This window comes from Ruditapes philippinarum, unplaced genomic scaffold, assembly GCF_026571515.1.
Source record: "Ruditapes philippinarum isolate M1 unplaced genomic scaffold, ASM2657151v2 ctg4704_1_1_1_1, whole genome shotgun sequence".
NCBI lineage: Eukaryota > Metazoa > Mollusca > Bivalvia > Venerida > Veneridae > Ruditapes > Ruditapes philippinarum.
The window spans coordinates 946-128,935 of NW_026855486.1; the positions used below are offsets into that span (position 1 = coordinate 946).

General features: G+C 32.5%; 4 protein-coding genes and 2 long non-coding RNA genes across 6 annotated transcripts; 4 read left to right on the forward strand and 2 right to left on the reverse strand.

Moving 5' to 3' along the window:
• Positions 1-21,538: 21,538 nt before the first annotated feature.
• LOC132743515 (phospholipid-transporting ATPase ABCA1-like) lies at positions 21,539-23,585 on the reverse strand. Its single transcript, XM_060732045.1, has 4 exons — positions 23,519-23,585; positions 22,696-22,810; positions 22,282-22,385; positions 21,539-21,661 (listed from the first exon to the last, which is right to left on the reverse strand). The coding sequence occupies exons 2-4, from the start codon at positions 22,802-22,804 to the stop codon at positions 21,539-21,541; spliced, it is 336 nt and encodes a 111-aa protein (XP_060588028.1). The 5' UTR covers positions 22,805-22,810; positions 23,519-23,585.
• An 8,181-nt stretch (positions 23,586-31,766) lies between these two features.
• LOC132743516 (chorion class high-cysteine HCB protein 13-like) lies at positions 31,767-35,164 on the forward strand. The gene is made up of 3 exons (XM_060732046.1): positions 31,767-31,881; positions 33,444-33,904; positions 35,108-35,164. Exons 1-3 carry the CDS (start codon positions 31,767-31,769, stop codon positions 35,162-35,164), a joined length of 633 nt encoding a protein of 210 aa, XP_060588029.1.
• A 6,722-nt stretch (positions 35,165-41,886) lies between these two features.
• Positions 41,887-48,362, forward strand: LOC132743517 (uncharacterized). Its single transcript, XM_060732047.1, has 7 exons — positions 41,887-42,110; positions 42,794-42,974; positions 43,200-43,301; positions 45,070-45,095; positions 47,125-47,239; positions 47,584-47,771; positions 48,031-48,362. The coding sequence occupies exons 1-7, from the start codon at positions 42,074-42,076 to the stop codon at positions 48,360-48,362; spliced, it is 981 nt and encodes a 326-aa protein (XP_060588030.1). The 5' UTR covers positions 41,887-42,073.
• Positions 48,363-59,150: 10,788 nt separating this feature from the next.
• On the forward strand, positions 59,151-61,581 carry LOC132743518 (putative nuclease HARBI1). The gene is made up of 4 exons (XM_060732049.1): positions 59,151-59,367; positions 59,742-59,875; positions 60,212-60,350; positions 61,139-61,581. Exons 1-4 carry the CDS (start codon positions 59,250-59,252, stop codon positions 61,579-61,581), a joined length of 834 nt encoding a protein of 277 aa, XP_060588032.1. The 5' UTR covers positions 59,151-59,249.
• Positions 61,582-72,709: 11,128 nt separating this feature from the next.
• On the forward strand, positions 72,710-89,365 carry LOC132743519 (uncharacterized). Its single transcript, XR_009627581.1, has 4 exons — positions 72,710-72,781; positions 81,874-81,944; positions 83,198-83,298; positions 89,326-89,365. It is a non-coding gene; the product is annotated as an uncharacterized LOC132743519 (long non-coding RNA).
• Positions 89,366-112,229: 22,864 nt separating this feature from the next.
• On the reverse strand, positions 112,230-118,542 carry LOC132743520 (uncharacterized). Its single transcript, XR_009627582.1, has 2 exons — positions 118,358-118,542; positions 112,230-116,701 (listed from the first exon to the last, which is right to left on the reverse strand). It is a non-coding gene; the product is annotated as an uncharacterized LOC132743520 (long non-coding RNA).
• Between the last annotated feature and the right edge of the window lie 9,448 nt (positions 118,543-127,990).

Consider the following 127,990-nt stretch of genomic DNA (forward strand, 5'->3'; position numbering starts at 1 on the left):
GCACGACATACTGTCTAATAATTGATTTTTTGATATTTGACCTTCAATTGTGACCTTGACCTTGAGCTGACACATGGGCAACATGGGTTCTGCACATTCCCTTGTTTAGGTGAATATTTGAGCCAAGTTTGAAGAAAATCTTTTAATTTATGTAGGCTTTTCAGAGCGGACACGACATACTGTCTAATATTTGATTGTTTGATATTTGGCCTTCAATTGTGACCTTGACCTTGAGCTGACACATGGGCAACATGTGTTCTGCAGATCCCCTTGTTGAGGTGAACAAAGAGCCAAGTTTGAAGAAAATCCTTCAGTTGGTATAGGATTTATAGAGCGGACACGAAAATGGAGACAGACGGACGGACCGACGGACGCAACAAAGCGAATTCATTATAGCCCCCCCCCCCCACACACACATTTTGTGGTGGGGGTATAATAATAAATATATAGATAATTATACAATCGACAATAATTATTATAAACTAGCAGATTTGGAAACATATTTCTTGCATATCAGACTGGTGTTTCCGTTAGATTTACCCATGCCGGAAATTTCATCTGGCATGGGGGGTGCCAGATGAGTCTCGTGCTTTAAAATGACATCATCAGAACTACTTTCGGAACTACTTTCTCCAAATATGGAAATGCTAAAGCAATGGTGAACATTCGTGACAGGGTGAAATAGACACAGAATAAATCAATAAATCTGCTTTTTTGTTGTTTTTATTTATAACCCAGTACTCTTTTTTTCCATAATAAATCATAACAAGTGATTGTTAAAGTTCTAAACATCTTAATAATTAAAAAGGCATATTAAATCGTCTGATTACACTCACTTCCGGCTGCATTAATTAAACAATAAAAAGATAAACAAATAACTTTAAAGGTGCATACACCATACTATTTATATAAATTGATCTCATGATTACAGAAAATGGCATCCAAATCTGAATTTAAAGTAGGAGACACTGTACAGATAGGTAATAATGGTGAGAAAGGCAAGATAATTGACATTGTCAAACCTCTTGGTACATACTGTATGTACAAAGTCCATACATTCTACTCTGGTGAAATTAAGGTTGCTGCCAAGCATGAATTAGTGAAAGGTGTTCCAGATGAACATTTTCAAAATCTATTCAACTGTTTTTCACCAGAAGATTTTGATGCAGATTTTGATGAAATATTTTTGCAAGAATGTCTTTCTTCAAATCACACAACTACCAGTAATGATCCACAAGAAGTGCCCAACATGTCAGTAAATTTAAACAAAGATAAAAACAGTGAGAGTACAATGAAGTCCTCCGAGTCTAAACGCTTTGCAGCAGTAAATTATACCCCAAATGAGTACCGGCAAATGCAAAAGAACAAAAACACTGAAAATAAAACTAAATCCCACTTAAAATTGATGAATGAGTTTCTTGAAACAAAATTTGAAGGTCGCCTTATTCATTTGATTCCTCCTGAAGAGCTGAACTGTCTTTTACAAGAGTTTGTTGTCTGTGTTCGACAGAAGGATGGACCCGAGTATGAGCCCTCTACTTTGGGAGGAATGATCAGTAGTTTAGACAGGTATACCAGTTGTTCCATTTTTCATTTTGTCTACTTTCTGAAAATCCCCTTTAACCTGAAAACAAAGTAATACAATTTTCACTTTTATAAAAAACAAATAAATAGAGGATAATGAATTGGTCGAGTTTAAATTTAAATACCAAATTATCGAACAAGTTGAATAAAATCATATTATGCAGCCTCTGGTGGAAATAATATTATTGTATTCCACGTGTTCAATAAATCTATTAGTGAATCTACAAGAATTTAATATCTTCAAAATATACTTATCACATATTCAAATTAAAAATGAAATATCTTTTTATTACATAGAGGATATTGAATGAGTGTAGTTTAATACTAAATTTATTAAACGAGTTGAATAAAATCATATTATGCGAGCCTCTGGCGAGCATATTGTTTTATTCAACAAGTTTAATAATCTACACGAATATATATGTATGTTCTATCTATCACATATATAAAATGAGAACAGTAAACTGTTAAAATGAGTAATTTTTCAATGATGCGCCTATAGTGTAAGGCTAACATTAGCGCGCTTTAACGCTATATTTATATATAGCACAAATGACGTCACATCAAAGTGTTATTACACTAGTGTAATATTGTTTTTATTAAAGGCTTTATTAAACTACTGCGCCATGTATTATGTGATAAATCACTTTATTACACTTCTGCTCCATAGTTTATGTGATAAGTATTCTTTATGACCTTGTACTGCTTTATTATTAAATCAGCATGCCTCCAGATTCATGTTTTTTTCATGAAAATTTCATTCTATAAAATAGACCAGACTATATTTTCATCAGTCATTTCTCATTTTAGAATGGATATTATAATAGATATTCATTTATTTTTACACAGTTTATCATACAAATATTTGAATTGAATCACTTTCAGCGTTAATGATTATATTCCTGCGCAATTGTATTCAAACATTGCATTATATAACAACAGTGCACTCAAAAATAATAAAGATTAATAATATCTGTCATGTTTTGCGGTTCGGATGGGCAGGTACCCGAGGGACGGATATTCCGATCCGAACCGCAAACACATGGCAGATATTTTTTCTTGCATATCCAAAGGTATTTTTAAATTGTTTACCTTTATTAAAAAATGGTTCATATCATTTAATGTCATTTTCACCAGTAACTATTTTTTTATAGTAGCGTATGAATTTACGCTACATTCCATTCATTCATTCATTCCGCGCAAGAATACATGAAAATTACGCATGTCTACGGTAGTTACTCAAGAAAAAAAACAACAATGTTCGGTTAACATACGTATATATTTTGAATTCATCATAGTAAATCAACATGTCTACCAGTTTATTCGATATAAATTGCAAATTTGATAACTTTATTTCAATGTTTAATGTAAAATTCATCATTAACAAAAACGTAACAGATGACCTAATTTCCAACGAAACATGGGGAAAGTCGGCCATATTGAAAGTGTCAACACATGGAGAACACAGGTTTCAGATGATTTTCGTTTATATTCGCCTGTATGGAATTATTTTGTTCAATTTTTGTCTGTGTTTTGGATAGTTATGTTAAAAGTACCACCTGTAATAGTGGCATTTGCAAATAAGCTCAATGACGGAACATTTTGAGCGACAAATGAGGTTTGGTTGTTCGAAACATTTTGAGAAATTTGATTTCTACATTCAACAACAGAAGATGGACCGGACGACAACATATCTGAAACTTGTTTTTGCTGCTGATTGGATAAAACCCTGTAATTATTAAGGGACGATGGGTTTTTATGGCCTGTAATGAGTACAGCCTGTGTGTCCGGGACATTATTTTGAAGAAGTTTCTGACAAAGACGTTTTCGAACACTTGTGTTGGTCAGACGTTTGCCGTTCACAATTTCAGGAAGTTTAGCATTGTTGGCCATGACTTTCATGAGATCTTTCAATTTGTTGACACCAATTGGTGCCGACAAAAACCACTGCTCGTCTTCTTGCGGGAACTTCTTGTGGGTCACAACTGCCAAATAGAATGGGTGGTCATCGCCTGAAAGTTGAAATGAAAGACACAAAAGTTGAGTATTTTAGATCTATCTATTTTGTATACAAAATTAAATAGAAAGGCAGCAAATTGTACTTTAAGAGATATTTTATAGATGATGAATAATAAGTCTTACAGAAAATGACATAAAATACTTTTCATTTTTTTTCTAATTTGGCTGTGAAAATTTTACAAACCTATTTTTAATAAAATTACTTGATTATTTATTCAATGGACTATAAAATTGCTTATATTTGTATAATGTATAAATGAGCCGTGTCACGACAAAACCAACATAATGGGTTTGCGACCAGCATGGATCCATACCAGCCTGCGCATCCGTGCAGTCTGATCAGGATCCAAGCTGTTGGCTTACAAACCCTATAACAAGTACAGAAACTGATAGCGAACAGCATGGATCCTGATCAGACTGCGCGGATGCGCAGGCTGGTCTGGATCCATGCTGGTCGCAAACGCATTATGTTGGTTTTGTCATGAGTGACACGGCTCAAATATTGTTGATATTGCCATGCCGTTTAAATGAATTATGCGTGTACCTGAGAATTTTGAGGGCCTGTGTTTGGCATATATCTTATACGTGTTAACTGGACACCTGTCATTTCCAGTTGCATATAACCTAGGATTTTGTTTTCGGTTGTTATTGTTGTCTTCCCCTGTTCTAGTTTTTGTTTGCCTTTCTGCAAATTCTATGAACTCACACTTTACAGAATGATCATACCCAAGAGAAAGATCTCCCCACTTCAGCTGCCTGGTTTAAAATAATAGAAAATTAACTGTGATTTATTAAATGTACAATGTAAATTGTTATATCTGACAACAATTCATGGTGTAATAATTCCTGAACCTACTAAATTAAGCCAGAGGCTAACATAATATCATATGTTTACTACAGCAGGGTCTTCCAAATACAATAGATTTGAAAATATCCTGATTAGAGCCGCAACACACCAATTTATTAAATAGTGTTAATTTTGAATAAAAAAATTTATCAAATCAAATATCTTTCATTTAGTATTATCTCATAAAACATACATGTAAGACCATGTTAAAGATTCTTAAAATGCAGCATACCAATTTGAATAAAAATTTGATAGATTCTTTTTCATAATTAAATTTACCATTGTGACTAAAAGCTTATCTACAGACTAATTTAATATTTTACTTAAAAGTCTAATTTTCATAATTCAGTTTATCAGACACCTGTGCCAATTTTGCAACTCAGCAAAATGGTATTGAATGGTCTTGCATATATTTTGATGGGACATCATTAGCGTTAAACTTATACAAACAAAATGTAAAGTTTTTTTACAGTAAAGGCACGCTAAATGTAAGCGTTATATTATAGGTGCATGACTTTTTTCATTTTAAACGGTTTTTATTTTGGGTACCGGTATTACTGAATTTATTGAACTCGTTGAATAAAATAATATTATCCTTGCCAGGGACTCGTATATTTTTATTCAACTTGTGCAATAAATTCAGTATTGAACTTAAACAATATCCTCTGTATCAAGAATGATGCATATCTATTTAAAAATATCCTGATGCAAGCAAACATTTTCATTGTTTACAAGTTTTAATTGTAATCTTTTCAAGCAAAAAAGTTTGGATGCAGCTTTAATAAAAATTTATTTTAGCTTGAGGTAACTTAGACCAGAATACTTTAATTTCATAAAACAAAGAATTTTCATTGATTGTTGAAAAACAGCCAGAATTGTATATTGATGTAAATGTAATTTATTTTAACAACCTGTGCTCCATTGCACCTCCTCTAATGCCAAAATGCAGGGTATTATTATACCACAGTGTGTTTATCAAACTTGATGGGCTGTGGTTACGCAACTCTCCAGCTGTATATAATGTATCCACCTCTTCATCAGTTATGTCATTGGCCGCCTTCCTCTTATTCCCTTTCCCCTGCTTTTTCAAATCTTTCCCCTTGCTTTGTAATGTTGCCATTGTTAAAGCAAATTCCTTTCCCCGTGCTACAGAGGTGCCATAATCATTTTCTGCCAAGTGTCTAGTAATGAAAAAAAAATTTTTTTGATCTTGTACCCTTTTGTATATATATTTTTTAACAACATCAATATTATCTTTATTATTTTTGAGTGCACTGTTGTTATATAATGCAATGTTTGAATACAATTGCGCAGGAATATAATCATTAACGCTGAAAGTGATTCAATTCAAATATTTGTATGATAAACTGTGTAAAAATAAATTAATATCTATTATAATTTCCATTCTAAAATGAGAAATGACTGATGAAAATATAGTCTGGTCTATTTTATAGAATGAAATTTTCATGAAAAAAAAACATGAATCTGGAGGCATGCTGATTTAATAATAAAGCAGTACAAGGTCATAAAGAATACTTATCACATAAACTATGGAGCAGAAGTGTAATAAAGTGATTTATCACATAATAATGGCACAGTAGTTTAAAAAAGCCATTTAATAAAAACATAATTACACTAGTGTAATAACACTTTGATGTGACGTCATTTGTGCTATATATAAATATAGCGTTAAAGCGCGCTAATGTTAGCCTTACACTATAGGCGCATCATTGAAAAATTACTCATTTTAACAGTTTACTGTTCTCATTTTATATATGTGATAAATAGAACATACATATATATTCGTGTAGATTCAATACTAAATTTATTAAACTCGTTGAATAAAACAATATGCTAGCCAGAGGCTCGCATAATATGATTTTATTCAACTCGTTTAATAAATTTAGTATTAAACTACACTCATTCAATATCCTCTATGTAATAAAAAGATATTTCATTTTTAATTTGAATATGTGATAAGTTATATTTTGAAGATATTAAATTCATGTAGATTCAATAATAGATTTATTGAACACGTGGAATAAAATAATATTATTTCCACCAGAGGCTGCATAATATGATTTTATTCAACTTGTTCGATAATTTGGTATTTAAATTTAAACTCGACCAATTCATTATCCTCTATTTATTTGTTTTTTATAAAAGTGAAAATTGTATTACTTTGTTTTCAGGTTAAAGGGGATTTTCAGAAAGTAGACAAAATGAAAAATGGAACAACTGGTATACCTGTCTAAACTACTGATCATTCCTCTCAAAGTAGAGGGCTCATACTCGGATCCATCCTTCTGTCGAACACAGACAACAAACTCTTGTAACAGACAGTTCAGCTCTTCAGGAGGAATCAAATGAATAAGGCGACCTTCATGTTTTGTTTCAAGAAACTCATTCATCAATTTTAAGTGGGATTTAGTTTTATTTTCAGTGTTTTTGTTCTTTTGCATTTGCCGGTACTCATTTGGGGTATAATTTACTGCGGCAAAGCGTTTAGACTCGGAGGATTTCATTGTGCTCTTGCCGTTTTTATCTTTGTTTAAATTTACAGACATGTTGGGCACTTCTTGTGGATCATTACTGGTAGTTGTGTGATTTGAAGAAAGACATTCTTGCAAAAATATTTCATCAAAATCTGCATCAAAATCTTCTGGTGAAAAACAGTTGAATAGATTTTGAAAATGTTCATCTGGAACACCTTTCACTAATTCATGCTTAGCAGCAACCTTAATTTCAGCAGAGTAGAATGTATGGACTTTGTACATACAGTATGTACCAAGAGGTTTGACAATGTCAATTATCTTGCCTTTCTCACCATTATTACCTATCTGTACAGTGTCTCCTACTTTAAATTCAGATTTGGATGACATTTTCTGTAATCATGAGATCAATTTATTTAAATAGTATGGTGTATGTACCTTTAAAGTTATTTGTTTATCTTTTTATTGTTTAATTAACGCAACCGGAAGTGAGTGTAATCAGATGATTTAATATGCCTTTTTAATTATTAAGATGTTTAGAACTTTAACAATCACTTGTTATGATTTATTATGGAAAAAAGGAGTACTGGGTTATAAATAAAAACAACAAAAAAGCAGATTTATTTATTTATTCTGTGTCTATTTCACCCTGTCACGAATGTTCACCATTGCTTTAGCATTTCCATATTTGGAGAAAGTAGTTCCGAAAGTAGTTCTGATGATGTCATTTTAAAGCACGAGACCCATCTGGCACCCCCCATGCCAGATGAAATTTCCGGCATGGGTAAATCTAACGGAAACACCAGTCTGATATGCAAGAAAATATTGATGTTGTTAAAAAATATATATACAAAAGGGTACAAGATCAAAAAAAAAAATTTTTCATTACTAGACACTTGGCAGAAAATGATTATGGCACCTCTGTAGCACGGGGAAAGGAATTTGCTTTAACAATGGCAACATTACAAAGCAAGGGGAAAGATTTGAAAAAGCAGGGGAAAGGGAATAAGAGGAAGGCGGCCAATGACATAACTGATGAAGAGGTGGATACATTATATTCAGCTGGAGAGTTGGGTAGCCACAGCCCATCAAGTTTGATAAACACACTGTGGTATAATAATACCCTGCATTTTGGCATTAGAGGAGGTGCAATGGAGCACAGGTTGTTAAAATAAATTACATTTACATCAATATACAATTCTGGCTGTTTTTCAACAATCAATGAAAATTCTTTGTTTTATGAAATTAAAGTATTCTGGTCTAAGTTACCTCAACCTAAAAAAAATTTTCATTAAAGCTGTATCCAAACTTTTTCCTTGAAAAGATTACAATTAAAACTTGTAAACAATGAAAATGTTTGCTTGCATCAGAATATTTTTAAATAGATATGCATCATTCTTGATACAGAGGATATTGTATAAGTTCAATACTGAATTTATTGCACAAGTTGAATAAAAATATACGAGTCCCTGGCAAGGATAATATTATTTTATTCAACGAGTTCAATAAATTCAGTAATACCGGTACCCAAAATAAAAAAACGTTTAAAATGAAAAAAAGTCATGCACCTATAATATAACGCTTACATTTAGCGTGCCTTTACTGTAAAAAAACTTTACATTTCGTTTGTATAAGTTTAACGCTAATGATGTCCCATCAAAATATATGCAAGACCATTCAATACCATTTTGCTGAGTTGCAAAATTGGCACAGGTGTCTGATAAACTGAATTATGAAAATTAGACTTTAAGTAAAATATTGAATTAGTCTGTAGATAAGCTTTTAGTCACAATGGTAAATTTAATTATGAAAAAGAATCTATCAAATTTTTATTCAAATTGGTATGCTGCATTTTAAGAATCTTTAACATGGTCTTACATGTATGTTTTATGAGATAATACTAAATGAAAGATATTTGATTTGATAATTTTTTTTATTCAAAATTAACACTTTTTAATAAATTGGTGTGTTGCGGCTCTAATCAGGATATTTTCAAATCTATTGTATTTGGAAGACCCTGCTGTAGTAAACATATGATATTATGTTAGCCTCTGGCTTAATTTATTAGGTTCAGGAATTATTACACCATGAATTGTTGTCAGATAAAATTTTACATTTAATAAATCACAGATAATTTTCTATTATTTTTAAACCAAGCAGCTGAAGTGGGGAGATCTTTCTCTTGGGTATGATCATTCTGTAAAGTGTGAGTTCATAGAATTTGCAGAAAGGCAAACAAAAACTAGAACAGGGGAAGACAACAATAACAACCGAAAACAAAATCCTAGGTTATATGCAACTGGAAATGACAGGTGTCCAGTTAACACGTATAAGATATATGCCAAACACAGGCCCTCAAAATTCTCAGGTACACGCATTATTCATTTAAACGGCATGGCAATATCAACAATATTTGAGCCGCGTCATGACAAAGCCAACATAATGCGTTTGCGACCAGCATGGATCCAGACCAGCCTGCGCATCCGCGCAGTCTGATCAGGATCCATGCTGTTCGCTATCAGTTTCTCTACTTGTTATAGGGTTTGTAAGCCAACAGCTTGGATCCTGATCAATCTGCACGGATGTGCAGGCTGGTCTGGATCCATGCTGGTCGCAAACCCATTATGTTGGTTTTGTCGTGACACGGCTCATTTATACATTATACAAATATAAGCAATTTTATAGTCCATTGAATAAATAATCAAGTAATTTTATTAAAAATAGGTTTGTAAAATTTTCACAGCCAAATTAGAAAAAAAAAAGTATTTTATGTCATTTTCTGTAAGACTTATTATTCATCATCTATAAAATATCTCAATTTGCTGCCTTTCTATTTAATTTTGTATACAAAATAGATAGATCTAAAATACTCAACTTTTGTGTCTTTCATTTCAACTTTCAGGCGATGACCACCCATTCTATTTGGCAGTTGTGACCCACAAGAAGTTCCCGCAAGAAGACGAGCAGTGGTTTTGTCGCACCAATTTGGTGTCAACAATTGAAAGATCTCATGAAAAGTCTATGGCCACAATGCTAAACTTCCTGAAAATTGTGAACGGCAAACGTCTGACCAACACAAAGTGTTCGAAAACGTCTTTGTCAGAAACTTCTTCAAAATAATGTCCCGGACACACAGGCTGTACTCATTACAGGCCATAAAAACCCATCGTCCCTTAATAATTACAGGGTTTTATCCAATCAGCAGCAAAAACAAGTTTCAGATATGTTGTCGTCCGGTCCATCTTCTGTTGTTGAATGTAGAAATCAAATTTCTCAAAATGTTTCAAACAACCAAACCTCATTTGTCGCTCAAAATGTTCCGTCATTGAGCTTATTTGCAAATGCCACCATTACAGGTGGTACTTTTAACATAACTATCCAAAACACAGACAAAAATTGAACAAAATAATTCCATACAGGCGAATATAAACGAAAATCATCTGAAACCTGTGTTTTCCATGTGTTGACACTTTCAATATGGCCGACTTTCCCCATGTTTCGTTGAAATTAGGTCATCTGTTACGTTTTTGTTAATGATAATTTTACATTAAACATTGAAATAAAGTTATCAAATTTGCAATTTATATCGAATAAACTGGTAGACATGTTGATTTACTATGATGAATTCAAAATATATACGTATGTTAACCGAACATTGTTGTTTTTTTTCTTGAGTAACTACCGTAGACATGCGTAATTTTCATGTATTCTTGCGCGGAATGAATGAATGAATGGAATGTAGCGTAAATTCATACGCTACTATAAAAAAATAGTTACTGGTGAAAATGACATTAAATGATATGAACCATTTTTTAATAAAGGTAAACAATTCAAAAATACCTTTGGATATGCAAGAAAAAATATCTGCCATGTGTTTGCGGTTCGGCAAGCCTCGTTACCGCCCAATGGGCAGGTACCCTTGGGACGGATATTCCGATCCAATCCGCAAAACATGACAGATATTATTAATAATTATTATAATGCAAATAACAAATAATAATAATTATTTTAATTAATAATATAGTATTTTTTTAGAAATCCTTCTGGCAAATAGGTGATCAATAAATAAATAACCCTCTGGCAGTGAAAGGGTTAACAATTAAGAAAAATCATTTCCCAAAATGCAGTAATGATAAACGTTCATTCTTAACAGATCAATTTATTGCACAGTTTTATGTTGACAATCTTTGTGATTAAGCTTACGTATGGCATACAAAAAAGCACCATGTAATAAATTACAGTCCAAGTGGATGCTTGTGACATAAGCAATATATGAATACAAGACATGCCAACAGACAGAATGTCAGACCCCCTCATCTTTTATCAAACTATAAGCTTCATATCAAGGAGAAAGATGTACATATAGGTGAGAAGTGTAGACAATCCCAGCTATCCTCCTCGCCACTTTTTGTGACCTTCACAAACACCTGTTCAAGGCCACTGTCTGATATACCATAACTCGCTATCCCCAACTCACTTTCCTTGTCCTCTAGAAGTCTAAATAATGGAACAAAATGGTGACGGTCGTCCGTCTGCACTGGGATTGTCATATGGACCTCATTGTCTACATGCTTGGATATAAAGGCAGCTGGGATTATCTGTTTTACCATTGTGAGAATCTGAGCATCTTTATTCCCATTCAGCTCTGAAGGTCCATTAGTATGCATACCTAAAAGAAAAATATATTTATAGAATCAAATCAAACATGAATCAAATTTCAAATCAAATATATAAAAATTAACAAGAGGGCCATGATGGCCCTGAGGTCGCTCACCTGTATATAGGCCCCCCTAACACCCCCCCCCCCCAACTTTGCAGGGCCAATTTAAACCAAGGGCTTTTATTTGCACAAACTTGGTAGACACCCATAAGAAGATGTTTCATGCTAAACATCTAAGCTCTAGCTCATTGGGCTTTTTAAAAGAAGATTTTTTAAGTTTTTACTATACACATATAGTTAAAAACAATGACACCCCTGGGGCCGAGCCAGTTTGACCCCAGGGCTTTTATTTGAACAAACTTTGTAGACACTTACTAGAAGATGTTTCATGCTTAATATCTAAACTCTAGCTATTTGGGTTTTTTCAAAGAAGATTTTAAGTTTTTGCTATACACATATAAAGAAAATCAATGACCCCCGGGCCGGGGCCAATTTTGACCCCAGGTCTTTTATTTGAACAAACTTTGTAGACACTCACTAAAAGATGTTTCATGCTTAACATCTTAACTCTAGCTATTTGGATTTTTTCAAAGAAGATTTTTTAAGTTTTTTCTATACACATATAAGGAAAATCAATGACCCCCGGGGCGGTGCCAATTTTGACCCCAGGGCTTTTATTTGAACAAACTTGGTAGACATCCATTAGAACATGTTTGATGCTAAATATCTTAGCCATAGCTCTTTGAGTTCTTTAAAAGAAGATTTTTTAAGATTTTACTATATGCATATAGGGAAAATCAATGACCCCCGGGGCGGGGCCAATTTTGACCCCAGGGCTTTTATTTGAACAAACTTGGTAGACACTTATTAGAACATGTTTCATGCTAAATATCTTAGCTCTAACTCTTCTGGTTCTTTAAAAGAAGAGTTTTTAAGTTTTTACTATATGCATATAGGGAAAATCAATGACCCCCTGGGGCGGGGCCAATTTTGACCCCAGGGCTTTTATTTGATCAAACTTGGTAAACACCTTTTAGAACATGTTTCATGCTCAATATCGTAGCCATAGCTTTTTGAGTTCTTTAAAAGAAGAGTTTTTAAGTTTTTACTATATGCATATAGGGAAAATCAATGACCTCCCGGGGCGGGGCCAATTTTGACCCCAGGGCTTTTATTTGAACAAACTTGGTAGACACCCATTAGAACATGTTTCATGCTAAATATCTTAGCTCTAGCTATTTGGGTTCTTTAAAAGAAGATTTTTTAAGTTTTTACTATATGCATATAGGGAAAATCAATGACCCCCTGGGGCGGGGCCAATTTTGACCCCAGGGATTTATTTGAACAAACTTGGTAGACACTCACTAGAAAATGTTTCATGCCAAATATCTAAGCTCTAGCTATTATGGTTTTTTAAAAGAAGATATTTAAAGTTTTTTCTTTCGGTTGCCATGTCAACCAGAGTTCTACATGGAATTAAATTCTTTGAACAATTTTTAAAGGTGACCACCAAAGGAACATTCCTGTGAAGTTTGGATGAAATTGGCTTAGTGGTTTATGAGGAGATGTCATTTAAAGTAAAGTTTACGGACGGACGGCCGGACGCCGGACGAAAAGCGATCACAAAAGCTCACCCTGTCACTTTGTGACAGGTGAGCTAAAAATTGATTACCAATCTTTTCTTAATTTATTTCCTTTCCAATGAGTAAATGCATGTGAGTTATACTGTAAAATTTGATATTTTCTCGAACTCTTTATATCAAGCAAATTGAAAAGGTTCAGGAATTATTAAAGTCAGTTCTGTAACTTTGTACGATACTTACATACTTATCCAACAATTGAAAATCTTTAATTAACTTAATAAGCAACAATTAATCCGTCAAAAAATTTTTCTCATTATACAGTATCTCATACATGTTATTTCATAACAAGAGGGCCATGATGGCCCTGAAGTCGTTCACCTGTATATAGGCCCCACGGAGCGGGGCCAGTTTAAACTCCAGGGCTTTTATTTGAACAAACTTGGTAGACACCCATTAGAAGATGTTTTATGCTAAACATCTAAGGTCTAGCTCGTTGGGTTTTTTAAACATGTTAAAAGAAGATTTTTTAAGTTTTTTCTTTACACATATATTTAAAAACAATAACACCCCTGGGGCAGGGCCAGTTTTGACCCCAGGGCTTTAATTTGAACAATCTTTGTAGACACGTACTCGAAGATGTTTCATGCTTAATATCTAAACACTAGCTATTCGGGTTTTTTCGAAGAAGATTTTTAAGTTTTTGCTATACACATATAAGGAAAATCAATGTCCCCTGCGGGGGCAACTTTGACCCAAGGGCTCTTATTTGAACAAATTTGGTAGACATCCATTAGAACATGTTTCATCCTAAATATCTTAGCTCTAGCTCTTTGTGTTCTTTAAAAGAAGATTTTTAAGTTTTTTGCTATATTCATATAGGGAAAATCAATAACCTCCATGGGGCGGGGCCAATTTTGACCCAAGGGCTCTTATTTGAACAAACTTGGTAGACATCCATTAGAACATGTTTCATGCTAAATATCTTAGCTCTAGCTCTTTGGGTTCTTTAAAAGAATATTTTTAAGTTTTTACCATATGCATATAGGAAAAATCAATGACCCCCTGGGGCGGGGCCAATTTTGACCCCAGGGCTTTTATTTGAACAAATTTGGTAGACACCCATTAGAAGATGTTTCATGCTAAATATCTTAGCTCTAGCTCTTTGGGTTCTTTAAAAGAAGATTTTTTAAGTTTTTACTATATACATATAGGGAAAATCAATGACTTTTGAATTTTTATTTGTTTTTACACTGTAAACATAATATTGTCATTTAAGATTGAATGTTTGAAGATTTGTTTAATATCTTGACACTTAATGACTTTTAATTTCAACAAACGTCAAAACATTCATCCAGTTAAAAATTATGAAAACTATAAAGCACTATCATCCAAGCATTATCTCATATATCAGCTTTATGTTGAACATACCTTCATCTTTCAAAATACAGAGCCGGTAACCATCCCCTAGTTTAGACTTAAGTCAAGATGGGGTACCAGCACATTTCAGTTTGTCGTCTGCTATAATTAGAATCCTATCCCCTAAAGTCTCTGCCTCGTCCATATGGACACCATGATTGTCCTTCCTTAAAGATGAAAGTTAAATATCAGCTTGTTTTATGCTAGCAACACTAGTAATTTGCCTAAATAAAAACCAGCCTGCACTTTTATGTGCATAGTTTATTTTAAGTAAAACACAAAGGTCTACTTCATCTACATAGACAATGACCAACAACTTCTATAACACAAAGAAAGACCTCAGGTGACCTTAACTTTAGGAGGGAAACATTATGAGCAGATAGCAGATTTGGACAAAGGGACCTAATGACATAAAGTTAAGAGTAAAAATCAAACAAGGTTGACAGAGTTGTCTTTCTTGGAAAATAACAAATTAACCTTAACAATAGCACTTGGTCACAATCATTTATTACATGTTTTTCGCTGGTTTATAGAAAATAAGTCAGTGAAATATTAAAACTGATATTTTCACTGTTTGAAACAGTGAAATTACCACTTTGATAATTTCACTGTTTTGAATTTAAGCCCCTTTCGTTGTTTCAGTGAAATACCAGCATGCATAGTACTAGAAACCAACTAAATGATGTGACATCGTAAATGATGTCACATCCTATTATTATTTGGTTCGCTTTTCAATTTAGCAATAGGTTTAAAACGTTTTTTTTTAAGCGTTTTTTTGCATATAATAAAAAGTTTATTGCAAGATCGAAACATATTTCACCTCGTGGACCCCAAAATTCATATTTTCACTTGTGCTGCACCACTCGTGAAATATACCTTTTGGGGCTCACTCTGTGAAATATATTCCAGAATCTTCACTACCTAAACTAAATATTCCCCAAAATTACAAAAATTGAAAAAAAGCAATAAAAAAATTAGGTACAAATTAGTAAAAAATTTTAAATTGTCAAATTTTTGTTTTTAAATTTTTAAAAGGGGAAAATAATTTAAACCCTAAAATTACATTTTCAAAATTTAAAACTATACCTGTCTTGTTTTAAATAGTAATTCCAAGGGCTTTACGATTTGGGTCAAACCCCGGGCAGTGGGCTCGTCCAAAACACTTGGGCTTTGATTTTTCAAAAAAATTTCCCCAAAGTATAGATAGTTTCCTTGCCCCTTTCCAGATTTAAATCGGGGTGTAAATTTCCCCTTTTTTTCAAAACGGGGTCTAAAATATTCTGTCAAAAAAATAGAATTTTATTTCAAAAATTTGTAATATTATGTAAATAATTAAAAACCCTTTTAGGAAAACCAAAATTTAAAAATATATTATTTTTGGGGTGTTCAAGTTTTTCATTTCGGTTTATTCAACACCAATACAAAAATTTGGGTCATTTTTGGTCATTTTTCCTTTTTTTATTTTTCTGGGAGACCCCGGGTTTCCTTTTTTGGCAAAAAGGTTTCAGGCATGAGCGGGCACCGGGTTAAGAACCATGGCAAAATTTGCAAGAAAACTCGGGATATTTCCCCTTGTTTAAAAAATAAAAATTTCCCCACTGCAGTTTTTAACCCCCCGTATTTTAAAAAAATATTTTTGAGGTAATCCTCGTTACTTTACCCATAGGTTGGGGGCGGGGTGATACCCAAATACTAAATAATCAAAAATCAAAGAAAATCGAGTTTTAATTTTGGGTTTAAGCCCAGAATCGAAATTCCCCGATTTTTTTTTATTATATACATTCATTTTATTTTCAAATCTTAAAATCGAGAAAATACGAGTTGAGTATAAATTATATGAAGTTTACCTAAAACACAATTTGCCGGTTAAAGACCATGTACCATGATACTGAGCTAGGAAGTAATTGGTTTCAAAAAGCAAAACAAAAATACTCATCCAAAGAATAAAAACATAAATCTATTTTATAATTTATATGTTTAATGTTTAGTATTGTTTTTTTTTAATTAAAACATATTTTTTTTAACTAATGTACATGTTTTTATGGGTGTTGATAACAAAAGATTTGTGGTTCAATTTGTGAATCGTAAGTGCTGAATCGTGGTTCGGATCGGATCCTCACTTATCCGACGATCCACACCCCTAGCATAGGTAAATATCATTGATTGCATGATTTCTGTAGTTACAGAAATAACAAATACATTTTGCTTTTGGTTTGCGCAATTATAAATTAAGTAAAAAGAATGCATTTTGTTACTATTTGACAAAGACATAATTAGAATGTGATTCATATTTGAAATATTTAAATGATAATTTTTTGTATGATGATGTATTTTGTACAATTCTGAAATAAAGTTTATGTTTTGTTCTGTTTTAAAAGAGAATGTACATGCATGAGTACATATTTACCTAAATTACTATCAATATGTCCAAAGACAAGGGCGTTGCGGAATCAGTTTTTTGTCTCAGAGGTCTACAGCATTTACGTTGATTTAAAAATGAAATCTAGATCTCATTTTTTCTATGGCAAATATACGGGATACAGACAAAAGCACCCCCCCTCCCCGACGAAAGACCCCCGTCTAAAAATGACAAGGTGGACAAAAGCCCCCCCCCATGAAATTTACACATAGGACAAAAGCCCCCCATAAAAAAGTAAAGGTAGGACAAAAGCCCCCCTCATAGTAAATCAAATTTACATAAAGTGTACTAAAGTTGTGTTTTTTTATGTGTTTAAAAAGATATGTATGGACATCACATGTAGGTGACATAGTGCTAAGGATATTAATTTGATCCCTTTACAAAAAGTGAATAATCATTACTACTCTTCTGACCCTTGTTAAAGGAATAGGAATGGATGGAATGATGTCTTTCTAATATAAATATTCATCATTTAAAAAAGGTACCATGACAGATTTTCTGTTGACATCAAACCCTATTAGTGAAAATTCGTGTTTTTAAGACACTATCTTTTACTTGAGAAATAAGTTCATGGGCGCCGCCATTTTTGCGTTCTGTCATTCTCGCGAGACAGACGAGACTGAGAAATGTTGTGACGTGTTACACCCACTTCCGGTATAGGTGTACACGCTGGTACAACTGAAATATATCTTGATGAAGAACTTATTAATCTTATTGTGTACATTATATATTACTTATGAAAACATCATATGGAACTGAATTGCTTTAATTAATTAATTGAAGACGCCGCGACATTAATTATCATTTGTCCGATTTTCAAGCTTGCTGATGATCCCACCACCATGATTTAAGCAATGACTGCTTAATTTTCAAAGATAAGATAAACCATCAATTTAATTTGGTACTATGAGAAACTTCTTCAAATTGACGATATATCTTTTTATTTTTGTACTTAATTTTCGCTAGACAAGCTGTTCCGAATAGGGTACATCGCCGGTCATGAATCTTTTTTTTCAGCGTAAAATATCAATTAAATCAAATATGCAGAGATCTGCCGAAGGATTGCGATTTTCCGCCATTGACGCTAAAAATGAGAATGGCGCAGGAAAATCGGCAGCCAGACTAATATCGTAATGAAAACAAAAACTGTTTGTTAGGTTTGTAGCACTCTACAAACTGGCTACCAACAGCAACAGTTGCCCATTTCCCCTGTAATGACGCATATTCTCGGGTTTATCCATTCGCCATAAGCTTTTTTCCATGTTATCTACCTACCCAATCCCTTTTCCCACACAGATATGCATTTTCTACTACAGTAAATTTAATCCAATTAAAACAAAAAATCATAAAATCTACTTAATTTTAGAATGATTATTGGTAACTGGATAAAAATGTGTTGCTATTTTATGACGTGCGTTGTAATTTACAGTATAACTTGACAGGTGCGGAACTTAATTTCCCCTAAGGTCAATCAGTTCACTGATGAAGCGTAAAAAATAGATGTCTATTTCGTCATTTTAAAAATTTGACAAGGGCGATTAACCAATCAGGGCAACTTTGTGCATGATCAAAAGGTCTGTCGGTACAGAGCATACAAGGAGCAATAAAAATCGTCAGTACACAGTGTGACAGAAAGATTTGGTGCAAATTAGGAAACAATTAAAATGTACAATGCACAGTATTAGACATAAGTAGTAAGAGAACCAGCAATTGTGTGAATAAATTATGCAAATTAGATTTTTGAGCAGCCAATAAAAATGTTTTGCCTGCAGTTAATATTAGGCTACTATAACGATGCGCAGCATCATACGTTGACAGACATGTTAACAATTTACTTTTCAAAAGAGTTGCTTATATTTTTGAAATGTGTACATCAATTATAACATAATGTTCACACCTTTTAATTTGAAAGTCAGAATCAAACTGCAAAAATTTAATTACATGTACTATTAAGAACACGTTTTAGTAGGATTTTTATAATAATGATAATTATCGCCGTTCAATAATTAACAGCCAATTATTCGTTGGTGCGTTTGTTTATTTATTTGCATTATTTGATTGTGAAACTTTGTTAAATAATAACATGTGTATTTATTAAATCTGTGAAATATTGTTTAATTACATTAAGATGAGACTTTAATGAACATAGCATTGTTTGGAGTAAAGGGCATCACTGGCCTGAAGTGGTGCAATCGGTAGACGTTGATTTTTTTTATTTGTTTTTTTATTTTTTTTTTCCCCCCCGATTTTGGCCGGGGATTTTAGATTTTTCCCCTTTTCCGTCCGTCCCTCCCTCCTTCCGTCCGGGCCCTTTCACTTTTTTTTTCGCACGTAACCAAAAAATATTGACCTAGATCAAAAACTTTCAGGAATGTTGGGTCAGCAGTAGAAAATTTGTGCACGGGGGATTTTCGTTTTGGAAAATTTTGAGTATTTTCCAAGTTAAATTGGCCCCCCGAATTAGTAAAATTTTGCAATTTTCAATTGTTCGCCGAATTAACCCAAAAATTTTGACTTTTGATCATGGGAAAAATTTTCCATGAATGTTGATCAGCCCTTTTAATGGCACCCGGTTTTTTTTCTTTTTTTTTTTTGATTTTTTGACTTTGTAAATTTTTCAATTTTTAACTTTGTCGAGAAATCAAAAATATTTTACCCCAAGTCATGAAACTTTTTCAGGAATGTTGATCAGCATGTGTAGTTGTGCACCTGGGTATTTTCGTCTGGATATTTTTAGTATTTTCAGAGTTATTGCCCTTGACTTAGTAAAATTTTGCAATTTTCAACTTGTGTCGCACGTAACTCAAAAAGTATTTGACCTAGAGTCATGAAACTTTACAGGAATGTTGATCATTATGTGTAGTTGTGCACCTGGGTATTTTCTTCTGGATATTTTTAGTATTTTGCCCTTGACTTAGTAAAAATTTTGCAATTTTCAAATTGTGTCGCATGTAACTCAAAAAGTATTTGACCTAGAGATCATGTAACTTTATAGGAATATTGATCAGCATGTGCAGTTGTGCACCAGGTATTTTTGTCTGGATTTATTTAGTATTTTTAGAGTTATTGCCCTTCACTTAGAAATTTTTGCAATTTTCAACTTGTGTCGCATGCTACTCAAAAGGAATTTGACATAGTCCATTAAACCTAATGGGCAGGTTGTTCAGCATATTTTAGATTTGCAACCTGGGGTTTCGCTTGTGGATTTATCCAGTATTTGTAGAGTTATTTCCCTTGACTTAGTAAAAAGATTGACTGAACAGTGGCGCGGTGGGGGCACCCGTGTCCTATGGACACATTTCTAGTTTTTTGTTTGGATATTGTTACGTATTTTGAACCATAAAAATATCCTCTACACCTCCTGTGAAAATTTAATTGTCTTGTCAATACTTTATTATATTAATATTTCGCTACGATTCAACTAGATTTATCATAAATCTAAAGATGTGGGGAAATGACATCATGGCACCTGTTTTTATACGGCCAATACACAAACATGGCCGCGCCTACTGATTTGTAGCAATCGGTGATTTAGCGATTTAAATTTTGTTCTCATTCGTTTAATATTATTATTTGGCGGCAGAAAATTTGCAGATTTATTAGTTAAGTATTCTTTTTCTGAAATCAAGTTTTTATTCTAACCTTGTCTTTCCCTTTAACATTAAAACAAATTCTTTTCATTTTTATTTAATAGTTTGTGTGAAATTTGATGAATTTGAGCACCTGTGCATGTGAAAAAAGATGGGGGGCTTTTGATATTTTTGATGGGGGGGGGGCTTTTGTCCTATGTGAAAATTTCATGGGGGGACTTTGTCCACCTTGTCATTTTTACACGGGGGGAGCTTTTGTCCTACACTCCAAATAGACTTAAAACTACCAGTTACAGTGTTACAAATATTTTTAAAGCACTTAAATCTTAATCAGCAGATTATACAAAATTTCATTATGGTAAACTATTCTTACCTTGGAATATTTTCTTATACATATACATTTTTTCTAAACTTAATAAAAACATTGGGTACAGAAAAGTGTATATCTTATACATATACATTTTTTCTAAACTTAATAAAAACATTGGGTACAGAAAAGTGTATATCAGAATGGTATTCAAAATAAAGAATGCCCACTTTATATAGATATTGTCAGTTATTTTATAATTTTGTAAACATGTATATGAAATTCCTATTTTAACTTTCAAACAGAACTTTATATTGCGGACACATCCCTAGATCCCGGCTTACAGTATCCATATCTGACATCACATTATCAACATACTGTATACCAGATGTGGGTGGGAACATGCCAATTATTATTGACCTGAAAAAAAGTTTGAATTTCAAAATTTTGAAATCACTAAAATCACTAGAGAATGTACAATTCAATGAAAATCAGCAACAAATATAACCATATACTAAACTGTTTAACATTTTCTATAATGTTAACCATGCTGGTTCTGCTTTAAATATATAACAAAGAACAAAAGTCTAATCTAACTTTAACTTATCGTGTACAATGGTGTTAACTGTATATAAGTTTTACTAACATAGTTGTTGTTTTTCCAGCACCATTGTGACCGAGGAACACAGTGATCTGATTCATAGACAGACTGTCTAATGCTGATTTATCTCCCTTCTTGTATACCTAGCAAATTAATATAATAACATTATACATATTTATCAATATTCAATATCAAACTATAATGGGAGATTAAAGATAACTTAGCAAAAAATGCCCAAAACATGCCCTTCAGGATTATCTGCCGTTTAAGAAGTGCATTCTAAATTTTTTAGTGAATACCTATTAAAAAAATTCTTAGTTATTAAAGGGAAATAACTTTGTAAAATATAAATTAAGGATTATCTGCCCTTGTGAAATTGTATAGCATGAGTAAATAAGTTTGAAGCTTTGAAAGTTTCTAAGAAAATGGACCTTAACATATAAAAAGGTCACAATGATCTTTGACCTTTTGAACATATAATCAGTGTGACAGGCTGAAATCATCAAGGTTTATTCACATGATAGTCGTGTTAGGGTTGCGTTCATTGAATGCAGCATTTCCTTGTTGATCTTGTTTATCATATTATATTACTATTGAAATTCCTGATGATGTGGAAACTTAACCAAAAAGGTTAACCAACGCCAACAAGCTTATCATGACAAAACCTCATAAAATATCAATCTTGACATACCAATGCAATATATTTAAATCTTGACATATGGATGTATTAATCTTGATAGAAGGATATATGATTCATACTCACCTTTCTCAAGTTGGTCACAACTTCTCCTCTTGTCAAGTCTCGCAGGTCTGGTTTAATATCTAGTGTACAGATACAGTCTGTGTTACACCCACACCAATATATACCTGAAAATATTTATTATATGTTGTCCGACAAGGCGACACTGTCCTGTATTCATATTGTTCAGTGTTGACAGATTTCTCATGAAATTTGACATTATATCCTTTAAAGCCTTAAAATGATTATTTATGGTAAAATTAAGATGATGATATTGAAACACAGCCCTGTTTCCACAGTAAAGGATTCATGTTATCACTAAGCATTGATTTATTTTACTATACATGATATCTATATAAATTCATAAAATAATGGAAAGGGAAATAACTCCTAATTGAAAGGGAATAACTCCAAACAATAAACTTAAATCAGATATACCTGAGTCATCATCAACAGTGACATCATCATTTTCCGGATCATCATTGACGAGGTAGTAACGACGTCTGCTACGATTAATTCCGAAAATACCATGGCTTTGGTATACCATAAGATCCTAAAATAATAATAAAAAGTGTCATGATGGCCTAAATATACCATATTAGTTCCTGATGTAATGAAAAATGCCATGGCCTAAATATACCATATTAGTTCCTGATGTAATGAAAAATGCCATGGCCTAAATATACCATATTAGTTCCTGATGTAATGAAAAATGCCATGGCCTAAATATACCATATTAGTTCCTGATGTAATGAAAAATGCCATGGCCTAAATATACCATATTAGTTCCTGATGTAATGAAAAATGCCATGGCCTAAATATACCATACTAGTTCCTGATGTAATGAAAAATGCCATGGCCTAAATATACCATATTAGATCCTGATGTAATGAAAAATGCCATGGCCTAAATATACCATATTAGTTCCTGATGTAATGGAAAATGCCATGGCCTAAATATACCATATTAGTTCCTGATGTAATGGAAAATGCCATGGCCTAAATATACCATATTAGTTCCTGATGTAATGAAAAATGCCATGGCCTAAATATACCATATAATTTCCTGATGTAATGAAAAATGCCATGGCCTAAATATACCATATTAGTTCCTGATGTAATGAAAAATGCCATGGCCTAAATATACCATATTAGTTCCTGATGTAATGAAAAATGCCATGGCCTAAATATACCATATTAGTTCCTGATGTAATGAAAAATGCCATGTTTTCAGGTCTAGTTCCTTTAAGTGATATACTTACAAAAAAGCAATAGAAGACAGGGCAAACATTTCCAGGAACATAAACACTATGAGGTAGTACACGTCCATATTATGCATCAACATCAGGTTTCCACAGTAAAACATTGTTACGCCGGGGATTATAAACCACGCCCCCATTTCACACTATCGATAAGCCCTATCTGCATTTCTGTATGAATAAAATTTTTAGTACATGTTATGTATATACTGTAAAAAAGGCCAAAAAACCCCAAGAAAATAAAAAGTTGCAGGCTAGCTTAATTGATCCCGTTTCATGAACATACTGTCGAGTGCAAAACCAAAACCCCCATGGGCCACCCAGCACAGGCAAAGCAGGACATCATTTATCATGAAATGGGAAAAATTTTTAATTTTTTGGGAAATCTGCAGATGTGTTCATATGGGGGAAAAATGGATTTTCAATTACACAGTGGCTTTCCATGAAAAAGGCATATGGTCCCAAACAGTGTGCCCTAAACAAGAAAACAATCGGAACTAAATAAAATTAATTTTGAAAGGGGATCAGAGTTTATGGACTCATGAAAGCATTTTATAAGGGTAGCGGTGGCCTAGTGGTTAAAGTGTCTGCCTCTCAACCCAGAGGTCATGGGTACGAGCCCTACTTTGGTCACGACCATGTTTCTTCATCTGACACCTGTACTAGTTGGTTCCAGGAAGCGGACTCGAAAGTGATTAATATAAGTTGTAAGAACTTGTTTCGCAATCAAGCTTAAATAAATATGTTTACACCATGAGTGTATTTTAACATGTATCGTTTATCATATAATTATCATTCACCCTATATCACTCATTGTTGATCACTCATATAAAAATAAACAGCAACTTCATTTATTTTTTTGTTTACAGAATATTCTGCTTCAGTGTGACATTTTAATAAATATGTTTTTGTTTGTTTGTTTCATTTTTTTATGCCTTTTCCCAACAGTATTTCAGTCATATAGGCGGGTAGTTTCCTAACCATCGTTCCTGGAGAGTTGCACCAGTACTAGACTACCTTCCTCCGCGCTAAACTACCAAAGCATCTCCCGGGGATCGAACCCACGCCAGAGAGGTAACTGGATTAGAAGTCATCAACCCTAACCCCTCGACCACGGAGGCGGTACACTATAATAAATATACATTCATAAATGCTTGTAAAATATTTCATGGAAACCAAAAAAAAAACAACTTAAAAACCATTTGAAGGAAAATCAACAAGAAATATCAAGCATGCAAACAAAAGTCATTTAAAAACAAATAAACAAGAGGGCCATGATGGCCCTGAGGTTGCTCACCTGTATATAGGGCCCCGGAGCGGGGCCAGTTTAAACCCAGGGCTTTTATTTGAACAAACTTGTAAGACACTTAGAAGATGTTTCACAATGTTAAGTTTTTAAGTTTTTATTTCACAATGTTAAGGTTTTACTACACACATATAATGAAAAACAATGATCTCTCCTCCCCCCCCTTTCTGGCAGGGCCAATTTTCTCCCGAGGGCTTTTATTTGAACAAACTTGGTAGACATCCATAAGAAGATATTTCATGCTAATCATCTAAGCTCTAGCTCATTGGGTTTTTTAAAAGAAGATTTTTAAGTTTTTACTATACACATATAGTTAAAAACAATGACACCCCTGGGGCGGGGCCAGTTTTGATTCAGGGCTTTTATTCCAACAAACTTTGTAGACACTTACTAGAAGATGATTCATGCTTAATATCTAAACTCTAGCTATTTGGGTTTTTTCAAAGAAGATTTTTTAAATTTTTACTATATGCAAATAGGAAAAATCAATGACCCCCCCCAGGGCGGGGCCAATTTGACCCAAAGGCTTTTATTTGAAAAAACTTTGTAAACACTCACTAGAAGATGTTTCATGCCTCATATCTAAACTGTAGCTATTTGGGTTTTTTCAAAGAAGCTTTTGTAAGTTTTGCTATACACATATAAGGAAAATCAATGACTCCCGGGGCGGGCTTATTTTGACCCCAGGGCTTTTATTTGAACAAACTTGGTAGACACCCATTAGAACATGTTTCATGCTAAATATCTTAGCTCTGGCTCTTTGAGTTCTTTACAAGAAGATTTTTTAAGTTTTTACTATATGCATATAGGGAAAATCAATGACCCCCTGGGGCGAGGCCAATTTTGACCTCAGAGCTTTTATTTGAACAAACTTGGTAGACACTCATTAGAACATGTTTCATGCTGAATATCTTAGCTCTAGCTCTTTGGATTCTTCAAAAGAAGATTTTTTAAGTTTTTACTATATGCATATAGGGAAAATCAATGACCCCCCCCCGGGGCGGGGCCATTTTGACCCTAGGGCTTTTATTTGAACAAACTTGGTAGACACCCATTAGAAAATGTTTCATGCTAAATATCTTAGCTCTAGCTCTTTGGGTTCTTCAAAAGAAGATTTTTTCAGTTTTTACTATTTACATATAGGGAAAAACAATGACGCCCCGGGGCGGAACCAATTTTGACACCAGGGATTTAATTTGAACAAACTTGGTAGACACCCACTAGAAGATGTTTCATGCCAAATATCTAAGCTCTAGCTCTTAGGATTTTTTAAAAGAGAAGATATTTAAAGTTTTTTCTTTCGGTTGCCATGGCAACCAGAGTTCTGCATGGAATTAAATTCTTTGAACAATTTTTAAAGGGGACCACCAAAGGAACATTCCTGTGAAGTTTGGATGAAATTGGCTTAGTGGTTTATGAGGAGATGTCATTTCAAGTAAAAGTTTACGGACGGACAGACGACGGACGGACGACGGACGGACACAGGACGAAAAGCGATCACAAAAGCTCACCCTGTCACTTTGTGACAGGTGAGCTAAAAAGGCAAACTAGAACTCCGCGAGTCGGATGTGTCGCCTTGTGAACAATGTAGTTTAGGAGAAATAGCCAGGACAAAAATGAAATATGAAAAATAGCAATAACTAAAAAAATAATAAGTGCAGAGCAGCAGTTTCTGTGCACTGCACTTCTTATCAATAAGATCTATCATTCTATGATGTTTCAAGTCCATAGCTTTCATACTTGTGGAGAAATGACCAGGACAAAAATAAAGTAAGAAAATCAACAAAGGGCAATAATTCAAAAAATAAGAAATCCCGAGTATCAGTTCTTATGCACTGCACTTTTTCTTCATGAGATCTATCATCCTATGAAGTTTCAAGTCCATAACTTTTATACTTTCGGAGAAATGGCCTGGACAAAAATTAAGTATGAAAAATAACAAAGGGCCATAACTCAAAAATTAAGAAATGCAAAGTACCGATTCTTGTGCACTGCACTTCTTCTTAATGAGATCTATCATCCTATGAAGTTTCAAGTCCATAGCTTTTATTCTTAAGGAGAAATGGCCAGGACAAAATTAAAGTATAAAATTAACAAAGGGCAATAACTCAAAAATTAGGAAGTGCAGAGTACCGGTTCTTGTGCACTGCACTTCTTCTTAATGAGATCTATCATCCTATGAAGTTTCAAGTCCATAGCTTTTTTAGTTGAAGAGAAATGGCCCGGACAAAATTAAAGTATGAAAATTAACAAAGGGCAATAACTCAAAAAATAAGAACTGCAGAGTACCGGTCCTTGTGCACTGCACTCCGGGTTATTGAAAGAAGCATGCATACCAAGTTTGAAGTCAATCAGACTTATAGTGACTGAGTTATGCTCCGGACAAGCTTTAGGGGACACTGACGCCGACAATGACGACGACGACGCCGACACAGACGCCGCCGAAAAGTAACCCCTATATGTCACCTTTTCAAGGCGACACAAAAATAAAAGAGGTAAAATAAGTTAACAAAAATTTAAAATTTCAAACCTCTTTAAATCTCTTCTCCTTTTCAAAGACAATTTTCTGTTCCAACATGGCTACTGAATAAACCTATGACAACTTCAAACATAGCGGAAAAAATATGTTGTATTAGCCAGATAAATCTGAAATCAAACATTTATTGTCATAATTAACACATTTTATAAGGGGAGGTAACAAGTGCCTTAATTACATCAATTTCATTAGGAGATAACAAACCCTTCACAAAATAAGCTTTACTTATGGAGGTGAAGTTATAAATGTCTTATTAACATAATAATAGCAACAATCACTTTTACTCATCATTCATTTTTATAACAAGTACAAGTTTTTACTAAAACACTTATAAATTACTAAATTAATGTTTTCATTGTTATAAATTGAATTGTCCAAAACATTTTAGAAGGTCTAAGATAGATTAAAACATTTTTATTGATTAATGTAGCTTCAATGTAATTATCAAAATATTGAATTCCAACAATAACAGAGTATCAAGGGAGACAACTCACGCATCCCACAGCCAACAAGGATATGGCATTCTGTGTAGAAAAGTTCCTGGACTGGTTACCGGCTTTCCAACCTGTATCTCAATAATTGCTCTCTCTACCAGGTCCTGTATGGATGAAAGTTCCTGGACTGGTTACCGGCTTCCCAACCTGTATCTCAATAATTGCTATCTCTACCAGGTCCTGAATGAATGAAAGTTCCTGGACTGGTTACCGGCTTCCCAACCTGTATCTCAATAATTGCTCTCTCTACCAGGTCCTGTATGAATGCCAGGGAAATAAATGTCTTCAGAGAGACAAACAAGAACTGGTTACCGACTTTCCTGTATCTCAATAATTGCTCTCTCTACCAGGTCCTGTATGAATGAAAGTTACTAAATATGATTACAATAATTCCAGTATCAGTGATAGTCAAATTGTAATCTTAAAGAAACTCAACTGAGGTCCAAAAAACCTAAAACCAGAAAATCTGAATTTCTTATATACAGTAGAAAGCTTGGCAAACTGAAAATATATTGTAAAAGATAAATAAAATTATATAAAGAAATAAATTATTGTATTTTCGGGCTATTCACAGCACAATATGAGTGAAAAGCATTGCGTCACTTTTTAATTTGAGTTATTTTGCACAATAAGAATAATTTAATATTTTGGAAAAACAGAATGAGAAAATGATATAAATTATCTGTCTAGACCTTCGTCAAATGGAAAATTAATCTTGAAAAAGTATTTTCAGCCTCCTCATATCAAAAACCTCAGTGGAGTCCCTTTAAGACACATATTAATAATATCTGTCATATGTTGCTGTTCGGACCGGAATATCTGTCCCAAGGGGACCCGCCCATTGGGTGGTCACGAGGCTTGCCGAGTTACCGCCCATGGGCGGGTTCCTGAGGGACAGATATTTCGATCAGAACCGCAAACATATGTCAGATATTTTTTCTTGCATATTCTGCCATATTATTACATATTTAAAATGGTTTACCTCAATATGATATATGTTCATGGAAATCAAAGTCATTTCATCAATAACTATTTTCTTACAATAGCGTATGAACTCACAACTTAAATAACAACGGCGAAATGACGTCATCCTAAGCACATATTTCCCTTCTAAAACGACATCATTTAAAAGCGGTTTATTAAATTCTTCTTTGAATTTATTAAGATTTAACATTATATTTTTGTTACATAGTTACATTTTTCTCTTTCTTACGTCTATTTAATTCACATAATATCGTTTTCTTATTTACTGATATTTTTGTTTCCAAATCTAACGTTAACGTTTGGCGCCGCTTAAGACGCCGCGTTATGTCATATTTTTATCTAAGCGGAAATGCAATGATCAAAACAAATTTAAAACGTTCATACAGTTTATAAGCATCAGGACGATACATTTAAAACGCCGCAATAGTTGGTATGTTTATTTATTTGTTTAAAAATGATAATTTATATTAGGATTTTATTGAATGTATCTTATAATTAAATAAGATTATTTAAGTGTACTGTAATTAGAGCTCTATTGAAGTAAAATATGTTTTAATTTATGTGAGAGGTAAATACAAATGTTTTGATTGATGATCGTACGTTTATTTTTATGTTTTGATATAATTATCTTTGTATTTTATGTAATGATTTATTTTTATTCTCTTTTGTACAGAAAATCGTTTCACGTTAATAAACGCATTCTCACTAACACTGGTGTCGTGTGTTTATACGGTTCATTCATAAAGTGCGTTAAAATGACGTTGTTGTTTGGCACGCGACTCATCTGGCACTCTCATTTGTCTGATCTTTTAGTGGACATGTGACGGCAGTGTGTCCAGCCTGAAATATAACAATAAAAATATGCTCTCAATTATTATGATAAAAATATATACATGTATATAAAACATTAAGAAAATATACTGCTTTATAAGGTATTATAAACATTACATCACATGCTCTAGACAAAATAATTAGGTATGAAAAATAACAAAGAGCAATAACTCCAACATTATACAAAATAAAGTAGTAGTTCTTTTTCACTTCTTTATGAGATGTATCCACCAATTAAGTTTTATAACTTTTGAATTATGCCACAGTAAAAAAAAAAGAATGAAAAAAAATACACTAAAATGGTTATTAATCCAAAATTATGCAAAAAAGAGTTGTGATTCTTGTGTACTGCATTTTTGTAATAATATCTATCCATCTTTGAAGTTTCAAAAGAAATAATTTTTAGTTCTACCTCAGCATAAATTGAGTATGAAAAATTGCAAAGGGCAAATTGCTCAAAATTAAGCAAAAGAGTTATTTCTCTTGAATTATGCACTCGTTCAAAATTTGCTTATCTATAAAGTTTAAGTTTCCATTGCTTGTTGAGATATGCTCTGTGCAAAAAATAAAAATAAATAAGCAAGGGCAATAACTCCAATTATATGTAACAGAATTATTATTCTTAAGCAAGAAACTAGAAGATGTTTATCTATCTAGGAAGTTTCAAGTTGATATCCCAAATAGCTTTTGAGTTATGCTCTAGACAAATAAAACCCTGACATCTTTATAATTTTATGTGCGGAAATAATTATTCTGCATTCACAAAAACAAATACATTTGTATTTGAAATTATAACTCGAGTCGGATGTGTCGCCTTGTTAACAGTATTAGTAGTCAGTTAGGCATTTTAAGGCGACATAAAAATGAATGTATTTTTTGTTGTTTTATTTTTTGTTGTATTAATTATATATTTTCATCAAAGATAAAAATGTAAAAGCGTATAAATTATGGGAAATGACATTAATTATTTTATTTGAGCATAAAATATTATAAATGAAAAAGCATGTTAATTGTGTGTAAGTCTGTTAATTGGTTAATTTTATAGCGGTTTGTTTATTTTTACATTTATTTAATAAATAAGTACAGCATTAATATCATAACGACTAATATAGATCAAAGAAAAAATTCCGGCCTGTAAATAGCGTCAAGCGTCAAGCAAATGATGACAATATCTAAAAATATAAATTTTCAAATAAAAGAATTAAACAATTAAATAGTATTTTTGTATTATTATCTTTATTGAGATCAAACAGAGAAACAAAATTAAATAGATATGTGCAACACAAGTTAAATATTGTAAATTTTTACTAAGTCAAGGGAATCACTCTAAAAATACTAAATACTAAAAATATCCACACAAAAATACCCAGGGGCACAACTACACATGCTGAGCAACATTCTTGTAAGGTTTCATGACTTTAGGTCAAATACTTTTTGAGTTATGTGTGACACAAGTTGAAAATTGCAAATTTTTACTAAGTCAAGGGCAATAACTCTAAAAATACTAAATATATGCACATGAAAATACCCAGATGCACAACTTCACATGCTGATCAACATTCCTGTAAGGTTTCATGACTCTAGGTCAATTACTTTTTTAGCTATGTGCAACACAAAAAGGGAATGGATGGAGTTGGGGGCACAAAAAAGCCCTGGAATTACACCTCTTAAATCTAGGGCTGGGGCGAGTATCCGAGTAATCTGATAATCACAAATCAAAATAAAAAATCCAGTCAAGCCAGGGATTGTGGATCGCAACTTATTTGTTTATATAAATTCACTGTTTCTCACACTATTAAAGTCTCAAAAAATACCATTTTAGTATGAATTATGCGATGTTTACTTAAATACAATTTGCCGAATAAAGACAGGAAGTAAACAAACAAATAGCATGATGCTAAGCTATGAAGTCATTAGTTTCGAAAAAGGAATCACTTTATCTTTATTGAGCACTATGTGTTTACATGAAAATAAATAAATATTTTTTGTAGTCGGTGTATATAGATTTATGATAACATGACATCTATCGAAGAAGGTTTTATCTTTAATAATCCAAAATTTGCGAAATTCACAAGTTAAGTCAGCGTGATGTCTGCAACAATGGCTGAAAATGAGTTTCGCCAATATAAAATTCCACCAGCAAATTTTACTTCCAATGTTTGGAAACATTTGTCTGTTCATGAATTTGTTGTGCCTGTACAGTCAGCTCACTGTGGTATGTTTCACAAACGGCCTTTTCCCCTTTTTTTATTGAAATACCTAAGTATTACCAACTTGCTGGTGGAATTTTTTATATCGGCGCGACTCCTTTTCGAAAAACCTTTAAACCTAGTGTATATTTGTATATATGTTTAATGTTTAGTACTGTTTAAAGAAAAATAAACATGTTTTCAGAACTTATATTCATGTTTTTATGGGTGTCTTGATAATAAAACATTTGTGGTTCGATTTGTGAATCCTAAGTGCTGAATCGTGGATCGGATCTGATTGTCACTTATCAGATGATCCACACCCCTACTTAAAACAAGGTAACTTTTCTCCCCCTAGACACTTTAAAGCAGCAGATTTATGCTAATTTTCATGAAATTTTGAAAATTTATTAAGTGAAGTGAACTGAGAAAACAGATTTCACATACAACCCATGTTAATAACAAAAGAGGTCAAAATAACCCTAACTGCGTTAATAACACGGTAGAAGTATGGTGAAAAATAATGCAAACCAGTGGTAAATCACACAATATAACATAATTTAAACTATGTAATTCATTTTAATATCTCCCTATTTCCCTGAAAATTTATCTAAATGTTCACATGTACCTACAATGACTTGATTAAGGGGAGATAATCATATCATGAATAAAGCTTAAATTATTTAAATTGATAAAATTAAAGATACAGCAAAAAAACAAAATGAAACTCAATTAAACAAATTTCCTTTATACTTCCCTCTTACACTGACACTCAAATAAATTTGTCTTAAAGATTAAGGCAACAGGTAAAAAATCACATTATAATACAAAATCCAGTCCACTTACAAATGGAGGCAGAATAAATATAAAAGGGAAGTAACTCATTAATATTTGGAAAAACTATCCGTTTAGGAAGTCTCTATATTAGTAAAATTTCAACCTGGTGTTGTTTTTCTCGAATACATTCACGTCATCGCCACAGAATGGCTGTAGAAAGGGTTAAATCCCCGGAGAGGGAAGTGGTTTCGGTGAGTTAAGTCCTGAAATGAAACAAGAAAATACCATAAAATAGTTCTACAAATAGAAACCTACTTTATTTCTACAATTTTATCCCAAATGTAAGAACCATTTTAATTATTTTACACGTCTGATGTCCCTCACTGCTGTGGGTTCGAATCCCAACAGGGACTTTGGATTCTTTCATGTGAGGAAGCTATCCAGCTAGCTAACGGAACATCGGTGGTACTACTCAGGTGCCCGTTCGTGCCTGTAATAATGCACGGAAGGGCACAGGGCTAGCACTGGCAATTTTTTACTTTGAGCACCTGAGGTCTTCCTCCACCAGTAAAGCTGACATGTCGCGATATTACCTATACTGTGTCGATGCGACGTAAAACCCAAAACAAACAAACAGAAAAAAAAACGTCTGATGTCTTGTTAATGTTGATTTTTGTCAAAGTAAGAATAAAATTTGCATATAAATCATATAACGTAATCACGATTAAACAAAATCACGGGGGAGGGACTGTTACAAGAAGGATGGAGTTCTTATGATAACTTGTCAAAGAGTTCTTGTGATAACTGTCAGGGAGTTTGTTGGAAATCTTTGGTATATTATGCGGTTGTAGTGGCATTTGCCGTTGTGGTTGTGTTGAAGGTTGTGGTTGCGGTTGTGGTGGCGGTTGCTGTTATGTTTTTGGTGTCGTCTGTGATTGTGGTGGAGGTGGCGGGTGCGGTTGGGCTGGCGGTTGCGGTAATGGTTGGGGTTCTGTTGGCGCTTGCGGTTGTGGTGGTGGTTGGGGTGGTCATCACAGTTGTGGTCACGGTTGCGGTGATGGTTGCGGTTCTGTTGGCACTTGCCATTGTGGTGGTGGTGGTGTTGGCAGTTGTGGTTGTGTTGGTTGCGGTTGTGGTTTTGGTGGCATTGGTGGTTGTGGTTGTGTTGGTGGTTGTGGTGGTGGTGTCGGTTGTGCTTGCGGTTGTGGTGCCAGTTGCAGTGGCGGTTATGTTGGCAGTTGCAGTTGTGGTGGTGACAGTGGTTGCGGTTGTGTTGGCAGTTGTGGTTGTTTTTGTTGTTGTATATATATATATATACACACATCACTAAATAAAGATTTAGATCACCATGCAATTTTAGCCACTTTCTATTCTTGACATTATTTATCCATAATAATAGTTTGTATGTAGTTTTTCACCTCTTCTCCTCTAGGTGAACTTGACAGTTTCAGCCTCCTCTTGGTCTGATATAATATATACAACTATCTGTCAATGGATCAAACTTGTTCTGATATATACAACTATCTGTCAATGGATCACACTTGTTCTGATATATACAACTATCTGTCAATGGATCACACTTGTTCTGATATATACAACTATCTGTCAATGGATCACATTTGTTCTGATATATACAACTATCTGTCAATGGATCACACTTGTTCTGATATATACAACTATCTGTCAATGGATCACATTTGTTCTGATATATTACAACTATCAGTCAATGGATCAACTTGTTCTGATATATACAACTATCTGTCAATGGATCACACTTTCTGATATATACAACTATCTGTCAATGGATCACACTTGTTCTGATATATACAACTATCTGTCAATGGATCACGATTGTTCTGATATATACAACTATCTGTCAATGGATCACGCTTGTTCTGATATATACAACTGTCTGTCAATGGATCACGCATGTTCTGATATATACAACTATCTGTCAATGGATCACATTTGTTCTGATATATACAACTATCAGTCAATGGATCAAACTTGTTCTGATATATACAACTATCTGTCAATGGATCACACTTGTTCTGATATATACAACTATCTGTCAATGGATCACGCTTGTTCTGATATATACAACTGTCTGTCAATGGATCACGCATGTTCTGATATATACAACTATGTGTCAATGTATCACACTTGTTCTGATATATACAACTTTACTATCTGTCAATGGATCACACTTGTTCTGATATATACAACTATCTGTCAATGGATCACCTCTAATTTGTAGAAATATCATCTAGAACATCAGTACAGCATTGCTGGTATACACTTGCTCCTATTATCTCCCTTACAAAGTGCTCCTAAAATTTCACATGTTGGTTCAAAAATTAAAATAATAAAAATAACAATAATTTATATGACTATGTGTAATTTCCGACTTATTTGAAAATTACTCAGCTAAGATAGCTAATATTGCTAAAGCAAGTATGTTGTTCTGTCAAATAGCAAGCTGAAAGAAAGCTGAAAGAAAGCATGCATTACAGCAACAACAAGTATGGTTAGAGGTTAACACACTGCTGAACCTTGAGCATGTTAGCAAAAAATTATTCAAATATGTCTTCTTCATAAGATAAAAAAAAGACTTGATTTGAAAAACAAACCTGCACCATTTAGTACTGTATGCCGAGCTATGGTTACAATTTTACGCACATTGCACTTGTTTATTCGGACTATTCAGGGCCTTTTATCCTTCTTTAGTAGGGACCGTTATAGGGCTGCTTCCCGAAAGAAAAATTCTTTAAAATCATGCAGTTTTCCCCCAAAATTGAATTTACATCAAGTTCTTTCTTCCCTTTTGCAAATATACCGTGTAATTTTTCCCCCAACATTAAGGGCAGGGCTGCTTCCCCAACCTGTCAAAAAAAAGCCCTGCTATCAATAGCTCCCGCAAGTTACATCATTAAGTGATCAGCAAACTTTTACACAATGGCTATATTTAAAAACAATACCATCGGTCTTGAAAATGGACAATTATAACATTGAGGTTTGTTGACGTTTGATTTAAAAAATTTGTTATATCAAATATAGTTTATTGTTTACGTTGAGTTTGGGTTTCCACCAGGGCTGCCCAGATAACCCATGCGTATTTGTTTATTACCCAATTAAAATTGTTCCAAAAAACCCGCAATAGAAATAATAAACTAAGGGTAAAAAGAAAAAAGTAAATAAATTTCTTTCCTTATCCAAACTACATTTTGGGAAACTTGGTGTTTGTAAGTGGACGTAAAATTATTTACTTAAACCAAAATACATTCAGGCAGGATCATTACTGCAGACTTTTTAACCTTTAAATTATAGGCTGAGGCAGCTGGAAATCTCACTAAGCCAATAAACCATAAAGCATAGTTAAAATAATGACTTAACTTATGCTTTATGCGTGGTTTATTGAATAAGTAAGTAGTTTTTTTTATTACTACAACAGTCTACAATGCAAATTGGTGGGTACCACTGAAAATACGCAACAGAGAGATTTTTTTGGCGCAACGGAGATATTTTTTTTAGCAAAAACTGGCACAACGCCTTTTTTTAAAGTCAATGTGCTATATTTAAGCATCTAAAATGATTGTTTAGCACTATTAAGTCAGTATGTTTTAAAAAGTTTCCATACATTGTATATGTTTAATTGCACTGAAGGGTTATATGCCTGGCGAAATGGAAATTTCATGGCGCAACGGAGATATTTGTTTTAGAAAAACCGACACAACGCCTTTTTTTAAGTCAATAAGCTATATTTGAGCATCTAAAATGATTGTTTAGCACTATTAAGTAAGTATGTTTTAAAATGTTTCATAAATTGTATATGTTTACACTGAAGGATTATAATTATATGCCTGGCGAAATGGAAATTTCATGGCGCAACGGAGACAATTTTGGAAAATCAGCACAACGTAAAAGAAAACAATGTTTGTCCTAATTAAGTAGTAATATGAAGAAGTAAATCATTAAAGATATTAACTGAATTACTGAAGTGGTGTAATAAATAGAGGATATTTGTTTAGTTCAGTGTAAGATCGGAATATATTTCACCGAGTGAGCACCAAAAGGTATATTTCACGAGTGGCGCAGCCACGAGTGAAATATGAACTTTTGGTGTTCACAAGGTGAAATATATTTCGATCTTACACTAAACTAAACAAATTTTCTTTTTATTACATGCAAAGAAACGTTCTAAAAAGACATTTATAGAGGATATTGAATGAGTGTAAGTTCAATACTGAATTTATTGCACGAGTTGAATAAAATTATATTATGCGAGCCTTTGGCGAGCATAATATTATTTTATTTAACGAGTGCAATAAATTCAGTAATGAACTTACACGAATTTACGACATCACGTCAATAAGTTGGTACCCAGTACTGTGCACGCTGGTATTTCACTGAAACAACGTAAGGGGCTTAAGGTAGTGCGACTCTAATAATTTCCCGCCATAATTTAAAAAGATCGGTCGATGTCGGGTAAGTCTGTGACTTTCGGAAAAAATATTGAAATTTATTTGCGTTACGTATTTTTATACGCGGAAAGTCCGAGCGGGGCCGAAGGCCCCGCGAGGGCTGTAGCGCTCTTAGATAACATGTATGACGCGTAACAATTCAAAAGAAATCAAATTAAAAGTTAATGAAAAATTCAAAAAAATATATATCCCAAACCTAATGAGCTGCGAAAAAATCCTTAGTTAGCGGGCGCCGCCATTTTGAAATCTATGTTGTAAAACGCTTGACAAGCGCCTCTTGTAAAACGCTTAACAAGCGCCTCAATGGCTGAATATTTAGACTGGTTTAAATGTTATGAATAGCGGGCGCTTTTTTGATTTTCATTCCGAAAAGCGTGTAAACTACACTGATTTTTTATCATTAAACGGCCCAGTCGTCTGCTTTTTTATCGCTGTCGTCTCAACAGGCTGAACGGTACTATTTTGGCATAATTACATTTTCCTATTTAAAGTCCTAGAATTATATTTACTTTTGCATATTTGGACTACCACAAATTTTACATGTTTCTTTTTGTACATTTAAATATATTTTAACATTTTTAATTAAGTTACTTATGCAAGTTTATGCAATAACTTGAGCTAGTCCTACTGGACTATACTACATGTATACAACTATACCAGTTCTAAATATGTTTAAGTGAAATTCCAAGCATATTTTCACTTGATTTCAATTGATTTTTCTGAAGAAAAAAAATTCATAAAAATTATATAGACTCTACCAGATCTTATGCATTATTTTCACACTTAATAATTGTCTACATTCAGCAAGCATACTGGTAAATAACTATATCTATTTTCAACAAGCATAATTATTGGCTGGACAACAATATTGTAGGAAATCAATTCCAAGAACTTCAAACAAAAAAAGTTAAACGTTCAAATGAAATATACCAAGAAAACAATTATTGTACAGAAGTAAATAATGATTAACAGGCTTCTACACAGGTATATTTACTCTCTCCAAATCAATCTGAGCATTTACATATGCAGAATGATAATTACAATGACCATAATTATTGTCTGAACAACACTGTCAACCACTAACTGATACACTTTCACAAATATAAATATCAGAGAAAATATACTTTCCATTATATCTCCAACAACACATTTCATCACATTCAATTATTTTTCAATTAAACAACTGTTTCTTACAAGCATCTATGGACAAAACTAGATAATTTAAAAGGGACTAATAACAGAAGATTTTTGGTGGGTGGTATGTCAACCACTAACTGATACACTTTCACAAATATAAATATCACATAAAATAAACTTACAATTGTATATGTACTTTCACCAATACATTCAATTACTAGTATTCATGTATTTTTCTAAATCTACATTAAACATATTTTCATCATTGCGTCTACATCTTCCTCTCAACATTTTTTGTCATAATGATTTTTTTAATTGATGACATGTTTATTATTTCTATGTTTCTTTTCAAAATATTCCATGACATTAAATGTCATCATGACATTTCACCACTGATTAACAGAATCTGTCTAGATTTAGAATTTAACACCATGAATAGCTACAAAACTGTATATCAACTATTTATTTAGACACTAATAATAAGAATTTAAAAGTCCTACCCATATGTTGCTCATTTTGAATATTATCAATGTATTTTTTCTTACTAGCATGCTTTTATTACTTTAATCACATGTATATATATATGTAATTCAAACATTCATGTTATTAATTCATATTGCATATTTCTTTTATGATTATTAAGCTAAATTTTATCATCAATTATTCACATTTGTAATCAATACTTTTAACATTTATTGATCACAGTTCTTGGAATTGGTTAATAGTTTGTCAAATTTTCTTTAAATATTAATTGTCATATAAATACATTTTAATATATTTAAACTATGTAGTTTTTTTTCACATGAAACAGTGAAAAACTTTTTCTGTTTTTGTTCTTTTCACAGATGAATCATCTGATATTTGCAACTGACTCAAGAGGGCGTATCATATAAAAATTTGTATGATGGTGTTCATGCAGATGAACATCTAAAGAGAAATGGTTCACATTTCTTTGTCATTCTGTATAAAATGATTTAAGGTCTTGGGACTTTAAACAATAAAAAACATTCCTGTTACACAGTACTTAAATACATAAGGACAATCATCAAAATTTCAATTTAAATTTGCTTACATAACTGAACGTCTTTTAATGTTAATAAATATTCTGTAGTGTGGGACATGTCAGTCTCTAATCAACAGAAACATTTAATTAAAAAGTATAAATCTATCGTTATTAAATACCAGCTATATATAAATACTAGCTATATTCAATAATTAAACGGGGAAGTCAAAGACCGGGCCCGCAAAGCGGGTCCGGGCTTTGGCTTGCCCGGCTATTGACTACACGTGTATATTTAAAAGTAAATCAAATAAAAAACAATTAAAAAATATATAGAATTCTATACCTATCAATAAAATTTTCAGTGTCACTTTAGTCGGGCGCCGCCATTTACAATGTAACTTAATGATAATAGGCGGGGTATTCCGATAACGGAACAAATCTCAACTTTTCGGATAAATGATAATCGTCGAGTATTCCGAGTGAAAACGGAAGCGGTGCATGTAATACCGAATGACACCTTTAAAACGGACAGAATGAAAGGAGTTTTTCATTATTACCATCACATTGTGTTAGATAATGTAAATATTCAAAATATATACATGTATTTGTTTACTATATATATATACATGTCTATTTATAATATTTGATATATGTAATGTAACAAGATACTGTATTGTATACGTTACGAAATAAAATTTCTGTTCTGTTCTGTTCTGTTCATGTTTTTTTTGTTGTTTTTTTTTCTTTAATTTTTTAAATGTTGATAAATGTTCTGAAGTGTGGGACATGTCAGTCTCTAACCACCGGAAACATTTCTTAAACAAAAAAAGTATAATTCAATTTTCAAGGTTTATTATCTTTAAACACCAGAATATTTAAAAATGAAACAAAAATTCTAAAAATCACATAATTTTGATCAGAGGTAGTGTTGAACATTATCAATATAATTCAGTTAGATAATTTCTTTGATACTGCATAATTAACATGAATATCTACATTACTTTCCGCGCCATAGGTAGCACCTAATTTCATATTATATATTGTGTAAAATCTATCATTATTTGAAGTAATAGCGAGCTCGACGAGCTGGCCCGAAGGGCCTGCTCGCAAAGCGAGCTTTACGGTAACGCGAGTACCTACTAAGTGATGGTTTTGAAAACTTTCGTCCAAAGTACCGAATTCGACACATCGCAACTTTTCGAATTGCAAGAAAACGATAAAGACTGAGGAATTCTGACTGAAAACGGATGTGTAGACTGGTCACCCGCACACTTCTAAGGAAATCATAATTGGACAGGGTACCAGAATAACGGAAGCTACGTAAAATATCGAAAAATGAAAATTGAACGTTTATTTCAACCGCTTTTTCCGGTGCGTAGGTTTTGCCTAATTTCATTTAATGTACATTTACCTTCTCTTTTTTCCAACAAACTAAAAAATAATAAAGAAAGAAAAAAAAAACGAAAAAAAAAATAAATGGGCGGAGCCATTAACACAGTACGCGTGACGTCACACGCACTCGTCGTCTGCATTTGTTTACAAACATTGAAACACCTGTCAAGCCGATTTCTTCTTTCTTACTGTAAATTAAGGTAATATTCACTTAGCATAAATAATTAAATACACTAATTTAATTCATTTAGAAGTATACATTTAGTAGATCTACAATTAAATTTGAAATCTTAATAAGTTAGGAAACACTCCGAACAGTCCATTCATCACCGCCTAATGGAAATGCCATTAAAAGGCATTATGGAATAGACGCCGGGTTCTATTTTACGTTATTTAATTTTCTGTATTATATACAAGTTTTTTTTTCTGAAATATACAAAGGTCTAATCCCGGAGATTATTCTTTAATATAGTAAAATCTGATAAATAAAAACAATTTTTTGTCGAATTTTGTTGTGAAAACTATCTAGAATGAAAGAAAATGGTCTAACTAAGAAAATGAATCCGAACACCAATATCTTTTATTCAGTCGTTAACGCTGTACATACGTTTAAAGTATTGTTTATGTGACGTCACAATGTAGCGCCAAACAGCACGTGCAAAACAAACAAATCAAGTACGCTATTTTAATGTAGCAAACGTTTTAAGTTTTACATTTATTTCACTTTAAATAATCTTTATTTCGCTTGAAAAATTATAGAGTGAAATAAAATAAACAAAGTTTTATCAACGTTTTCAAAACACGTTATTCATTTCACGACAGGGGCGGAGCCATATTTAACACAGTACGTGTGACGTCACACGCACTCGTTACTGCATTTGGATTATGTCATACTATTTCACGTAAAAAGTACATAGAGCTCGCTTTGAGGCTTTGCCTTTTTCATATTACCAATATATTTAGCGCAAATTTCTCAATATATTAAAAGATTTTTAAAAAAATATGAAAAAAGTCAACCGGAAGTAACTAGTTTCCGCGACCAACGTTCTATCGAAAACAATGGAAAGAAATAAGAAAGGCCAATTCACAAAGAGAAATTATACAGCATGGCAGCAGAAGAAAGTGCAAAACAACCACGATTATTGTGTTAAGTCTGATTCTGAACCAGAGATTAGATGTATTGAACAGTTGAAGGAGAATCTTGGAAACTTGGAAGAAGATTGGTGGAAATTATTATGGGAGGTTCTGTTTGAAAATTTACGGTACTGTAAAAACTGTCGCTTAGGGCCAGTAACACTGTCAGTCAACACAATAAGAGGCGAACTTCAAAAAGGTCTGTCTGGTTATTTATATGTCGAATGTCAAAATTGCTGTTTTGTGAATTCTGCAGCCTATGGAAAAACACATAGAACATCCAAGAATCAAGGAATGCCATGCTTTGTTGTGAACACCAAGCTTGGAACAGGTATGTAGTTGGTTAATAAACTGAAAGAATTTGTTCACTGGTTAAATACTAAATAAACTCAGTGCCACAAGACAAAACATTTCTTAAATACTCCCTTGCCAGTCCTGTTACATTTACCCGTTTAATTATTTTCTTAATTGTAACAGTGTTTTTTTCCCTTGCTTTGGAAATGATGCCGGTACTGGATGAATTTGGAAAAATGCTTAGGTTTGACTCAAATTGGGAATTTTGCACATTATTCATTGGGAACTTTTTATCCATGGAGACAAAAAAATATGCATAATACAATTTTACATATTAAAAGATGTCTAGGTGTGAAACACTTAAAGTACGAAATGAACCGAGTACAAAAAATAATGTTTAGGTGTGAAACACTCAAAGTACGAAATAAACTGAGTACAAAAATCAGTTTTATTTAGGGAATTTATCAGTCATGAACTGGGAAATTTGCTTCTTTTGGGAACAGTGCCGTTTTCCGGTATTAGTCATATAAGAAAAGAAAAACCCTGATTTAACACAGACAAATTTGAAGGGAAAGGTGCACATAGAGTTTCACTTTGTCAAATTGATATTTGATGTAAAATAAACCCATGACTTTTGAATTTTTATAGCTTTTTGAAAATATATGTTTCATGATTCACATTATTACAGATAATTGATTTTATCTACCACTCTCTTTTCAGCCATGATTGATAGTCTAGGTGGACCAAGGCGTGTTAACAACATGTTGGCAACATTGAATCTGAAAACAGTCTCTGAGACTAATTTGAAAAAGATGGAAAAGAGGGCAGGTGTTGTTTTAGAGAAAGTTTCAACAGAGTCGGCCAACGCTGCAGCTGATGAGGCATATAGGCTTGAAATGGAGTGAGTTTGTGTTTGAATCTGATATATTTTTACTTGTAAATTACAATACTTTTTTTTATTCAGGTAAACATTAGTCTGATTTTACTTTGTATTTGTTTATAGCTATATAGATCTTTTTTTCTTCTTAATTTAACATATTAAACTTAGTGGGATGTGTATTAATTATGGTAAATAGTTACAAAGTCTTAATATGAATAAAATTATAAAATTCTGTACACATTATAGGTCTGTCGCTGAGAAGGAGTCACTTGAAGTACAGGCCAGCATGAGTGGTTTGGTGGAAGAATTGGGTGTCTGTCCAATGCCAGATACATCACCTGCACTGATGTATGAAAAATCTTTTTATATAAAACCAAATTATTTTAAAAAAGAAAGCATTAATTATTATTTTCAATATGTATAGATATATAGTGTGCTTTATGCCTAAAGTCGTCAACTAACTTACTTGTATATATTTTCTGCTGTGATAAATATTCAGTTATATTTATTATTATCATTATTATTTTTAGTTATTGTTAGTATATATATTTTTAATTGTTATTTTTAAAAAAAAATGCAAGTTACAACACATATCAGGATTCTATGAGTCAATATTATTAAGGGGTTACACGACTTACCGGAATCGGCCGAATTACCGGAATCGACTGGAATCGGCGGTGAATTACCGGAATCGACCTGCAACTTTGTAATAATTAAACTTTTTAAGTTTTTTCTTGCAATTTTATAAGATATAAACAATATCAATGATTTATGAAAAGATTTTTATAAATAAAATACCTTTTGATTAATTTATCAAGAGATCTACATATAATATGTAATATCGGCGAGCTACTGCCAAACTGCCCGTGACCGGAATCGGCCTGTTATTTCGTTGTTTATGCAACTTTTAATGTTCCTTTTGCATGTTTTTATAAAACCTAAATATTATCATTTATCTTCCTAGAGATTGTGAAAAAAAATCGCTTTTAAATAATGATAATAATAAACAAATATTTATGATCAGCGAAAACGGGCAAACTGCCGGAATCGGCAAAGGATTACCGAAATCGGCCTGTAATTTGCTTATCTATATACTTTAAACAAAATGTTTGCACCCTTGATTATAAATAAACAATAGCAATGATATGTAATCAGATTATTGTCAATAAAATCACTTTTTATTAATTAAACAAGATATTTAATATCGGCGAGTTACTGCCATACTGTCGGAATCGGCGAAGGATTACCGGAATCGACGTATAATTTAGTCTATTGTACTTTTTAACGTTTTTGTTGCATTGTTAATATTCATCTTATAAAATATAAATATTATGAAAGATATTTAAAAGTTTCTTTCTTTCTTTTATTTTGTAAATTTCAATTCGCCTTTGGTTAATAAAGCAAGAGATCGAAGATCGGCGAGTTACATATTATGTCATACAGCCGAAATAGGGCGAATGATTACCGGAATCGGCCTGTATTATTGTAATTTATGGACTTTGCAAGAAAAAAATGCAAACAATATAACAGATATCTAAAAAGATTTCTGTAAATGAAGAATCCTTATTAAATAATAAACTAGAGATCTAAGGTCGGCGAATTACTGCCATATCGCATAATTGTATGCAGTGCCAGGGCTATCGGACAATTACCGGAATCGGTCTGTTTTTCCCCACCAATATTTCAACGTTTGAAAAATAACCTTGACTTATTTTATTAAATACAAACAATTTAAAAGATTTTTATAATGTTTATTGAAAAGAAGCAAAAGGTTCACCGCCGATTCCGGTCGATTCCGGTAATTCGGCCGATTCCGGTAAGTCGTGTAACCGTTATTAAGTGTTTATATATAACCACAGATTATAAGCCAGTACATGAACATGATAGTTTGATAAGAATACTCATACCATGTCAGTTGAGTTTTCATACAAGTTTAAACATAATCACATTTTTACCCTACAATGTATAGTGCATTATAAGTAATTGTTGTTTGCATTTTTGTGTGCACATACATGTATAAAAAGGCAATTCATGCATGATATTTCAATTAATCATTACATTTCAAGAGTGAGCACTATTTCAGTTTTTTTATAGTTTATATTTGTTTTCAAAACAGGATGTCGTTTCATGATAACATGAATGCAAATAGTAAGTAAGTAAGTAAGTAAAGGCTTTATTTATCGAGGCTACACATTTGGTTTCCAAAGTGACTAAGGCCAGGACTTGGTATGGATGATGTTTGATGCTGATTATTTTTGTTATTTCTCATTTCAGCCTGAAGGAAGTAGATGTCTGTACTTGACGGCATATTTTCTGTCCTTTTCAAAACCTTGTTCAGCGTTATTGAAAAATTTGAAAGTTTTTCTTTTATTTCTGACACATCATTTTGCAGGGCATCAGTATTTTCCTTTTCAGTTTGTTGTGATGACAACTTTCCTCTAAGGACTTTGTTTTCTTGTTTCAATGTTTTGTTTGTTTGTTTGAGGGCTTGTATTTCTTCTTGAAGTACCAGCAATTGTCCAGTTAATTCATTGTTCTCTGCTTTAGCCTTTTCTGTGCACTTACTGATTAATTGTTTGTTTAGAGTCTGGAGTTTTTCGTTTTCTGATTTTAGTTTTTTGTTTATTTCCAGGCATTCCGTGTACTTATTTGTATCTTTATCATCACTTGTACACTGCACAGCTACATCACATTTTATAATGTTGAGCATCAGGTGATCAGTTTCATCATTTGCTGGTTTACTTGAAAAATATAATTGTGAATGTGTATCCTGATTGGTTTCAACATCTTCATTTTGCTTTAAAGATATAATTGATTGCTCTGAACTCTGTTCAGAGAGAACTTTAGGATCAGCTGTTGTGAAAGTGTGTTCATGGCTGGTTGTATTTAAGATCTGTTTTGGCACTGTTTGCTCAGAGGTAGTTGTAATATCAATTTCCTCTAACACAAACTTTGGTCTAGTTTCTTCATCAGTTTTTGTCCTCATAGAGTTAATAGGCTGATTAGTTTTTGTTTGTCCCATTCTATGAAGTTTTTGTTTGGGTTTTTTACCAGTTTCTTGAATTACAGAATACTGTCTATGAAATTCCTCATAATCTACTTGAAATCCACCTTTATTTGCAGATTTTTCAGCTTTTTTTAATTCTTTGCCAAGCTTTACAAAACCACTTTTTATAGGTGGCCCAAAGATTTTCTTTGATACAGAGCTTAGGATGCTAGTAGATTTTGGCTTTTTTAGCGCTGATGGAGTGGAGGACATAATTGGAGATGTTGTGATGTTGAATAAGTGCTGCTTTAAGCCTGTATCATTGGGTGTTGATTTGGTTGGAAACTGTCGTCCGAATTGATTGTGCTGACTGATATTGCATTGAAGCTGTTTCATGTCTTGTCTGATCTTCTCAAGGAATGTATCTAGCCAGATTTTGCGGCCAGTTCCCTGGATCAACATTGTCATAGTATTGTGATATATTGTGATAACAACTTTCTTGTCTAATATGGTTAAAGTTGTTGTAAGTCCTGTATTGTCCTTTGTTGGCACTAATTGGTACATGGATTAAAGAATTTGTTGCATTTTTGAATGTGTTTTTTCTTCAAAAAAGGTAAAACGGATATTGTCACATGTTGGGCTTACATATATATCATACTGATTGTTCATTGTAAAGTTACCAGATAAGTCATTGTAAGAAAATCCTTCAAAATCCTCTGTATCTATTGATGAATGATTGAAAGCCATTTTTACAAATTTTTGTATGCACTTAAGTCTATTAAATAACTGAAGTTGTTTTAGCACAATATGTTTATCAATTAGTTTGAGATCTCAGGTGTTATGAACATTAATCCTGTATAATATATATCCAAGATATAGAAATAATCCTTTTCAAGTTTTTATAAAGAAATCCTATGTATTGTTCTGTAATCACATGTGGTATGTCAATTATAAGCTTTTATCCAAAATGAAATAATGATAATTTATGATTTTCACTTTTTTAAGCAAAATAACTTTTTTGTGAGTCTTTTTGCAATTAATTCATTTACATATTACAATTCCTCTTTAAATTCTACACACATCCATATAAATTTTGCAGAATAAATCCATTTATTTCCAAAGAATTTTCCAGAAGTTATCAGAGCAATATTTTTTGTGTCTCTATCAAAAGAAAGACAATCAGACCAAATGAAGATAATACTGATGATGAAAGTAGACCAAGTGAGGATGATGACTTGAACTGTACAGGAAATGATGTCAGTCTGTCTGTTGAGACACCATTATCATGTAATGCTTTCAGGTACGGGCTGATTATTAAAGTAGATAGTTTCTGTATATCAAATTTGATTCATGTATAAAAAGCTTACTTCACAAAAATATTTTTTTCCAATGATGGCAACTATAACAATTATGATGTACCAAAACAAAATGATACAGAATGTCAATGAAATTATATTTTAATGTTGTGTTACTGAAGCAATTTTACTACAACAGGGTTAATGCTAGACACTGTTACTTTTGCAGTCCTTATGTCATATAAACAAAAACACTGTTATATATTTATAGTTAATTCTTTTTTATTCATAGTGTATATATTTTGATGCCGAGATGCTTCATTTAAATGCTGGCTTGGTTCAATTATAGCACACCTACAGATACCAGAAAGCCACTGCCAGTCCAAGTTCTGACTCCTCAATCTGATAGCAAAACACATCAACAAATAAAGAAAGCAAAAGTAAGACTACTTCCAAAATACCCTTGTCAGACAAGAAGTGGAATGTCTGTTGCTGTTGACACGGCCTGGCACAAGCGAGGATTTGATTCTCTTACCTGTAAGTTAATTTATTTTAGAAACTGTTTTTGTTTTTCCCTGATATTGCATACATGTATGTGCTATAGACAGAAGTGATGGCAGGGTCTTATGAGTATATGTGGTTTAATGTAGGAAATAAATATTTTGCATCCAGTGTCTAGAGGTAATACAATTTTGATACATTAATTTTAAATACCCAATTTTTAGCTACATATACAACAATTCATAATTATGTTTTAGTGTTTGTTGTTTATTGTATATTTTGTCATTTCTGACAGCTCACACTTTCTTCATGACCACTGGGAAATCCAGACAGCCAAAGAAAGTTGTTAAAACAATAGTTAGCCATCGGACCTCTGGTGTTTGTAATTGGTGGAGACGCAAAAGGCCGGGCCAGAAAGTACGTCCTCATGCATGTGTCAGAAATCATAGGGGCAGTGCAAGAGCTATGGAAGCAACAAGTGGTGTGAAAGGGGTTAAGGAACTTTTAGCTGAAGGTATTCCAGTGGAATACTTGGAAGGTGACGGTGACAACACCCTTATTTCTCGATTAAAAACTGATATCGGTGTTTCAATGAAGAAACGTTTTGACAAGAATCGGGTTTTTTAGAAGAAGATATTTTAAGGTTTTTTTTTGGTTGCCATGGCAACCAGAGTTCTGCATGGAATTAAATTCTTTGAACAATTTTCAAAGGTGACCACCAAAGGAACATTCCTGTGAAGTTTGGATGAAATTGGCTTAGTGGTTTATGTGGAGATGTCATTTAAAGTAAAAGTTTAGGGACGACGGACGGACGACGGACGGACGGTCGCCAGACGAAAAGCGATCACAAAAGCTCACCCTGTCACTTTGTGACAGGTGAGCTAAAAACCCAATAGATCACAAAACGAGGGGTAATTACCCAATATACACAAAATGTTATCTGTTAAAATTAAATTGTTCTAAGTTTAAATAACCCCCTCCCTACTAACTGACACCCCTAAATGAGTTTTTGAGCTATCACTCTACGTACTAATCAAACAATTGTTGTGAATTTATCTTTATCATTGTTTAATCTGAAAAAGACTTCAAGAGCACATGGTTCGTCTGCTCAAGTTTAAAATGGCCGCCAATTATTTTTGAAATAAAAATTCTATTTTGAAGTTAATATATCAATTATGGCAGGTAGAAGAAAAGGACTAGTTTCAAATAAGACTGCTAATATTAGTCTGCCACAAGTGTTCAATCTACAAATGAGAAAAGTAAATTATCTGATGTAAATTCGGAAGATTTGCACAAGTCACATGATCATAGTTATAGCATAGCTGATGAAAATTCCTGTTCAATATGTAAAATTGAAGTCATCAATGATGGTATTTAATGTGAACTGTGTGATGGATGGTACTGTATTAGTTGCTCAGGTTTGTCGTCAAGCTTTTATAAGGAATTAACAAAATCTAAAATCAGTGAAAACATAATATGGTATTGTGATGGGTGTAAGAAGGCAGTTCCAGGTGTACGGAAAGTGCTCCAAATTGTTAATAACTTAAAAGAATCACAAGACTCTATTAATCAAAGGTTAAGCAAAGTGGAGGGAAGATTAGACAAAATGCAAATGTAACAAAACTCTAACCTCTTAAATGAAATTAAAGTTGCTCAGGCCATAATGGATTTTAAGGAGCGTGAAAAGAGAAAAAATAGTGCTATAGTATTTAGTCTCCCTGAAGCAGATGAAAGTTTTGAAGATTATGAAAAATAGAGATCTTGAGAATGTTAAAAAAGATGTGTGAATTGGCATCTGTTCAGCAAGGCATAAATATAATAAGGCTTGGTAAAAAAGTCAGGTCATAGGCCCCGACCAAGGCCCCTTAAAGTAAGTTTTTCAAATGAAACTGAAAAACACAGATTTGTCACAAAATGGTAAAATTGTCAAAAGAAATTTAAAAATGTTATCATAACTCCAGACTATACCATGCGTCAGGGGGGAACAAAAAATTTTAATAAAGGCCGAATTCCCAAACTCGAGAGTAGACCCTTTTCACTTTTGAAAAAAAAGGATAAATTTTCAAAAAGGAAACAAAAGTTTGGGACGGGAAGTTTTAAAATTCCATACACTAAAAATTAAACTTTTTTTTAATTATTTCCCCCTTTTGGGGGGAAGGTCCAGCAGGATTTGTTTTTGGCATGGGACAGTTAAAAAATTTTTCCCGGTTTTTTTACATAGTTAAATTTTGTTTTATTTTTAAATTTTTTTTCTTTTTTTTGGGAAACAAGTTTTTTAGTACCTCAAGAAATGGGTTTTATTAGTAAAAAATGACTTTATTTTGAAGCATTTTTGATTGCATTTATCAATGAATTTTTTTGGTTTAAAATTGAAAAGGGTCCCTAAAACATGACACTTCTTCAAAAACTTTTATTAGACCATAAAATAGATTTAGATTTGTCTTCTGAAGTGGATATAGATTATAGTGGTAATAGTATGGACTCTTTTTTCTTCAGATAGTGATTATAACAGATTCTTCAAATTCATTCACAAACTACTGTTAACTTTAGTGTAAAAAAAATAATGGATTTTAAAAATGCTTATATACCAATGCTGACAGATATAGCTAATAAATGGACAGGAAATGGGAAGCTCTTGTGTTTATACATCAGCCAGATGTTTATTGGATTAACGGAAGCTTTTTCTAAAACAGCAGAATGTTATTTTGACTTGTTGAGTTATAATATTAAAGGATATCAGTTATTTTGCAATCCTAAATTTTTACTGACAAAGGTAACAGAGGAACCTTATTATTTATTCGCTTAGTATAGGGGCATCTCTCTATGAAAGACTAAATAGCATTTCTTGTAAAGAAGCAGTATGGTGTGAAGTTGAAATTAATAAACATGAAAATATTTTAATTGGTATAGTATATAGTATCTCCAAATTCATGTGATTATAAATAACAAAGAATTAAATACTATGTTTAGCTGTATAAAAGACAGTTCACAGTAGATAGTTGGGTGATGGGTGACTTTAATTATGTGAGATTTGATTGGATCAAACTGGATTTCTAATATGCTTGAAAATCATTTAGTTCGTCATGATTCATTTTAAGGGCGTATGTTGATAGTTTTTTATCAAATAGAAAATTTTAACAAGATTTCAAATGGCCCAGAATCTTAGCACCACCTCATAATTTACTAATGAAAGAGTTTTTAATGAATTTGGGAACCTTTCCACAGTTGGGGAAAAAATTTGATCACTATACTGTGACTTCTTTAACTATAGTTAAATGTGGGAGAAAATTATTGAATTTAAGGGTATGTTTAAGGTGTTTAGGGTTTCCCAATAAATTTTGAAATGAGTTTAAAATAATAGGGAAAAATGGGAAATTTTTCACCCAAAAAAGGTCTGGAGGTTTAAAAGGGAAAAATTTTTTAAAGAAAAAATTAAAAATGTGAAAATAAACATTTTTTTAGAAAAAAATTTTTAAAACATGTGGTTCGAAAAACGGGGCTTTGGATGAAAATACAGCCTTGAAAGCTGAAAAGGAGAAAATAAATCAGGGGAAAAAAGATATAAACAAAAAAAGAATTTAAGATCTATTTGAACTAATTTAACAAAAAAAAAATATTCAAAAAAGGGAAGGGTAAAAAAGGCGGGTCAGTTTTTTAAAAAAAATTTCCCAGAAGAAGTAAAAAAAAAGGTTTTTTAAAATAATTGAAATAAAAAAAAAGAAAAAAGGTATTTTCTCTTTTAAAAATGTAAAAAAGGCACTTAAAACAAAAAAGTCCCTGGGTTAAAGTAATGAACTTAAAAAAATTCCAAAAGTGAAATTTCAAATGAAGTTTTAAAAACTTTCAAAATATTAAAAAATCGCAGTGGGGGAAATACTTTTAAATACATTTTTTAAAGGGGGGAAGTAGGGGGATAAGCTACTTGGAATTTAAAAGTTAAAAAAAATCTTGTGTCCAAAAATTTCTTCCCCCAAAGGGTTTTTAAAAAGGGGTTGAGAACTAAATTGGGTTTCTCTTTTAAAAAATTTTATTTACTAAATTCTTTAGAAAGGGAAAATTTGGGCCTATGGATTGGAAGCTCCCAAACTAAAAGTTTTAAAATTTAAAAAGGGAAGTAAAGTTTCCCCCGGGGAAATTAAAACCCCCCAAAATTTTATTTTTTTGGGACATGTATACCCCTGTAAATTTTTTGGAAAAAAGTAGTAGGAAAAAATATTGTAGACTTTAATAAATGTTAAAAAACTTTTTCTGCGGGCCCAAATGGGGTTTAGTAAATTTTGATCATTTTCCCTTTTAAGTTATTTAAAAAAGTCATAAAAAAAGGGGAAAAAAGGTTTGGTTAAAATAAAGGGGCAAAATTTTAAATTTTTTGTTTTAAATAAATTTTAAAAGATTTGAAACCCATTTTAGGGTTTTTCCAAAAATTCAAAGACTAAAAATTAAAAAATTGGGCCAATTTTTAGGGTTTGGTGGTGAAACTTTTTTGGTCAAAAAAATTCCTTAAAAAGGGAATCAGTGTGTTTTTTTGTTTTTTAATTTAAGTAAATCGGGACTTTATTTGTAGTTTTTTAACAAGGGGTTTTCCCACAGGGGAAGTGTTTTAGGACCAAATATTGTTTTATATTCTTTAATACTTTGGAAAGTCAAAAAAAAAGTCCCTTTGCGTCTTTTTTGGGGTGACCCCAAATTTTTTTTAAAAAATGGAAAATGTAAATGAAGATTTTAAACCCAAAAAAACAAAATGCAATGATATTTTAATTAAAAGGGGAAGTAAAAAGGGGTTTAAGGGTTTTTAATGTAGAAAAAAATGCTTTTATTTAAATGGACACAAAAAACACGAAAAAATTAAATATTTATGAAAATTTGACTTTAAAAATAAAAATTGAGGTCTATTGGAAAAAAAGGGAAGATTTAGGTATATTATATGTAAAGGTTTTAAAAATTTTCCCAACCCAAAAAAAAGGGTTAATTGTTAAAAAAGGGAAATTTTAAAATTAAAATTTGGTTTTGCCCAAGAAATCCCTTTTTAAATGTTAATATCAACCCAATTTCAAAAACTTTAAAAAAAAACCTTTATAAAAAACCAACCCCTTAAATATGGAAAAATATTATTTGGAGCCCAAGTTTTAAAAAAGTTTATTAAAGGGAATCAAAAGGGGTTAAAAAAAGAGCAACAAAAAGGTTCCCAATGATCAGAAATTTTTCTTTATGAGAAGTTTAAAAAATTTTGGAAAATTCCCTACTTTTGGTTTAAAAGAAGTTTAGGGTGATATATAATGCATAAAATTTTTTAAAAAGGGGGAAAGAAAGATAATACAAAATTTATAATGTATTTTTTAAAAAACCCACAATTTTGAAAATCACCCACATCAGGGGAAATTTCCCATGAATTTTAAAAAAATTTTGGAAAAAAAGGAAATTAAGAAAATTTTTTCTAAATTAAGGGGAAAACCAGAAGGGAATAAATTACCAGTACGGTAGTATGATCCCCCAACGTGATTTGGGGGCTAAAAAAAGATCGAAAAGGTTATAAAAAACAAATTATTTTGTTATATTGTTTAAAAAATAGGGGGGGGGGGGTGTCGATCGGGGGGGTTATAAGAGATTTTGATTGGGACCCTTCGTGGATAAATTTAAGTAAAGAAAACCCCGGGTCCCCACTTTTTTTTTAAAATGTTTTTTGGGGCCGAAAATAAAAAGTGTTAAACATTAAATTTTTAGTCAGTGTTAAAATAACAAAAATTTGGGGACAATTTTTAAAATTAATGAACGGGAATTAAAAATAAATCTAAAAAAATGGGCGAAAAAAATGACACGGGGAAAACTTTTGGGAAATTTTATTTTGCCCAGAAAACCAAAAAATTTTTACTGGGTTAATTAAAAGATTTCAAAGACACCAAAAATAAATTTTAACTTTTTACTTTTTAAAAATTACCTGTCTGGTTTTCCCATTCAAATGATTTTCATCCCAAATTTTTTGGAAATTGGGGGTTGCAAATGGTTTACTTTTAAAAAGGGGAAAGTAACGTACTGAATTCGTTCTAATATTTTCGTATCTTAATCTGCAAAAAATAGTAAAGAGGGCAAGATGGCCTTTATATAATTCACTTGATAATGCAGACTCATATTTTTATTTTTGATGCCGAGCTTTTGACCACAGAAGACCAGCATATTCCAATTTAATATTATAGAATTTTCAAAAAAACTTTCAGCATATTTTGGATTCAAAACTGTGCCTTTAGGCTAGAGTTTGTGAACCGTTTTATTATCCATATTTGGGTTTTGAACAGAAAGAACAGAACAGAAATTTTATTTTGTATCGTATACAAATACACTGCAGTGGCGGTTCAGGCCCGGGTTTAGGCTGCAACATTTAGGAAATTGAATTATTATTTTTTTAAATTAAAAAAATGACGAGTTTTTTGAAAGATAATATTAAAGGAAATCGCATTTTAAAATAACTAGTTTTACTAAGATTTTTATGAAGATGAATGATTGGTATAACTTCTTACGACAGTTATATTTTCAAAAAAAATTTAAAATTGTACTATCCTCTGGATTCATTGATGAAAAAAAATATTTTGAATATTAGTGTTTCAAATTTTTTTTTTTTTTGTACAACAGAAAGGCAATTTTATACCACTTTAATTATTCATATCATTATGAACACATGTCAAAAATGATAATTTAATTTCCTTTAAAAAGTGAGTTTTAGGTTTGAATAATAATAATTTTAAGGCTTGCCTTACAATCTTATATTACGTGTCAAAAACTAAATGGCAGTCCATTTTAAACATCGCATTTTTGCTTTAAAAGCTGACCAGTAGTTTGAGTAAACTTGGCGATCCGGGGAATATGGGGATATAGTCATAACACGTTATACTTGAAAAGGTACAAATTTGAAATATCTTAACATATATTAAAACTTTAACTACTTAAGAGATACAGGTTTGTATTGCATGAAGATCTTATCAATCAAAAGTAATCGATTGCAATACATAGTTGCAGTTTCGCTTTCAGTCTGTTTGTACGTAAGTTCTTCATGGTCTAACATTGTTTCCAGTCACTAATCGTGTTTTTTGGAAATTTTTCCAATAAAAATGACGGGATTGAAATATTTACAAATCCTTTTGGATTCAAACGGCAATGAGTATACAAGGGGAGACACAGCCCATTATAAAAAGGGAAAAGGGGGAATGTGTTTTAAAATCAGTTCGTTTTTGGGGCCTTTAAAAAGTATATGATCTAAAAAAAAGTATAACAAAAAACATGTAACCATGTTTTTTTTAGCCTATTTTAATTCAATATAAACCCTTTTCTTGGGGAGTTTAAAACATAAAGTTTTTTTTGATCCCCTTTCCTTTTCTTGGGAAGGGCCATTTTTATTAATTGATCTTTTTCTTTCGATAATATGGGAAATAGGTTGTTTATAAAATTGGAAAATGCTGGTCATAAATTTTTTTAAAAAAAATTTTAAAAAGAAACCTCAGGGGGAAAAAAGTTTTTTGAGTCTTAAAATTTAAATTCCCAAAGGGGTTTTCGTTTAATTTTACCCGCCCAAAGCAAAATTTGGTTCCCTTTCCCCGGGGGGGGGGATGCCAGGAACGCGGGGAAAATAAACTAAGATTTTTTATTCCCCCTGTCCCCCCAAATACCCGGGTAAAAAGGCGGTTTTTTTTTGAATGAAAATTTTCTACTAGCGTTTATGGGGGCATTTGAAGCGGATTTTCAATTTATTGAAAAGTTTAAAGTCCTTACACAATTTAACATAATACCCGGGTAACATAAATTAGGTTATTAAATTTTGAAAGGGAGGGGAATTAATTACTACTTTAAACTAATGTACTGCAGGCAATTTTCCATTTCTTGGGTTTTCAAAAAAGAAAAATTTTTTAAAACCCTGCGGAAAGGTTTTCAAAAGTTTGGTTAAAATCCCCTTTAAACCCACGCGGGTTTTTTTCTAAACAAATCAAACTTGTTGCTTTTTTGAGTTTTTTTAGAAAATTATAATAGTTTTTTTGTTGTTAATAATTTATTGTTTACAAGAATAGTGTAAATTAGTTTATAAGTCGAACACTATGCGTTTACATTTAATCAGGTAGAACCTTATGATTATAATGGGTTTGTTCAAGTTCTTCAATTATTACGTTTTGCATTTTTATTGCTATATAGAGAATGATAAACGTGGATATAGACACGTCTATCCGAGTAGCGTAGTGGTAAAAGATTTCAGATTGTAAAGAATATGTGTATATGAATGTGTGTATAACTAAATGTTCTCAAATAGCATTGTTTGAATGAAATTTTCGGGGATGTAAAATCCAGTTTGTCGTAAAAACAATCAAACTATAAACAAACATTTAAAATAAAGAAAAAAATGCCTTTTTTCAGGATCTCTACACTCATAGAGTGAACACTCTACCACTACGCCATTTATATGCTTAACCCATTACGCCATATACATGCCTTTTAACGCCTTTTTCAGCCCCCCCCCCTTCTGTTGTCTCAAATGGTGAAAAAATGCCTTATTTAGACCACCAACATTTGTTTTTGTTTGAGAAATGTTGCTTAAAAAAGTGAGCACTTTTTCGGCGCGGCCCCCAACCAAAAGAATCATCAGGAGGTTGCAAGAAGGGGGATGTGCCCCCTTCTGTTTGGGGGGGGTTAGAAGGGGGCAGTAGTCCGCCTCATCGCCAAGCAAATTTTGGACTTGTGAGAGGCTAAAAATGACCCCAGAATGATTATAAGGTAACGTGTAACCAATGCTGAAAAGCATTTGACTCTATCTCAATCCATTGATAAGTTGCAGCACTTTGAAATCATATTGATGGAAAAAATCAACGCAAAATAGTGTTTTTTGGCAATTTTGAGATGTCCCCTCGTTGCCATGGTAACAGAAAATTTAAGCCTGAGCATGTTGTTGCAGTAAACATTTGTGCCCCGTTTGATTAGTATTAAAGCGGTTTTTTTGTTTTATATCAATTTGAACTTGTAACGGGAGACTTTTCAATGAAGTAATGGGTTAACGCTATAAAAATGAGTGATTGATTAGGTGGTAAAAGATTTAAGTGATGAATAGTACACTTTTATATAAGAATTATCGACACCCTATTTGTCAATATTGATGTAAACAGATAATGAAAGGAATAGCGAATTCGAGCTGTAAGCTCCACTTACCGGATGTCTTCTTTTGGTAATACAATTTTTCCATAGCAGAAGACGAAATTGTAAAAAGAACAGCGGCTTGTTTCTGTCAACCTGGGGAAGACAAGGTACGTAACATATTAAAGCTATTAAAATGTTGTATATGTATTTTACTTCAAACACGGCGTTTTCTACAACAACAACAATAACCGAAAGGGTAATGACAAAGTATAGCAAATTTGAACAAAGTAGTATTCTGACTTCCATACAATAATGTCAAATGATTTTATATTCAGTGCTACTTTTTCGCGCCTATCATGCTCTAAAATCGTTATTTAATTATTTTTAAACTCATGTTTGCCCTTTCTAAAGATGGAAATAAATATTCGTTTTCGGGCCTTAATGTGCCTTTAAGTTTCCATTTTTCATGACCTTTTCTTTGTCATAATCTATGTCGGTTAGAACTCGCATAGAATTTTTTTGCAAACTTATACTTGTGATAGATTTACTGATTTCCTGGTGTTTTTTGTTTTGTTTTTTTTGTTGTTGTTTTTTGTTTTGTTTTGATTTAGCTCACCAGAGTCGAAGGCTCAGGGTGAGCTATTAGTATCAAACGGCGTCCATTAGTATCAAACGGCGTCCATCGTCATGCGTCATCAATCGTCTTCTTCTCTGAAACTACTAAACAAATTTACTTCAAATTTGGTCTGTAGCATCCTTGTGACAATTACACTTGAATTTGCTCATGTCATTCCAATGATTCCTTTTAGGGGCCAGCAGAGCTAAAAATAGAAAAACCTGTAAACACATCCTCTTCTACAGAACTAATTGATGTATGATCACCAAACTTTGTCTGTAGCATTCTTGGGTAGTCTTTTATCAAGTTTGCTCATATTAGTTTGATTGGCCCCTTTTAGGGGTCTCTAGGGCTAAAAATAGAAAAACCTTTAAACATCTTCTTCTACAGAACTAATTGATGGATGATCACCAAAATTTGTCTGTAGCATTCTTGGGAAGTCTTTTATCAAGTTTGCTCATATGAATTTGATTGGCCCCTTTTCGGTGCCGCTAAAGCTAAAAATAGAAAAACCTTTAAACAGCTATTTCTAGAGAACTAATCAATTGATGATCACCAAACTTTGTCTGTAGCATTCTTGGGTAGTCTTTTATCAAGTTTGCTAATATTATTTTGATTGGCCCCTTTTAGGGGTCTCTAGGGCTAAAAATAGAAAAACCTTTAAACACATCTTCTCCTACAGAACTAATTGATGGATGAGCACCAAACTTTGCCTGTAGCATTCTTGGGTAGTGTTTTATCAAGTTTGCTCATATTAATTTGATTGGCCCCTTTTAGGGGCCGCAGAAGCTAAAAATAGAAATACCTTTAAATGTCTATTTCTAGAGAATTAATTGATGGATGATCACCAAACTTTGTCTGTAGCATTCTTGGGTACTCTTTTATCAAGTTTGCTAATATTATTTTGATTGGCCTCTTTTAGGGGCCGCTAAAGCTAAAAATAGAAATACCTTTAAATGTCTATTTCTAAAGAACTTATTGATGGAAGATCACCAAACTTTAAGTTTAGCATTCTTTGGTACTTTTTTATCAAGTTTGCTCATATTAATTTAATAAGCACCTTATAGGGGCCTCTATAGCTAAAAAAGAAATACCGTTTAATGTCTATTTCTAGAGAATTAATTGATGGATGATCACCAAACTTTGTCTGTAGCATTCTTGGGTACTCTTTTATCAAGTTTGCTAATATTATTTTGATTGGCCTCTTTTAGGGGCCGCTAAAGCTAAAAATAGAAATACCTTTTAATGTCTATTTCTAAAGAACTTATTGATGGAAGATCACCAAACTTTAAGTTTAGCATTCTTTGGTACTTTTTTTATTAAGTTTGTCATATTAATTTGATAAGTCCCTTATAGGGGCCTCTATAGCTTAAAAAAGAAATACCGTTTAATGTCTATTTCTAGAGAATTTATTGATGGATGATCACCAAACTTTGTCTGTAGCATTCTTGGGTAGTTTCTTATCACGTTTGCTCCTATGAATTTGATTGGCCCTGTTTAGAAGCCGCTTAAGCTAAAAATAGAAATACCTTTAAATGTCTATTTCTACAGAACAAATGGATGGATGATCACCAAACTTTGTCTGAAGCATTGCTGGGTAGTCTTTTATCAAGTTTAAAAATGGATATTTATTCTGTTCTGATCTGTTTTTTTCTTTCCTGTTCTGATCTGATCTGGTCGGATTTGTTCAGCAATGCGTTCAGTTAGGATTTACGTAAGCCAATCACAGCGCACGTATGTAACTAGCTAATCGAACGACCCGTTTGCCGCTCACGTTTAAAACAGAATTCAAGATGGCGGAGCATACAGCATTATTGTCAATATTAGTGGAAGAAATCGCTGAGGACACATTAATGGAGCGTATTCAGAGCAATATTTCAGTTGCTTCTGATTCCATTCATGTTGGTTCAAGTAAGTTTTAAAAAAACTTGTCTTAAATCTTGTTGGCTATTCGATAATTTACTAATGTTCTTCCTAAATCAGCGGGTGAAGTGTCAACTCGGTCCTATACCAACTCGGCACAGGTCAACTCGGCCCTCAATAAAAATACAAATACAACATAAACATATTAATTTTTTTGATTACTTTATGAATTGGTGCATAAACTTAAACATATATATTTTCATTATGAAAGTATATCAGTGAGAATTGGTATCTTCTGATCCCCTGTGAATGCTTTTTTTTTGTTCTTCAAGTTTCAATATATTGTTTGCATCTTGGGTGAAAGTAATAAAAATTAATGCTGATTATGAAACCACGTTCAACTCTTAAAATTATTAATGTAGGTGCTGCACTGAGTCTAGTCAGAGACATGATCCGAGATCCAGTGAGAGTTGAAGGATATGTTCCGGATGTGGTGAACCATTATTCAGACATAGAGTTCAAGTCCCATTTCCGCATGAAAAGGTCAACATTTGAGGTAAGCTTTTTTTTATTTTAGTCACATTAATTAGAAATTGTTTCAATGTCAGAAATTTTTTATTTGTTGATTAAAACATTTCATACTTATTAAGTTTCCTACTGTTAACTGTGGCATGTCAAACTTGTGTCAAAATATTGAAAGACAAACTTCAGTTGATGATTTATTTTATATGGAACATTGGATGCAATACCAACAAGGACTTCTACAAGTTAAAACACATTCTTTTCTTCAAATTACTTGAATGGCTTGTCAATAAGTGAAGTATGAATAACAGTATAGTATGATGGGTTGCCTTATCTCTCAAATTTATATAGGCTTACATTTATGCTTCAGCAATTATGTACAGATGTTGCACCATACATGAGAAGGGAAAGAACAATGAAATTGGAAACAAAAATGTTAGCTACGTTGTGGATGCTTGGCAATCTAGAATGTTACAGAAGTGTGGCTGACCGTTTCGGGATCAGTAAAGGTAAGCTTTTCTAGAAATAAACAATAAGAAATATTTTAATGCTTTCAATGTTCATATTTATTTCCTACGTATATGTTATTGCTAGTGTCCATCCGCGCTGTTCTACAGAAATTAGAAACTTTGACGGGAGCAGTAGTTTCTTATTTCTGTAGAATGGCTATGGATGAATACTAAAATACAAAATTCATGCAGAGTAACCTTTTGACGTCATTTTTACTTAATTAATATTCAAAAGCGGCACATGAAAGCGCATGTGCAAATTTGTGCAAATGACTATTTTAACAAACACATTTCTATGAAGCACTATGAAAAACAGAAGTCGACTATGAATAGAATTTGAGATAGTATCGACTTTTGTACTATTGTAAAATTATCACACATTTTTTTGAAGAAATACAGGGTTTCCATTAGATGACAAATAACGTTAGATACTAAACAATTTTATCATCCCATGCACAATGAATATATGAGGGATTTCCAATTCAAACATTAAGGGATTTGTTAAAAAAATACAAATTTTAGCATTTTTTTTAGAGTATTATTAGTTAGATAATATAGTATTAAATACTCAGTAGAAAAGGAATAAATAAAATGTTGATTTTTTCTAAGAGATAAATGTACTTGACTTGCAAGGAGCTTCTTTTATTTCATTGTTTTAAGATTATGTACATTCATGTATGTAATCTAATATATTATATAATCAGAATCTAATAAATGTGTTATACCAAACAAGGTATATCAAACCTGTAGTATATCTAGTGAGGTTTATATTTTTTTCTTTCTTCCAGGAACACTTCATCTGACTGTTATATCAACATGCAAAGCTATCTCATCATTAAAGACTGATTACATCAAATTCCCAGAGAATCGCACAGAAATGGACGCAATAGCTGAGGGATTCCACAAGAGATGTGGAATGCCGGGAGTAGTCGGTGCAATTGATGGAACCCACATTCCAGTCCCAGCTCCTACTTCTGAGCATAGAGCATCATTCATTAACCGTAAAGGGTTCTCCAGTATTCAACTCCAGGTTGTGTGTGACAGTAATTTAAAGCTATTAGACACTTACACAGGATGGCCTGGTTCAGTACATGATGCCAGAGTTTATAGAAATAGCCCAGCTGATCTGTTCTTGTCTGTGCAACCAATCTGCACATCCGTTACGCATGGATTAAGGTGTTGTCGCCATTTACATTTGCTAAAAGAAACTAAAACTTCCCATTGTTGCTAGAAGAAATAAGTATCATATGTAATATTTAAAAGATGATGTCAACTGGGAGCAGACGTTAAAAAGTAAAGGTCATAGAATACATTACAGTATATTAACCATATGTTTTGAATAATTCTAACTTAAAATTTTAAATTGTATATTGCTAGTTTTCGAACTGCTCCGGGTTTCGGTGACAGAATGAAAAAAATCAAATGACTGAATGAGCAATCGATCGATCGATCAATCAATCAATCAATCAATCAATTTGAATTAACAATCGATAAATCATCAACTGAAACATCAAACAACCACAGCAGCCAAAAATCAATCAATCAATCAATCAAATATACGATACCTCAATTCATTCATTCATTCATTCATTCATTTATTTATTTATCTATTTATTTATTTATTTATTCATTCATTCATTCCTTCATTCATTCATTCACTCATTCATTCAATCAATTAATTAATTAATTAGTCAGTCAGACAGTCAGTAAGTTAAACAACCAACCAACAAACAGAGCAAAATAATATCAACTCATCAATAAAGTAGTTAATAGATCATTCAATGTTTATCAATCAATCAATCAATCAATCAATCAATCAATCAATCAATCAATCAATCAATCAATCAATCAATTAGTAGATAGGTTAACCACATTATCCCAATAATAATGACCTGTGCGGATCATTAACGAAAGCTGATGTTTTACAAAAGTTACGATCGAAAAATGCGTTTGGTAAATTTTTCACGCTAATGCTGCTCAGAACATATGAGCCGCGTCACGACAAAACCAACATAGTGCGTTTGCGACCACCATGGATCCAGACCAGCCTGCGCATCTGCGCAGTCTGATCAGGATCCATGCTGTACGCTTACAAACTCTATAACAATTAGAGAAACCGATAGCGAACAGCATGGATCCTGATCAGACTGCGCGGATGCGCAGGCTGGTCTGGATCCATGCTGGTCGCAAACCCATAATGTAGGTTTTGTCTTGACATGGCTCATATTAATTTGTGTTGTGAGGGTAAAGGCTGAATTGCTCCATACTGGTATGTCACAAAAGTTTTATTTTGCAGTACAGCCCATACTCATGCGCGCCCATCTGTACATACTAATAAAATGTTGTTACTTTTATATGTGTTTAATGAAGAGAAGAACAATGTGTAGCATACGTTGGTCAGCTCAGAACTGACGATTTATTCGAGACAAGCCCTTAACAAAGATTCACGAGCATATCAATTTGTGATTGGTCATTATAATTATACATTCGGGTGTGAGGGGGTTAGTTAATCATGTGATATGAGATACTATTTATAAACATCAATACATGACAATGAGTAAAGGTTGAACACAACTAAATTAGAGCTAATACGAAACATCTTCCCCCTTTAAGTTGAAATTTCACAATGTTGATAAATCAATATTTTTAGATAAAATTTCAAAACAGATTATACAAAGTTGTCAAAATGTCTTTAGCACTAAACATTTGTTTAATACCTTAAAATCTTTCGAACTAGCATAATGTCATTATATTGAACAATTAAATGTCTGTTAAAACACTTATCAAATTCAAATCAAATATCAAATGTCTGTATCAGTCTTTAGCTCGTATTATGAAAGCTATATATAGAACACCATTTAATTCAATTAAACTTAAGTTACAAGGTCATCATAAGTCTTTGGCTTCACAATACGACCACTCCTCGTCACAACCGGAAGTTTATCGTCATTGGTAACTAACTCTGGCTCAACCGTAATATTTTTTGGAACGGGGAACTAGTTGGGAAAGCTTATTAAATAATTCTTTTCATAAAACATTTTCCCTGAACAGTTTTGTAAGGGGATTATCCCCCTTTGGTGTTAATTTAAATTTTTAAATTTCTTGGGTTAAGAAACCTCTGGGAAATTTTCCCAACAATAAAATTGTTTCCTCCCAAATTACGTCTGTTTTTTAATAAATTTCCTTTAGAAGAATGCCCAAATGATTTATCAGTATCATTCTTGACCCCTGACTTTAAATTCGCCGGGAATTAAAAATTAAATTTCAGTTGGGCCTGGTCCCAATTGCGTTGGGTTTTGTAATTGGCCCAAATAACTTTCCCTTATATTTCCCACCCCGGGGAAAAACGCGAAATAAATTTCGTTCCTTTTCCAAATTTTTGGGTTTGTTAATGTTAAATAAAAAGGTAGGTAATAGTTTTACAAAATTTTCCCCCCCATAAATCATTTAAAGCTGGCTAAGCCCCCGTTGCCTCATTTGGGTTAAAACGATGGGCCATTAATGCTGCAAACCTTTCCCCCTCTTGGGCCCCCGAAAATACCCTTTTTCGCGTTTTTAAAAAGAAACTTTCACCCCTAAACAAGACTGGGGGAAAATTTGGGGAAAATTAGAAAATGTCGCCCTAAAACTTACTTCTTGGGCAAATAAATTTAAATTCAGCCGATGTGAATTAAAGTACCGTTATGGGTTTTCAAGTTTTCCCGGGAAATTTTCCCCACAGCGAAAAAAATTTTTTTTTCATTTTGCCTTTTTTAAAATTTTTCCCCCTTGTTAAGTTTTCCCAAAAATTAAGAAATTTTTAAATTTGAACCAAAGAGTAAAAAGTCAAGTCACTACGAAGAATAATGTTTTTCGATCTAGTTCGCACAAAATCTGCTGCTAAATTTTCTGCCAAGGTCTAATCTGGTAAAGGTGTAACTTTTCAAAAGGCCCTCTTTACACTGGTAGGTCTATTAACTTGGACAGAATTCACCCAAGAATTGAAGTTTCTCTTGAATATCTTTTCGAGATACCTGGCCACCAAACAGTTTGACTGAGCTCTAGCACCCGGCCTTTTTGAGTCCCAAATGACCTTAAATGAATGCTATTTAAAGACATCAGATCCTAATTTTGTTTTGGAAACAACAACAATTCTGTCCTCGATAAAGTTTAACAAGTCCCCTTGCTCCCGCAATAGATAAATTCACTACGGAAGAGCGATGCGGAAATATATCATTGAAGTTCGTATTGTAAAGGGAATTAACTTTACTCGGGGCAAACCGTAACGAGTAATTTAATTTATTAGCCTCTTGTAATAAATTGGATATTTCCAAAGCTGTGCGAATCTTGTTCCAAGCGCGAATCTCCAATTGGTTCTAAGTTTGTCTTTACTGCGATTAATGTATAAGCTTCTCAACTTCCTCTTTCATTGTCATTAAATTTTGTCAACATTTGTCCCCAGCCGACAGGACTTCTAGACAGTGTATAGGAACACTAAAATTTTTTCCCAGGTACAATACTCTTGCTAATTAAAAGCTATAACCACGAAGGGCCTTAAATTTAGCAATACGCTGACATTCTTAAAGAAGTGTTTTATCTTAAAAATATTGAAGTTGTTTTATAAGAGGAAAACTAATGGTTGGATTTAATCGGAAAGTAATCTGAAACGAGTCCCCAAACCTAAACTAGATAACGTGAAAAACTTTTCAACAAGCATATTTAACCGAGGCTAGACATTTTCCTTTCCAAAATTTGTGCGTAAAATTTCAGTTCGGGCATCTGTAAGTTTACGCGAAAGTATGCAACAGGGTTTAAAGCAAACCATTATCGGTCCAAAAAATAAAGCCCCCTAAAACCGTAATTGCTCGAATCTGCACTTGAGACAACTATGGGTTTTTGTCGCATCATAGAATGTTAAGTGGGAACTTCAAATAATTATATCCCTTTTCAGTGGTTTTAAACGCACGACTTTCTTGAAATGAATCCCATACCCAGAGTTTTGATCCTTTCAGTAAATCCGTCAAACGGTTTAAAATAATATTGGCGAGATTCGGGAATAAAATCTACCTAGATAATTCAACACCATTACCAAATTACTCGGACGGAGTTTCAGTGATGTTTGTTCCCGGTGGGGCCCCATAATTTCTGATAGCATCACTCTGGCTGAGTTTGGCTTTTAATACCATTCATTTGAAATAATTTAAATGTCCCGAAATATTCAAATATGATCCTTTGCGAAAAATTCACACTTACTGCGATCAATATAAAATTTAAGTCCCGGATTATGTATTCTATGAAAGAACAACTGTTTTCAAGTTCTCATTCATGCTGCTTTCTGATCCTTGCCCATCACAAGCACGTAATTTCCAACAATGAACCCTTACCCCTTTAAGGTCATACTTAAAATTCGAACATTAATGTCCCCTTGAAAAATTTTCAGGGTGCTGATGTTGATACCGAAATGGGAAATCCGTTTGAAACAGTAAACGACCCATAAAGGCCGTAATGAAATTTGTAAGTTTCGCACTTTCACTGTTTTCAATGGAAATCTTGAATAAAACCCACTAGAAGCAATCTAACTTGGAAAACATTGTAAGATCCTTTAAATTCAGGTGAAATATCATCAAGATTGGGGAGCATAAATAATGTTCAACCGTTTCACTGCATCATTTAAAATTTTTTCAAAATCAAACATATTAGAATTTCAACACCGTTTTTTCTTTAGCCAACTGGTTACCATGGGTTGCACACCAATCCGTTGGGGTGTGTTAATCACTTTTTCAAAAATAAACCTTCTTGTCTAATCTTAGCAAGCTTCGGATTCAACTTTCGGGAAAGCAGTGGAAATGGAATTCTTTACGCGCGGCTGTTGTTAAACTGTATGGGGTTACAGTCCTCTTTAAGAGTTAAAATTTTTAACCTGGGTCAACTTGAGTAATCCAAAAAAGGCCCAAATAACCCCTTGATCAATTTCAACAAACAATCTACTTTGTGTCAATTAGATTCATTTGTTCAGGCCAACTGAAAGACTGAGAAAATTGCTTACCAAGTTGCTCCATTGAATGGACAATGAATAAAATGTGTATCTTTTCCCCCTTTATTGTAGTTCAGCATTAAAAACATTCCAATAACAAATCCAGTCTTTTACACAACCTGGTCCTAATAGGGGAACCAAGTGATGGTTTTTCAAATCTCAAAATCTCTATTTCAGTTTTTTAAGCGGAAAATAAGTGTCCACTACTGGAATTAAACGGGAGGTATCGCTCCAGAGTTCTATTTTTTTAAGCGTCTTACCGTTAATTTATTCAAGTTTAATAGTCCAAGGTGATATAAAATTATCCCTTAACAATTTGTCACCAGATTCCTAAAATAATGGCTCACCTTTCTTACAAACTCGTTAACTTTGCCTCAGGTCCTAAGTTTTAAAACATCTCCCTGCAACCACAGCAAAAAGATTATAACAACAGTTCCGCATTTTTTCCCCTTTTGGCAAAGCAATTAATTTCCCCTTGCGTTTGGTTGTAAGATTTTACAATTGGTCACAACGAGGTAATTATCTCTAAAAAATTTTCACTCGGCGTCAAACCCATTTTCGAAAGACGTTTGAATCCTTTTATTTGAAATTTTTAACTAGCCTCATTCTGCCTCGAGATTTCAATGCCATTTTCGAGGGGGATTTTTAAGTCCGCCTTTTTAAACTGCCAATTTTTTTCCGACAGTTTCTTTATCGATAATTCCCCAATCACGAAAGCCCTGTTCCCGAAATTTTTCTTACTTTTTTTGTTTAAAAGTCACAAATGTTCTGCAATTTCATACAGGCTGCGAACAAAATACTTTCAACAGTTTCGCCCGGTTGTTGCGATCTTAAATGAAATTTCGCCCGTTCGTGTATTACATTTCGTTTCGGAATAAAATAGTCCTCAAATTTCTGAAGTACAACATTGTATTTTTTCTCATCTCCCTCCACAAATTCGAACGTTTTCAATATGTGCTCTGCTTCTTTCCCCATCGAATATATGAGGACACTGATCTGCACCTCATCATCATCCTTGTTTAGCTTCGTCGCCATCCTGAAGCGAGAAAATCTCTCTTTCCAATCAGGCCATTCAGCTGGGTGACTGAAGTTGAGGTGTTCTGGCGGTTGTAACCGAAACATTGTTACCGCTGTATCGAAACAATATATAATTGTAGATGTACTGTAGTCCTAATCTTCGTTAGTCTGAATAACATTAGTTGAACGCGCCCAGTTCTGACACCATGTTTAATGAAGAGAAGAACAATAAGTAGCATACGTTGGTCAGCTCAGAACTGACGATTTATTCGAGACAAGCCCTTAACAAAGATTCATGAGCATATCAATTTGTGATTGGTCATTATAATTATAAATTCGGGGTGTGAGGGGGTTAGTTAATCATGTGATATGAGATACTATTTATAAACATCAATACATGACAATGAGTAAAGGTTGAACACAACTAAATTAGAGCTAATACGAAACAATATGATATAGTTTTTTTATGATACAAGTGCATGTCTGTATATATTCAGTTATAGCTAGAGGTGTTGTTATTGTTAGTCCCCTACCGGTTTAACCGGAGGGAAATTTAGGTTTACCCTCCGTCCGTCTGTCCGTCCGTCTGTCTGTCTGTCAGTCCGTCAGTCCGTCCGTCCACAAAACTGGATCCCGCGATAACGCAAAAAGTACTGAAAATGTTTTAATACAACTCGATATATGGATAGATGTCAGTATGGAGATTATGCAGGTCTTTTTCGTTTCTTCCTATGTTGAAAATTTTGGTTGCTAAGGCAACTAATAGACTGAAAATATGGCAAATTTAACACATAAACTGGATCCAGTGATAACTCAAAAAGTACTGAAAATATTTTTATGAAACTTAAAATATGGGTAGATGGCAGTCTGGAGATTATGCACATCTTTTTCTTTTTACGTTGAAAATTCTGGTTGCTATGGCAACAAATAGACTGAATTTCAAGGTTTCTGGTTTAAATTTTTTAAGCTTTTTCACTATAAATTCTTTATTTCTTAAGGTGTTTACTTCAAACTTTAAATATAAGTTTCTGGTCGTCAACCACATCATATGTGACAAGATTTACAACTCTAGCACAAAAATTATCAGAATTACCTCCCTTGAACTTAGAATTTATATGAAAAAAATGTTGTCTTTTTTAAATTACTACTTTATTTCTTAATGTATCTACTTCAAACTTCATATATATGTTTCTTATTATCACTCAACATTTTTGAGAAGGTAAAATACTCTAGCAAGACTATTTTCAGAATTATGTCCCCCTTAGATCTGCATACGGAAAATATTTGTCAGGTTCAGTCCGAGTTACATAATCTTATCCATCAGTCAAGCTCGTCTTTCATTTTTCTCCATGATGCATATAATGGTCTCATTAACCTCCCGTGCATCAAAATTGTATCATCACAAAAATCGACTTGCATACGTATTTAGTATCATTCAGTGCATTACTGAATTCAAAATTTATAGGTCACCTTTTGGTTGATAATAACACTTAAGGACATGAATGGTGACATGTCCGTGGTCCGTACTCTCAGTGCCTGAAAGGGTTGATGGACCCTCATTTAACCTAGAATACATACATACATAAATTTGTCGAAAACTGATAAATTTGATAAAATATTGTTAACTCGGAAAATTGTATATAACAATTTAACCTTTCTCATTTTATGTTACATGTATTTGGTGATATTAAAGCTACAACAATTAGTCTGGTAGGGAATTAATGTCAGGAGGGAGTAGAGCATTTATGATACCCTATAGAGACCAATAATGACTTCGTGATAACATTAGTAATACTGGAATCTCTACATAATTTATGATTTAATGAATATATTAAGAATATAAGTGGCACTACATTTAAAAAATAACAACAAACAAACAAAAAAACTTGTTAGAGGGTAGGCTTACTGTTTATTATTTAGATTCATTAAACATTTGAAATTGGTCAGAAAGATTGTTTGGTGATTTCTAGGTCTGACATGTTCGAACGCAGATTTATGTAATATAAATCCGTGGTTCGAACAAGGGTCACCTAGGGTCAAAAATTAGGTCACACAACCCAAATATGGAAATAAAACGTGTTAACACTCTAGACTGAGAGGCTACAGTTTTGATCCAAATATGCTTGAAATTGGTCAGAAAGGTAAAAATATTGATGTATTTAAGAGAAATCTTAAAACACATTTTTTCAGAAAGTTTGAATCACTATTTTAAAATCTGAAATGATATAAACATGAGTAACTTATAACTGATGACTGACAGTGTGATGAATGTGCAATATCAATGAATGTTTTATTCTTTTTAATCTATTTGTAATCAAGTTACATGTATGTAAATAATCTTATCTCATGCTACATGTATATCAATCAGTTTTATAATTTTATGGTCTCTAATTTTTTTTAAAAATATGTTAATTGGAATTGTATGTAAAAGCTTTTATTTCATTTGATGTTGATCCACATATTCTTATGCATTCACAATTTTATTCTTATTATTTATATGTACTGTACAACGCCGTTGAATATTGTTAAATAAAAACAGGCGTTTAATTAAATAAAAAGTTTCAAGTTTCGTATTGATCTCATATTCGTGGTATTATTTTCTTACAGATATTATTTTTTTCGTATAGATCACATTTTCTATAGGATCTTATTTTCGTACATATAGTATTTTCATACAGGTAATATTTTTTTACGTAGAGGGTCTATCTTATTTTCATATGTATTTTACTTTTTGTAAGGATATTATTTTCATTTCACAGATCTTACATTTGTAAAATCTTAGTCGAATACAGACATTATTTTCATACAGATCTTATTTTCGTATAGATTTATTTTCAATAGGATCTTAATTTCGTACATATACGTATTTCCATACAGGTTTTATTTTCAAATAAATATCAATTCATACAGGTTTTAATTGGTTTTACAGTCCTCATTTACTAACAGATCTTATTTTCGTAACCTTATTTCGTATTAACATTATTTTCATACAGCTTTTGATTTCTTACAGATCTTATTTTCGTAGAGTACTGTTTAGAATTTTTTTTCGTACGGTACATATTCTTATATAGATTTAGATCTTATTTTCGTAGTCGTTGTTTCAGGTTATTTTTGCACTTGTTCTTTCTTTTATTTTGATACTTTTTCACCACAAACATTTCTTATCTTATAAGAGAACATTTAATTCTTAAAATTTATTTGCAAAATCATAAAAATTAAAGTTAATACTATTTTTAATATAAGTTATGAACCATGTAAATCTTATATAGACTATATTTTCGTAGACGCAATTTTTGTTATATGTTCATGCGTTCTTTCTATACTAAATTTGGAATATTTACCCACGGATTTATATTACATATAAATCTGTGATTTACCATATTTGCCGCACAGACGTCTAATATTCATTACAAAACATTTTAAATCTTTATTATTTCATTCATACAAATCATTTGATAACACCAAAAAATACGTTTTAATACATTATATCAAAAATAAATCTTATTTTCGTAGACCCGATCTTATTTTCGCTTTACACGGCAATTTGAGCCATTTTCATACAATGGTATTTTGGGCTCAAACTTCACATTTTGATTTTTTTTTTGGTTCTGAAATTTATTATTTCATTCATACAAATCAATTATTAATATCAAAAATACGTTTTAAATACATTATATCAAATATAAATCTTATTTTCGTAGACCTGTAACCAAGTGCTATTTTTAAGGTTTTTGCTATTTTTCAAGAAAGGTAACTCTGACGGTCTTGTTTGATTTTAATCTTAAATTGTGTGATTATGACCCCTTGACCACATTTGCTATTTGCTCAACCATAACGTTTCCCTCCTAAAGTTAGGGTCACTTGAGGTCATTCTTTGTGTAATCAGAAGTTGATGGTCATAGTGACATGAATATATGTTTTTCTGACTTAGAAATTATTATTTAAATATTAAGGTTTGAGGAATTTGGTATTGGTATGTTTTATATCTTTGTTCTTAAAAGTTCTTACACAATGTATGCCAACTAAATGAAGACTTATAGTAATTAAATACAGTTGTGGATTTGATAAAAGTTATTTTGATAAATTTGTATTATTCTTGATTGTTAGAATTCAAGATGGCAGCATACTTTCTTGTCTTACAATTATTTCTAGAAATCACTGTTTCTATTTGTATTGCACTGATGTTTGTAATTTACAGTTTACAGCATAATTAACAGCACGGTGAGACAGTTACTGTGAGACAGGTGTGAGACAGGTGTGATATAGAAGGAGTTTGATCCACAATCGGTATGTTATATTATGTTTATATGTAATTGGTTATATATTTTGTAAATACATGAATGTTTTAAAGGAAATGATACATTGCATATTATTTTATAAATAACTGGTTAAGTGGTCACTAGATGCAGGTACAATATGATGTAATACATTTAAAGATGTATTTTATGTGTACATGATTTATTTTCATGAGATAAAATGAATGGTCTATCCCTATAGACTGATCTGTTGATCTGTTGATATTAGACTAAGTATATTTAAGGTAGATCTACTGTAATGTAACTTAATGAAGTGTACCTTACAAGTGTATAAAACTATATATTTCATGATAGTATGGGATGTTTGGTATTTATACTTTAAGGGCTTGATGTAGATGTGATGTAACTGTGATGTAACTTAATTGATGCGATATGATGTTTATGTTGTACGATGTATGATATATGATGTTTGATGAGGAGATGTACTTTGTAACCTGTAATAAATAGTGTCCACTACATATTAAATCGAAGAACCAGTATTACCTTCAGTTTTGTTCTTTTATTTATACAAGGCAAAAAGACATCTGGGTCACAGACCCGATCTTATTTTCGCTAAATACACGGCAATTTGAGCTATTTTTGTGAGTGTATTTTCGGCTCAAACTTCACTTATTAAAATAGTTTTTTTGTTCTGAAATTTTAATTTGCTATAAAATCATTCAATGAGTACATAAGTATATTACTTACATAATTATTCAAACAGATAAATGCACTTTTTCAAAAATAAATCTTATTTTCGTAGCCGCGATCTTATTTTCGCGAAAATAGCTTATTTTCGGTATCCATCTATACCCGTTGTTTTGATAATTTCTATGTTAAATTTGAATATGCTGGTCTTCTGTGGTGAAAAGCTCGGTCACGCAGACGAAATAAAATGATATTAAGTCTGCGTTATCAGGTGAGATATATAAAGGCCATCTTGGCCCTCTTCCTAGTTTTTGCAGATTAGGTACGAAAATATGTAGTACGAATTTATGTAGTTACATTTATGTAGTTACTTCCCTTTGAAATGTAAACCATTTGCAACTCCACACGATTCAAAACTTTGCATGAAATGAAAATCATTTGAATAAAGGACCTAAGAGGTAATAGTTTTAGTGTCATGTATTTTCGCGATTTTATAGATTTATCATCATTCAGTTCTATTAATTTGTAAAACTTGTCCAAATTATTGTATATTTCACATCTGACGTAGAACTTAATGTTAATACACTGATGTATGAAGAAAACATATTGAATTCACGAATTCGAAAACCTAGCTAAACGCCGTTTTCGGTACTTTCTGTACATAGCTCTGGGGAATGGAGTGTAATAACAAACTCTATGTTTTTGGCCTTTTTATGCCCCCACAGAGTGGGAGCATATAGCGTTGCACTTGTCCTTCCATACGTCTGTCCGTCCGTACGTCCCGAAATCTTGTGAACGCAACTCCTCTTAAACCGGATGGCAGATTTTGCTTAAACTTCCAGGGATGAACAACCTTAATGTGTAGATGGTAGTAAAGGAAGAATTTTTGCTGCGACCAAATTTAACGGAATTATGGCCGTTTGTTGATTTTTTCACTATATACCATATATATGTTGTCAGTGGGGGTATCCGTGTCCTTTGGACACAGTTCTAGTTTTAAATTAAAGTGAAATAAAACAGTTATTTCTTTGTAAGAAAATAATTAAATATCATTGTATTGTATGAATAATTCCATACAAAAAATAAAGAAAATACAAAGGTTTATGCAGAAAATATCTCTATTTATGATTGAAGATTCCACTATGACTGTTTAAATTTTATTGATTTTCAATTATAAACAATTTATTTTTTAAAAAATTTGCAATAGATATTAAAGAAATATTGATAATTTTCAAACACATCAATTTGTTTCACCTTAAACGGTAAAATAATGATAGAAAACCAGAAATATCATGTAACTGTGTTCTGTTGTTCGAGTGTAGGACAAAAGCCCTCCCGGACAAAAGCCCTCCCGTCAATAAGTGACAAGGCGGACAAAAGCCCTCTTGTGAAAATGACAAGGCGGACAAAAGCCCTCCCGTGAAAATGTCAGGTCGGACAAAAGCCCTCCCGTAAAAATGACTTGGCGGACAAAAGCCCTCCCGTGAAAATAATAGGGCAGACAAAAGCCCTCCCGCAGCAAATACATATATGTACGTTGAATAGTTTTAATTTTCTTTTCAGTGCACTTAACATATTAAAATTGTAATAATGAATATGTTTGTTTTCCATTGGCATATTAAATGTGTTTGTATGAGCTTGAGCACATTCCTGAGAGGCATCTGAATAATTAGTGCTAAAATCTGTAAGTGCGTATTTATTCACGTAGATATGAAGGATCACTCCTATGTGAAGTTAAGGCTAACAAATGATGAAAAAAGTTAAAATTATCTAACTAAAAAGTTAAAGACATTTATAATGTGCCTTGTAATGAGTCAATTACTTTTAAAAGTGACTTTGTTTCTAATGACATTCGTGTAAAAAAAATACATTGTTACACATTTCAGGAAAGTATATTCAGAATAAAAGGTATTTTATACACATACTTTGGCCAATTGAAAACAACCAGAAATATATGTAACAATTTTGATATGTTGAGTGCTTTGAAAAAACACAGGTATTCAACATATGTATTTATTTTTGTTACGGGAGGGCTTTTGTCCGCCTTGTTAATTTCACGGGAGGGCTTTTGTCCGCCCAGTCATTTTCATGGGAGGGCTTTTGTCCTCCCTGTTATTTTTTACGGGAGGGCTTTTGTCCGCCCTGTCATTTGCACGGGAGGGCTTTAATTTTGTCCGCCATGTCATTTTTTGACGGTGGGGGGGCGGGGGGGGGCTTTTGTCCGGGAGGGCTTTTGTCCGTTTCCCCTGTAGTTCATATGGTGTAATTCCCCAGAGCTAAATTCGTAACATACCGGAAAATGGTGTTTAGCTAGGTTTTCGAAAAGGTCGATAATTTTTGCTAACATGCCCAAGTTCAGCAGTGTGTTACCTCTAACCATACTTTTTAGCATACTTATGTTGCTGTAATGCATGCTTTCTTTCAGCTTGTTTTTTGAAGGAACAACATACTTGCCTGAGTAATTTTCAAATAAGTCAGAAATTACACATAGTCATACAGGTCCAAAACACCATTTTTGGGGAAGGGGCCTCAGCCTTTTTCTTGCTTACTTTGGGAAAAGGGGTCTCAAATTTGACACAAAATTTTAACAAGTTCTTCAAAATAGAAAAGCAAAAAGCACTGGGAAATACTAATAAGGCAGTAAAAGACCTTAATTCAACACCATCATTTAATTTTGTCTAAAATTCTATGGGAAATTTCAAAAGACTGGGGAATTTTGAGGACCAAAGTGGGGAAAAAAGAGGCTATTTTGGTTGGGGAAGCAGCCTATATTCGGCCTCTACAAAGAAGGGTTTTTTGGCCCTGTCATATAAATTATTGTTATGACATACATGCCATAATTTTTAGACTCACTTCCGGGACACTTTTCATTTGGAGGTGGGGCATTGATCAGCGAATGTATTTATTTTAAATTTACATAGTGGCATACAACCTATATTACCAGTTTTTACAACTTGCAAATTTAATGACACTATGAACAAAAGACAGAATGTCAATAATTATTAACAGTTTTATATCTTTTTTAAGTATTTAGGCATCGTTAATTCAATCAGTCACAAAATAGAGTAAAGCTATGTTAAGTAATGAGAATTAGCCATGTCGTTTACCTGAAACATTCGCTGAATCTTATGGATTACATCACCTCATATTAATTTAGAGGTAATTTTAACGGTGTTTGACCACTAATAACTGCCTCCAGGCGGATTAAATTTATACTGGCCAGTTGTCAATTACAGTGTTATGACACCTTCACTAAGGGAGCCACAGGGGGTAAACAATTAATCTTTTAATTTATAAAAAATGATTGCCAATAATTATTTGTTGGAAGGGGCACGTAGATATACCAATCAAAGGATTAGTGTCACCGTTGCAATGGGGATAATTGTTCATTTCAGCGTTCTAGACTAGTTTATAAAAACTTGACAATAAAATTATATAAAAATGTAAAATTTCTTGATTCAAAGTAGATTATTTTAGTTTTTTTTTACTGGGACATAAATCATCTCCAGGACACCTCCGGGACAGACACCTTATTTCCGGGACTGTCCCGGACATCCAGGACGTGATGGCATGTATGGTTATGATAATTTTTTTATTATTTCAATTTTTGAACCAATAGGTGAAATTTTAGGAGCACTTTGTAAGGGAGATAATAGGAGCAAGTGTATACCAGCAATGCTGTACTGATGTTCTAGATGATATTTCTACAAATTTAGAGGTGATCCATTGACAGATAGTTGTATATATCAGAACAAGTGTGATCCATTGACAGATAGTTGTATATATCTGAACAAGTGTTATCGGATCATCCATTGACAGATAGTTGTATATATGAGAACAAGTGTGATCCATTGACAGATAGTTGTATATATCAGAACAAGTGTGATCCATTGACAGATAGTTGTATATATCAGAACAAGTGTGATCCATTGACAGATAGTTGTATATATCAGAACAAGTGTGATCCATTGACAGATAGTTGTATATATCAGAACAAGTGTGATCCATTGACAGATAGTTGTATATATCAGAACAAGTGTGATCTATTGACAGATAGTTGTATATATCAGAACAAGTGTGATCTATTGACAGATAGTTGTATATATCAGAACAAGTGTGATCCATTGACAGATAGTTGTATATATCAGAACAAGTGTGATCCATTGACAGATAGTTGTATATATCAGAACAAGTGTGATCCATTGACAGATAGTTGTATATATCAGAACAAGTGTGATCCATTGACAGATAGTTGTATATATCAGAACAAGTGTGATCCATTGCAGATAGTTGTATATATCAGAACAAGTGTGATCCATTGACAGATAGTTGTATATATCAGAACGAGTGTGATCCATTGACAGATAGTTGTATATATCAGAACGAGTGTGATCCATTGACAGATAGCTGTATATATCAGAACAAGTGTGATCTATTGACAGATAGATGTATATATCAGAACAAGTGTGATCCATTGACAGATAGTTGTATATATCAGAACAAGTGTGATCCATTGACAGATAGCTGTATATATCAGAACAAGTGTGATCCATTGACAGATAGTTGTATATATCAGAACAAGTGTGATCCATTGACAGATAGTTGTATATATCAGAACGAGTGTGATCCATTGACAGATAGTTGTATATATCAGAACAAGTGTGATCCATTGACAGATAGTTGTATATATCAGAACAAGTGTAATCGGATCATCCATTGACAGATAGTTGTATATATCAGAACAAGTGTGATCTATTGACAGATAGTTGTATATATCAGAACAAGTGTGATCCATTGACAGATAGTTGTATATATCAGAACAAGTGTGATCCATTGACAGATAGTTGTATGAGCTAATATCAAATTTCGCCTGAATTAGGGTTCTGAATTTATTCAAATATGAATACCTTATTTAGCTGCAAAGTTTAATCTCATCTAGTAAGCATATGAATTTGAAAGCTAGTTTTACAAAGTGCAACATAAACTCGTCCATTTTATATCGTTTATGATTGTCAGAAGGTCAATATTGACCATTGTTTGTCTTTGCAGTAACGATAATGTTTTTTACATTTTTTATAAAATAATAATATCTAAACAACAAAGCAAAACAAACAACACAACTTTATATAAATTTCAGTTTAAGTCTGAAATGGGATTTTTTATAGATGTATTTTTTTCTCTACAAAAGACTTTTTTTCGTCTTCAACTGTAAACAAAACAGGAAATTGAGTAAAACAATGTCAGTATGTTTCGCACGCACATAAGAATATCATTTTGTCTTGTTCTATTTTTATGAACAGAGCAAGTTTTATCAATCTGAATGCAAAAATAAACTTTTACTATGTTGCTATATTGCAGAACTAGAAATCAATCTGTGTTACACCAAGGACATGCTTGTTACTGCAAAGACTAATGAATGTTACCGAAAGGACTTATAACTGTAAATTTACGTTTATTTTGTATCATTGAACTAACAATTAAATGTTAACAACATACAGAAATGAAAATAAGCTTTGAATTATACTTAAATGGATCTTGAATTTGAATAGCAAAAGTAAGGGAAGCTCTCTTTTAAAGTTACAGGACGGACATATTTGTTACTGAAATGACAAAAAAATTTAAAATGGGGAAAAGTTACAAGTCTTTAAGGTAACCAAGCAATGTTGTGAGTTCGCATAATTCAGTCTAAACTCGTCCAAGTCAATTTTATAAACAAGTTCATAGAGAATACCTTCAGAAGTTTTGAAGATTGATATTACATGCTATATTTTTAATCAGGAATTTTTCTAGGTTAAATAACTAAAATTAAATGCAAAGTTCTTGACCTTTTAGAATGCATAATTTTAATCCTCCTGAATGACTGTAAATAAATTTCCAGAGATTCTTTCTTGTGACAAAGCCATCATTTAGCTTACAAATTGTCAGTGGCCCTTCTGTGCCTGAAATAACCTGGTGTCTTTTTCAACCATTCAAGCTTGAAATTTGCCAACTGACCTTAAGAGTTTTGGTGCAGCATTTTAAGCAAACAAAACAAAATAGAAACTGACTGTGTTCACAAAGTACGATAATGCCAGGAATTTTACATGAGGCCAAAATAGGACTCGGAAAGTAAACAAACAGTCATGTTCTAAGTTTCACGGGACTACTTTTTAATGACTAATTTTATTAGTTTTGAAGACAACAATTTTCTTTTGTAAAAATGCCTTAAAGGCTTGCTTGTGAATGATATAAGTTAGGTTTGATTTCTATTTTGCAAAGTGAACTGTAATTTTATGCAAAAAATAAGTCTCTGTAGTGATAAGAAATAAGAACTTTCCTTCAATATACCGGTACTGCCTTATTACTTTTATTTCTAAAATCGCGACAGTTATTTTGTGAAATGACATGCATTTCAATTACAACAAGATGTATATTGTCCTTACAGTAACTTAATGTTGAGGATTCTAAAGGGTGCAATATTATTTAGATTTTCCTCAATTTTACAAAAGCATGTACTGTAAAAGCAAAAAATAACACAATTGAATATATATACTGAAACAAAAAAGAAACTTTCTCCAGGTTTGAATGTAGATATGTTAGTACAGTACATTGAGTTTGAATTAAAAAGTCCTTTCAATAACACAGATTGTCCTTCGAATAACAAAATAACATAAAGCCGAAGTTTTAAATTGCATAAATGTCTATTATAGAATAAATATATTAATAATAAATAGATTATGCCAACAAGAAATGTATATCTATCTTTATCCATAATTATATGTCGAATAAGAATTGTTTTGTATTTTGTACTTTCAGTAACAGATTTTGTACTTGCAGTAACATTATTGTAAGGACAGTTACTGCAAGGACGTATTCAGGTTATTTTACAGTCTGTTTACACAGATAAGATAAGGGAGACAATTTTGATCATTTAATTCATGACTGAAACATATTTGCTAATAGCAGCAATACAAAAGGGAATCTTTCTCATAAGTTAAATAATAAGAATTTCGTTACTTAAAGGACACTGTTCGAAATCATGGTTCCAACCTTTTATCAATGTCTTTCAATTTTCTAAATCCTATTTAAAATGTCCATATGTTTCGTTGCTGTAGCCATGTATTACACCTATCACCTTCTTTTGAAGAGCACACTGGAACAATTTACTTAAACTAAAATAATCTACTTATATTACTGTTACTTGAAGGACATTTTTGTCAAAAAAGTCGGGGACAAAATTATAACTTGCATTTTGCAAATTGAAATACTTAACTGAGGCTTTTACTGTATAAATACATTATATAAAAGGTTATATTTTGCGTTAGTTAACAAAAATATGTATTTTAGTAATACAAATTTACAGGATAAACAGCTGAAATTGGGATTTTGACTTAAGGACGGGGGATAATCAGTTTTAATTTAGGTTTATGACACTACCAGAAAAAAAAACTTGTTGAATATCTTATCCTGTAAATGTCTTAGTTAACAACATTTTATGAACTTACAAGCATGCAAATTTATTTTTTATAAAATGATCATGCATTTTGTGAAAAATTGAAAAGGACAAGATTACAGGCGAAATCTGATATTGGCTCGTATATATCAGAACAAGTGTGATCCATTGACAGATAGTTGTATATATCATAACAAGTGTGATCCATTGATAGATAGTTGTATATATCAGAACAAGTGTGATCCATTGACAGATAGTTGTATATATCAGAACAAGTGTGATCCATTGACAGATAGTTGTATATATCAGAACAAGTGTGATCCATTGACAGATAGTTGTATATATCAGAACAAGTGTGATCCATTGACAGATAGTTGTATATATCAGAACAAGTGTGATCCATTGACAGATAGTTGTATATATCAGAACAAGTGTGATCCATTGACAGATAGTTGTATATATCAGAACAAGTGTGATCCATTGACAGACAGTTGTATATATCAGAACAAGTGTGATCCATTGACAGATAGTTGTATATATCAGAACAAGTGTGATCCATTGACAGATAGTTGTATATATCAGAACAAGTGTGATCCATTGACAGATAGTTGTATATATCAGAACAAGTGTGATACATTGACAGATAGTTGTATATATCAGAACAAGTGTGATCCATTGACAGATAGTTGTATATATCAGAACAAGTGTGATCCATTGACAGTACATGTATGTAAGTAAATGATACATGATGATGATTATCAAAATAATGAATCTTTAATTTGATTATATCTAGAATATCCTATAATTCCAACTTTTTTTTGTGCCCCCACGTTAGTGGCGGGCACTTAGATTTACCCTTGTCCGTCCGTCCGTCCGTCTGTCCGTCCGTCCGTCCTTCCGTCCGTCCGTCTGTCCGTCCGTTCACTTTTGTGTCGCACGTAACTCAAAAAGTATTTGACCTAGAGTCATGAAACTTTACAGGAATGTTGATCAGCATGTGTAGTTCTGCACCTGGGTATTTATGTCTGAATATGTTTAGTATTTTCAGAGAGTTATTGCCCTTGACTTAGTAAAATTTTGCAGTTTTCAACTTGTGTCGCATGTAACTCAAAAAGTATTTGACCTAGAGTCATGAAACTTTACAGGAATGTTGATCAGCATGTGAAGTTGTGCACCTGGGTATTTTTGTCTGGATATTTTTAGTATTTTAAGAGTTATTGCCCTTGACTTAGTAAAATTTTGCAATTTTCAACTTGTGTCGCATGTAACTCAAAAAGTATTTGACCTAGAGTCATGAAACTTTACAGGAATGTTGATCAGCATGTGTAGTTGTGCACCTGGGTATTTTCGTCTGGATATTTTTAGTATTTTCAGAGTTATTGCCCTTGACTTAGTAAAATTTTGCAATTTTCAACTTGTGTCGCATGTAACTCAAAAAGTATTTGACCTAGAGTCATCAAACTTTACAGGAATGTTGATCAGCATGTGTAGTTGTGCACCTGGGTATTTTTGTGTGGATATTTTTAGTATTTTCAGAGTTATTGCCCTTGACTTAGTAAAATTTTGCAATTTTCAACTTGTGTCGCACGTAACTCAAAAAGTATTTGACCTAGAGTCATGAAACTTTACAGGAATGTTGATCAGCATGTGTAGTTGTGCACCTGGGTATTTTCTTCTGGATATTTTTAGTATTTTCAGAGTTATTGCCCTTGACTTAGTAAAATTTTGCAATTTTCAACATGTGTCGCACGTAACTCAAAAAGTATTTGACCTATCTAGAGTCATGTAACTTTACAGGAATATTGATCAGCATGTGCAGTTATGCACCAGGTATTTTTCGTCTGGATTTATTTAGTATTTTTAGAGTTATTGCCCTTCACTTAGAAAATTTTTGCAATTTTCAACTTGTGTCGCAAGTTACTCAAAAAGGATTTGACATAGTCATTAAACCTTATGGGTAGGTTGCTCAGCATATTTAGATTTGCACCTGGGGTTTCGCTTGTGGATTTATCCAGTATTTGTAGAGATATTACCCTTGACTTAGTAAAAAGATTGACAGAACAGTGGCGCGGTGGGGGCACCCGTGTCCTATGGACACATTTCTAGTTCTGTCTATAGAGGCACAGTACAGAGGCTGCTCAAATTTTCCAGGACACTGCTGGGTGGAAATCATAAGGAACTTGGATGAAGTAATATAATTTTTTGTTGCATTATATTATATTATTATATATGAATATTTTAAAGAAAATCATGGATTAAATAAATTCCTGGACTGTGGAGTGCATAAAAAGCCTTTGTCTGTCCATCAGTCACATTGTCTGTAGATTGACAAAACAGTGGATTAAAAATAGAACTGATAATATTGTACTGGTCAGACCCTTCATCACAGAGTTATGGCCCTTGATTGTGCATATATAATAGTATCAGTTTCCACTCTTCTTCTCTATATAAACTACTGGCAGAAATTCAACACAACTTTATGGGAACCATTAATACAAAGATGAAATGCGCATATTGTCGCCTTGTTCAAGTCAGATTGTTAAAGACAGAAATATGCTGATAAGCTTTGTTGATTGCCATTAATTATATCATCAAAACTTAAGATTTTGCGTGCAAGTGACTACAGTTCATTCAAAGACAGCAGCCATGTTGAAAGTCACTAAGAGTTGATTACATCATTTAGCATGTGCGCTCATTCACTTGCCTATTATGTATAAATAATGTCAAGTAGAAATCAGCTAAAATTGCATAGTGATCTAAATCTTGTCATAATTGCGTTGAAATACCCTAGATATTTTTACTATATATAGTAAAATAGGTATTAATGAAATGTAAAACTCTATATAGGTAAGTTAAATAGCTCGAAACTAAAGTGATTTAACTGTATTTAGCTCAACTATACGAAGAACATGTATATATGGAGAGCTGTCCTACTCGCCCCGGCGTCCGCGCCCAGATTTCAGATTAAAGTTTCGGTGCAGTAAAATATTTTTCACTATAACTTTTTCATTTCTTAAGGTATCAACTCCATACTTCAAATATACGTTCCTTATCATCAGCCACATCTTATGTGATAAGGTTCATAACTCTTCAAGCAATATTTTCAGATTTATCTCCACTTGTACTTTGGATTTTTTTAAAGAAATATTATAACTTCTTTACTTTTTAAGGTATCTACTTTAAACTTCAAATATATATTTCTTATCATTACACACATGTTGTGTGACAAGGTTCATAACTCTATTTCTATAATTATTCCCCCTTGAACTTGGAATTTATGTTAACAAATGTTATTTTTTTACTAAAACTTAATACATAATTATACATAATTGATTTTTTATAGTTTTGTCTACCTTACTGCGTCCAGTTTTTTATTAGTTGAGCTTCGCTGTCTCCTGTGACAGCTCTTGTTATAATATAATGTTATCTCTTTGTTGGACAGGCTCAGATTTGCCCCTGCTGGATGAAGATAATGCTATATTGAGGTATGAGCATCAGTTTGTAGATTATCTTGGTAGAGGACTGGTAGATAATTGAAGCCAGGTATGCTATGTATATATGCAAATTGCATCATACTTAAATTAAGTCTTTACGAATTATTTCATTACAAATGATGACCTTTGAAAGTGAGACGTGGAAAGAATAGCATCTGCTAAATTTTTGTTTTGACTCATTGCTAGAGCAAACAAGCATTTTGATTATGACCTATGCACAAAGATACCAGAATACATTTTGAAATTACATTTTCCAGTCTCTCGATTATAGAAAAAACTTGACATGCACATTTTTTTATATTGAAGCATCTTGTGCAGCATATAACATACATGTTGGTTAAAGAACATGATGAGTGTTGATGCTTTGTATGCTCACAGTGACTTAGTTAGTTTACACTGCTAACATAGATCTAGGCTAGCCTGTACATCATTTCATTATGATCAAAGTCCTTACAGTTAGACGCTCAATTTATTATTTTTATGATTTCTAGATCTTTACAATTATACCACTCTGTGTATATCCTGTCGTAATATTGGAATAATGCAAGAATGGTGCAAAAGTAAAGTTGAAATATATACTATAAAATATATTGTATGTTTCCTTACCATGTTGCCTCATCCACATACTTTCACAATTTGGCTTTACATTTGCTCATTTTCTGCTTTATTTTCACATTCCTGCATGACAGGAAAATTGTTTATTGTGTACTAGATAGTTCCAATTTCCAAGAAGGGCAAGTCCCTGTGACAAACTATCAGGAAAATTGTTTATTGTGTACTAGATAGTTCCAATTTCCAAGGAGGGCAAGTCCCTGTGACAAACTATCAGGAAAATTGTTTATTGTGTACTAGATAGTTCCAATTTCCAAGAAGGGCAAGTCCCTGTGATAAACTATCAGGAAAAGGGTTACACTTCATTTGGCATGGAAATGATTTGGATTTTTTTTTTTTACTAGGTGAGACTTTTGTCATCTGGCAACCAGGATGTTCCATCATGTTTACCATCAGATCAAACAAGGCACCAGTTTTTCCCCATTTTGTTACCTAGGATGTGTCGTAATAGGTATTTGGTGATTTCTATTTGTATTGTGTTAAGATAAATTGTGCATGTGCAATTACTCGTATGATACTTTAATAGCAATTTGGTCAACTCGTCCCTTGGTCAACTCGTCACCTTTTTGGTCAACTCGTCCCCTATTTTTGGTCAACTCGTTCCCTTCTTTTGGTCAACTCGTCCTCAAAGAGTCAACTCGTCCCTAATATGATCAACTCGTCCCCTACTTTCGATCTATTCGTCACTATTATGTTGTAAATGAATGTCTTTAAATAGTTATTTTATGTAAAATTAATAATGAATTTGATCGATATTGAAATATTAATAAAATAACGTCTTTTTTACGTTAAATTTTAATGATCTTTATCTAAGCGCACGTGCATAGCTTTGATGTATTAAACTACAAAGACAGGTAAGTTTGCAAACATTCAATTAATGTTTAATTAATCTGAGTTTTAATGATAATTAAAACTAAAATTAGGTACAACTCTTTGATTTTTACCGCCTCCCTGAATGTATTAAAGACTGACGACAGATTAACAGAAATTAGAAGTACTAAAAACTTTATGTTGGTGTGTATTGATCTCATTATAGAAGGATCGTGTCAATCAAAAATATGATGATTGTTTGTTGTGAAATTGTCAATATAAAAGTTGTCGTGATAAATATAATACATTATACATTAAATGTTATTGCTATTGATCGTTTTCGTGTTGTTTTTTCTGTGTGTAATTTAATCAGAATTATGCATATATATACTTATCATTAGATAAAAAAACTCCAAATATTCGCATACAAAAAGCGTCAAAATATGTCAAATTCAGTAATTTTATAATATAGTATTTCTAACAGTCTATAATAATTTATGAAATATATGAAAAACAAATAATAATAAAATATAGGGGACGAGTTGGGGATGAGTTGACCAGGGGACGAGTTGTTCAAGGGACGAGTTGACAAAAAGGTGATGAGTTGACCAGAGGACAAGTTGACCAGGGGACGAGTTGACTCTGAATCCTGTTATATATGCCAGGGTCACAAAACTCTATCTTATAGCAGCTGACCTCAAATTGACGCAAATAAGTTTATAAACTTTATGGTGAGATAACAAAGTTTAGAAGGATAAAAATGAATTAAGAAATATTGTATGAATAGTCACAAGGTGTGTATGAATTACCATAAAATGACTGAATTTACTATGTTTATAACCACATTTATATCATGTTTAAAACTTTATAAACAGAGAAGGGCTACATTTTTAACCAGCTTTTCAATGAAAACTGGGTTATTGTATTGTAATGTCGATGTCGGCGAGCGGGCACGCAGTCAGGCGGGCATCAACTTATGGTTTTTGCTCAATAACTTAAGTTTGCTTAGGCCTATTGACACCAAAGTTGGTGTGTAGGTAGCTTATATTGAGAGGCAGCTTGGGATCGCTACCCAGTAATCAAAGTCAAGGTCACTGGTTTTAGAAATAGAAATTCATTTTCTGCTCAATTACTTGAGTTTGCTTTGGCCTATTGACACCAAACTTGGTGTATCAATAGCTTTTATCAAGAAGCAGCTTGGGATTGCTACCAAGGTGACTGCGATCAAGGTCAAGGTCACTGTTACTAAAAATAGAAATTCTGTTTCTGTTTAATAACTTAAATTAGCTTTGTCCAATTGACATCAAACTTGGTTTATGGTTAGCGTATATCAAAAGGCAACTTGGGATTGCTACCCAGGTGACTGCGATCAAGGTCAAGGTCACTGTTACTAAAAATAGAAATTCAGTTTCTGCTCAATAATGTGAGTTTGCTTTGGCATATTGACACCAAACTTGATGTATGGGTAGCTTATATCAAGAGGCAGCTTTGGATTGCTACCCAGGTCTCTGCGATCAAAGTTTATGTATTCAGTTTTCACATAATAACTGGAGTTTGCTTTGACCTTTTGTCACTAAACTTGCTGTGTGGCAGCTTTGGATTGCCACTTAGATATCTTGGAGCAAGGTCAAGGCCCTTTGCTAACAATAGAATTTACAGCTTCTACTCAATAACTTCAGTGCACGTTGACCTATTGATTGCTGTCCCATCTATACTTGGTAGTTAAAAACCTGGTTTTCGTCGCATTGCGGCGCTTCTTTATGTCCCATTTCAGGAAATTGTTTTAAGCATCTTTCTTACATTGAGTAGATTTATAGGCCATTGGTGTTTTATGACAATATGTTTGTTTCTTTGTATGTTCAGAAAAAATGCATAAACGCTACGTTACCAACAATTTGTAAATAAATAATAATTGAATAAATATTTTGAAATATTTTGTGCACATCAAGAAACAAAATTGCTACCATTTGAGAGTAGAAATGTCTGAAATGATATGATCTTAAATGATTGTGTATTTGTTTCAGATACTACGTAGCCGAAGGTCTCCATATTTACTCACAGGACACATGGAAACAAGTGATGGGAGAGCAGGGGAAACAACTGGTACATCGGACAAGTGGTAGGTCACGCTAAATCTGCTCTTTTTTGCTGTTAAACTAGACACTATTACTGAATTTTATACACCCGTTTAAAAAAAAGGGACATAATATAAGAACGCCTGGCGGGCAGGGGGATGGAGTGCTGGTGGCTTCCAATTTTGTCTGGAGCATATCTCGTTCACAAATAGAGGGACTTTAATGAAACTTCATTAAAAATGTTAACCACTATAAGGTCCCATGTCACACACATGAACCAATTCTCTAGGTCAGGGTCACACTTAGAGGTCATTGGAAAATGCTTCTCCGCAAAAAACTTCTGCATGCATTTAGGAATTCAATATAACTTGGCATAAATTTTAACCATTCTGAGGCGTAGTGTCGCACCAAAAATTCAGGTCCCTGCGGCCATATCAAGGTCACACATAGAGGTCAGAGTTCAGATGAAAATATGATGATGTGTATTTGGACCATTTTGACATCGTTTATTGAGGGATTGTTACACAATAGTCATTATCATGCCTACAGCTGTGATACATGTAATTTAAGTCAATATATGGAAGGTCAAGGTCACTTCAGATGATGAAAAATCCAGATTCTGTCTGGAGCATATCTCTAACTTACTTTATAGAACTGTTCACCACCAGGAAACATATTGCTCCACACATGATCAAGGTCACTAGATCAAAGATCAAGACCACACTTAGAGCTAATGTAAAAACGCTTGTCTGGAGAAAAACTTCTACATTCATAGGGAGATTTAAACATAACTTGGCACAAATGTGCACCATTGTAAGGTGTAGTGTTGCGCATAAAAATTCAAGTCCCTGAGATGAAGTTCAAGGTCAAAGTTCAAATAGAAATATGAATATGTATAAAGTAACCATTTATTCATTATTTATTGAAGAATTGTAACACAAATTTCATGACTACAGCTGTGACACATTTAATTTAGGTCAAGGTGCAAGGTTAAAGTCATTAAAGATGATGAAATATCCGGATTTTGTCTGGAGCATATCTCCTACATGCATGGAAGAATTTGTATAATTCTTTATAGAAATGTTAACCACCAGGAGATGAAGTGCCCTGTGCATGAACCAGATCTCTCGTAAAATATCAAAGTCACATTTAGATCTTTTTGAAAAAAAACAGCAACAAAACAATCCTACATGCATTGAGTGATTTTAATATTATGATTTGGCACAGATTTTTATCATTGTGAGGCTGAGTGTTCTGCATAAAATTCAAGTCCCTGCAATCAAGTTCAAGGTCACACATAAGACATAAGAGATAAAATTTTAGATGAACTTATTGCCCACATTTATGACAGGCATATTTAGTGACAATGTTCACCCTTGTTGCATTTAATATTACAGTGCATGGGTAAAAGTTTCCAGGATTTATTGAAGATCAGAGTTTTATTACTCTATAAAATTTTTGTTATAAAATTGATGAAACAATGAAGATTTTTTTCATATTCTTAGCTTCTGTCAATGTATACTGTATAAGTGAATATTCTTACGTCACAAAATGTTTTCAAATGAAGAAGAACAGACTTTTTGCATGCAGAAATATTTGCGAAAGTACAATTTCCAGAACTCTCGTAATATTAGTAAATTTTTTGTTCGACAATTCATTATGAACCTTTTTCGTTATTATATAATATCTTAGTATGAAATATTAAATGAACATTAAATCATGTTATATATTTGCTTGTATATAACAAGATCTTATTTTTAACGTGATATATTTACATAGCAATCTATGCACCTAAGTGTAATTGTAAAACGATGAATCAGAATGGCCATCGAAGACTTAACTAAAGTAAATGTAACTTTTATGGGCTCGAATTTTTGCGAATTATTTTGATTAGCAAAAATCGCATATATTTCCATGTTTCAAAATTGACCACTTATACAGAAAAATACAGTATATATGAAATTAAGGATGGGCAGCTTCAGATTCCAAGTAAATAAATTTCCATTACAAATTTAGAACTAGAATGGATAATTGCACTGCCTGTCTAACAGCATATTTGTCCATTACTGCATGTGTCAATCCATTTACTCCTTTTATTAAAAAGAATTTTGGGAAGGGAGAGATCCCTCTGTTACAACAGAAACGAAAAGTTAAAAATTTCAGATTTGAATTTATTACAGTTAAATCTGTTCATGAGAGATAATAGAAAGTTAAACATCTCTCATGTCCCTAGCACACTGTCAATGATATTAGAAATATACATAAAATCTGAAATAAAAACAAATATTGTTCAATATTTACAATTTTCATGCGTTGATGTATCATCATTATACAATGTAGTATGTACTATTCTGAACCTCTTGATAATGGGAAAAATTATCACTAAAATTGCTAATTTGGGAAACAAAAAATAAGTTTAAGTTCAGATTTTTGGAAAAACTGCATGATTTTAAGAAAATTCCAATTGGGAAGAGGCCTTTTATTGGAGTCTGTTAAACAAGCATGACCACTGTAAATTAACAGTTGATGTATTGTTTTTTGTTTATCTACCTTTCAGTCAATTTACTTTAACTATAAAGGTTGACTAATACATGTATATAGAAGCGACATGGGCAGACACCATGCTTGAAGAGTAGCTGCCTGTGCTTGTATTGCAGAATTTGGAGGTAAATATCACTCTCTGATTTAATCTCTTCATATCACTTGACTTATACCAGTTTAGGCTCAAATCCTGACTGACTGAATGTACGTTATATCAAGTGGCCGTTATGGCCAACTCATGCCTGAAATAATTGCACAATTGGGCAATTGAGGAATTCTTCCAGCAGTAAAGCTGTGTCTTAAAAACACAATTCGGGTAGACAGTATCCATTTTGCATAACATGAAAAATAATAACATTATTTCTAAATAAAAAAAGTTCTGGTATTCGTTAGAATTTGTGTGTGTGTGTGTCGGAAACAACTGTTAGTGTTTGTAGAAAAAATGGATTTCATGTTATAACGGTAGATGGACCTATTGCAGTGAGTACTATTCAGCCAATACATAAAAAGGAAGGTGAAACAGCAGAATGACTGCAAAATTAGTGTGGGCCATTTTTTGAAAAATGAGGCCAAAACACAATTTTTTATTTTGCTGTAATTAAAGGTACTTTGTGGCTGAGTGGTTTTAAGGATGTTGACTACATATAACTTGTCCCTCTTGTTATGGGTTTGAATCCATCACAACTTTTGAATTCTTTCATGTGAGGAAGCTATCCATGGCTATTATGGAACCTTGGTGGTTCTACTCAGGTTCCCTTTTGTGCCTAAAATAATACACTGAGTGGCACCTGATATCTTTCTAAAGCAGAAAAGCTGGAAAGGCGCCATGTAACCTTTAAAAGCTTTGGGGTGCAATGAAAAACCCCAACATACAAAATTTAAACATATAGATTTAAATAATTTCTCATCATGTTAAAGGGGGCAATATTTGAAAAAATAGAGGGCAAAGGAAATTTTAAGGTAAGTTTATTTTTTTATTGTTTTTTATTTTTATCATCCCGTCCAGTCCATGATCTGTGGGGGGAAAAAAATCTCTTTATAAATTTTTTATACCCATAAAAGGGAAAAACTTTTTTTTTAAAAAATGTTTAAAAATTTAAAAGTAATTAAATGGGCTGTTAAAACCAAAAGTTGTTTTTTTTTTTATTGGGCAAAGTTTCATTTACCTCCCCAAATTTTTTTTACAGTAGTTCTTAGTCTATGGGATAAAAAAAGAAAAAAAAATTTTGACAGCAGATAGAGTAAATTTTTTTAATAAATTTTCTGTCTTAGACCTTATTAAGGAATTGACAGAATCTGAAGATAGAGTATGGTTATAAACGAAATATTTCGTGTGACTGAGTACGTCTCCGTCGTAAAAATGAAAAAAAGTGAATTTGAGTACTGAAATCAGTACTTGTTGTATCTATAGTTAGAAGTTAGCAATCCACTGTTATTTTAAGTTGATAACTATTTTTGAGTGACAGAGTTTAATTGGATCACAAGTTCACAGTGTGAACATAGTAATATTTTGCCAGTCAGTTTATCTGTGCAATCTGACCCAATTATAACCTGCTCGACATAATTTGAAGGTTGTTCTGGTAATAAATTAATTTAATTTTGTGGTGAAATTGCTACTTAAATTAACTCCAAACATATGATAACAAATATCATTGTTACATTATAATTGTTTTTTCAAATAAACTTATGTTGAAAAGTTATGTTGAAAAATTTACCTACATATATATTTGTATTTATAGGTGAAAAAGATGTTGTGGACATGTATATTCCAAGGTTGTTAGAGGCTCTTCTAATTCGTTTTTAGTGATGACAGCTGGACAGTTAGAGATGGTAAAATGTCTAAAACATACCTAAGTCCTTGCAAAGAATTTTCCTGTGGGTATTTTGCATGAACTTGACACTTATTTTAGGGTAATAATTGCATATAATTTTCCTAGACCAATAAGTCTTGCAGGACATGTTTTTTTTTCTCACAGAATTATACCTCTCCTAAAACTCTATTGGTTTTGTCATGACACGGCTCAAAATTATTTTATTCTGGTTTTAAACTTGTTCATGTTATCTTAGTAATGAAGCTACACAAATCTTATATTCTTTTTATCACATATCCAAAATAAGAAATGTTAACAGTGAAAAGAAAACACTTTTCATTGATGCACTTTAAAGTGTAAACACTGACATTTCCTGCATCATTTTTTGCTATGATTGCATAATGCAAATGATAACACATTAAACTATATACACGACCTGTGTGCATTACCATATTTACAGAACCCGCAAAAGCAGCACAGCTATGTGATAAATATAATAATGCACTGTTTATTGTTCAAATGCTTTGTAATTAATCATGAAGGTTTTCTGGCCTTTGTGATTGTATTCCTGCCTATTTGAACTCTACGGTGCATTTTTATGCAACAAGACAATCATAATTGATATTTCTAAATATAAAATCCAACATAGATCAACTGTATTTTTCAGGTCATCTATACCAGCATTGTATCCACTGTTTTTTTCAACAACCTATAAAGATAATATACCATCAGTGCGGCAGGGGCGGCCCTTGCTCTCTCAGTGTATATGGTATATACAGTTTTTTTATTCATTCCAAACCTAATCAGGGCTGCCGATTTTCCGCGGATTCGCGGAAATCGCGGATTTCGTGAGCTCCTGGGTCATTTTTTTGAGATCGATGTAAATTCGAAAAAGACAATAAATTCATTCGTCATATTTAATACAGTACCCAAAAACCGGCACGCTTTTCGGCTTTTTATCGTTAGCTAGCCGCCTACGGACGTCTGTAAGCGCTTTTCTCATTGGTCAAATCGAGTCTTTTCCGGCATTCCTATTTTAGAATAACCAATCAAATTACAGTTTACATTGTCGCTCTTGTCTGTTTTCAAAATGTCGGATATTTGTTTTGAGGGGCTGATGAAAACCATTAGGGCACTCGGTTTCCAAAACCGTCTATGATTTTAATTTATTTAAAAAAAAATTTCATATCATGTATATAAAATACTACAAGGTTTCGCAGCCGCCATGTTTTAAACGCAACGGAAGTGCATTGACTGGTGTACAATTAAAAAAAAAAATAATATTGGCTCCCGAGTCACCTATTAAAGCATATTGTTGATTGCGGGTACGCACGGCGAAATAGTCAATAATTGTGGTACCCGTATTAGCCAATAGTCTCTATTCATCGAATCGGGAACTAGTGTTTTTTTAATGAAAATTTGTACACCAGTCAACGTACTCCGTTGCGTTAAAACATGGCGGCTGCGAAACTTGTAGTATTTTATATACATGATATGAATTTTTTTTTTTAAATAAATTAAAATCATAGACGGTTTTGGAACCGAGTGCCTATGATGAAAACCTGAAGTCCAACTAAAGTGTCTCTGAATGGCTTTAAAGGCAACCAAGGAAGTCAAATTTAGAGTCCAAGAAATTGATTTTAGGGCATACCAAATCATCAGAATCCTGGACCCGCAAATGGGGGCTTGCTCAGCCCCCTTGACCCCCGGCGTATTTTCCTTCTGATTTTGCAATTTGCTGTTGGCAGCCCTGCTAATACTATTAGCTTAATTATTATAACTTAAAATCTTTGATGAAGTATTCTATGCTTAGAACTTTTAAAATGCTATCAGCAAAATATTGTAACAAATTTATCCACTACAACTACATGAAATGGCTGAAAATAAGAAGAGGCCTGTGTGGTCAAACAGTTGTGGTCATTAACTTTGAATCATTTGCATCTTATTGCAATGGTTCAAATCCCAACAAGACCTTATAGCCCCTTCATGTGTGAAAGCTATTTAGCTACTGTAGCTTAAGTGGGGTCAGTGGTTGCACCCAAGTGCCCAGCTTGATCTGAAAGAATGCCCAGACGTTTTATTTATCACTTAAGCAATATCATGGTCATACATGACCAAGACTTTTATTCATAAAAACAATAAAATAATTGTAGAATAACAGTTTTATTGATATTGAAATTTGTTGTTACAATTTAAATTTAGCCTGCTTTATGAGAACATACCATTTAATCACATTTTTTTTAAATTTTAAAGCAGAAATAGAAAAAAATTGGGACAGTAGAATCTAACAGACTATGGTAGGACATGTTTATTACTGTGGTATTGCCGACTACAATTTTGTATTTTATTAGGTCAAGTTTTGAAATCTTGTATTTTATTAGGTCAAGTTTTGGGGGATTTCAGTGAAACTTCACAGGATTGTTTGTTACCAAGCCTAGTTGTGCATACTCTCTTTATTTTTCTGCTTGATTTTTATGCCCCCGCCATGTAATGACCGGGGCATATAGTGTTACCCTATTTCGTCATTCTGCCATTCCGTCATCATCAGTTTCCGTTCATTATCTTATTAACGACTGCACACATTCAACTCAAACTTGACATATGGATATGTCATGAGAAAATACAGGTCAAGTTTGAATTTGGTCATGATACGATGATTTTTGGCAGAGTTATGCCTCTTTTACTTTAAAATAATATGAAATTTTCAGTTTCTGTTCATTATCTATCTCCCCAGCGGTACAACACATTCAACTCAAACTTGACATATGGATATGTCATGATAAAATACAGGTCAAGTTCGAATTTGGTCATGGTTCGATGATTTTTGGCAGGAGTGATGCCCCTTTTACTTTGAAAATATATAAATTGTCAGTTTCTGTTTATTATCTCCCTAACGGTACAACACATTCAACTCAAATTTGAGATATGGATATGTCATGAGAAAATACAGGTCAAGTTTGAATTTGGTCATGGTTTGATGATTTTTGGCAGAGTTATGCCCCTTTTTACTTTTAAAATAATATGAAATTTTCAGTTTCTGTTCATTATCACCCCAACGGTACAACACATTCAACTCAAACTTGACATATGGATATGGCATGAGAAAATACAGGTCAAGTTTGAATTTGCTCATGGGTCGATGATTTTTGGCAGAGTTATGCCCCTTTTACTTTAAAATAATATGAAATTTTCTGTTTCTGTTCATTATCACCCCAACGGTACAACACATTCAACTCAAACTTGACATATGGATATGGCATGAGAAAATAAAGGTCAAGTTTGAATTTGCTCATGGTTCGATGATTTTTGGCAGAGTTATGCCCCTTTTACTTTGAAAATAATATGAAATTTTCAGTTTCCGTTCATTATCTCCACAACGGTACAAAACATTAAACTGAAATGTTACATACGGATATGTCATGAGAAAATACAGGTCAAGTTTGAATTTGGTCATGGTTCGATGATATTTGGCAGAGTTATGCCCCTTTTACTTTAAAATAATATGAAATTTTCAGTTTCTTATTATCTCCCCAACGGTACAACACATTCAACTCAAACTTGACATCTGGATATGTCATGAGAAAAAACAGGTCAGGTTTGAATTTGGTCATGGTTCGATGATTTTTGGCAGAGTTATGCCCCTTTCACTTTGAAAATAATATGAAATTTTCAGTTTCTGTTCATTATCTACCTAACAGTGTTATATATTCAACTCAAATTTGACATATGGATATGTCAAAGGAATGGGCAGGACAAGTTGGAATTTTGTCATGGTTGATGATTTTTTTGGCAGAGTTATGTCCCTTTCACTTTAAAAATAATATAGATACATCTTAGGAATAAGCAGTTTTAAGTTTGAATTTGGTCGTGGTTCAATGATTTTGGACAAACTTATCTTTCTTGAATGTTGGAAAAATTTTGAACTTTCAGTTTCAGCTCTCATACTTTTGTGGAAATGTATGTAGCCATTAATTTGACTACAAATATGAAATATGCTATTTTCAAAAGGTTAAGACTGAATAATTTCAGTGCCTTGAACATTGTATGATAATGGTTTGTGTTAACATTGAAAAGTTTTAAGGGCTTTTGAACTTAAAATGAAAAAAAACAATTTGTGCAAACAAATTTGGAACTAAATATTATAACATCTGAAATTTTGGCTGCATGCGGGGGCATCCGTGGCATGATGACACATTTCTAGTTTTTGTACAGTTGTGGCCCCCTAATGGTCAATTTTCAAGTAAAATAAGTTTATCCGCGCTTTTCTCACCAAAACCGCTGGGTGGATTTCAGTGAAACTGCAGGATTGTTTGTCACCATGCCTAGTTGTGCATAGTTTGATTTTCTACTTTAATTTTTTAACACATTTGTCACAACTTCCTTTTGTAGGCAAGGGTCACTTTTCATTGACAGCTCTTGTTTCCTACATTTCTTTGACCATGCTTTAAATTGCTTTTAAATCTTTTAGATCAAAAAAATGTTCAAGATCTGATCTGAAGAAGTTTGCAGAGGTTTTTTTATGCTGTGCCCCATGAGGAGCCAAGAAATAGTCTCTATAGTTTCCAGTGCCGTAGATGAATTCTAGGAACAAAGACAGTATGGCGAGGCCATTTACCGATCTCCACCCTTCAGAAGCATTTTATACACATGAAGAGATTGGCTCAGATTTGATAAGTAACAGTAGACGTGTGTTCAAGAAACTGATATTTGACTTATCTTGAAAATTATTAGAATCATTTATAAACCGGAAGAATATGATTCTCTCGTTGCTTGGCACAAACCAAAACAAAGGTGCTTCCCCTCTGACTACTATAGATGTGCTAAAACCCGTGGTTTAGGTAGCAGTTATTGATGAATTAGGTTTAAAAGGGGCCAAAAAATCGTCCGAAAAGACTAAATGGTGGTATTTGTAAAAAGATGGATCTTGTTGACTCACATTTTTAGCTCACCTGTCACAAAGTGACATGGTGAGCTTTTTGTGATCACTTTTTGTCTCGTGTCCGTAAACTTTTACATTAAACAACATCTCCTCATAAACCACTAAGCCAATTTCATCTAAACTTCAGGAATGTTTCTTTGGTAGTGAACTTTAAAAATTGTTCAAAGAATTTAATTCCATGCAGAACTCTAGTTGCCATGGCAACCAAAAAAAACACTTAAAAATCATCTTTTAAAAAACCTAAAGAGCTAGAGCTTAACTATTTGGCATGAAACATTGTCTAGTCAGTGTCTACCAAGTTTGTTCAAATAAAAGCCCTGGGGTCAAAATTGACCTTGCCGGGGGGTGATAGATTTTCCTTATTTGTATGTAATAAAAACTTTAAAAATCTTCTTCTATAAAACCCAAATAGCAAGAGCTTCGATATTAAGCATGGAACATTTTCTAATGGGTGTCTACCATGTTTGATCAATAACTAAATACAGGTGACCGATCTCATGGCCATCATGGCCCTCTTGTTTTCTGATTTTACTGTATTTCTTGTTTTTTGGAAGCAGTTGTTTTTGTTTTTTGTTTTGTCATATACTCTAAGGTTTGTTAGTGAAATGCTCTTTTTGTAGTTATGCCAGCATGTATATATATATATATATATTACTTTTTATTTATTTTGTATGTGTAGTCAAAGTATTGAAAGAAAAAATGTGAAGTGACTGCGAGAACCTCACAAGTGACCTTTTGTTAATATACCTATACATCATCAACTCTTATTAATGTTAGACTTCACAATGAGTTCTGCATGTCTAGAGTGACCTCTTCGTCTTATATTTTTACACACAAAGCAAATGAAAATATCGCATGATGTCTTTTATTTAAAAAAAGAAAATTTTGTTATTCCCCCAATTTTTTGAATGAAAAATAAAAGAAACACTTTACTGTTCTTTGATAACTGATGCACGTCCATGTCAGCATTGCTATCACATGATGATCTACACATCTCTATTACAAGCAAGAAGGGGCTTTTACCTCTAAAACAAAGGTAATGTCATATGTTACCTTTGATACCATATTGTTCTTATTATAATGTTTTTCATAGGTCAGTCAGAACTGTACATTTTGTTTTATTTCATATGGTATTTTTAAAGAAGTATCTGACGTAAAAGTTAAATGTTTTTATGCCCCCGGGCATATAGTAATTGAACCGTCCGTCCGTCCGTCTGTCCGTACGAGGTTAACCTAGAACGGCAAGTTGGATTTTTCTTAAGTTTTACCTGCACCAATGGCTTCTAAGTTTACACACTTACTAATCAATACAAAGTACATGATCTGGGCAAGTTTCATAACTCTGGCTTTCATATTTACCAAGTCATTGCCCTTTTCAGCACTTAGAAAATGAATAATGGTTAACCTAAAACGGCAAGTTGGAAATATCTTAAGTGCTATCTTTACTAATGACTTTATAATTTCCACACTTACTAATCAATACAAAGCACATGATATTGCCAAGTTATATATCTGTGTCATCCATATTTCCCAGTTATTTCCCTTTTTTCACTTTGAAAATAGGGCCTTGTCTGGTTAACCTATTTCGGCAAGTTGGATTTATCTTAAATTTCTCCTAATTGCTTAATTTCTTTACTGATATCTTTCATATTTAGTAGGTGGATACCTTTGATGGTCCTCCAATTTTTTTTGGAGTAAGCGGTCTCTAGGGTCAAGGTCACTGGTTTAAAAAATAAATATAAACCTTTTTGCTCATACAACCTTTATTTTTTAGTTGATGTCTTAGTTTAATACAAACACCTCCTTCTTTGGGTGTAGTATGGGGTCATTTGGGTCAAGGTCAATGTTACCAATGTCAAGGTCACCAATGTTAAAAATAGATTTTTACAGGTGTATTGACCTTATTCTATAGACATATATTATTTATAATTGATAGAAAGATAAACTTTGATGGAGTTAATGGTCAGTTGGGTCAAGTTTACCAGTGCTAAAATAGATTTTTACACATTTGCTCATACAGCATTTATTAAGTGACAGATATATTTTATATTTGGTAGGAAGATAACTTGCATTGTATTCATCCTTTTGATTGGGGTAGGGATCAGTGGGTCAAGGTCACTTGTGCTAAAAATAGATTTTTACACTTTTGCCCATACAGCTTTTATTTATTGACAGTTGTATTTCATATTTGGTAGGAAGATAACTTGCATGGTATTCTTCCTTTGGATGGAGTAAGGGGTCAGTTTGGTCAAGGTCACTTGTGCTAAAAATAGATTTTTACACTTTTGCCCATACAGCATTTATTTATTATGTCTCCCCCACCTCGGGGGGAGACATATTGTTTTTGCCCTGTCCGTCAGTCCGTCCGTCCGTCAGTCCGTCCGTCAGTCCGTCCGTCCATTCTTCGTTTCCGGACGATAACTAGAGTTCCTTTTGACCTACAGCTCTCAAACTTCATAGGATGAATGGTCTTATTGAGCAGATGATCCCTATTGTTTTTGGGGTCAGTAGTTCAAAGGTCAAGGTCACAGTGACCGTTGGTCAATTTCTCGTTTCCGGATGATAACTAGAGTTCCTTTTGACCTACAGCCCTCAAACTTCATAGGATGATTGGTCTTATAGAGCAGATGATCCCTATTGTTTTTGGGGTCAGTAGGTCAAAGGTCAAGGTCACAGTGACCGTTGGTCAATTTCTCATTTCCGGATGATAACTAGAGTTCCTTTTGACCTACAACCCTCAAACTGGGGGGAGACATATTGTTTTTGCCCTGTCCGTCCGTCCGTCCGTCAGTCCGTCCGTCAGTCCGTCCGTCCGTCCATTCTTCGTTTCCGGACGATAACTAGAGTTCCTTTTGACCTACAGCTCTCAAACTTCATAGGATGAATGGTCTTATTGAGCAGATGATCCCTATTGTTTTTGGGGTCAGTAGTTCAAAGGTCAAGGTCACAGTGACCGTTGGTCAATTTCTCGTTTCCGGATGATAACTAGAGTTCCTTTTGACCTACAGCCCTCAAACTTCATAGGATGATTGGTCTTATAGAGCTGATGATCCCTATTGTTTTTGGGGTCAGTAGGTCAAAGGTCAAGGTCACACTGACCGTTGGTCAATTTCTCGTTTCCGGATGATAACTAGAGTTCCTTTAGACCTACAGACCTCAAACTTCATAGGATGATTGGTCTTATTGAGCAGATGATCCCTATTGTTTTTGGGGTCAGTAGTTCAAAGATCAAGGTCACAGTGACCGTTGGTCAGTTTCTCGTTTCCGGATGATAACTAGAGTTCTTTTGACCTACAGCCCTCAAACTTCATAGGATGATTGGTCTTATAGAGCAGATGATCCCTATTGTTTTTGGGGTCAGTAGGTCAAGGTCAAGGTCACAGTGACCGTTGGTCAATTTCTCATTTCCGGATGATAACTAGAGTTCCTTTTGACCTACAACCCTCAAACTTCATAGGATGATTGGTCTTATTAATCAAATGATCCCTATTGTTTTTAATGGTCAGTAGGTCAAAGGTCAAGGTCACAGCGACCGTTGGTTAATTTCTCCTTTCCGGATGATAACTAGAGTTCCTTTAGACCTACAACCCTCAAACTTCATAGGATGATTGGTCTTATTGAGCAGATGATCCCTCTTGTTTATGGGGTCAGTAGGTCAAAGGTTAAGGTCACAGTGACCATTGGTCATTTTCTCATTTCCGGATGATAACTAGAGTTCTTATCAGTGAGGACATTTAACTATTATTGATATATCAGTGATATATCAGTTGTCTGGTTTTATATACTCTGTTCTTTTATCTCCATTTCCATTCCTGTTTCCATTCACAGTTATTCTCAGCAGTGGGGGAGACATGCGCTTTTTTACAAAAGCATCCTCTAGTTGACAGATGTATTTCATATTTGGTAGGAAAATAACTTAATGGTATTCTTCTTTTGGATAGAGTTAGGGGTCAGTTTGGTCAAGGTCACCAGTGCTCAAAATAGATTTTTACACTTTTGCCCATACAGCCTTTATTTAATGACAGATGTATTTCATATTTGGTAGGAAGTTACATGAAGTTAAATATTTTTCAACTTCACAAGTCAGAGCAATGACTTGGCAACTTATATTTTTCACAATTACAAAATGCCATGACTTTGTCAAGTTATAAAACTTGTGTTTACAATTTTTTGGCGATTTTTCTGTCCATAACTGAGTGAATGGGTAAACATTTTTTGAAGTATTGCTACTGACAAGAATCTGAGCCGCGGGCATTTGTGTTTAACAAACACGTTCTTGTTATTTTTATACTATGCATTTTCTTAAATAAATTCATGAAACGGTTAAACATTTAGTTCATGATATACAAACTTAAAACGTGAACTTAGTGTGTACTAGGGTAAGTGTATTTGTGAATGATTGTTTTTTTTAGCTCACCTGAGCTTGCTCAGGGTGAGCTTTTAGGATCGGTGAATGTCCGTCGTCCGTCCGTCCGTCGTCCGTCGTACGTCCACAATTGCTTGTGAACACTCTAGCGGTCGCATTTTTGCCTCAATCATCATCAAACTTGGTCAGGATGCTTATCTAGTTGAAAGCTCGGATGAGTCCGAACATGGCTCATCTCGGATGAAAAACTAGGTCACCGGAGCTAAAAATAGAAAAACCTTGTGAACACTCTAGAGGTCACATTTTTGACCCAATCATCATCAAACTTGGTCAGGATGTTTGTCTAGGTGATAGCTTGGATGAGTTCGAAACATGGGTCATCTCGGATGAAAAAGTAGGTCACCGGAGCTAAAATAGAAAAACCTTGTGAACACTAGTGGTCACATTTTTGAACCAATCTTCATCAAACTTGTCAGATTGGTTGTCTAGTCAATTGCTTGGATGAGTTCGAACATGGGTCATCTCTGATGAAAAACTAGGTCACAGGAGCTAAAAATAGAAAAACCTTGTGAACACTCTAGTGGTCACATTTTGACCCAATCATCATCAAACTTTGTCAGGATGCTTGTTTTAGATAATAGCTCGGATGAGTTCGAATATGGGTCATCTCGGATGAAAAACTAGGTCACCGGAGCTATAAATAGAAAAACCTTGTTAACACTCTAGCGGTCACATTTTTGCATCAATCATCATCAAACTTGGTCAGGATGCTTATCTAGTTGATAGCTTGGATGAGTTCGAACATTGGTCATCTCGGATGTAAAAAGTAGGTCACCGGAGCTAAAAATAGAAAAACCTTGTAAACACTCTAGCGGTCACATTTTTGCATCAATCATCATCAAACTTGGTCAAGATGCTTGTCTAGGTGATAGCTCGGATGAGTTTGAAACATGGGTCATCTCGGATGAAAAAGTAGGTCACTGGAGCTAGAAATAGAAAAACCTTGTTAACACTCTAGTGGTCACATTTTTGCATCAGTCATCATCAAACTTTGTCAAGATGTTTGTCTAGGTGACAGCTCGGATGAGTTTGAACATGGGTCATCTTCGATGAAAAAAGTAGGTCACCCGGAGCTAAAAATAGAAAAACCTTGTTAACACTCTAGCGGTCACATTTTTGTATCAATCATCATCAAACTTCATCAAGATGCTTGTATAGGTGATAGCTCGGATGAGTTCGAACATGGGTCATCTCGGATGAAAAAGTAGGCCACCAGAGCTAAAAATAGTAAAACCTTGTTAACACTCTAGTGGTCACAATTTTGACTCAATTGTCATTAAACTTGGTCAGGAAACTTGTCTAGGTCATTGCTGGGAATAAATCGAACATGGGACATCTCGGATGAAAAACTAGGTCACAGGAGCTAAAAATAGAAAAATCTTGTTAACACTCTAGTGGCTACTGTTGTGACCCAAATATTCTGTTAATTGGTCTGAAAGTTTGTTTTGATGATTTCTAAGTCAAGATCAAACATGGGTCATCTTGGATGAAAAACTAGGTCACAACCGCCCAAATATGGAAAAACCTTGTTAACATTCTAGTGGTCAAACATTTTCGACTCAATTATCATCAAACTTGGTCAGGATGCTTGTTCTAGTAATTGCTTGGATGAGTTCGAAATCGCAGGTTGAAACTAGGTTAAAACCGGAGCTAAAAATAGAAAAATCTTGTTAACACTCTAGTTGCTACTGCTTTTTGATCCAAGTATCCTGAAATTTGGTCTGAAAATGATTCTAGGTCAAGTTTGTGCACCTGGGAAAAAAAAACTAGGTCGCACTGCCAAATATGGATAATCCTTGTTAATACTGTAGTGGTCCACATTTTTGACTCACCTGTCATGAGACTTGGTCAGATGCTTGTTCTAGGTAATTTTGGCTTGGATGAAGAGTTTGGGATAAGTCAGCGTGAGCGATCTTAGGGCCATCATGGCCCTCTTGTTACCTATACTTGTATATTTGTTAGTTGTAATAGTGAAAGATTTTAATGGAAGGAGGAAACTAAATTTTTAATTTATTATATGTAAGCAGTTAGACTTTGGTGCTAAATGTACAAATAAGCAAAATTTGAAAGATTTTTTTCTTTTTTAAATTGTAAAGAAAATAAAGAAAAATAAATGCCTAACAACGATGTCCAAAAAGCTTGATTATTTTTGCTGACTTTGAGCACTTAGTTTTGAAGAGGTAAGCGGGGCTTTTTGTCATTGCAATTGCGTCTGTCTTTTGTTGTTATTAGCAATATATTTTTGCATCTTTCTAAAAAGTTTGATTTGGTGTTGATAACCTTTTGTGTAAACATAAATCACTCAACAGATGTTTCTTCATTCCTACTTTGGACAAAAGAAACACCAACAAGACAAAACCGACTGTTTTCCAGTTATTCTGATATGACCTAGGCCCCTTTAATTGACCTTCCTTGTCGACAAGCAAGGTCTTTATAGGGCAATTGTATTATTTGTATTTCATTATTTGTTACTTATTCTGTCTTCCATAATATTTTTTGTCTCCTAAACATAATCGATTCAGAAATTTACAGTTTTAATTGCGGCAAGATTAGTTGTTGTCAGCTGATATAACTCCAGTCTAACGTAGGGGCCATATTTTAAAAATTTTAAATATGCTAATAATAAAATACATTTAATAAATATTTTTTTATTAATGCCATCAAAAATTTATTAAATGAGAATACATGGACTTTTATTCTGAAGTTATAGGCCCTATTATTGTTACTTCCCAAATTCAAGTCTTGTGAAAACCTTCAAAGCCAGCTTTTTGGATGTATTGATAATCTTAAGTTCTTAAAAGTGATTGCTAATACCAACTTTTTAAATCCGTTAAGGAAATGTTTGACAAAACATTGTTGCAGCTACATAAAACTGCCTTACTGACATTAGTATCAAAACTAAGGGGGAATAAATGAAATTAATTATTGACATGTCTACACTTTATGTACAACTTGTTAATTACCGTGTATAAATAATAAGCCTGAATCAATTATAAATATGTCTTGGAAATAAGCAACAATTTAATTTAAGTCAGTTTTGTTAATTCATTTAGTGATTTAAACGGACTCTAAACCTGTCAGAGATATATTACAAAGTCAGCCACATCATTGAATTATTTTGTAATCATTAGTGAAATATTCTTTATGTTTAGAAAACTTTGTATATTAAAGCTGCACATCTCCAGATGAGCAAAAATATTTCGATAAAATTAAACCTGCCCGTACGAAAAAAAAACTCCTGTTTTACAGCTGTAAGACGACTGAAAAACACCTGTTTTTGTAAAAATACAGGTTTTAGGGGGACCTGTTGTTTGCTGAATTTGACATTTTGACGTAAAATTAAGAAAATACAGGTGTAGTTTTTTAACAATTTACAGGTGTATTTTTGAGACAAGACCTGTTGTGGTTTTAGATGTACACATGTAATTCTGATACTTAGAAAATATTGAGCTGATATTTTGCTGCTGAAAATAATATCTAAGTCCAAAACTACAACTGTATTTTTCAATGATACAGATGTACAAATACACACTTAGAAAATCTTTTAGAGAAATTGTTCTTATTTTAAATACGTTAATATCTTTGAAATGCAATTGTACAGACTGCATGCACATTATTTACACTTAGGATCTAATTTTTAACATTATGTATGTAAGCAACTTTGAACTAAGAGTGCTATGGCCTCTCAAAATTTGAATATATCATGGGACATTTTATTAAAATTAAAATTTTGTTTTAAAATATAATTGGGGCTTAAATTTTACCCTAGGTGTTCTAAAATATAAAAAAAAAAAAACAAAAACTTTTAACAAAACCCAAAATTGGGGGCAGTTTTATTCAAAAACCCCCAAATTTTTTCAGACAATTTATGAAATTTATTCCCTTCACTCTTTTTAAAGTTAAATTTTGTATGGAAAAAAACTATACATTAAAACCCCCTCTTTTAAACTTTGTTTTTTTAATATTTTAAATTGGGCCTGTTAAGTAGGGATAAATAAATAAAACTGCCCTTTTTACCCAATTTTACAAAGATTTTTAAAAACCCAAATGACCGATTTTTTTTTTTTCACCATGGGACTGACCCAATTTTGATTATGGTTTTAACCCCCCTGGGTTTTTCCCCCCCATAAATGCTGCTACAGTCCAGACTCTCTTTTTTCCTTTTGATTTTTTCTAGGGGGAAACAACTTTATAGATTTTAAATGAAGTCTGTTTAAAGAAGGACGACAGTGCCAAAGTTATCTTTTTAAAAACTTATTATGAAATTTTTAAAAAATCTACAATTACACTTTTTTTTTTCTCATTATGTCTATATGATTGTGAAAGTAAAATGAAATGGGTTTGCTTTGATTTGGTTGGGGAATATCCCTGTTTAAACATTATGCATGATGAAATCAGTCCAGTTCTTTAACAAGTTGTAAAATTTGAAATCTGAGGTTAAAATTTTGTGGGAAATAGCCCTCATGGTATCACAAAAGGATTCTTTATTTGATAATTAAAGAAATTGTGGGAGAATATAAAGCAATTTTTTCCTAGGCACCAAAAAATATTTTTATAAAATGTTTGGGTGTAAATTTCTTTTAACTTTTCAAAGAAAAAAATCCAAGGCTACAGTCTTGTTAATGAAAATGACAATATTCTGGATTTATGGGATATGCTGGTTGCAAATGAAAATTGAAACAAGAAGATTGAAAACCAGAATCATAAAAAAATCAGGTAATAACCTTTGGGATACATTTATGCAAAAAAAACAAGTATTATTTCAGGTTCTGCTAGCAATTATTTTTATCAACTTTATTCTGAAAAAAAATAATATTTTTACATTCTATTTACCCCAGTTGGAAAAAAAATAAATTTTTAAATGTAAAATTTTTGTCACCAATAGCATTTAATTAGATACTACAATATTGACTGTTAACTGCTTTATATTTTTGAATACAGTCTGAAGAGATGATATTAAATACATTTATACTTAACTTCTAATTAATAGGTTATAATTTATTTCCATATCTTTTTAAATGAACTATGAATTTTTTTGTTCTTAAAGGGTCACAGTACAACACCCCCAGAGAACGTTGATCTACATGAAACAAAGCAAAGGACTAAAACAGACATGGTAAAAAAAATTGTAGTTGAACTAATTAGAATAGTTTTTGACAGAAATTCATGGGTTAAACAAAATAAGTCTCTTTAAAAGTTGCAACCTTAATTGTTAAAGTTAAAAGTTACCTTTACCACTAATAGAAACAGCTCAGTAATAATTTTTTTTTATTCAAAAACAATGCATTTAAGTTAGGAAAATTAATACACATGTATTACATTAATTATCAAAACATAGTTTATATAGGTTGAAGTTAATAATTGGTACGTATTTAAAAAAAATGGATTGGTCAGGCACTGCATATGTGCATTGATGACATTAGTACAAAATGCAAGCATTGAAAGTTACATGATTATTATTTAGTATTCATTTAACAGGGTTCCCACGCTACCGGGAAAACGGGAAAAGTCCGTGATTTTCAAAATCGCGACTCCCGGTTGTGAAAACGCCGGGAATATGCTCCGTCCGGTAAAAGTCCGGGAATAGTCCGGGATTTAGTCCGTACCACTAAGGGAAGTAATCGATAATGAACAAATTTATATGGCTGCCGCCGAAGCAACGTCCATTTCCTGGTTTGGATTATTGATGTTTTCTTCCACCGAGGATGGTTTTAACAAGCTATCTTGGTATTTTGAACATTTTGCAAATCAAATTCAGCTTTTTATACGGCAAATGCTGTAATGGCTCTGAAACCTTGCTAGAAATTAACAATGAAAACGAAAGAAAAAATAATAAGTTAATAAATAAGCACGTCCGTGTTTCCAGAGCACTTGAATTTACTGCACAGTCGTCCAGTTGATTCAGCAAATATGTCGTCTGCGCTTAAGTGCGCCAGTTGCGAGACAGAAATAGAAATAGGAAAACAATCAACAAAACAAATTACACCTTATACATTTGGATCTGACTGGCATCAAAAAAATGACATCTTAGATGTAAATTTATTATAATGAGGCCACCCCATGAGAAACCAGCAAAGTGTGTTTGTGACAAGCCATGGATCCAGATGAAGTGCCCTTCAGATCTTCAAGTCACATAAGGATCCATACTGTCTGCCTAAAGCTTGTGTAACATTTTTAACATCTGAAAGCAAACTTCATGGATCCTGATGTGACTGCATGGATAGCCAAGCTTGTCTGGATCCATGCTAGTCACAAACACGCTTTGCTGGTTTTCTCATGGGGTGGCTCATTATAATAAATTTACATCTTGTGCTGCTAAAACATATGTAAATACTTTGCTGAAAATTTAATACAATTGCCTCGTTTCTCATTTACAATTAAAGTTTTGTTATGACTGACCTATGTTTAATAGTTTTATGCCAATATTGTAATTATATATACTGTGCTCCTCTTAGTTCACGGTACTTAACACTTTAAAACAGTAAAGAACACAAACAATAAACTTACACAACAAAAACTGTTATAAACTGTATCATTTAGTAATTATTCTGCTATATGACACAAGGAAACAACAATATATTCAATCAAAATTAGTTTTAATTTGTCAAATGTAAACTGTGTGTCAGCCATTTTGTAAACAGTATGTCATCATTTACTGGTAATGGTGATTTATTTCAGTTTTTTGACTTTTTTCACGTTTCAGTTAAAATTTCGCTATTTTGCATAATTTTAAATATTAAAAGTATCTTTACATTGTAACTCAAAATTCATTTTTTCAACAAACAAGAACATTTAGAAAATAATGATTGTTTCAGACATATGCACAAATTTAATGGACTTTTGTTGTTTTTTGCAGAAGTTTGTAAAATGTTGTTCAGTTTTACGTAAAAATCTATAGATTTAGATTATTTTGCACAAAAACTTTGTTGTTAAGGTGTTGGAAAAAATATGTCAATTCTGACCAATTATAACAATGGTCACATGAAAATATGCCATTACCATGAGATAAGTGATGACGCGGAATTAGTGATGTTGAGTATACTGTTTTCATTAAAATGACAAAACTCTTATAGGCCAATTAAGATTTGTCATTCGTGCAAGTAAAATGAACAATATTTTTATATGCCCGTTTGAAAAAAGGGACATATTATGTTTTCACCCTTTACGGGCTGGTGGGAAGTCTGGAAAAAACCTGGAATTCTCAAATTGAAAAACCTGGAATTTGAAAAAAATCCTTGAAAAAACCTGGAAAAAGCCTGGAATTTCACTCCTAAATAATAGTGGGAACCCTGATTTAATGATAAACTATTGATGTTTTATTTGATTCAGGTGAAGCTGCTTTAAACAGGATCTTAAATCACAATGACAGGGACCAGTTAAGAAGAGAAAACACTTGCAAAGGCTTTATTCCAAGTACCTATATATGTAGACATTAATTTGGCAAATACTGGCAATAAATTTTTACAAGAAAAAAAACTTTATTAGCATTTGTGAATTTTTCTTCAAATGAAAGGATATGCCTGCAGTGTTATTCATGACTTGGATTTTATTGATGCAGTATCAGTAGTGTAAGACTGTAACATAATGTAATAAAATATAGTAATCCATTTAAGACAAAGTGAAAATTTGTTATATTTGTCCCCATCTTTAGTGATAGTGATTCTAGTTCAGTGATATTTCCGCTCACCTTAGCACAGAGTGCCATTGTGAACTATTGTGATTGTATAATGTCTGCTATTTGTACCTAAATCTTGTAAAAAGATATTTTTCTCCTCAACCATTTCTTATTTTTAAAGATTGAGTAGCAACAAATGCACAAAATTTCTGACCAAAGTGTATTTATCCCAAGGAAAAAGATATTTGCACCAAACATGACAAATATGCCTGCATTTATGTATGGTTTTCATCCCTTAAACAATAAGGGCACCTGTATTTTATTATTGACCTGTAAAATTTTACTCCTGTATTTTTGAGCTGAAAAAATTTTACACCTGTATTTTTAGACCTGTAAAATTTTACACCTGTATTTTTAGACCTGTAAAACAGTACAACTGTATTTTCGACCGGTAGAAAAAAACCGGTTAATTTACATATTTCGTTCATAGTACAGGTGTAAAACAGGTGTATTTTTGAAAAAAACAGGTGTAATTTGCTATGTTTATCAAAACTGAAGAAAAATACAGCTGTAATTTTTAACAGAAAAACAGGTGTATTTTAGGCAAAATTACAGGAGTAAAATTTCGTACAGGCTAAGAAAAATGTACAAAAAGATTTTTGGAAAGGTATAAAGATTCAAAATTCTAGTAATAATTTACATGTTATTTGCAATTAATGACCAATTTTTCAGTATTTATAACTATATTTCTACTGCGTAACTACTGCAGTAAGGTCAAATTTTGCATATTTTTACCTTTTTATAGCAATGTACAGGACATTGGGTTGTAAGTGCCATTGATAATGTGGAAATTGCATTATTTTGGTAACTTTACAATATTATACTGTTAAATACATTTTCAAATTTCATGAAAATTAGCATGAATCTGGAGGCGTTCTGCTTTAAGCATATATTTATTATAAAGTAAAAGTGCTTGAGCAGAGCATGTTATGTTAATATCAAGTTATAAAGGGGAATAACTCGTGAGGGCATAAAATGGATTAAAACAAAATGCACAGTCATGCAAGAACAAACTGCATCATTTAAGCCTCCTTGGTTTCTTTAACTGATACCATTATCTGCTGCTTAAACTTTTATTTTTCAGAAAACGAATTTCTTACATATTACAGAAGTACCAGTTGAAACAAAAGTTATAAAATTTTCTTTTTTAAAGATTTTCTCAAATTTCATCACCAATTTAATATTTTAACTAATTTTTCTTTTTTTGTTTTAAAACATGTGATTTCACAAAAATAAAATCTGCTTAAATTTTTAAAAAACATTACAGTTTTTTTTAAATTTAAAAAGATATTTTTAAAAAATAACCATTTTTCGAATGTTTACTTTTAATTTTATTTTTATTTAAGATATAATTTAAGGCTATATTTAAATGTCTGATGTTTCTGAAGTCATTTTATCCTAGTTTTAAACAAATAATTTTTATAATTTTTATTTGCATTTAAAAAATTTTTAAATTTAAGGGTTTTAAATTAAAGGGGAAATACTGATACACCACAGAAAAGCCCAAAAAATGAACTTTTTACATTGATAGGCTGGGGCACTTAAAACAGGCTAAAGTTTTGCAAAAACTTTCAGATAAAAAATATACCCAGAAATACATTGAAAATCATATTTTTGTGTTATTCTTAGTGAAAAGCATTGCAAATAATTGCTTTTCAATTTTAGGTCATTTTTCACAATTAGAATTATTATTCTGGAAAAACAGACTGAGGGATTGAAATGAAATTTTGTACACCTGTTTTTGGTCTAGACCTACATAAAATGGAACATTAATGTTGAATAATTATATCTTGTCTTATCAGGGCAAAAAATCTCAGTTGAAACCCTTTAAAGGCACATTATGCCCCAGAAAGGAATGATTTTTGCCTTCTTTATCATGTTTAGAAAGAGCAAACATGAGTTTTATAATGTGTCTTTAAGCATGTAAGATACTTATCACATGAAAAAAGTAGCGTTGAAGGTGAAATTATTTGTCATAAATGTAACTAAGCAGTATTTTAAGTGCCATACAAAATCACTGTACTGTACTAAATGCTTAAAAGAAAAGAAACAAACGGCTCAGCTTTATCTCAAATGAAAAACTTTTTGGAAACTGTAACACCAAAATAAAAATGCTTTGAGAAATAAAAACAAAAGAATAATTTCTGGCATGTAATGGGCCTTTAAATAAGACCAAAATGTTTTTAGCTAATAACTCATGTATATTGATTGAGGCACGCAACTTTCAAATAAAACAAATCAAAGTCCCCATTATTTTCCATGGCGGGTAGGGCAGAAAACACATAAGGAATCTAAGTACTTAAAGGTATTAATGGATGGCAAGTTTTTGAATTTTGAAAAATTGCTCATTAATATTTGTTTTACAAACAAATCATGTGATCTAAATAGTTATACAATAAAGCTAAATTTTTTATTCGAGCCCAATCCCTTATGCTAACAATGTAATACATGTACTCATTATACTATAACAAAGAGAAGATGGACAAAACCCCACATGTGAAAACCCCACACCTCAAAGTTTTTGTCCTACATTCTATATTAATTAGGTTCTACATGTATATTATAAATTAATAAGGGGAATTACTTGCTGCATACACTTTATTTTCTTGATAGAAAAAGGATTTGTAAGCATTTGAAACAATTACATGTATAAAGAATATTTTAAATACGCACATATTTGAAGACCGTATGTCACACATATTTTTGAAAATCAAACCCTACTGTTATGTGAATGCATAAATATTGTAGTTATTGCGCCTATTCAGCTAGAGATGATGGCATAGAAAGGCGCTATAATCTTTTAAAAATGAAAGAAATAAATGAAGGAAACAGAATGGTAACAGTCACAAAGACTTCATTTTTCATTTTCATACAAGTCTTAAATGACACACATGATAGCTATGTATTACTGGTCCAATGTAATAACAAAAGGTCCTAATGTTAAGACAAAAACTAGTGTCTGCATCTTGTACAATTTCAATAGTTAAAAATATTTTTGTCAAGTTTTTGAATATATCAAGAACTTAATTAATTTAATGGTATGCCATCTAATTCCAATAAGAATAAATTAGAACTTAAATCAATGAAGATTTTATCATATATTTCAATATAATGAATAAAAATAAGTGAGGCATGTACCATATAATTAAGGTCAATATTAAGTCCAGAGGTATAACATTCGATGACAAATTGTTGAATTGTAAATACTGTGGTGTAGACTTTTAAGTATCTTTTGGAAAAACATTGTAATAGTTAAATATCCTATTTTGATGGAATTATATGTGGACATAGTACCATATTGCATAACAAAAATTAGCCACGTTTAATGTAAATCTTACTGCAATATGGGCATAAGTATACTTACACCCTTATTGCATATAATATTATCTCTCAAATTATATGTAAAAGTTATGCAACAAGGGCATAAGTAATAAAATTGCTAATAAAGTGTTTTTTACATGATTTATATTGATGTTGTTATAAGTTATATTTAAAATGTATATTTTCATATTACAAAACAAAGTAATGTAATGGGAATATAAAGAAACAAGAAAATGGGTTAGTTTTTTTGCTCTACTGTAAAATTTTCAAAAATGTAGTTACGCCCTTATTGCGTTAAGCCATCGATATAGCAATAATTGTTTCCATCCTACTTCTCTTTTTATAATGTGGCTAGGTTTTCTTATAACTAGAAGTGTACATCAAGTGGCCAGCATTTGATTTGTGTATCTAAGTAATTTTGTAATGTTTTTTTTATTTTTCTTTCTAGACAACATCAATCAAAATGTTTCTATCCTTGTCACTCTGGTTCAAATATTGTACCATCATAATAAAGCCACCTTAATTATTGCTTTTCAACAATTTGCACCTGTACAATACGACCACTCAAACTTGTTTAGATTGAGAATCAATCATGTGTGTACTATTTATTCCTGGACTAAACCAGTACTGGTGCTACATAATGAGTATTTCCCCAATAGGACACAACATCCAGGATAATTGTGTACAGCTACATCATTTACATACCCCAAGTTTACCTTTCAACGAAATTGATTTACGTACATTTGTATATATTATAACTAAAACATCAATGTTGTTTCATAATTTTATTTTTATTAAATATATGAACTATGATATAATCTACATGTATAGAACATTAATTTATAAAAAGTAAGATTTCTGTAAACATATCATACTTGTAATCAGTACTGACAGTATTATTATTATAATATATATAACAAAACATACTTTTTCATATTTATCGCCCTTTACTTAATAATATGTAAAACAGTAAATCAGTAATATTGTAATTCTAACATTTTTTAAAACTTGTAAAAAGGTCAAATCTGTTGTAAATATCAGATTGATGAAAATAAGAAATAAAATGATAGCATTTCTGATGTATAATTGGTCTTTAACCAACATTTCATCAATTAAAATAAAATCATTATAAATTTTCATCATTACATGTCAATATAAATCTTTAAATAGTTTTACAAAAGCCTCTCTTCTTTTGCAAATAAGTTGCAATGACTTTGAAAGCCGTTTTGTGAGAAGGATAATATGATATTTCATGTTCAACTTGATATGGACTTTAAGGCCTATTATGCCTCAGAAATCTTTTTTTCTTTAACTTTATGTTTAGTATCTTGTTACAGTTTTCAAAAAAAAAAACTCATTCGTCATAAAATTAAACCATCTTTGATCGAGCTGCTTTGTTGGAAATTGGTTTAATTGTAGTGAATTATGATTTTGTATGAAAGGAAAACTACTACTTTTGTTTACATTTTGTTAACTTTAAGACATATAACTGCACATTCAGTGCTACTTTCACTAGCTGTTAAACATCTAACATGTTCTAAATCCATTATAAAGACATTATTAAACACATTTTTGACATTTTTAATGAGTTGAATAAAAACAGATTTCCAAGGCATAATGTGCCTTTAAAGGTATGCTCTACATGAAAATTTAGTATAAACTGTTAAAAAGGTGAATAATACAAAATTTACACATTGCATATACATTGTACATCAATCAGATATTTAGAACTACCAAAAACGTCATGTAGATACATTTAATTGTGTAAGAGTACAGTCCCGGCAATAAATGAAAAATGGACATTTATAAAGCCTTATGGGCAATAACTCTAAAAATGTGCACAAGACAGCAATTTACCTCAAAGGTTCGAAACGAAAAAATAAGCATTGCATTTTTTAAAGGGCTTTTATGTCTAAAATGTGTTATAAGAGGGTATGATTTTTATAGTTCACTGCAGTTTTCTTAATGAGATTTATCTATCTATGAATTTTCAAGTTCTTCACTTCAACACTTTAAAAAATTAACCTTGGAGGGACAAAACTTAATATGAAAAGGCATGAGAGAAAACTAAGGTGATTGTTGAATAATTACCTTCTTAAACCTTTCTTGTATGAGAGTAAAATTAATGATTGTTTTATAGAAAACGAGCCCTATACATAAAATACAAAAATACTTATCTTTGTAAATTATACAAAATTCCACTAAGTAAACTATATACATGTATACACAAATCATAAAAGTAACAAGACGGTCATGGCGTCCCATATGAACCAAGTATAAGTAATTATTACAATCTTTACAACTTTGTTGTATTAGAGTATTATTACTGATATGATTGTGGTTTTAGAGAACAGGCGCTATATTGAAATATGTACACATAATACAAAAAAACTTATCCAAAATCATACTAAGGAAACTATATACATATACACACAAAAAAAACATCTCTTAAAGTAAGAGGCCATGATGACCCTAATTCGCCATATTTCACGTCATAGTAGCATGACAATATCCCATCCTTCTGGATGTATCCTTATTGTGTTACCTGAATGTATGTAATTTTCTTTATTACATATACATAGGTAAGTAATATACATGTCATTTTCTGATCACTGAATATAAATTATGTACATGCATATAAACAAAGTAGTTTGACAATGAGATACACAGTACCTCAAACACACAAAAAAAGTATTTAGAACTTATAGATAATATAAACATCTGTATATACTTGAGCGGAAAATAAAACAACATCAAATCTGACTAAAACATGGATTAGCAATACATTAATATATTATGTACAAATTTACAGATCAACCTATTATGGACACATCTGAACAGACTTATAAAGTTTTTTTATTTTCTTGCATGCAAGGGACATAAGTATACTATGGAGAAATGTTACAGATATACAGTCAATTGTAAATGATAAAAACTCTAACAATACTGGCAGTGTTGATTTTTAATATTACCTTTACATCACTTAAGCACACATCTGCTGAAAGTTTAAGATACTTTTTTCAGCTCTCTTTATTAAACCAAGGAGGCATTTGTTTAATTTTGTAAATTCCTTAAAGACTTCTGAAAGTTAATACGGTCATTTATAAAAACTGTTAGCTATATAACCCGAAAGCATCGGTTATATATTAAATTACAGCCATTTTATCTTGGTCATATAACTTGTTGAGTCATCATAACCAATGATATATTTTTATCTTAAAATAGAATGGTCTGGAAACGCGCTATGTAAATCCTTCTCGCCACAATATAACAATAACATGTATTGGTATACCTCAGTATAGTCTTCTATACGCAAATTATGTAAGTGTTCAAGAAAAGGATATTTGCCAACAAACGGCCCAATTTTTGAAAATGATCAAATATTTGTGAATAACGTCATGAAATATTATAAAATCATCTTTACATAATACGATTAAATAACATTTTTTCTTCGTAAAATCAATTTCTATTTTTCCATTGAACAATGCATAATTAAATTTTTTTATGAAACTTGGACCTATTTTCAAATATAAGCAGTAGATTGATACCTTGACACTGGAAATGGAAAAATCAAATCTAGAATTTTTACTTTTTAAAGTAAAAACTGATACTGTAATGTAGCCAAAATTAGTTTTCAGTAACCTTTTATCAATTTATCTCATAATTTTGAATATTGATGCACTATCCAGATCATGGTTTGTAGATTTCCTAATTTTATTTCAAATATAATAAATTGTTACTTTTCAAAGAAAAAAAAACTGATAATGTAATATAGCCAAGATTAGTTTTTTTTCAGTAATTTTTTATCGATTTATCTAATTGTTTTAATTTTGAAGGGTGATATACTATGCCAGATCACAGCTGGTAGATAACCTAATCATGTGACACAACTGAGACATCTTTTAGTAAAATTCGTCTGACTCCAGACCATTCTATTTGAAAGACCCTGTCATAAAGGGACTCCACCAAGCTTTTTAGACATGATGAGACTGAAAATATTTTTTCCAGAAAAATGTACCATTTGATTTAGGTAAAAAAAAAACACTAATCTATGTGCAAAATTTCAGATCATTCGCGCACTTCGTCTTTCCAGAATGATTATTCAAATTGTAAAAAAATGACCTAAAATGAAAAGCGTTTAAACGCTTTTCACTGAAATCGGGCCAAGAAAAGCATAAACATACGATTTTTAATTTATTTCAATGTATATTTCTTAACTATCTTTGCATTTATTTCTGTTTAAAGTGCTCCAGTTCATTCATGTAAGAAATTGAAATGTTATGTTTTTAGAATTTTTAACCTCAGTGGAGTCCCTTTAATTAAGATTTAACCAATAGTAAAATGCAACATATACTCTATTGCTCTTTTTACTTTAGTTATATTGTAACTTTCATATTTCCTTTCCCTTTTTGTAACTAAAAAGTAGTAAATCAACAAACTTAAACTCATCAAAATTGCTATGGTTCAAACAATATAGTGATTTTTTTTCCAAAAGCTAGTCATTATTTAGTGATATGTTTAACTATTTCACTCTAAAATAGCGGAACATAATTTAATCTTATTAAAATAAAAACAATTTTAATCATACTTTCTTTAAAGTGAATTGGTCTATAATGAGAGATCTAAATACCATAAATAATTATTTTATAGTTAGTATTTAGAATCATATGTAAAAGCAAACCACAAAATAATTGTATATGGGTGTTGTTGGCAAGTGATAGATACATGATCCGATACAACATATTAATATATAGTATACGTGTATAATAAAGTGTTTTAGAACAATTATATATTACGTCCATACTAAATCATTTTAGAACTCTATCAACATTTCCAAAACATATCCAAAATGCACATTTCTTATTGTCTAATTGTGGTCTTGTTATCACTACTTATGGAAAATGTGCACATTGTAGACCAATCCACTTAAATTTACAAGCGTTTTTTACAAGTTTCATTTGTGTTTTCTAAAGGTATGTGAGTAGTTCACAAACAAAGTTTTCAGAAGGATATTTTTAAATATTTCACAGCAGCCTTGGTAAGAACTTTCTTTACAGAAGTAAATTCTTCTTGAAGAAAACAAGTTTAAGTGCAAACAAGGTATTGGTGATGCACTGTTTTTTAAACAATATTCTTTTGGATATGTTTCTGTAAAGCCAGGAACCAGGTGTTAAGTATTCATATTGGACTCTAGTAGAAGGATAATCATCATTGTCACTGTAGATTTACTCGAGCTGATTATCTGAAAAAAGTATAAAGAATAAATGAAAAATTCGAAATATAAAAAAGTGTAACAGTGTAGATTACAGGATTTATTAAGTATAATAATATATATTTATGTGTTTTATGATTCATACACATTTAAGGTAAACCTAAGTTAATGCAAATCATAAAATTCCATACGCGTAAGTAACTAATCTATATTTTATTTAATTTTATGTAAACTCTATTTATTAATATTATAGTGGCATGTGTGAACATTTTTTTTTGTTAATCAAATTATATAACATATTTATCACACACCCGTGCCGATTTTGCGACTCCGTAAATATTGTATTGCACGGTCGTGCATAAATTTTGATGTGACGTCATTAGCGTTATACAAACATAGTGTAAAGACGCGCTAAAAATTAGCGTTATACTATAGGCGTTTAATGAAGGATAACTCTTATTTCACTTTAAACGGTCTTTATCTTGGGTATGTGATAAATAGAATATTAAATTCGAGTAAGTTCATTACTGAATTTATTGCACTCGTTGAATTAAATAATATTATGCCTGCAAGAGGCTCGCATAATATAATTTTATTCAACTCGTGCAATAAATTCAGTATTGAACTTACACTCATTCAATATCCTCTATATAATACATCTCGCCCAATCGCCTATAAGTCTCCTTCATTTGTAAAAATAGTTGCCATTAAGTGATAGAAATATGGATAGAATATATTGAAATTGCCCTTTATATGGATCATTATATCTCCACGACCTGACATATGAGTAGAACCACAGACCTTCTGTAAGCAAATTGAATTGAATAATACATATCCTGCCGGCCAGCTGAAATGAATTATTTAAGCATATTAGCTGGAATACAAGTAGAACTACGGACCATCTGTAAGCAAACTGAATTGAATTATTTAGGCACGAGCTGATATCAGAGTAGAGTAAGCCAACTTAATCATGATGGAATAATATAGGCATGATCTGACAATTTCAGAGGGGAACTTCTGGCATTCCGTGAAGGAACTGAATTGAAAATAACACCTTCCCCAAGCCAGCTGAATTGATTTTTTAAGCATAAGCTGGTATCCGAGTAGAACCAAAAACTTCTGTAAGCCAACTGAATTTTATCATCTAGGCAAGAGCTGACATCTATGTAGAACCACTGCCTTTTCCAGTCATATAAATTTAACTATTTGACATAAGCTGATATCTGTTTAAGAGGCACAAGCTGATATCCGAGTACAGGCGGCCAACTGAGTAAAAATATAGGCATGCGATGACATCACAGTATAAACCTCGGGCCTGCTGTAAGCCATTTGTGCATAATAGCTGACATCTGAGTAGAACCACGGCCTGTTGTCAGCTAAGTGAATTTAACTATTTGGCCTACGGTAAGCTAATATCCAAGTAGAACCACAGACCATTCATAAGATAACTAGTACCAAACTATGCTTAAGATGTATTAAACTCAGATGGTAATGAAACCCGGTTTACAAAACTCGGCGTAAAATGAAATATTTTTTCAATAATTTCCCTAAAAATCGTTCATTTATAAATTGAATTGGTTGAATAAAGCAATTGTCTTTTGCATGGAAGCTGTCTTCGATATTTTATTTTTCTATCTTTATTGGATTTAAATGATCTGTCAGTCATAAATATAATTAAAGGCTTACCTTGTCAACAAAGGAACATGGTGTTTTTTGATGCTCGAAATAATCTATAACTACACAAATCCTTATTCTGCATTACAAAGATTTTGATCTAAGGCCGCTGAAACGAGAAATAAGACACAATATTAACGCATACATGTATTTTATTAATGGGGAAATTTTGCAGAACAATGTTTTATTCTAATGTAGTCCACACGTGCTCATCCAGTCTTGGTACCAATAAAAAAAAAAACACACATCAAAAAAACTATTTTGGGTTGAGTGTAAGAAAAAAAAAATGATTTTTTTTCTTATATACCATTACTACGTAGTTGGAGGAACACGAAATAATGTTTCATGCAAAACATCTAAGTTTTAGGCCCTTGTGAATTCAAATGATTTTTAAAGTTTTATGTGTTTATCAAAAATCAATGACCTTTTAATCCAAAAGCTATAATTTAACAAACATTATTCATTTCCACTAGAGTATGTGTCTTGACAAATATCTAAGATTAAACCTTCATTGTATAAGGGAAGAATATCTAAAATGTTACCCATATACATTTAAGGAAAATCTAAGACCCCCCCCCCCCCGTTGGGCAAACATTGACCCAAGGACTTTAATTTAAACAATCTTGGTACAGGTAAACTAGACAATATTTAATGCAAAATACATTAGCTTTAGTAATGATTGATTTAGAAAAGATGACTTTAATTATAAGAAAAAAATTATGCCCCCCCCCCACCACCAGACTGAGTCAGTTTAGACCCTAGGGCTACTATATGGTTTAAAGGAAACTGGTTGACAGGTCAGCATTTAATGTAATTAAACGAGACACTTTTAAAATTAATTAATGATAAGAGTCTGGCAATTAAAGTGTTACAAAAAATAAAAATCTAACGAGAATATTTCCGAAAATAAGAAAAGAAAAACAATCTTAATTTTTAAATTAATAAAATGTATAGGAGATAATAGAGGGTTATCACCTTTGTATACAATTACATGGACTATGTTTAAAAAATACTTTATTTTGATTAAAAAAATCTATTTCGGGAATAAAAAATTCATGGTAAATATTAATTAAAAAGTTAATTTATTTATATCAAATATATTTTCAAGTAAAAGTTAATAAGAGTATTGTTCACTGTTAATAATCTATTTCAGTTCTTACATATGCATGTATATATAAAAAAAAACAACATAAAAACATTCAATATAAAATCACTCACCTGTTAAATATTTTCATATCCTAATCCATCTTTTATATCCATTGAATTCCGTAAAAACTTCCTTGAATTATTTCTATTATTAAATGTTTTTATTTATAAACAATTGTCACTTAAATTATTAATTGAAAACGGAAGTACATGAATGTCCTAATTAAAGTTTGATGAGTCGCCATTTTGTTTCTAAGTGTCCATATTTAAATTGTTTTTATTAATTAAAATCATTGAAGTTATTTCATTAGTTTATTGTACAACGTTTTTTCTTTGTCTTTTCTTTACTTGGTTTTATTGTTTTGAACTCTGCACTTGGTTTTATTGTTTTGAACTCAAACCTCAAACCGTCGTCCTCGTGTATCACATGAAAAGTTTGTGAACTCCGAATATTTTCTCTAACACGGTCATATTCTGTTTCCGGTGTAATGGCGAACATCTCTACTGTAACTGACTGCGGCAGATTTTTCAGCACGGTAATAAAGTTCTGTAAACTTTCTGCAGACATTTCTATACGGTACAACATCACACGTTCAATATTCAACATGTCACGTGACAGTAACAATGAACTTTTATCTAGATTGATGTACCACAACGTAACATTAACTAATGACGGTGTTGATATATTTAATTGTAGCCTCCAAGGTAACGTGTCCAAGTGTAACTTTGATAGAGTTGAATGTTGAGACAAGTCCAAGTTCCATCTCTTACAATCACGGCGGCGGTCGTAATGTTCTTTACAGTATAACCACGACAATGTTAACTCTTTCATTGATTTTTGACCGGAGATAAAATTGAAAAATGGTTCCAGTATTTTGTGAGATAAGATGAAGTATTCAATATATAAATATTGTAAGTTTTGTACTCGCGCTAAATTTTTACTCAGTTTTCCATCATCATTTATCCATGTACCCCGCCACAAAGTAACGCACTGTAAACTGGGAAACAAAATCCGGCTTATCTCAGCCTCCATCCAGTCACCATGATAGAAAAGTTTCTGTATATGACTGAGATCTGTGAGAGAGAATAAATCTATAATTTCACGTAAACTGCTGGAAGTACCGTATATATAAAGTGATTTTATGTTGGTTTTATTTTGTTTTAATAAACGTTGTATCTGCTTACTGTCCACTAAACGTTGTATCTGCTTACTGTCCACGGTGTTCTTGTCAATGAAGAAATCTTGTAAACATAATTGAATATTTTCACTTTCAGGCATTTCTTGTAAACACGACATGAACATTTTCTGTATGTTATACAATGGAGTATCGTACACGGAGATCTCGCGACCTGTCCTAGTTCTATAGTCGCGTGTTATCTCGTCTTCATTTATCACAGACATCCAATCATTTGATATTTCACACATCCGGTCAGCATTCATTCCACTTATAAATTCACAAATTTTTGACATGTCCAAAATGTCTTGAACATTTCTACATTTTTCTACAACAGTTTTCTGAGCGTCACTTTGAGAACTTATAAATATGGCGACAAAGAATTCTTGCACTGTTTTGTGAGAAAATGATACTTTAATAATTTCTTTAATTAAAGTTTTACTTCTACTATCTGACAGTATTCCCGAGAAAAGACTTAATTTCATGTCGTCTGCTTTGAGATATATATCAGCAACCATTCTATCAAATACCAGCGTATTTTCTCTGTTTTTGTTAAATAATGTTTGGTAAGCTAGTTCCGCTAATGATGTTATAAGACTGTAAAATTTTTTACAAAAATCATGACTTTTGAAGTATTCTGGAATTTCACTGGCAGACGATTCACGAGATGGTTGAACTTCCGGGTGTTTTTTTGACGTTCTCGATAATAGAAATTCAATGATATTGGTGTAAATTTCATGTTTTGAATTTCCTATAGGAATGTTGTTGCACCATAGGCAAACTATATACATGAGGAGGAGTGGAATCACTTGCATGTGCTCTAGGTGACGGTCACGTATCACTTTATTAAAGTGCCATATTTTACTCTCCAGTACTCTATCGTCACGGACACCGGTCATTATTCTTATAGCATTTTCTTCAAGTTGCCTCGTAGAATCTGCACTTAATTGAACCAATTCTACGTTTTTGTTTATTTGACTTGTTTTGAGATTTGCGAATCCAAGCTTCCACAGTCGAGTTGTCGTTAGGATAACACAATTATCACGTACGTATCGATGTGGGATTTTTTCTGTTACTTCGCTACAGCTATTATCAGGGTGAGTCCATTCATCAAGACCGTCCAATATAATCAAGCATTTTTCTCTACGTAAAACTTCATCTAGTATTGCAGAAGAAGGAAGTTTCCTCGTAATTTGCTGTTCAATCATATCGTCAATGTTACAGACAGAAGTACAGTCTCTTAATAAAACCAAAAATAAGAAATCAAAGTCTAATAACGTTTTTAACTCGTCGTCTTTAAAGCAGGCGTAGTTTTCATCGTGACAATGAGCTTGACACCACGTGACTGCAAGATATTTTGAGAATGCAGTTTTTCCAAAGCCTGCATCAGCTGATAGATAAATTTCTTGCTGATCTCTACTTCCGGTTGAAAACAGGTCTTTCAAAGACTTGATCGGTGTTCTCTCCTCTTCATGACAAGTTAGTGACTTCTTTTTCACGGCGACTATATCTGACATCACGTAGAACCCAGCTAAAGGTGTCTCTATTTCTTCAAGAAGCGGTGACAAAGGTATTGAACTACACCTTTTTCTGTAGAATTTAATCAGGTCGCCTTGAAGTTCTTAAAAGAGAGTAGAAAAAAGTGTTAATCAGTGACAAATCTTCTACAAAATATATGAAATGTTTAGGTGTTTACTAATATCAATTTTGCATGGTGAGAATCAGGAAATGCATACGGCAAATAAGAAATGGTTATGTAACACTATATTCAGATGCTATGTTTAACTTTAACAATGCATAATAATAGTGACATTATGCCCATCTAAAGGTATATAGTGAGTGAACAGGTAAGAGTCAAAATAAATTTTCATTTCGCCATAATTCTTTTGTTTTAATAATTTACTTGCATAAACAATAAATATCCACCGGATTCAAACGAACTTTCAGTAAATATCATTTATTATTTACCTGTAACGTTCAATTTATAAAGAGAGTGGGGCAGTCTTTCTATATTTCAGGCAGATATTAAATTTTATCCTAAACATTTTCCAATATAATCTATTGGTCAAACATCATTTAGATCTATACAGTCAATCCTTTGAAATATAAAGTCAATTCAGCGCAACTTGACAATGAAAATATGAGCATAATGTCACTTTAACCCTGTTTTAATAATTGCATAAGTTCATATACAAAAGGATTTTTTTCCATCGCAATATTTAATACATCGTATGCTTGAAAATAAACATTTGAGCCGCGTCACGACAAAACCAACATAATGCGTTTGCGACCAGCATGGATCCAGACCAGCCTGCGCATCCGCGCAGTCTGATCAGGATCCATGCTGTTCGCTTACCAACTCTTTTACAAGTAGCAGCATGGATCCTGTTCAGACTGCGCGGACGCGCAGGCTGGTCTGGATCTATGCTGGTCGCAAACCCATTATGTTGGTTTTGTCGTGACGCGGCTCATTTTACTTCTTCATTAATGCAATCAAAACATACGAAATGTGTTTGATAATGTACATGTATAACTTCAAAATGGCATTTGGTATCCGTATTATGCACATAACAACTGTATATCTTCGACACCATAGTTTGGGAATCATGGACAAATGTTTCAAATTCCTGGGAAGGGTGGGGACAGGAAGGTGGGGGAAGTTACAGTTTTGGGACTTTAAAGTTAATGTCTCAGCAGTCTGATCTATTTATTTTTTTTTGGAATGTTGTTAATCTAATAGTCAAACCTAATATACAGTTGACATACTGACTTGTTTGGAAAAAAAACAACAACACCCAAAAACTGATTTAAATATTTTATATGCAGGCCAAATAAGATTGTATAAGTCAATCACATATTTGATCATTTAATTTTTGATACAAAACTATTATTTATTCTGGTCTGGGCCCTAAGAATTTAGGGGGGGGGGTTGTGGTGGACCAGAGACACTTGGGGTGTGGTGCTTCAAACACCTTTAAAATCCAAATAAAATGTATATATGTCAATCCCAGCACATGTACTGACCATATATATCAAAAAACTTAATATTAGATAGATAGATAGATTTATTTCGGCAAAGGAAGCATATACATAGTTGACAATATAACATAGGATAAAATAATGAGCATTATTAAATACTATATCACATACGAGTAAAACTATGACATGCTCACCAAAACCAAGGATAACACAAAAAAGGGCAAAAAAGCTCTTATTTCCATTGTGGTCCTTTGTATTGGCGGCATGACATAGAGAGGCAAACCTTAAAATAATCATGTTTAAGAATACTAATAAATCATAAAAATGTATATCACAGTCAAATTTTGAGTTAATGATACTCCTGTTTACAGCTAGGATTTAAAACACATTACTAAAATTGTAATAAGATTAATGGCAGACAATTTAAAATCCTGAGCCGAAATATGTAAAAACATGTTTAAAAAAAAATTTAAATACTGTTCATAAGATGACTTTTGATGGCAACCTTAAAACTTTGTAACCTGTTGATCTCCGTTAACTTTACAGGTAAATCATTCCATAATTTAATACCAGAGAAAGCAAATGATTTAGAACCCTGGCCTTTGACCTTAGGTAGACAATATCCACCTTTTGACTAAGTCTTGTACTATAATTATGAATGGAATCTTGTGAAATAAAGTGTTCAGACATGTAATCCGGAGATAGGCCATTTTTTATCTTAAAAAACATGACACAACATTATCTGTTCAACTCTTTTGTGGACCGGTAACCAGTTAAGGGACTTAAAGTGGGATGGGTCAATGTGGGCTCTAGAGTCCAAGTCAAGTACAAATCTCATTATTTTGTTTTGACAAGTTTGTAACTTATTTTTTAAAGACTGTGTCAAGCTATTATACCAAACAGAGCATGCGTAATCATAGTGACACTGAATAAGAGACATAACCAGAAGTTTCTTGGTATGCTGAGTAAGAAACTCTTTCTTGCGGTAAAGAAATTTTAACCGAGAGTTGGCCTTCTTAAGAACAGACTCGGCCATGGCGCAAAATGACAGATTTTGGTCTATAGTAATCCCAAGATACTTGATATATGAAGTTGATTCAATGGATGTACCAGAACAGGTTATATGCAGGTTAGATTGTGACCTAAGTTTTTGCCTGGACCCAAATAAAATTGACTCGGTTTTACCCAAATGCAATGACAACTTATTGTCCACTAACCATTGGCTGACCAATTCCATATCATCTGTCAATGCCTTTTGATATCAACCGTTTTGATATCAACGTCTATAATAATTATATAATAATAATAATTATAATAATAATAATATAATAATAATAATAATAATAATAATAAGAATAATAATAATGTCTATTATAATAATAATAATAGGCGTTACGCCTCAGATAACAGAATTTTCCTCGGGATGATATTTTTACTGTTACCCACACACCCATGTGTTATTTATATATTATTTAATGAAATAGTGACAAATATTGATGAAATAAAGTTTGTATTTTCATTTTCAGTATTTTCATCGTAAACATGTATTTTTCACTGCAGTGAAACATATTTTCCGTCTTTTCACTTTCTTTTAAATTCATCCAATACACCAATTTTAAGGGTGAGTCTTTAAATTGTAATGTGAAAAAATAAAAATCAGTATATAAAAAACAGAAAATTAAAGTTTTTTTTCTAGTACAGAATTTATTTTCATCTTGTGGTATGAAAATTATCATATTTCACTCGTGGCTACCGTCAGTCATGAAATATTTATTTTCATACCACTCAATGAACATAAATCCTGTATTTATAGAAAAAAAATTGAATATCCTCTATAGAATAGCATAAACAAGCTAAATGAAATCAATTGCAATATATTGAATAATTTACTAAAACTGAAAAAGAAATGAATTGTCGTCTGCTATCACTTCCGGCAGAAAAATAAAAGACTGTAAAGACACTTTTGAAAGAATTTAAAGTGGAATGAATCACATTTCAATAAATAAAAATCTTACCGTGGTTACCACTGGTATTAAATAATAGCAGAAAAAGAAAATAACGAAAAACAATTTAAAATGTGCCATCACTGGTGAATTTGCGCGGACTACTGAAACAAACATAACATATCTATAAATAGAAATTGATTATTTCTTGACAGTGCCAACCAAGGAAGGATCCATAATTTAAGGTAAGAGGGTGCGCAGGAACACAGTGGTCAGAGTAATGTTACATTGAAAATGGTGCATTCCGGGGGTCCACCACACAAAACGGAAAAAACGCAGAAACCAACAGGACCAGGACCCACCAAACCCCCCCGGGGACAACAAATGTTGATTTTTTCCCCTTTCCCAGGTACAAACGGAAAAACCCGAAAGAACCACCCACAGACGTTCCCCTGGAATGCTGCCAACATGTAAAAAATTGCAAAATTCGAATCCAAAGCTGTGAGGACCAAGTAAGTGAAAGTCAACGACCATAAACCGGTCGACCACGGGGAAGTAATAACACATTCATGTCTTTATTTATGAAAAGAAATATTCCCGAAATATATTTTTTCCTTAATACTTTTAACTTAGCTCAATAATGTATTCAAGCTTTCCTACATTTTTTGTTGTAACATTTGGTGACTATATGCGCCTCGTTTGTAAAATTAAACAGTCATTTTATTCCGCGTCAAATATTTTATTTCAAAAATAATTAACTCATCACTCTTCCTCTATTGACTCATGTTTTAAATTATGCTTATGTAACATGTTACAAATATTCTCAAATTAAAATATGTTATAAGCTAAGATAAACTCTAAATGTTTAAAAATGTAAACAAATATGCAAAAAAAAACAAAAACTTTTAAGTAATATTTTTGTAAAAATTTTACTTATTTCTTTTTTTTAATACATAACTAGCGCTGCTGTTATTTTCCAACAGCTGCCAACAGCTTGGCGTGGACAACTATATCAGATATCTGTTTAAAATCTGATTAGTTCATTTTACCGCTTAGGCATATGTTAGCACACCTTTCCGTGGATGGCCTTGTTAAAGACTTGAACCACACGCGCTCTACATGAAAAATACATAGATTTGAACGACCAGGAAATACAACAAGAGACAGCGCATTGAAAACTTGAAACTTGAAGTCTGTCATAACTATATGATTGAAAGGTAGGAAATCGAGTTTTTCATATAAACGTCAATTTACTTCTGCATATTGTAGGACAAAGGAAGTTTAGATTTTATTTGTTTTAAAAAATCGCCAGTTATTATTATTTATATAATTGTGCATTTTAAGATGTTATATGCTTTTTATTGAAAAGTGAAGATTGCGACAGATTTGCGCTCTTTATATTAAAGTCCCAGCAAAGCGCTTTATAAGGGCGAAACTGTAGCTTCCCCTTTAAAATCAAAATGTGTATGTAATGAAAATGTTACAAAAGCAAATAATGAATTTTATAGAAATGACGAATTATTGTAATGTGATCATAGTTTCACATTTATAAGCTGGCGATAGTTTAAAAATCGTTCATAAAATAGATCAAAGCTTGCTGGTACTTGTTTATGCACTTACACACTTTCGATTTGACCACTTTCGAGTCCACTTCCTTTAACTACCAAGTACGGGTGTCAAACAAAAGAGAGAAAAAAAGCAACATTAGCTCTGATACCTTAGAAACATTTCTACCACAAGGACAGTCTTAATGTTTCTGAAATTTTGGGTATAAGATAAAAACTTGATACCGCATGATAAAAGTTGTGACCAGAAGATAAAAAGTACAGTAAAAACAACCTCATGACTTTTTGATTTATTAAAGTTTTGTTACATATAAATTATACTACTTGTTAAGAAATGATAACATGACATTTTACTTTAAATAATTTATTGATATTGTAATATAAACAAAAAGCGAGTCAGAAGTTTTGTCGGATATCATTACATACATTCGTAATGGACCGCCGTTTCTGATCACTAAATTTTTTGACTCATTAATTGTCATGCCCTGTATTACTGAAAAAATCTGAAAAAGTCTATAGTGACAAAATCACGTTGAGTGTTAGAATGTAAATTTAATTGCTGTGTCAGCTCAATTTACAAGGTCATGCATCATGAATTTCATTTGTCGCGCAAATGTGAGAATGACTCATTAGTATAATAATCTTTTTTCATCGAACTAGTTAAGTCCCCTTGTCTTGTGTGGAATGCAAATAACTCTCTCTTCGTCTGATTTCAAAGGTAAAGTTTTAAAAAAATGTGAATGACTCATGCTCGTTTTGATTGTAACGGCTTTTACTGCATTCAATGTTTATTTCTGAACAGCCATCTAATTACAGCCATCTAATGTTGTTCCTTTT

Coding starts and splice junctions, on each gene's coding strand:
- LOC132743515 (XM_060732045.1), bottom strand. CDS start 22,804: ATGGTATACCAAAGCCATGGTATTTTCGGAATTAATCGTAGCAGACGT. Junction 22,386..22,695: donor CACTGTTGATGATGACTCAG/GTATATCTGATT, acceptor AAATATTTTCAG/GTATATATTGGTGTGGGTGT. Junction 21,662..22,281: donor TTGTGACCAACTTGAGAAAG/GTGAGTATGAAT, acceptor TTAATTTGCTAG/GTATACAAGAAGGGAGATAA.
- LOC132743516 (XM_060732046.1), top strand. CDS start 31,767: ATGGCTGAAAATGAGTTTCGCCAATATAAAATTCCACCAGCAAATTTT. Junction 31,882..33,443: donor TGTACAGTCAGCTCACTGTG/GTATGTTTCACA, acceptor GATAACTGTCAG/GGAGTTTGTTGGAAATCTTT. Junction 33,905..35,107: donor GTGACAGTGGTTGCGGTTGT/GTTGGCAGTTGT, acceptor TCTGTCAAATAG/CAAGCTGAAAGAAAGCTGAA.
- LOC132743517 (XM_060732047.1), top strand. CDS start 42,074: ATGCCATGCTTTGTTGTGAACACCAAGCTTGGAACAG. Junction 42,975..43,199: donor GCATATAGGCTTGAAATGGA/GTGAGTTTGTGT, acceptor TACACATTATAG/GTCTGTCGCTGAGAAGGAGT. Junction 47,772..48,030: donor AGGATTTGATTCTCTTACCT/GTAAGTTAATTT, acceptor CATTTCTGACAG/CTCACACTTTCTTCATGACC.
- LOC132743518 (XM_060732049.1), top strand. CDS start 59,250: ATGGCGGAGCATACAGCATTATTGTCAATATTAGTGGAAGAAATCGCT. Junction 59,368..59,741: donor TTCCATTCATGTTGGTTCAA/GTAAGTTTTAAA, acceptor TTATTAATGTAG/GTGCTGCACTGAGTCTAGTC. Junction 60,351..61,138: donor CCGTTTCGGGATCAGTAAAG/GTAAGCTTTTCT, acceptor TCTTTCTTCCAG/GAACACTTCATCTGACTGTT.